Source organism: Azolla caroliniana, unplaced genomic scaffold, assembly GCF_043228905.1.
Source record: "Azolla caroliniana isolate FFs.n. ecotype wild unplaced genomic scaffold, voAzoCaro1.0.p SCAF_8, whole genome shotgun sequence".
NCBI classification, from domain to species: domain Eukaryota; kingdom Viridiplantae; phylum Streptophyta; class Polypodiopsida; order Salviniales; family Salviniaceae; genus Azolla; species Azolla caroliniana.
The window spans coordinates 5,072,239-5,216,417 of NW_028230443.1; the positions used below are offsets into that span (position 1 = coordinate 5,072,239).

At 41.3% G+C, this 144,179-nt stretch overlaps 5 protein-coding genes across 6 annotated transcripts; 4 read left to right on the forward strand and 1 right to left on the reverse strand.

Annotated features, from left to right (window-relative positions):
* The first annotated feature begins 40,851 nt into the window (after nucleotides 1-40,851).
* On the forward strand, nucleotides 40,852-50,937 carry LOC147860882 (uncharacterized). Of its 2 annotated transcripts, XM_087323404.1 has the most exons (13): nucleotides 40,856-40,979; nucleotides 44,317-44,456; nucleotides 46,251-46,340; nucleotides 46,433-46,498; nucleotides 46,571-46,636; nucleotides 46,728-46,816; nucleotides 46,904-46,949; nucleotides 47,892-47,946; nucleotides 48,030-48,106; nucleotides 48,191-49,252; nucleotides 49,418-49,522; nucleotides 49,599-49,727; nucleotides 50,574-50,937. In XM_087323404.1, exons 3-13 carry the CDS (start codon nucleotides 46,335-46,337, stop codon nucleotides 50,667-50,669), a joined length of 1,797 nt encoding a protein of 598 aa, XP_087179530.1. In that variant the 5' UTR covers nucleotides 40,856-40,979; nucleotides 44,317-44,456; nucleotides 46,251-46,334; the 3' UTR covers nucleotides 50,670-50,937. The 2 variants fall into 2 exon arrangements, with proteins under 2 accessions (XP_087179529.1, XP_087179530.1); XM_087323403.1 differs by lacking the exon at nucleotides 44,317-44,456 and having other exon boundaries at nucleotides 40,852-40,979.
* Nucleotides 50,938-71,314: 20,377 nt separating this feature from the next.
* LOC147860883 (RCC1 domain-containing protein RUG3, mitochondrial-like) lies at nucleotides 71,315-75,878 on the forward strand. The gene is made up of 7 exons (XM_087323919.1): nucleotides 71,315-71,745; nucleotides 72,514-72,724; nucleotides 73,473-73,618; nucleotides 73,975-74,166; nucleotides 74,446-74,574; nucleotides 75,269-75,424; nucleotides 75,550-75,878. The coding sequence occupies exons 1-7, from the start codon at nucleotides 71,349-71,351 to the stop codon at nucleotides 75,738-75,740; spliced, it is 1,422 nt and encodes a 473-aa protein (XP_087180045.1). The 5' UTR covers nucleotides 71,315-71,348; the 3' UTR covers nucleotides 75,741-75,878.
* Nucleotides 75,879-82,473: 6,595 nt separating this feature from the next.
* LOC147860884 (uncharacterized) lies at nucleotides 82,474-86,435 on the forward strand. The gene is made up of 3 exons (XM_087323786.1): nucleotides 82,474-82,653; nucleotides 84,946-85,090; nucleotides 85,475-86,435. Exons 1-3 carry the CDS (start codon nucleotides 82,537-82,539, stop codon nucleotides 86,179-86,181), a joined length of 969 nt encoding a protein of 322 aa, XP_087179912.1. The 5' UTR covers nucleotides 82,474-82,536; the 3' UTR covers nucleotides 86,182-86,435.
* Nucleotides 86,436-90,390: 3,955 nt separating this feature from the next.
* Nucleotides 90,391-98,668, reverse strand: LOC147860885 (trigger factor type chaperone family protein). The gene is made up of 14 exons (XM_087323810.1): nucleotides 98,285-98,668; nucleotides 97,149-97,232; nucleotides 96,907-97,035; nucleotides 96,581-96,669; nucleotides 96,120-96,303; nucleotides 95,946-96,036; nucleotides 95,444-95,598; nucleotides 94,783-94,875; nucleotides 94,607-94,699; nucleotides 94,309-94,389; nucleotides 94,076-94,225; nucleotides 91,765-91,860; nucleotides 91,568-91,675; nucleotides 90,391-90,816 (listed from the first exon to the last, which is right to left on the reverse strand). Exons 1-13 carry the CDS (start codon nucleotides 98,591-98,593, stop codon nucleotides 91,595-91,597), a joined length of 1,635 nt encoding a protein of 544 aa, XP_087179936.1. The 5' UTR covers nucleotides 98,594-98,668; the 3' UTR covers nucleotides 90,391-90,816; nucleotides 91,568-91,594.
* Nucleotides 98,669-118,742: 20,074 nt separating this feature from the next.
* Nucleotides 118,743-121,502, forward strand: LOC147860886 (putative clathrin assembly protein At4g40080). The gene has a single exon (XM_087323836.1). It carries the CDS (start codon nucleotides 119,928-119,930, stop codon nucleotides 121,029-121,031), a length of 1,104 nt encoding a protein of 367 aa, XP_087179962.1. The 5' UTR covers nucleotides 118,743-119,927; the 3' UTR covers nucleotides 121,032-121,502.
* Nucleotides 121,503-144,179: the final 22,677 nt, after the last annotated feature.

Consider the following 144,179-nt stretch of genomic DNA (forward strand, 5'->3'; position numbering starts at 1 on the left):
ACGGGCATAGTGCGGAATCCAGATATGATAAAACGCGCATGCTCCAAGGAACCTTCAAACCTCCGTTTGGGTTACGCATTCTTCTTTCATGTCCTGGATCGCATTCACCTTGGATGGCGAAGACTTTCGGCCGTATGCTCCACAAAGATCTCCGGTTGCCCAAATGCAGATTTTTCTCCCGAAAATGTCAAATTCGCATCTTCGAGCCTTTGGAGCACCTTCTCGCAATATTTCATATGATCCACGACAAACTTTCTACACCCTTCCGTATCTTTCGATTCATTCTTCTCCTCACCCGAACATCCTTTTATCGGAATATCATCCAATAATGGCATTGTGATGCCCGGGATGCAATCCTTCAAGACCTTGTTCATGGCATTCACCATATGAGCCACCGAGTTCATTGCACCTGATGAGTAACGGCGCTTGTCACCGAGTTCGTTGCATGTCCTTCACCTGAATGAGATTGACTTCGGCAAGTCTTTTCATCCCCTTCTGGCTCATATGACACAGTCTCTTGTGTCATAGCTCACCGGCAGTGTCGAATGCAACATTCACTTCTTCCCGGCATATCCGGGCATGCATCAAGTACAATGTGTTGACCTTCCGAGCTCGAGCCACTATTAGGCTCCCTTTGCTGAACTTCATAACTCCATTCCGTATGCTACCCATGTAGCCTTCATCATCTAGCCGACCGGCTGATATCAGGTTCAATCGAACCTCCGGAACGTGTCGGACATCCTTCAGCAACAATTTACATTCGGTTGATGTCGTCAACAACACATCTCCTATGCTGATAATTCAGCATGTACCTTCATTCCCCATCCGGACACAACCATGATCACCGATTGTGTAGGATGAGAAGTATTTCCGATCCGGTGTCAAGTGGAACGACGCTCCGGAATCGGCAACCCACTTTGTCTCGTCGCTGACAAGGTTTAACTCATTCTCCTCGGTAATGAGCATCAATTCCTCTTCACTTGTTGCGATTGCCGACATTCCTTTTCGATCCGGTCCTCTCTGATCCAAACAATTTCGATCCGAACTCTTCTTCGAATCGGTAATGTCAGTTCCTTTCTCTTTCCGGAAATGCCGTCTGTTCTTCTAGAAGTGCCCCGGCTTCCCACAATAGAAGCAAGTAGGCCTCCCCCTTGACTTCGACCTCGTCCCTGATTTGTGCCGGTTGTGGGGAGTCCGATACTGGCCTCTTCCCGGTTGTGGTCATCTTCTGTGACCAAGGACTTCGGATCGGTTCCGGACTCCTGATCCTTTCGGCGAGCTTCTTCATCTAGCAAGCTTGATTTTACCCTTGCTAGGGACAACTGCTTTCCTTCTGGCCCGGCGTTGCCCAACATGACAACTAACGTCTCCCAACTATCTGGGAGGGAACCGAGCAGGAGCAATGTGAGTACCTCATTGGCGAGAGGTACTTCCAACGAGGTTGCTTGGTGTATTAGATGTGCTCTGCCATACTGGAGTCGTCTTGGTACTTGAGCCTCACTAGCTTCCGGAATACGGAAACCCGATAAACAACATTCTTGTTCTGGAACATGATGTTGATCTTCTCCCAAAGTTCATGAGCCTTGCTCTCTTCATTGAAGTTGTTGTACAGGCTCATGTTGATGAAATACCGGATGTATGTCGTCGTCTTCATGTGCATCACCTCCCACACTGTGGCATCGATCTTATCAGGTCTCTTGTCCCCGAATTGAACCGGCAACCAAAGATCTTCAACCAGTGTACATCAAGCTTTTTGACGGCAAAGGTGTATGGTATCTTCATCATCTCCGACTTCTCAGATACTGTCAAAAGCTTTTTGCACAAGAGTGATCCTTTCCGACAATTGTATTATAGTGTATATAATGGTGATGTGGGTAATATGCTTGACATATTACCCAAGAGACATTATACATTGCTCGTCACGGATATACCGTATGGCTTCAGAATATCAGGCTCGACATACGACGATGTGCCATACAAATATCCACAAATAGAGAAGATGGTTAAGCACTTTGCAGAGCTGACCCTGGCACCATTATGGCGTATTGTTATATTTTGACAGTATGGGTCAGGCGATATCGGTCACGACTGCATTGAAGTCGAGATGCCATGCCACTGAACATATGCATTGGTAAGCATTATGTTACTATATATTTAATGTATGGATTCTATGTTGCTTACTACATATTTATTAACTTGTTTCGATTCAATTATACAATAGGTTTAAAACGAACATAACTCGTACCCCAGGTGATCGAATGGTGAGCATTGTGGAGCACATGTGCGTGGGCTATTACAACGCAATTTCTAAGAAGAAGGCTCGGCCACATGTTAATGAGCGGAACGTTGTCAACTATATCATGTGCCCAGTTGTAATGAAGAAATAGTGCCACGTGTCTGGCAATAAGAGTTTAGTAAACCCTTATCAAAAGCCCCAGCAATTGATTAATTGATTGGTTGAGTTGTTCTCGAACCATGATGATTGGGTTCTCGACTTATTTTCTGGAACGGGTAATCTCATAAGTTTCATTAATTTTTCTAAAAATGAAATATTATTTCTTGTCCTGTTTTCTTACTTTTGAATGTGTGATTGTTTATTTAGGAACGATTAATGCATGTGCTCTTAAACTGTTCAAGAATTGTGCCGCATTAGAAAAGGACCCCGACCAAGTCAATTTTATTAAGATGAGGATCTAAGGCATCTGGGATTGTCCCGACCAGGACCAAGAGGTTGGAGCAAAGCATATCAACGAAACAGAGATGTTTCAGATGGCCTCCAGAGAGATGATGGAAAATATAGATGAGGAAGGAGGCGACCTTGTCGACCTTGAAGATGCACCAAGTTCTGATCATATACAAGATTCAACTGAGGAGACAGAACATGTCGATGCAACACCACTGTCAGCTGATCTTGGAGAGCAGTCTATTCCAGACCTCCTAATGGAGTGATTGTATATTAGTTTGTATTTGTAACTATAAAATTGTAACACTAAACTTGTTTTGGAATATAAGATTATTTTGTTTGAGTACCATTTCTTTACACTATCTTATTGGTTTGCAAACTTTAACTGTCTATCATATAGTTATATTGGTTGACTCGGAAAGTCTGTGGTTGTTAAGTATAGTTTTTATTGAATGGATGTTGATGAAATTATCGATTGCATGACAAATGTTGGTTATAATTGTTTCTTTATTAATATAATTGAATTTAGCTTTGTTCTAGGATTTCTGAGCTCTTTTATCTTGGTTATTTAGTTTCAGGTGTACAAAACAATATTTAGTCAACGTTGTTGCTCACTTGATCTTACAATTAGGTTGTTCATATATGATTGGGATATAATGTTCGTAGATGTTTTTGGGCAAGTGAGGTATATAATGTGATATTCACTTGTGAATATGTGTCTAATTATACCCAAAAATGCAATTTGCTCATTAAATATAACAAGATTTATAGGAGTTATGAAGGAGAAGAACTAAAAGAGACAGAAGAAGTGTTGCGTGAACTCTGCACAACCAATGTGCACGTTCAGAGGGGTGGATGTCGTAAAGGATTTGCTTCAAAACATAAAAATAAACGTTCAGAGAGGTTATCCTCGCCAAGTTTTTGCATTCCCTTCTAGCTCATGTGGCATAACGGTGCCACAACTCACCGACAGTGTCAGATACCACATTCACTTCTTCTCGGCATATCCGGGCATGCATCAGGTATAACGTTGTCATGAAGGATTTGCTTCAAAATATAAAAATAAACTTACATATTGTATTCAGTAATATTTGAAAGACTCGAACCCATAACCTCACACACCAAGTAAGAAGTACATACCACTAGGTTAGTTTATTTGTTTTAAGGTGTCATAAAGGATATAAAGATAACCGAAAATATTGTATTGAATAACATTTGAGAGACTTGAACCCATGTCCTCACATACCAAATACAAGACACATACCATTAGGCTAGGTTATTTATTTTTAAAACTATACATGAAAGCGCAAATGAGCGAGATATCTATCATGCATCATATGTAATGCATGAATGTCAAATGGTGATCATGCATCACATGCATTTCATGCACTACATGCATGTCTTGTACCCTCACATGCATCATATGCATGGGGGCACCTATTTAAAGAGTGAAAGGGAAAAGGAAGGGATCAAGAGGCAATCAGAAAATAAAAAGAAGAAGAAGAAGAAGTAGCTCATTGGGTAAACATTTTGTGTTTAGAAGTGGAAGTTGAGGGTTCAAGTCGGAATTTGGTAGAGAAAGGTAAAGTTGGTGAAATCTTGTATTCTTAATATACATCATGTTCATATCATATACTCTTGCTTCTCAAATCATACTTTGTCTCTATCTGACACGAATATGCAGAATAATCTTCGGCCACAACCGAGACTTCGATCACTTAACAATAATCAAACACAGAAGAAATGGGAAATGGAAGTACACAAAAAGAAGAGAATGCACAGGATGTTATCGTGGAAAACCCTAAACGGGAAAAACCACGAGAGTTCACAAACTCCAACTATCACTATGTCGAGAGGAATACAACAGACAAGCACAGAGGCAGCGACCTCGTTTTCACAATCTTCGCCTTGCAGTGGTTACAACAGAGACTCTCTCTCTCTCTCTCTCTCTCTCTCTCTCTCTCTCTCTCTCTCTCTCTCTCTCTCTCTCTCTCTCCCTCTCCCTCTCCCTCTCCCTCTCCCTCTGCTACACTCTGTACAATAGTTACACCAATCACTCTATATAAAATAATGACAGCACAATGATACACACACACAGATCAAGAGTTTGCCCTAGGTCATATTTATACTAATATGACTTTCGGGCTATTTACAAATATAGCCCTAGTGGGCTCTCTGGAACATATTTACATATATGTCCCTTCATCCGGTGAGAGGTTTTCACTGGGCCTGCAACATCCGGTTCTCACCGGGTCTTCCTTGCCAAGTACTCATCATCCAGTTCTCACCGGGCCTTCATCATCCGGTTCTTACCGGACCTACATCATCTGGTTCTTACCAAGCCTTCATCATCCCATCCGGAAGGACCAAAATCCTAACAAACTCCCCCTTCACTCCGGCATGGGATGTTTGGTTAGTCCAATTCGCTTTCGGCATGCGTCCAACTTGTCGGGCGTCAGCACCTTGGTCAGCATATCCGACCCATTCTCCTCCGTGTGGATCTTCGTCAGCACGAACTCTCGATCTTCTACTCGCTCCCGGATCCAGTGGTACCTCCTCTAGATGTGCTTCGTCCTGGAATGATACACTGCATTCTTCGCAAGGTGGATGGCACTTTGATTGTCGCAATAGAGCCGGTATTCCTCTTGTCGGATCCCTAACTCTTCGATAAAGTACTTCATCCATAGTATTTCCTTGACAGCTTCCACAACCGCCATGTACTCTGCCTCCGTGGTTGACAACGCAATCGTCTTCTGCAGCCTCGACTGCCACGAAACAGCTCCCCTTGCATATGTCATAACATATCCCGATGTTGACCGGCTGGTATCTACATCAACCGACATATCCGAATCGGTGAAACCGTCAAGGTGGGGTTTACTGGAGCCGAATCGGAGACACATACTTGAGTTGCCTTTCAAGTATCAGAGTATCCATTTTACCACATTCTAGTGCTCCTAGCTAGGATTGTGTTGCACACGGTGCTCGGCCACAACCGTGGAATAGGATCAACTCACAGAAAATAGGAAATACAAAGTACACGAAGACAATAGAGAGAAGAGTACACAGGATATTTTACGTGGAAAACCCTAGATGGGAAAAACCACGGGAGTCCTCAAACTCCAACTATCACTATGAACAGAGATGTACAATGGTGAAGCTTCAAGGCAACAACCTTGAGCTCACTGTCTTCGCCACAGGCGGCGGTAATACACAGAGGCAACGACCTCCTCGTCTCTCTCTCTCTCTCTCTCTCTCGGCTGCTCTCTTCACTCTCTCTAAGTGGAAAACAGAAAAATAAGCAACAACATAAAACTGTTTGCCCTAAGTCATATTTATACACATATGACTTTCGGGCTATTTACAAATATAGCCTCAAGGGCCCTTGGCAAACATATTCTCAAATATGTCCCCGCATCCGGATCTCTCTCCGGGTACATTCGTCATCCGGCTCCGTAGCCGGGGTCTTCATCATCCGGCTCCGTAACCGGGGTCTTCATCATCCGGCTCCGTAGCCGGGGTCTTCATCATCCGGCTCCGTAACCGGGGTCTTCATCATCCGGCTCCGTAGCCGGGGTCTTCATCATCCGGCTCCGTAGCCGGGGTCTTCATTCCCGATTCCCGGACATCCGACCATCCCATCCGGAGGGACCGTAATCCCAACAAACTCCCCCTTCACTTCGGCATGGGATGTCTTTCCAGTCCGACCCTCTTCCGGCACGCTTCCAGCTTGTCGGGTGTGAGCACTTTGGTCAGCATATCTGACCCGTTCTCTTCCGTGTGGATCTTCGTCAGCACGAACTCCTGGTCTTCTATCCTTTCCCGGATCCAGTGATATCTTCGCTGGATGTGCTTCGTCCGGGAGTGATAGGCCGCGTTCTTCGCAAGGTGGATGGCACTCTGACTGTCGCAGTAGAGTCGGTACTCCTCTTGCCGGATACCGAGCTCTCTAATGAAGTCCTTCATCCATATTATTTCCTTGCCAGCTTCAACAGCCGCCATGTACTCCGCCTCCGTGGTTGACAACGCAACCGTCTTCTGCAGCCTCGACTGCCACGAAACAGCTCCCCCTGCATACGTCATCACATACCCTGATGTGGACCGGCTGGTATCTGCATCAGCCGACATATCCGAATCGGTAAAGCCGTCGAGTTCGGCCTTACCGGAGCTGAATCGGAGGCACACGTTTGTCGTGCCCTTCAGGTATCGGAGTATCCACTTGACCGCGTTCCAGTGCTCTTTGCCGGGATTGCTCATGTACCGGCTCACCACTCCAACTGCATATCCTATGTCCGGTCGGGTACACACCATTGCGTACATCAAGCTCCCGACGGCAGAGGCATATGGTACTTTCATCATGTCCTCCTTCTCAGCCTTTGTCTTGGGGCTTTGCTTGCTGGACAACTTGCAGTTTGTCGGGAGTGTTGACCCGACCGGTCTTGCCTCCGACATGTTGAACCGGTGAAGCACCTTTGTCACGTACTTCTCCTGTGACAGCCACAACTGCTTCTTCTTCCGGTCCCGGATGATGTGCATCCCTAGTATTTGCCTCGCCGGACCCAGGTCTTTCATTGAGAAGGTTCGGTGAAGGGCCTTCTTCAGCATCCGTATCTTGACCTGGTCCCGTCCGACGATCAACATGTCGTCCACGTACAGGAGGAGTATTAGAAAGTCTCCTCCTTCGAACTTCTTCACAAACACGCAGTGATCGGACTGCGTTTTGTGGTACCCTTCATCTGTCATGAAGGAGTCGAACTTCCGGTACCATTGCCGAGGAGCCTGCTTCAGACCGTAAAGGCTCTTCTTCAACCGGCATACCAGGTGCTCCTTCCCTTTCTTCTCGAATCCTTCCGGTTGCTGCATGTAGATCTCTTCTTCGAGGTCACCGTGAAGGAATGCCGTCTTCACGTCCATCTGTTCTACCTCGAGGTCCATGCTTGCCGCTATGCTCAGCACCGTCCGGATGGAGGTCATCTTCACTACCGGGGCAAATATCTCGTCGAAGTCGACGCCCTTCTTCTGCTGAAACCCCTTCACCACGATCCTGGCTTTGTATCTCGGGGGGTTTCTGGCATCTCCCGGTTTCAGCTTGAACACCCACTTGTTACGGAGTGCCCGTTTTCCTTTCGGCAACTCCACAAGTTCATATGTGTGGTTCTCATGCAGGGAATCCATCTCCTCCTGCATGGCACTTAACCACCTGCGGCTATGGGTGTCATGCTTCGCTTCTTCAAAGCTCTCCGGCTCCCCCTCGTCGGTTAGTAGCACGTGCTCTGGTTCCGGAAATCTCCGGGGGGCCCTTCTCTCTCTTAGAGGATATCTCCGTTCCGGAGCTTCGGTAACCGGTTCTTCCGATTCTTCTTCATCCGAATCCATTTCGGGATCGGGGCCGGTTCCGGTATCATTTTCATCTTCTTCGGCCGGTTCTGTTTCTTCACCGTCTTCGGCCGGATCTTCGAGTGTTAACTGGTCCCTTGCCGGTCGGGACTGCTCCTCGTAGAGTTTATCCTCTCCGGTCGACTTGGAGCTCTTCATCTTCTTCTCCGACTCCCAGTCGGCGAGTGTCTTGTCCTCCATGAAGATGATATCTCGACTCCTGAATATCTTCTTGTCGACCGGGTCCCATACTCGGTAGCCGAACTCGTCGTCGCCGTAACCGAGGAATATGCATGGCCGGGTCTTTGGATCTAGCTTTCCTCTCCGGTCCTTTGCCACATGCACATATGTGAGACACCCGAATACCTTCAGGTGCCGGTAGGATACTTCCTTACCGGTCCACACTCTCTGTGGCGTGTCTCCATCCAGGGGTACTGAGGGTGATCTATTTATCACATATGTCGCCGTCGACATTGCCTCAGCCCAAAATCCCTTGGGTAATTTCGCATGTGCCAGCATACTCCGGACCCTCTCCATTATGGTCCGGTTCATCCTCTCGGCCAGCCCGTTCAGTTCCGGCGTCTTCGGCACAGTAAACTCGAGCCGGATTCCCTTCGAGCGACAGTACTCCGCGAACTGCCCCCGGTATTCCCCTCCGTTATCCGCTCGTATCGCTTTCAGCTTCTTGCCGGATTCCCTTTCCACTCTCGCGTGGAGTTCTTTGAAGACGGACAATACTTGGTCCTTTGTCTTCAACGGTGCCGTCCACAGCTTCCGGCTGTGATCATCAATGAATGTTACGAAGTACTGGGCTCCGCCATGTGACTTCGTTTCTACCTGACACACATCAGTGTGCACCAACTCCAATGGTGCGCTACGTCTCGTCGGTGGCCTTGAGTGGAAGGAGGCTCGGTTTTGCTTACCGGCCAGGCAATCGGTGCACTTCTCCAGGTGCACATTCTTCACTGGAATAAGGTTATCTTCTGCAAGCCTCTTCATCCCCTTCTCGCTCATGTGGCACAGTCTCTTGTGCCACAGCTCACCGGCAGTGTCAGCTGCCACGTTCAGCTCCTCCGGACATAGCCGGGAATTCATCAGGTACAGTGTGTTGACTTTCCGGGCCCGAGCCACTATCAGGCTCCCTTTGCTGAACTTCATAACACCGTTCCGGATGCTACCCGTGTAGCCTTCATCGTCTAGCCTCCCGGCCGAAATCAGGTTCAATCGAACCTCCAGAACGTGTCCGACATCCTTCAGCAGCATCTTGCATCCGGTTGATGTCATCAGCCACACGTCTCCTATGCCGGCAATCCGGCATGTACCTTCATTTCCCATCCGGACACAGTCGTGCTCCTCGGCTGTGTAGGATGAGAAGTATTTCTTCTCCGGGGTCAGGTGGAACGACGCTCCGGAATCGACCACCCAGGTCATCTCTTCACCGGCAAGGTTCAGCTCCCTCTCTTCGGTAATGAGCATTATCTCTTCTTCACTTGCCGCGAGTGCCGTCGTTCCTTTCCGGTCCTGCCCTCGCCGATCCAGACCTCTCCGGTCCGTGGCTCCCCGGTATGCACCGTTTCGCTCCGGTGACTTCTTCGAATCGGTGTCGTCGGCTCCGTTGTCTTTTCGGTAATGCCGACAATTCTTCCGGAAGTGCCCCGGCTTCCCACAGTGGAAGCATGTGGGCCTTCCTCTTGACTGCGACCGGGTCCCCGACTTCTCCCGTCTCTGCGGACTCCGGTTCCGTTGTCTTCCCCGTTCCGATTCGGTAAGCAGCGCCTTCGAGTCGGAGGCCGGTTCTTTATCTCTCCGACGCGCTTCTTCGTTCAAAATACTTGTCTTTACCGTTTGTAGAGACAAGTTATCTTCGGTGCAGGAGGTGCTGAGAGTCACCACCAAGTTCTCCCAGCTTTCCGGCAATGTACACATCAGAATGATGGCTTGCATTGCATCCTCCAACGGGAACTTGATCGCCGCAAGCTGGTTCACGAATCCCATGAACGTGCTTACGTGTTCCACCATGCTCTCGCCGTCACGGTACTTGAGGTTCACTATCTTCCTCATCAGGGAGGTCCGGTTCAACGCATTCTTCCTCTCGTAGAGGCCCGACAGCTTCTTCCACATCTCATATGAATTGGTGTCGTTCGCCACATGTTGTAGAACGCTCACGTCGACGTATTGCCGAATGGTTGCAACGGCTTTCCGGTTCAGAAGCCTCCATTCCGACTCAAGTACCCCCTTCGGTATTTCCGACCTGTCAATCGGTTCGTACAGGTCCCGAACAATCAGTGTCAGGAATAGTACTAAAACAGAGATGGAATTAGTACTAAGAAGAGTAGTACTATTAGTACTAAGAGGACGGGACTGCGTAAGATTCCCGAGAGAGAGAAAGTGAGAAGAGGAGAGAGAGAGGGAAATAAGATGATGACAGCAGCTCTTATATTATATGAAAGATAAGTACAAATCGACTAAGAGGCTTAAGACTGGTGTTGAACCAATTTGGTTCAACATAATGCCTAGTGCCCTCTTTTATAGTGTTTTCAGGAGTAATCCTGAAGCTTCTAGAATGTTCCAGAGAAATCTGGAATATACACTAATTTCCTATAATAAAATGTAAATGAAAATAATATCCTACGTATTACAATACATGATCTAATGGTAAGAGCTCGACCCATGTAGCATAAAGTCATGGGTTCGAGTCTTGCCATGACACTATCTCCCCCTTAAAGACGACGAGTGGAACGAGTCGGCGCTAATTGCGGACCGGGTTTGTCCGGATACTTTCGGTGGAAATCAGCAAGAAGATCTTGTGCATTGGCAACATTCTCGACGGGTTCCCAAGTACGTTCGCTCGGACTATAACCGAGCCAATCGACCAAGTAATAAAGTTTGTTGCGAACAAGTTTGGAATCGAGGATGGCAGCAACTTCATACTCCAGGCCGGCGTCCAACTCCAGGGGGGGTGGCGGTGGTGTCACACGATCGGGAATGGTGTTTGCTTTATAAGGTTCAAGAAGAGAACAATGGAAAACCGGATGTATCTGAAGCTGCGGAGGGAGATCCAGGCGGAAGGTGACATCATTAATCTTCCCCGTAATACGGAAAGGACCGAGTCGTCGATAATCCAACTTGTCACACGGTCGAGTAGTCTTGATGTGACGACGTAAGAGCCATACTCGATCTCCGATGGCAAAAGAGGAGGGAATCCGATGACGATCCGCATAAGTCTTCTGTGTGTGTTGAGCATGACGAAGGTGAGTAGAGAGATCCATCTGGATCTTGCGTAGCCTCTCCAAATGGTCCTCGGCACGAGGGTTGGTAGGTAGCTCCGGAGTGTCGATCACCGACCAGCGAGGATGGAAACCGGTATAAGCGAGAAATGGGGAGACCCGAGTCGAGGAGTGAATAGCATTATTATACGCAAACTCCGCAAAGTGGAGAATCTCGGCCCAATCGTCTTGTTGATAACTCAGGAAACACCGGAGATATTGCTCCAACGTTTGGTTTGTTCGTTCCGCCTGTCCGTCAGTTTGAGGATGGTAGCCGGAGGAGAGGTTGCAGGAGACCTTGAGCATCCTGAAGAGATGCTGCCAAAATTTGGAGACAAATTGCGGGCCTCGGTCACTGATAATACTGTCTGGTAGGCCATGATGCCGAAATACCTCACGCATAACAAGAGCGGCGGTTTCCTCGCTAGTGATGGCTTTAGTACATGGCACAAAATGTGCCATCTTCGTATATCGATCGACGACGGTTAGGATAGCATCGAACCCCTTCGAGACCGGCAGATCTGTAATAAAATCAAGACAAATAGACTGCCATGGCTTACTTGGAATTGGTAAAGGTTCCAACAAGCCATATGGATGGTGTCGTGGCATCTTTGCTCGGCAGCAAGCATCACAGGTCCGAACGTAGTCGTCGACAAAACGGCGCATGTGGGGCCACCAAAAAGATCGCTGCACTAACTCCAACGTCTTGGTACTACCAAAATGTCCCGCCGTATGGGTGTCGTGACAATGTTGGACGATTTGAAGGCGACAGGAGCAATCGGGGACATATACGCGCTTTTTAAAGAATAACAAACCATCATGATATTCGAATTGTCGGTAGTCAATACCTGGTTGTTGAGACTGAGAACAGGATGCCCGAGAAGTATCAATGTGCGCCAGGATGTCTTGAGCAAAACTATCCGTCTTCAAGGTTGCACGTATGTCATCAGTAATCCGTGAATCCATCGGGGTGTGAAAAATCCGCGTCGTGTGCAATCGTGTTGGTCCCAAGATTACTTGCTTTTGATTATCAAATGTTGCGTCACCAGGCCGAGGTGCAAGATATGAACGACGTGATAGTGCATCTGCTTTTCCTTGCTGCTTCCCCGGTCGATATGTGATTTCGAAGTTGAAACGCGTGAGGAATTGCGCCCACCGAGCTTGCCGTCGATTTAGTACGCGAGCGTTCTGAAAATAAGCAAGATTTTTATGATCGCTAAAGACAATGACCTGATGTGGAGAGCCCTCTAAGAAATGCCGCCATTGTACAAATGAATCCACGATGGCTAATAACTCCTTGTCATGTATTTCGTAGTTGATTTCTGCGACATTGAATTTACGCGAATGGAAAGCCACCGGATGCAACTCTTCTTTATCGCCTTGTTGAGAAAGGATGCTACCGAGGGCGAAATCTGATGCGTCGGCCTCCATGATGAATGGTTTGCTTGTATCCACATGAGCTAGAATCGGTGCTGATGTAAAGGCTTTCTTAAGATGCCGAAAAGCCATATCTGCTTCGATGGACCAAAGAAATGCTTGGCCCTTCTTCGTAAGTTGTGTGAGAGGTAAAATAATCTTCGAGTAATCCTGTATAAACTTACGGTAGAAGTTAGCAAAGCCTAGAAAACATTGTACATCTCGTACCGACCGTGGAATTTGCCACTCTAGTACAGTTTGGATTTTAGCTGGATCCATGGCGATGCCCTTTGAGGAGATGACGTAGCCTAGAAATTCCACTTGCTTGCAGTCAAAGCTACATTTCTCTAGCTTGGCATAAAGACCATTCTCGCGGAGTCGCTTTAGTACTAATAGTACATGAGAATCGTGCTCTTCCTGGGTCTTCGAATAAATCAACAGATCATCCAGATAAATGATCAAACAGATATCCAAGAGGTCTCTGAATATATCATTTGCCATGTGTTGGAAGACTGCGGGTGCATTGGTTAGGCCAAACGGCATAACAGTATACTCAAAATGCCCATACCGCGTGCGAAAAGCGGTCTTCCACTCATCTCCCGGTCGGATCCGCACGAGATTATACGCTCCTCGTAGGTCGATTTTAGTAAAAAACTTGGCACCATTAACTCGCTCTAAAAGACTTGATATAAGAGGAAGTGCATACCTATTCCGGATGGTGACTTTATTCAATCCGCGGTAATCAACGACAAGACGAAGTGAGCCATCTTTCTTCTTGACAAAGAAGATGGGTGCACCGGCCGGAGATTTCGAATGACGGATGAACCCGCTTGCCAAGTTCTCCTCTATGTAGGCTCGAAGGACTTCTAACTCGGTGGGTGACAAATTGTAAATTGGTCCCCATGGTGGCTCGGTTCCTGGTTGTAAATCGATGGGACAGTCATAGGGACGGTGATGAGGAAGGGTACCAGCTTTTACCTTGTCAAATACATCGGCATAAGGATGATATTTTGCCGGAAGTTGTATTGAGGAGTCCTTCTTAATAGTGCTAGAAGGATGTACTGATATGGCAAATAGGAACATTGCCTCCTTGGGTCCTTCTTCGCGTAGTTGATGGAGTGAAATGGTCGAAACTCGGTGAGTTGATTCTTGGGGTGGTCGATATCGGACTTCTCTTGTTCTCCAATCTATGGCTGGATTATGTAATTCAAGCCAAGGTAATCCTAGGACAATGGGATGCTCTGGACTACTAATTATATTAAATGATATTATACACACAAAACTACCTAGGACAACTTGAATGGGTTCTGATTCTTCTACAATATTCCCGGAAGCAATGGGACGACCATCAATGACCACTACAGATGCGGGACAAGGAAGTTTTCTTAAGGATATCTGAGAAGCTTGGGCAAAATTTCGATCCATGAAACAGGAATTAGCTCCGGAATCTAAAAGTGCTAGGACGGGTACTGGGGGAGTACTTTTAGTACTAACAATGACTTGGGCTAGGAACACATTGCTAACTTGCTTGGAAGGAATGGAACCACTAATGGGCTGTACAGATCTAGGGCTGCTGTCCAACCAAATGGCTCCTATTTTGGCTGGACTCAATCGTTTAACTCTTCATCTAATTGACTAAGGATTTCAAATTTATTTGAGATACTTGGGCTATTAGTACTATGGATACTATCTGACACTCTATTAGTACTATTAATACTATCAGACACTCCGAAGGGAAGAATTGACTCGGGTTTAGTACAGGCGACGATTTGATTTACCTGTCTTCTTGGCCTATGGGGACAATTGATGGCGATATGTCCTGGTCCACCGCAATAAAGACATAATCGATTGGCACGTCGTCGTTGCTTTTCTTCTTCCGATAACGGGCCGCGTCGACGCATGGTATCGATCTCCATCGGTGTCGAAGTATTTGCTTGAGGTATGTCTCGTGCAAACGGTTTAGCCGCGACTGCGGCGTAAGTGGGCTCTGGCCTAGAGCGTGGTATCTGTAATTGACGTTCTGAACGCCGTTCAAAAAGGCGGTTGTCACATCGAACTGCTCGACTGATTGCCTCCGTAAGAGACTTTGGTTCTTCGGGGAAAGTTAGAAGTAGATCTTTGACATCGTTTCGCAAGCCATAGCGAAACTGCTCCATTAGTGCTTGATCATCCCAGGGTATATCTGAAGCAAGTAGGCGGAAATCCGCCGCGTAGGCAGAGGCTGGACGATCGCCTTGACGCAATCGCCGGATCTTGTTGATCGCCGTCCTGATGCTGTCGGTGTCTCCAAAGCAGGCTTTAAACTCACCAATAAAATCTTCAAAGTTATTAAGTAAGGGTGATTGTTTTTCTAGAAGCGGAGCAAACCATGCCAAGGCTGAGCCGCTAAGTAGCGTGCCTATTAGGCCGACTCGAGATGCATCAGTGGGATATCGGGAAGGATGCATCTGGATGACTAAGCGTACCTGATTAAGGAATCCCCGGAATTGCGAACGCGTTCCATCAAATTTCACAGGAAGTCCAATCTTGGGCTCTTTATGAAATCCTTGGGGACTGGATCCTTGTTGTTGCAACGCTGCTTCGAGTTGTTGTACCCGTAACGCTAACTCCCCATGTTGTTGTTGCGTTTGTTGTTTTTCTAGAGCGATTTGTTGCAGATCCCCTATCAGCCGTTGGTTTTCTTGTTCCAGGGCAACAAACTTTTCTTTTAGGCACTGTAGCTCGGAGAAAACGGATTGGTATTCTTGGGCGCTAACAGTAGCCATAGTATAGGGGAAAGGGTAGGAGGATGAGGGAGAGTGACAAGTAGGCTAGAGGAAAAAATTGGTTCAAACTGTCAGGAATAGTACTAAAACAGAGATGGAATTAGTACTAAGAAGAGTAGTACTATTAGTACTAAGAGGACGGGACTGCGTAAGATTCCCGAGAGAGAGAAAGTGAGAAGAGGAGAGAGAGAGGGAAATAAGATGATGACAGCAGCTCTTATATTATATGAAAGATAAGTACAAATCGACTAAGAGGCTTAAGACTGGTGTTGAACCAATTTGGTTCAACATAATGCCTAGTGCCCTCTTTTATAGTGTTTTCAGGAGTAATCCTGAAGCTTCTAGAATGTTCCAGAGAAATCTGGAATATACACTAATTTCCTATAATAAAATGTAAATGAAAATAATATCCTACGTATTACAATACATGATCTAATGGTAAGAGCTCGACCCATGTAGCATAAAGTCATGGGTTCGAGTCTTGCCATGACAATCAGAAGATCCTCCATCTTGATCTTCCAGTCGGCGTAATTCTGCGCATTCAGCACCATCATCCCCGGCTGCCCGCTGCCGCCGGCTTCCATTTTCTGCAGCAACTCGCTCTGATACCACTTTGTTGCACACGGTGCTCGGCCACAACCGTGGAATAGGATCAACTCACAGAAAATAGGAAATACAAAGTACACGAAGACAATAGAGAGAAGAGTACACAGGATATTTTACGTGGAAAACCCTAGATGGGAAAAACCACGGGAGTCCTCAAACTCCAACTATCACTATGAACAGAGATGTACAATGGTGAAGCTTCAAGGCAACAACCTTGAGCTCACTGTCTTCGCCACAGGCGGCGGTAATACACAGAGGCAACGACCTCCTCGTCTCTCTCTCTCTCTCTCTCTCTCTCTCGGCTGCTCTCTTCACTCTCTCTAAGTGGAAAACAGAAAAATAAGCAACAACATAAAACTGTTTGCCCTAAGTCATATTTATACACATATGACTTTCGGGCTATTTACAAATATAGCCTCAAGGGCCCTTGGCAAACATATTCTCAAATATGTCCCCGCATCCGGATCTCTCTCCGGGTACATTCGTCATCCGGCTCCGTAGCCGGGGTCTTCATCATCCGGCTCCGTAGCCGGGGTCTTCATCATCCGGCTCCGTAACCGGGGTCTTCATCATCCGGCTCCGTAGCCGGGGTCTTCATTCCCGATTCCCGGACATCCGACCATCCCATCCGGAGGGACCGTAATCCCAACAGATTGCTCATAAACCGGTTCACCACTCCAACTGCGTGTCTGATATCCGGTCGGGTACACACCATTACGTACATTAAGCTTCCGACGGCAAAGGCATATGGTATCTTCATCATATCCGCCTTCTCTGCCTTCATCTTCAGGCTTTGCTTACCGGATAAACTGTAGTTTGTTGGGGAGTGTCGATCCGACCGGTTTCGCATCTGACATGTTGAACCATTGAAGTACTTTTGTCACGTACTTCTCCTGTAACAACCACAATTGCTTCTTTGACCGGTGTCGTGAAGATTTTCGGCAATAGTGTGAAAATCCCATAAAACGTACGAAATCGAGTATGAATCACATAATACAATAATTGTGAAGATAACATTTTAAATAAATTTAATATCTAAGTACAAAATGATGGAGGTTTCGAATGCACTTTATTACACGAGAAACGGACAACTAAATGTCAAGATATGAGGGTATAAAGTTTGTGAAAGGAAAAGAGAAAATTGTGAGATATGCCACATAGGCACGACAAATACGGCTCTCATCATATATAAGGTAGAGCAAAAGATATTATCTTTGTGTCTATGTGAGGAGCACACATGTTCCGGAGACGTGGGCAGTTCAAGCCGACGTGGCAACGTGAGACCCAAGAGATAGACGGTGGTGTTACCCATGTAGGACATTCCATCTAGAGACTTGGGCAGTTGCGTTGAGAACCAACGTGGGACCCAAGAGACAGATGGTAGGAAAGGAAGGTAAAATAATTAGAATGTAAAAGGGGGGGTTATGAAATTAAGAAGAAGAAATTCGTTATCAAATTGATGGTGTAACTTGTTTCTTAAATCTAAAGTTAAAAGTTCTATCAATCTCTCTCAATCGTGTGATCTCAACTTCTCTCTTTCCCAATCTATCTTAAGTACTTTCTCGCTAAAGCTTGCGCCAAAGCTTGTACTGACTTTGAATCCTTCCGGTCCAAAACCCCGGCGGTTCCGCCTCACGATCCGCGCATAGTGACGGATCTTCACGACATAATTAAGTGGTGAACTCGACGTGAAAGAGGCGGTAGGAAGGATCAAGTCGAGATTAATACTTGGAGATGGCGTCCTCAAGCAACCAAGCGGGAGAGCTCAAAAGGATGATGCTAATCGTCGAGCAAATGATGAGATCTCGGGACAACGACGCGAGTGTGGAGAAGGTTGTCGATCGTGTCGTAGAGCTCGAGGGCCAATTCGATGGAAGGAACGTTACGAAGTTCCTTGATGCATATAGAAGGGAGATGAATCAGAGGGACGTGTTCGAGGCACGTCAAATCGCAAGCTTCAAGAGAGTTGTCGCCAACAACATCCAAAGACGCGTCATCGAGCTTCAAGAAGGTAAGACAACATGGTCCGAGTTCGAGAAAACGATACTAGCGGAGTTCGTGACTGAAGACTCAACGAGGATGACTCGACATGCCCTGATGAAGTGGATAGAGAAGAAGAATAAGAAGATGAGCATCTCGAGGGTGTACGACGAATTCGACCAGATGTTTAGTCGTCTCCCCAATACGGACCAAGTGTTGCTTGAAGAGGACAAGACTTTGTACTTCTTGAAGGCCGTGGACATAAAGGATAGACGGGAGTTGGGGACTCTTCTCGAAGATGATACCCAAGCAAATGGGCTCGTAGCGGACTGGATCGCAGTGAAGCGGGCATGCGATAGGCTCGACAAGCGTCGCCAATGGGTTGATGACACCGACTTGACGGGACCAACTACCACGGAGAAAGCAAGACCGCCGAAAGTAGTTGAGCCGCCAAGACAAAGTAACGTGGAAGAAAAGAAGATTGATGATGACATCATTGAAGAGCTAGCGAAGAAGTTCGAGAAGGTCACGCTAGCCAACATGAATCGTCGGGGCCCTAAAGGAAAAGAACCCTTTAGATGCGTGTGGTGCGATAGCATGAACCACATGAGAAGGGATTGTGCGAGCCTTCGAGAGGCGATTCGACAAAATATCGTATACATAGAGGACAACATGATCTGCTCAAGCGAGACTAGAAGACCCCTACGGGTGAATTTCGGAAGAGGAGGAATGAAGAACTCTATGGAGGATGCTAATGCGACTCATGTGGATGCGATGCACTATGCTGCGTCGGCCGGAATAAGAGTTGGGAAAGACAAGACTGAAGCTGCTAGGGCGGGAGCAAAGTTTTGGACTTCCGTTCTCGAATATGAGAAGAAGGGAAAAGTCACATCGAACGAGGTAGAGCTTGCGGACCGAAGCGTGCAAAGCATAACCGGGTGGTCGGATCCGGTGGACGACAACACCATACTCGCAGAGGTGATGTGCGACAACCACGAGGTGTTCGTCGAAGAAAAGAGAAAGAGAATAGAAGAGCAAGGCCCATCAAAAAGACATGAAACAAGGAACGCGAAAAAGAAGGACGATGCGGAGACGAGTCGACCTTTACAAACGGAGGAACGAGAATCAAGCCAAAAAGGGGAGCCGAGCATACGAGTTCAAGAAACGGTTCGGCCCGTGAAGGTTGGTGTCAAAGACCCCGCTCGGAGGACAAGGACTATACCTACCTATAAGCTAAGGTCGGACATAGAGCAGACGACGGACCTAAAGAAGATTCTCGAAGAACGAGTTCTTGATAGCCACGTAACTTTGTTCTTGAGGGAATTGCTTGGCATTACGAAGAAGGAGTTCCATGACACGATCGTGGACCTTGTAAAGAGAAAGAGACAACAATCGGACGAGGAAGAAGAGAAGCCGCAAAAAGCAAAAACGAATGCCATAACGATGGCAAGAGACGAAATCAATGAAGATATGGTGGATAGCCACTACACTCGACCTCATTGGGCACGAGCGACAATGGAGACGCCGGTGAAGATCGGGGAGAAGAAAGAGACCGTGGTAGCCTTGATCGACCACGGCTCGGAGATCAACCTCATGTCAACCGACTTCTACAAAAAAGGAAGATGGCCAATCAATACAAACCATGGATGGAAGATTCGCGCGGCAACAAAGTCTACGGAGGATTTGTATGGAGCTTGTCCCAATGTCAAAGTCACGATCGGGGATGTGGAGATGGATCAACACTTCTTCGTACAGGAATCGGCGTCGCATCCTGTCATCCTAGGGCAACCTTATATCACATCATCTCGGATGGAGACCAAAGTGTTCGATAATGGAGCAGCCTTCGCACGAATAAACAGTCTTGACAACCAAAGATCGGTCCAATTCCTAACGGTGCGAGCCAATCATGAAAGGAATCGAGATAATATAGGAGGCGAATCCTCGGATTTTTAGAGCGGACTATTGAAGCATGGGGCACAAATAGTCCGAGCAATCACAATACCCCACAAGAAAGAAGAGTGCATGGATTGCAAGGAGAAGCAACATGTGTCACACCTAGTGGCACATGTAAACTAGTACTACCTGACAAGAAGCACAAGCGCCGGATACAAGAATTCGAGAAGATGCTGAAAGAAGAGAACATAATAGAAGAAGGAGAGTTCGTGACTCATATTATGAAAGAAGCCTCATTTAACGACACCATCGGCGAAATCGAGGACGTCGTGGACTTGAGCTATCTTCACAAACAACGCGTGATTTCGGTTAACTCCGTCAACATGTACGCTATCATCGATGAATACCGTCGTGGCATTTCGATGAAGGAAGCTGACATCAACACGAAATATAAAACGGTGGATAAGAAGATCAAGCCAGTTGCGGTTCCGCTACCGGAAGATAGCTGGCAAAAGATGAAGGAAGTCGCTAACGATCCAAGCTTAAGAGATCCGAAGAAGATAGGTCATGTCTTCACCAAAGAGACGAAGGGGAAGCTACGAGTTGGAAAGGAGGATTTCCTTCTCCCTAAAGAGGAGCAAATGTTTCGCGATATGCTTGAGAGACATGGGAAGGCTTTCGCATTCTTCCCATGAGAAATCGGATGCGCCGACCCAAAGGTTATAGAACCGATGGTGATCTTCACGGTGCCTCATGTGCCTTGGAATTTGAAACCGATACCGATTCCGAGAGCACACCTTCCGAAGTTGATCGAGCTCTTAAAGGAGAAGGTGAGTATGGGAATTCTAGAACCGTCGAATGCTCCTTATTCCAATAGGTGGTTCACGGTGCCGAAGAAGAATGGATCATTGCGATTCATCCAAGATCTTCAACCCGTCAACAAGGTGACAATTCGAAATGCCGGAATCGGTCCGAGCGTGGACGAATTTGCCGAAGCGTTTGCGGGCCGGTCCATCTACTCCATTGGCGATCTCTACTCCGGATATGACCAATTCCAATTGGCGATCGACAGTCGGGACATTACAACCATGAGGACTCCAATCGGGCTTGTGCGGATGTGTACCTTACCCCAAGGCGCAACGAACTCGGTGGCTCATATGGTGAATGCCATGAATTATGTCTTGAAGGATTGCATTCTGGACATCACGATGCCATTCTTGGATGATATTCCGATAAAAGGATGTTCGGATGAGGAGAAAGATGAATTGAAAGATAAGGAAGGTTGTAGAAAGTTCGTTGCGGATCATATGAAAGATTGCGAGAAGGTGCTTCAAAGGCTCGAAGATGCGAATTTGACATTTTCGGGAGAAAAATCCGCATTCGAGCAACCGGAGATCTTGGTGGTAGGTCACTTGTGTGGAGCATACGACCGGAAGCCCTCGCCATCCAAAGTGAACGCAATCCAAGACATGAAAGAAGAATGCGAAAACCAAACGGAGGTTCGAAGGTTCCTTGGAGCATGCGCGTTTTATCATATATGGATTCCTCACTACGCTCATGTCGCCGAACCGTTATATGGACTACAAAAGAAAAGAATAAAGTTCAAATGGCGAGACGAGCACACAAAGGTGATACGAAGATTAAAGAAACTGCTTCTTGAAGCTCCGGCACTAAGGAAGGCCGACTATGCCGAAGGGAAACCAATTTACGTGACCATAGATACGAGCCCAACCAGAATCGGGTGGGTCATCAATCAAGAAGGTGAAGATAATGCGCGATATGCCGTCCGGTTTGGAGCAAAGGTTCTCAACGAATGGCAACAAAGATATGCCCAAGTCAAGCGGGAACTTTGGGGTATTGTGTCGGCAGTGAAGACGGACAAAGATTACCTGATCGGGTCAGAAGTGATAATAGAGACAAATTGTCTCCCAATTCTCGGAATGGTCTCGGGATGTGCGACCCCAGACCTTGCTATGCTAAGGTGGATCGCCTACATCAAGTCTTTAAACCCAGAGATCCGTCACATTGCAGGGAAGAAGAACGCCATGGCTAACATGCTGTCGAGGGCAAGATTTTCAAATGGAAGTAACATGGTTTCGGAAGATGAAGATGTTGCCCTCGACTTCTTCAAGATGGCTCAATTGTCGGCGGAAGACCAGGACGCGCAAACCCTCCACGCCTTCAACGAGAACGAGTACGAAGGAGAGTGGTTACTCATCGGTAGATTCCTAAGAACATTGACGACAGATGCTTCGTTGACAAAGGAGGAGGCCCTACGAATCCGAAAGAAAGCTTACCGATACTTCTTGAAGGGAGGATTCCTTTGGCGACATCCAAAAAGAAGGACGGGAATACCACGTCGAGTGGTGGTAAAGAAAGAAGATCAAGAGATGTTGATGACCGAATTCCACGAGAGTGCTTGGGCAGGTCATAGAGGAACATGGGCGACGTTCGAAAAGTTGAAGGAGAAGTACTGGTGGCCAAGCATGTACAAAGATGTACTCCATTTCGTGTCCACATGCGAAACTTGCCAAGTATATATAAATATACGTCATCGTGATGAGTTAAAGCCAACATACCCACTCACCATACACTTCAAATGGATGGTGGATCTGGTCTCGATGCCAATGGGAGTGGGACAAATGAAGTACTTAGCGCTGGCAAGGGAAGACTTGACAAATCAAGTGGAAGGACGAGCCTTGACAAATAAGACGACTTCAGCCGTTTGCAAATTTCTACTTGAAGATGTTGTTTGCCGATATGGATGTGTAGGGAAGATAGTGGCCGAACGAGGGGAGTTGGACGTGCACGAAGCGACGAAGCTCTTCGAAAGGCTAGGCGTGAAGCTCTCCCTCACGACTGCCTACAATCCGGAAGCAAATGGGAAGATCGAGCGAGGGCATGGACCTATCGTTAAAGCCATCATACGGGCATGCAACGGTCGAGTCGGGAATTGGCCACGACTATTACCCTATGCCTTGTGGGCCGATAGAATGACACATAGCTCGGTGATAGGGTATATGTCGACGGAGCTTATGTACGGACAAAAGCCGATTATGCCCATCAAAAGGAAGATCGCCTCATGGGTAGCGATACCATGGGAGAACGAGATGAGCCGAGAAGAGTTATTAGCGGCGCGGATAAGGCAACTTGAAAGAAGACCTAAAGATTTAGAAAAAGCGCGAAAGATGATAAAGGCAGCCCGAGTAAAGAACAAGGTTCGGTTCGACAACACGCATCGACTTCGTCCCAAGAAGATTGAAGAAGGGGATTGGGCTTTGGTTTACGATAGCACCCTTGACAATCAACACAGTACAACAAGGAAATTCGCAAGAAGATGGTTCGGGCCGTATGTGGTGACAAGTGCCAACGATAATGCCACATACCACCTTGCGGAACTTTACGGATCAAGGTTGGCCGTACCCATTGCGGGAAAAAGAGTAAAGATTTTCAAGAAAAGACAAGACAAGGATCCTGACCTCGATTACCTCGACGATGAACATAATAGGACGGATGTAAATGAATACATGGAGGAATCTAATTGATCATCGTAGCCGAAATCTCACTTTCTCTCTTCTTGGCACGTACCGGAGGACGTGCGGTTTGGTGGGGGTGGATGTCGTGAAGATTTTCGGCAATAGTGTGAAAATCCCATAAAACGTACGAAATCGAGTATGAATCACATAATACAATAATTGTGAAGATAACATTTTAAATAAATTTAATATCTAAGTACAAAATGATGGAGGTTTCGAATGCACTTTATTACACGAGAAACGGACAACTAAATGTCAAGATATGAGGGTATAAAGATTGTGAAAGGAAAAGAGAAAATTGTGAGATATGCCACATAGGCACGACAAATACGGCTCTCATCATATATAAGGTAGAGCAAAAGATATTATCTTTGTGTCTATGTGAGGAGCACACATGTTCCGGAGACTTGGGCAGTTCAAGCCGACGTGGCAACGTGAGACCCAAGAGATGGATGGTGGTGTTACCCATGTAGGACACTCCATCTAGAGACTTGGGCAGTTGCGTTGAGAACCAACGTGGGACCCAAGAGACAGATGGTAGGAAAGGAAGGTAAAATAATTAGAATGTAAAAGGGGGGGTTATGAAATTAAGAAGAAGAAATTCGTTATCAAATTGATGGTGTAACTTGTTTCTTAAATCTAAAGTTAAAAGTTCAATCAATCTCTCTCAATCGTGTGATCTCAACTTCTCTCTTTCCCAATCTATCTTAAGTACTTTCTCGCTAAAGCTTGCGCCAAAGCTTGTACCGACTTTGAATCCTTCCGGTCCAAAACCCCGGCGGTTCCGCCTCACGATCCGCGCGTAGTGACGGATCTTCACGACACCGGTCCCGGATGATATACATCCCTAATATTTGTCTTGCCAAACCCAAGTCTTTCATTGAGAAGGTCCGGTTCAGAGCCTTCTTCATCGTCTGTATCTTGACTTGGTCTTGTCCGACGATCAACATGTCGTCCACATACATGAGGAGTATCAGGAAGTCTCCACCTTCAAACTTCTTCACAAACACGCAGTGATCGGCCTATGTTTTGTGGTATCCTTGATCCATCATGAAGGAATCGAACTTCCGGTACCATTGTCGGGGAGCCTGCTTCAAACCGTAGAGGCTCTTCTTCAACCGACAAACCAGGTGCTCCTTCCCATTCTTCACAAATCCCTCCGGTTGCTACATGTAGATCTCCTCTTCGAGGTCGCCATGGAGGAACATTGTCTTCACGTCTAACTGCTCTACCTTGAGGTCCATGCTCGCCGCTATACTCAGCACCATCCGGATGGAAGCCATCTTTACTACTGGGGCAAATATCTCGTCAAAGTCCACACCCTTCTTCTGCTGGAACCCCTTTACCATGATCCTGGCTTTGTATCTCAGGGGGTTGCCGGCATCTCCCAGTTTTAGCTTGTACACCCACTTGTTTCGAAGTGCCCTCTTTCCTTTCAGCAACTCCACCAATTCATACGTGTGGTTCTCATGCAGGGAATCCATCTTTTCCTGCATGGCACTCAACCACTTGCGGCTGTCAGGAACAGTACTAAGACAGAGAAGGAATTAGTACTAAGAGAATTATTAGTACTAAGAGAGGTGAAGAACTCTCGAGAGAAGGAAAGAGTGAGTGAGAGGGATGGAGAGAGAGAGAGAAAGAAAGAAAGATATATATATATATAGAGAGAGAGAGAGAGTGATGATAAGAAAAGATATATATTATGTGAAGAGAATGTACAGTAGTAGCTAGGAGGCTTAAGACTGGCGTTGAACCGATTTGGTTCGAAATAATGCCTTGTGCCTCCTTTTATAGTATTCTGAGGAATACTCCTGAAGTTTCTAGAATGTTCTAGAGAAATCTAGAATATACATCAATTTTCTATAATAAAACATAAATGAAAATAATATTTTACGTATTACATTGTATGGTCTAATGGTCAAGAGCTCGACCCATGTAGCATAAGGTCATGGGTTCGAGTCATGCCATATCATGACACTATCCCCTTTTTAAAACGACGAGTGTCACGAGTTGTTTTGGATTGAGGACCCGGTTTGTCTGGATATTGACAATGGAAGTCTTGAAGAAGAGCACGAGCATTGATCACATTCTCTATCGGTTCCCAAGTACGCTCACTAGGACTATATCCTAGCCAATCGACTAGATAGTAGAGCTTGTTGTGAACAATCTTGGAATCAAGGATGGCGGCAACCTCGTACTCAGGTCCATCTTCAAGCTCGATTGGGGGTGAGGTTGTGTAATACGTCCTGGGATGGTGTTCTCTTGGTAGGGTTCGAGGAGAGAACTATGAAACACCGGATGTATCCGAAGTTGCGGAGGTAGATCGAGACGAAAAGTGACATCATTAATCTTTCCTATAATACGGAAAGGACCTAATCGTCGATAGTCCAATTTCTCACATGGGCGAGTAGTCTTGATGTGTCGTTGTAGTAGCTATACCCGATCTCCAATGTTAAAACTGGATGGAAGTCGATGACGATCCGCATAAACCTTGTGTGTTTGTTGAGCTTGTTGGAGATGAGTAGATAAATTGGCTTGTATCTTGCGTAACCGCTCTAAACGATCCTCTGCGCAAGGATTTGTGGACAACTCTGGGGTTTCAAATACACACCAGCGGGGGTGAGAACCCGTATAAGCATAAAATGGCGTAACTTTAGCCGATGCGTGGACAGAGTTATTGTAGGAAAATTCGGCAAAGTGGAGAATATCTACCCAGTCATCCTGATGATAGCTTAGAAAGCACCGAAGATACTGCTCCAATGTTTGATTTGTTCATTCTGCTTGGCCATCCGTTTGTGGGTGGTGGCCGGAGGAGAGGTTACACGTGACCTTGAGCATTTTAAAAAAGTGCTTCCAAAAATTCAATACAAACTGGGGTCCACGGTTGTTGATGATACTATCGGGAAGGCCATGATGCCGACATACTTCACGCATGACAATTTCAGCGGTTTCTTCACTAGATATTTCCTTAGTGCATGGCAAGAAATGAACTATCTTCGTATATCGATCTACGATTGTTAGAATCGCATTGAACCCCTTAGAGACTGGAAGATCTGTGATGAAGTCTAGAGCAATGGATTGTCATGGCTTGCTTGGAATTGGTAATGGTTCTAATAAACCATATGGATGATGCCTTGGCATTTTTGCTCTGCAGCATGTATCACAAGTCCAAACAAAATCTTTGACAAATTGTCGCATATAGGGCCACCAAAATGATCGTTGTACTAAATCTAATGTTTTAGTACTACCAAAATGCCCAGCTATATATGTGTCATGACAGTTTTGGACTACTCGAAGGTGGCAAGAACCATTAGGAACATACAAGAGTTCATTAAAGAATAGTAATCCATCATGGTATTTGAATTGCCGATAGTCCGTACCTGGTGGTTGCAACTATGAACAAGATGCTCGAGAGGGACAAATTGTGCTAGAATGGCTTGGGCGAAAGCATCGGTCTTCAAGTCCTCACGTATAGTATCGATAACGTGGGAATCCATTGGCATGCCAAAGACCTGTGTTGCTTGCAGTCGTGTCGGTCCCAAGATTACTTGCTTTTGGTTATCAAAAGTTGGCTCGCCAGGACGCGGTGCTAGGTACAAACGTCGTGATAATGCATTTGCCTTCCCTTGGTGCTTCCCCGGATGATATGTAATTTTGAAGTCGAAACGCGTGAGGAAGTGGGCCCACCGAGCTTGACGTCGATTTAACACACAAGCGTCCTAAAAGTAGGCAAGGTTTTTGTGGTCACTGAATACGGTGACTTGATGAGAGGATCCCTCTAGAAAATGCCTCCATTGTGTAAAAGAGTCCACTATTGCCAATAGCTCCTTATCATGAATTTCGTAGTTGATTTCGGCAGCGTCAAACTTGCGTTAGTGAAAAGCCACAGGATGTAGCTTCTCGTCATTACCCCGTTGTGACAGAATGCTCCCCAATGCGAAATCCGATGCGTCTGCTTCAATAATGAATTGTTTTTTCGGATCGACATGAGCTAGAATTGGAGCCGATGTAAATGCCTTTTTAAGACTCTCGAAAGCCATGTCCACTTCTTTAGACCAAACGAACGATTGTCCCTTTCTGGTAAGCTGTGTGAGAGGCAGAATGAGCTTTGAGTAATCATGTATGAACTTCCGGTAAAAATTGGCAAAGCCTAAAAAGCATTGCACATCTCGCACCAAAAGTGGAGTCTGCCACTCTACCACAGTTTTGACCTTAGCTAGGTCCATCGAGATGCCTCCCGAGGAAATGACATAGCCCAGAAATTCCACCTGGTTGCACCCAAAACTACATTTTTCTAGCTTTGCATAAAGACCATGTTCTCAAAGTCGTTTTAGTACTAACAGTACATAAGATCATGTTCTTCCTGGGTCTTCGAACAAACCAATAGATCATCCAAATAGATGATCAAACAAACATCCAAGAGATCTCGGAATATATCATTTGCCATGTGTTGGAAGACTATTGGCGCATTAGTGAGGTCGAACGGCATGACTGTATACTCGAAGTGCCCATATCTGGTGCGAAACGTTGTTGTGTGGTTTTTCACACACGATATGAAAACTAGTAAAATAATTATTTACGATTAGCTTAATATATGGATATGGAAAGATAGATGTGTTAAAGAGCTTCATAGCGTATTTTACTACGCATAAAACGGATAAACAAGTATCAAGTTATGTGAGTGTGAAGTTTGAAGAAAAGAAAAGAAAAGACAAAATTGTGAGATATCCCACATAGATAGGACAACATTGGAACCCAGAATATATAAGGGAAACCAAAACATATTCATTCTATCAATGTGTGGAGCATAGGATGTTCAAGGTGACTTGGGCTACACTATGTGGTGTGCACGCTTCGGGCGTACACGCGTGTGCATGGCCACGTGGACGTCTTCGGAAGTACGCACGTGTGCAAGTTTCGGGCGTACGCGTGGATGTTTCGGATGGATACGTATGTGCGGACGGGTGAGCGATCGCATGCGTGGACATTTCAGATGGACGCGTATGTGCGGCGCGGATGCGTGTGTGCGTACGTGCGCATGCGTGGATGCGTATACGGTGTGGGTTGGACACGCGTGCGCGTGGATGCATACACTACGGCGTGGTCGGGACGTGCCCATGCGTGGATGCGTACACTACTACATGGTCAAGACTTTTGCGCGCTGTCACGTCTACAGTTTGGTTGCGACGCACGTACGGATTGCGCACGGGCTAAACTTTACAGATGATTGTGTCATTTGGCCGAATTATACGGACAATCACATGCAACCAAAAGCCAAGGCCATGCAACTAAAAGTAAAAGGCATGCATCTAAAAATGGAAGCATGCAACTAAAAGCAGAGGCCATCCAACTAAAAGTGGGCATGCAAAGTAACATTGGGGAGGAGGATCAACGAGGAGCTCGATATATGTCCCATTTTTTCCCTCCTAGTTTTTTTTTTCCCCTTTTTTTTTTCTTCTTCCCTCTCGGATTCGAGAAACAAATTATCTCACATATTGATATCAAACTCCTAGCTTGGTTTTACTTGATCTTTTCTAGTAAAAAATTATCTCTCGTATTCAGGTCGGACCACTCCTTGCATGGTTGTTGGCTCCTTTCTTTGAAAATTTAATCTCTCATTTCCATACCCAACCCATTGTAACACGATTCTGAAATTATAAAGAATCGATTTTCTTTTGCAATAACCTAATGATTTTTCTCTTCCACTTGTCTTATGCTTAAAACTTGCTTGTGTTGTTCGTGTTGCATTAAATCCTTCTAGTCCAGAACCCCGGTGGTTCCGTCTCACGATCCGCACATAGTGACGGATTTTCACGACAACGCGGTCTTCCATTCATCTCTTGGTCGGATCCATACGAGGTTATAGGCTCCCTGTAAGTCGATCTTCATGAAGAACCTGGCACTATTGATCCGTTCTAAAAGACTTGAGATAAGGGGAAGTGCATACCTATTTCTGATTGTCACCTTATTCAAGCCACGATAATCTACAACGAGACGAAGTGATCCATCCTTTTTCTTGACGAAGAAAATGGGTGCGTTGGCTGGAGATTTCGAATGCCGAATGAAACCATTTTCATAATTCTCCTCTATATAGGCTCACAGGACTTCTAGCTCGGTTGGTGACAAATTGTAGATTGGTCCCCATGGTGGCTCTTTCCCCGGTTGTAAATCGATGGGGCAATCATACGGTCGATGGTGAGGAAGCGTATTGGCTTGTACTTTATCAAACACATCGGCATAATGATGATACTTCTTTGGAAGTTGAACAGTGGACTCCTCTTTAATGGTGTCTGAGGGCTTTACTGATATTGTGAAGAGAAACATTTCTTCCTTGCGTCCTTCTTCCCGCAACTAATGTAGCAAAATGGTTGCAATCTCATGAGTAGACCCTCGGGCTCTTCGATACCGAATTTCTCTTGTTCTCCAATCTATGTTTGGGTTATGTAATTCGAACCATGGTAATCCTAAAACAATGGGTTGTTTTGGGATGCTAATTATATTAAATGATACTACACATGCTAGATTATCTAGGACAATATTAACGGGCTCTGACTCTTCTATGATATTTCCAGAAGCAATGGGACGACTATCAATGACTACTACAGAGGCTGGACACGGGATTTTCTGAGTGATATTTGATGAGCTTGGGCAAAGTTCCTATCCATGAAGCAAGAATTAGCTCCGGAATCTAGAAGTGCTAAGACATGTACTGGAGGGGTACTTTTAGTACTAACTGTTACTTGGGCTATGAACACATTGCTAACTTGCTTAGAGGAAATGGAACCACTAATGGGCTGCACAGATCTAGGGTTGTCCAACCAAACGACTCCTATTTTGGCTGACTTAGTCATTTAACTCTTCTTCTAACTAACTAAGGACATCAAATTTGTTCGCTAGATTTGGGCTATTAGTACTATTAGGACTATCAGATATCCCTACTGAAATAGACTCGAGTTTAGTACAGTCAGAACTAGCAACTATTTGGTTTACCTACCTTCTTGGCCTATGGGGACAGTTTACTGCGATATGCCCTGGTCCACCGCAATAAAGACATAGTTGGTTTGCTCGACGTCATTGCTTTTCTTCTTCCGATAGCGGTCCATGATGACGTGTGGTGTCAATTTCCATCGGAGTTGGAGTACTTACTGGAGGCGCATTATATGACTCCCTCGAAAAAGGTTTCACTACCAAGGAGGCGTAGGTAGGCTATGATCTTGCCCTTGGAATCTACAATTGTCGTTCCGAACGTCGTTCGAAGAGGCGGTTGTCGCATCTCACCGCACGACTGATTGCTTCTGTTAATGACTTTGGCTCTTCGGGCAAGGTCAAGAGTAAATCCTTGACATCGTTGCGTAAGCCATAACGAAATTGCTCCATCAATGCGTGATCATCCCAAGGGATATTGATAGCGAGTAGGCAGAAATCTGCAGCGTATGCGGAGGCTGGATGGTCACCTTGGCGTAATCGCCGAATTTTGTTGATTGCAGTCCTTATGTTGTCAGTATCTCCAAAACAAGCCTTAAACTCACTTATAAATTCTTCAAAACTGTTTAGTAATGGAGATTCCTTTTCCAACAATGGAGCAAACCATGCTAACAATGAGCCACTAAGGAGAGTGCCTACTAATCCCACTCGTGATGCATCGGTGGGATATCGAGAAGGATGCATTTGTATCACGAAACGTACCTAATTCAAAAACCCTCTAAACTGTGATCGGGTCCCATCAAATTTTGCAGGAAGACTAAACTTGGGTTCTTTGTGAATCCCTTGAGTGCTTGATCCTTGTTGTTGTAATGATACGATAGTCGCTTCGAGTTGTTGTACATGTAACGTCAGCTCCCCATGTTGTTGTTTTTCCAGTGCTATTTGTTGAAGATCCCCCAACAAACGATGATTTTCTTGTTCTAGTGCTAAAAATTTCTCTTTTAAGCATTAGAGCTCCGAGAAAACAGATTGGTATTCCTGAGCGCTAATAGTTTCCATTTTACTAGGGAGGATAAGAGGATTAATAAGAAGATAAAAGGAAGAGGAGGAAAGGAGGAGGAGGAAGGAAGAACGACCAAAATCGGTTCAAATTATCAGGAACAGTACTAAGACAGAGAAGGAATTAGTACTAAAAGAAGTATTAGTACTAAGAGAGGTGAAGAACTCTCGAGAGAAGGAAAGAGTGAGTGAGAGGGAGAGAGAGAGAGAGTGAGTGAGTGAGTGATGATAAGAAAAGATATATATTATGTGAAGAGAATGTACAGTAGTAGCTAGGAGGCTTAAGACTGGCGTTGAACCGATTTGGTTTGAAATAATGCCTTGTGCCTCCTTTTATAGTATTCTGAGGAATACTCTTGAAGTTTCTAGAATGTTTCAGAGAAATCTAGAATATACATCCATTTTCTATAATAAAACATAAATGAAAATAATATTTTATGTATTACATTGTATGGTCTAATGGTCAAGAACTCGACCCATGTAGCATAAGGTCATGGGTTCGAGTCTTGCCATATCATGACAATGGCTATGGGTGTTATCCTTCGCGTCTTCGAAGCTTTCTTGCTCCCCCTCATCGGTCAGCAACACACGTTCTGCATCCGGAAATCTCCGGGGGGCACTTCTTTCCCGGAGAGGATATCTCCATCCTCGGTTTTCGGTAATTGGCTCTTGTGTCTGTTCTTCATCTAAATCTGATTCAGGGTCTTGTTCGGTTTTGGTTTGAGCTTCCTCTCCTTCTTCTACCGGTTCGGTATCCTCACTGTAACTGGCTGGTTCTTCGAGTGTCAACCGGCTCTTAGCCGGGTAGGTCTGAATCTCATCAAACCGATCCTTAGCAGTCGACTCAAAGTTCATTATCTTCTTCTCCAACTCCCAATCGGCAAGGGTCTTGTCCTCCATAAAGATAATATCTCGACTCTGGAAAACCTTCTTGTCGACCGGATCCCACACTCTCTACAACGTGTCTCCGTCCAAGGGTACTGAGGGTGATCTGTTTATCACGTACGTCGTTGTCGTCAACACCTCAACCCAACACATCTTGGGTAGCTTAGCATGTGCTAGCATACTCCAAACCCACTCCATTATGGTCCGGTTCATCCTCTCGGCCAGCCCATTGAGTTCCGGCGTCTTCGGCACGGTAAATTCGAGCCGGATTCCCTTTGAGCGGCAATACTCCTCAAACTTCCCCCGGTATTCTCCTCCGTTATCTGCTCGAACCGCCTTCAGCTTCCGGCCGGTTTCTCTTTCCACTCTCGCGTGGAGCTCCTTGAAGACAGATAACACCTGATCCTTCGTCTTCAGCGGTGTGGCCCATAGCCTCTGGTTGTGGTCATCTATGAACTTCACGAAATATTGTGCTCCGGCATGTGACTTCGTGTCTACTTGACACACATCAGTATGCACCAACTCTAGTGGTGCATTACGTCTCATCGGTGGCCTTGATCAGAAGGAGGTCCGGTTCTGCTTACCGGCCAGGTAGTCGGTGCACTTCTCAAGTTGCATGTTCTTCACCGGAATGAGGTTGTCATCGACAAGCCTCTTCATCCCCTTCACGCTCATGTGACATAGTCTCTTGTGCCACAACTCACTGGCAGTGTCGAATGCCACGTTCACTTCTTCCGAGCATAACCGGGCATTCATCAGGTACAGTGCGTTGACTTTCTGGGCCCGAGCAACTATTAGGCTCCCTTTGCTGAACTTCATAACATCGTTCCAGATGCTACCCGTGTAGCCTTCATCATCTAGCCGGCCGACTGATATCAGGTTCAGTCGAACCTCCGAAACGTGTCAGACATCCTTCAGCAGCAACTTGCATCCGGTTGGTGTTGTCAGCCACACGTCTCCTATGCTAACAATTCGGCACGTACCTTCATTCCCCATCCGAACACAGTCGTGCTCACCGGCTGTGTAGGATGAGAAGCATTTCCGGTCCAGGGCCAGGTGGAAAGACACTCCAAAATCAACAACCCACGTTGTCTCATCGCCGACAAGGTTCAACTCGCTCTCCTCGGTGATGAGCATCAACTCTTCTTCACTTGTCGTCTGGTCTGGTCCTCTCTGGTCTTTACCATTCCGGTCTGGTGACCGCTTTGAATCGGCATTGTCGGTTTCCTTCTCTTTCCGAAAATGTCGACAGTTCTTCTGGAAGTGTCCAAGCTTGCCGCAATAGAAGCAAGTAGGCCTCCCCCTTGACTTTGACCGTGTCCCTGACTTTTCCCAGTTCTAGGGACCACGGTTCCTTTGTCTTCCGCATTCCGATTCGGTAAGGAGTGCTTTGGAGTCAAAGCTCGTATCCTTGTCTTTCCGATGTGCTTCCTCATCTAGCAAGCTCGACTTGACCCTTGCTAGGGATAGCTGTTTTCCTTCCGGCCAAGTGTTGCCCAACGTGACAACCAACGTCTCCCAGCTATCTGGGAGGGAACCAAGCAGGAGTAGAGCAAGTACCTCATCGACGAGAGGTACTTCCAGCGAGGTTGCTTGGTGTATCAATCCTTGGAAGGCATTCATGTGTTCTGCCATACTGGAGCCATCTCGGTACCGGAGCCTCACTAGTTTCCGGAATACCGAAACCCGATTAACAACATTTTTGTTCTGAAACATAATGTTGATCTTCTCCCAGAGCTCATGAGCCTTACTCTCCTCATTAAAGTTGTTGTACAAGTTCATGTCGATGAAGCACCGTATGTACATCGTTGTCTTCATGTGCATCACTTCCCATATCGTGACATCGATCTTGTCCGGTCTCTTGTCCCCGAACTGAACCGGCAACCAGAGATCTTTAACCACGAGCATGTCCCTCATCTTCGACTTCCACACTTAGTAGTTGGAGCCAATGAGCTTGAACATGCCTCCCAACGAATCTTCCATTTTCTATGTCGTTTCGCTTTGATACCAGATTGACACGAATATGCGGAATAATCTTCGGCCACAACCGAGACTTTGTTCACTTAACGATAATTAAACACAGAAGAAATGGGAAATGGAAGTAAGTACACAAACAGAAGAGAATGCACAGGATGTTATCGTGGAAAACCCTAAACGGGAAAAACCATGGGAATTCACAAACTCCAACTATCACTATGTCGAGTGGAATACAACAGGCAAGCACGGAGGCAACGACCTCATGCTCACAATCTTTGCCTTGCGGCGATTACAACAAAGACTCACTCAGTCTCTCTCTCTCTCTCTCTCTCTCTCTCTCTCTCTCTCTCTCTCTCTCTCTCTCTCTCTCCCTCTCTCTCCCTCTGCTACACTCTGTACAACAGTTAGACCAATCACTCTATACAGAATAATGACAACACAATGATACACACACAGAGATCAAGAGTTTGCCCTAGGTCATATTTATACTAATATGACTTTCGGGCTATTTACAAATATAGCCCCAATGGGCTCTCTAGAACATATTTACATATATGTCCCTTCATCTGGTGAGAGGTTTTCACCGGGCTTGCAACATCCGGTTCTCACCGGGTCTTCCTTGCCGGGTACTCATCATCCAGTTCTTACCGGGCCTACATCATCCGGTTCTCACCGAGCCTTCATCATCCCATCCGGAGGGACCGAAATCCTAACACTATCTTGCTTCTTAAATCATACTTTGTCTCTATCTTATTTCTTGAATCATACATTGTCTCTTATCTCTTATCTATGTTCATCTATCTCTCGCACAATACTTCTAACTCTTGTTCTTCCTATCCTTAATCTTTCTAACATTGATGCACAAGCCTTATAAATATATATAGCCAACTCCTTTTAACCTTAGTCCCTGCGACTTCACCACACGAACCACAACTACCCCGACAACATGTTAATCTTCCGGGGTCGAGCCATGATCAAGCTTCCTTTGTTGAATTTCATGACTCAATTCCGGATGCTACCGATGTAGCTTTCATCATCCAGTCGACTGGCTGATATTGGGTTCAACCGAACCTCCGGAACGTGTCAGACATCTTTCAACAACAACTTGCACCCGGTTGATGTTGTCAGCCACACGTCTCCTATGCCGATAATTCGGCATGCACCTTCATTCCCCATCCAGACACAACCGTGATCTCTAGCTCTAGGGTTAAATAGGTACAAAGGGTTAGATACACAAGGGTGCAAGCCCCTTGGGCATTCACACCTAACCACTCACTCACACCTCTTTGTATCCACCACACTTACACTTACATTCACACTCATAATCATATAACATTACACATACATATCAACGCATTACATCTTTCACCCTTACTTATCACACTTATCAATCACCCGTACATCTCGTACGGAAACAAATCAAATTATTGAGGACATGCTTTGAGTATACGTTGGTGCAAAACCAACAAAATGGGAACGTTATCTCCCAATTTTGGAGTTTGTTTATAACAGCTCCAAGCATACGTTGACAGGATATAGTCCTTTTATGTTGATGTATGGTTTTCAGCCATGAGCCCCGATTGATGTTAATATACATCATGATGAGTTGCGAAGTATGCAAAACTTTCTTTAGGATATGCAAGATATGTTGCATATTGCACAAGATAATATAAAAATAGCTCAAGATAGAGCGTGTTTTTATGCCGATTGATGTTAATATACATCATGATGGGTTTTTATGCAACCTCATATTCAACCTTGGACAAAAAGTATATTTACGTGTACCTCATAATTCTAAGACATTGTCTACGGGTAAGTGCGCTAAGTTAGCCCCACGGTTTTGTGGACCTTTTACAATCCTCAAATGCATTGGTTCATCAACCTATCATCTCGCTCTTCCTGATGGCATTGAAATCCATCCAGTTTTTCATGTAAGTCATCTAAAAGAACTTCTTGGTTCTGGTGACAATATAGTGACAACAGGAACTCTAGTTACTTTTGAAGAATTATCTTCTCAACCACATGTACCAGAAAGAATTCTCGATATTAAAACAAAATAATTTACATTCGAAAATAATCTGAGAATTTAAAATAAAATGGATGGATAAGTCTATAAAAGATGCCACATGGGAACGTGGAAATACTCTTAGAACTAACTTCCCTAACTTTCCATTGCAAGAGTGCAATGTCTTGAAGAGGGGGGGAGTATGTTATGGGCATGACCATATAATATCCCGTGGTGAGAATTTATGGTAGTATTCTATACACGTGGATAATGTGTGAGGGTTAAACGAGGGTGTAAAGAAGGGGATGATTACTTTTAATCCTCTGGATTGAGACAACCCATTAGGCCAAGTGTGAACTTGCCTGGGGACCTTAGGTTTGGCTATAAATATGAGGCCTAGCTACACTCATTTGACACATTATCGACTACGTTGAGACTCTAACAGTGTGGTGGGTCAACTCTTGTAGTGAGCGCGCCAGCACCAAGTACGACTCGACGCCACGACGTTGGTATAGGATGTCGATCGAGGCTCGAGTCCATCTCTATCCCTTCGCTTGGGGGTGGTTGGGTGGATCGACACCCTTCTATCTCTCTCTCCTTTCATATTTATCTATCTTTTATCCTTATCATGTGCTTACATTAAATCATAACTCTAACATGAAATAACCATATCGAGTGCGAAATGCAGATTTCCACTCATCCCCCAATCGAATTCAAACAAGATTATGTGCACCTCTTAAATCAATTTTTGTAAAATGTTTTGCCCCACCAATGCGCTCTAAAAGACTGGAGATTAAAGGGAAAGTATACCTATTTCTTATGGTGACTTTATTTAATCCCTAATAATCCACGACTAAACAAAGCGAGCCGTCCTTTTTCTTCACAAAAAATATAGGAGCACCGGCTGGAGACTTTGAATGTCGAATAAACCCATGTGCAAGATTTTCCTAAGCTCAGTTGATGATAGATGGTAGATCGGATCCCATGATGGCTCTTTTCCTGGTTGGAGGTCAATGAGACAATCATACTGTCGATGCTTTGGAAGTACACTCGCTTTGACTTTGTCGAAAACATCAACATATTCTTGATAATTTTTGGGAATTTGGATGTCTGAATTCCCTTGACTGGCACTAGAAGGTCTCACTGATACTGCAAATAAGAAAAGTTCCTCCTTTCCTCCCACTTGGGACAATTATTGCAATGTGATGGTTGAGATTCGATGAAAAGTAGATGGGGCACTGGTAGAACTATATTCTTTAAGGGAATAGTCATGGGTTCGATCCTTGGCAATGATGTTTTCTGCTGAAGGGCACCAAATTTCTCGCCTCCAATTGATTCTTGGGTTATAGAGCTCAAACCATGGCAAACCTAGGACAATTGGATGTTTGGGGCTACATATTATGTTAAAGGAAACTACACATCCTAAATCACCTAAGCATATGTGTACTGGCTCAAACTCTTCGAATATCTTCCCGAAAGCTATGGGAGGTCCATCAATCACTACTACGGAAACTGGGCAAGGATATTTGGTGTTTTTGGGCAAAATCTCTATCCAAGAAACAAGAATAGGCTCTAGTATCTAAGAATGTTTGGACCTGAAGTTGACAACTCGGTGTCCTAACTTGTACTTGGGTTGAGAAGACTCTACTAACATGCTTGTAAGAAATGGAACCCAAGCTAGGTTGTACAGATCTAGGGTTGTCCAACCAAATGACTTCTATTTTGGTCGGACTTATTTGTTTGACTCCTCTTCTAATTGGATTAGGACCTCAAACTTATTAGACAAGGGTGGATTATTCATATTAGGAGCACTAACTGTTTCAAAAATGTTGGACTTTTTTATTGTAATAGTGAATTTGATTTACCTAACATCTCAGCCTATGGGAGCAATGAATGGCTATATGTCCTGGACCTCCACAATATAAGCACAGATGGTTTGCTCAGCATTGTTGCTTCTCTTCTTTTGACAATGGTCCTCATCATTGGGTCATATCGATCTCCATGGGTGTAGGTCTATCTATTGGGATTGGACTACATGTTTGCCTTGGAGTTGGAGCAAGGCTATATGTTTGCCTTGGAGATGATTGCGCCGTTACAAATGCATAAGTTGGTGTGAATCTTGATCGTGCTATTTGCTGTTGTCGCTCACATCGATGCCCAAAAAGACGATTATCACATCGTATTGCTCGACTAATAGCTTTTGTAAATGATTTTGGATCCTTAGAGAAGGTAAGTAGTAAGTCTTTCACATCACTACGAAGGCCGGAACAAAATTGCCCCATTAGGGCTTATTCATCCCAAGGAATATTGCTTGCAATGAGATGGAAATTGGCTACATATGTCGATGCTAGCTGATCACCTTGACGTATTGTACAAATCTTATTGATTGTTGTTCTTGCCCCATCTATATCTCCAAATAAAGCCTTGAATTCTTTGATAAATTCCTTGAAATTATGCAATAGAGGAGAATTTGTCTCTAGTAATGGAGCAAACCATGACAACGTTATGCCAGTCAATAAGGTGCCCACTAACCCGACTCGTGATGCATCTGTCGGATAACACATGAGATGCATTTGAATTACCAACTATACTTGATTCAAGAAACCTTGAAAATGTGCCCTCAAACCATCAAATTTAGTTGGGAGGCTGATTTTAGGCTCCTTGATAATTCCTTCACCTTCGACCCTTTGTTTTTGTAAAACTACGATTGTCGTCTCTAATTGTCGACAGTAACCTTTTGTAGATCTTCAAGAAGACATTGATTCTCTAATTCAAGAGATGCGAACTTGGTTTTAAGATTCTCCATTTCTGCAAGAAGGGTGAGATATTCTTTTGAGTTAATGGTGGCCATGGTTTCGTGACGTTTATAGAAGAGGATAAATGAGAGAGAAAATTCGAATCAAACTGTCAAAACCAATAATAAAAGAGAGTGATTGAAGAAGGATATAAGAGAACACGAGAAGAAAAGGGACAAAATGATAAGAGAAGAATGAGTGTATTAAGATAGAAAGTGAAAGGGAATGGATACAAGATATACAATGAGAGCTAAAGACTGGTGTTGATTCAACGGCAGTGTCCACTCCACTCCTCTTAATGACAAATCTCAAGAGGTGTTGGAATTGGTTAGCCCAATAACTCTTTGGATTCTATGGAAACAATGATGTAGGCGAGTCTTCTCCAACCAAACCGCACATCCAACAAGGTTAGTACAAGAGATATGGAGTGAAATTGTAGCCACTCTAAAGAGCCAATATGATGGCCTTAAGGGCGGCTCCGATGGAGTTGAAAGACAACGAATAGCCTTTATCCAACAATGGTCGTCCTCTTCCTTTCTTGAGTCAATGGGCATCCACATAAGATGGAACTATCGCGTCCCTACAGGGATTTGTACATAATCGTCTCATTTATAAAATTTTATAACTAATGGAAGGAGTTTTTTTTTGGAAAAAAAGAAAAGAAGAAGAAGACTGGTGTTGATTCGAATTGATTTGAGAATAATTGTATGTCTATATTTATAGGTTCCTATAGAATAGCCTAGGGATTTCTATAGTGTTCTACACCTAGAATATTCTAAGATGTTCTAGGATATTCTACAATGTTCTAGAATGTTACCAAAGTATTTACAATAATTAGTATATTATAAAAAACAACTTTTATATCATTTATATGATCATAGGCTATCTTAATGGTTGGGTTGTTGATTATGTATTACAAGGTATTGGGTTCAAGCATAGGTGAAGCCATTATATTGATGTATTTATGACACTCCCCTGTCCAGCCATATTATACAGGGATCCTTTCAAGGGAAAGTAACAATGACGATAAATATTGCCTGATCCTTGCTAGTGAGAACTTTCACCCACATAAAACGAGCTTCTGGCTCTGTCCTTAGTATTTCTATCCTATTATGTATCTCTCTCCGAAATAGTATTGCAACCACTCCAGACCCTCTAGTAGTGTGTCGACGTGAGTATGTATCTATCTACGAAATAGTATTGCAACCCCTCCAAACCCTCTAGTAGTGTGTCGACGTGAGGTTTGGTCTAAAGGACAGACTCCCAACGAAAACCTCCAACTTTTGGTAGTCCTCTATTTGGGCTCTGATGTGTTTCTACTAAAAAAGAGAGTATATCAGATACCTTCAAAATCTCCTCCAGACGGCCAGGGTGTGTGTCCAAAGTGCACCGTTACAGTTCTATAAAGTCATCCTAATTTTATTGTCTTGTCACATGGGCCACACACGCCGGCAATTGGTGGCACGATCATTTACATATTATTTACTCGTCCGTGTCAGTAAGCGAAAAATAGGCCAGAAACATAAATAAGCAAAACTTACAGATAATCGTGAAGAGTTTTCTTTTTTTCTTTTTTCCTTTTTTTGTTTTCTTTTTGAAAAGGAAAACAAAAAACAGAGCAATTTTAGGGTTTCCAAACAGTGGCCATGGCCTCCTTCCTCTGAGAGCTCCTCCTTCCGGCCATGGCGATCGTCTCTTTCTGAGCAGCCTTTCGAGTTTTCGATTTTGACGGGGTCTCTCCCAGAAGCAGAATCGACGAGCGCCAGCTATGGAGTTTCGAGATCCATACGCTTCTCTCAGAGATCGGAAACTTGTGGTAAGTCCATTTCTTACTTCTCTTGCCTGTTTCTTTTTCATGTCCATATAGCTTGTCTCGGAGATCGATCACCTGCGGTAAGAAACTCTTTTTTGCGTTGATTTTGCTGTCTTTCGCTTCTCTCTTATCCACTCGCATCTCTCGGGAAAGAAGATTTGTTATCAGCCCTTTGCATTTACCTTTTCTTTTTTTGTTTAGTTCCTTTCTTGTTTCTGCGCTCCTTTTAGAGCATTAAAAACCTGTAGCAAGTCGTCTTTGCTTTGTTGCTGTGTTAAAAAAAACTAGCTTTGTTACATTCCATTTCTTTCAAAATTTATGGAGTGTTTGCTGCTGATTGCTCTGGAAGCAAGATAATTTTGGTAAATTCGGAACTTTTAGTGGCGGATTTTCTCTGGGTTTCTCTGGAATGAAGAAATGCAGGACTTCACCTTGTGGGTTTCTCCCGTCCAAATTGATTTCTTTGGAGAAACTATGTGGTTTCTCATCTCTGTAAGACTTACAATTCTACTCTTTTTGTCACGAATCCCCCCTCTCCCACTGAGTTGATTTCTTTTCTTAGGAGAAATTGCAATGGTCATTTCTTTCTGGAATGGAGACACGCCTAAAATCCACGCCGTATAATTGTGAATTTCTCCTGTCTGAATGAATTTCTTAGGAGTAATTGTGGTGAAGCTGAGGTTTCAAGAAATTGTAGTGATCTTGCAAGGCCTCAAATTGAGGTCTTTTCATTATGGATTCCTCCTTCTAGAGTTTCACTGACGGAAATTACAGAGATTTTGAGGCTTACAGTCTTACATCTCAAGTTTACTTCTGAAAGGATTTTTTGACAGGAATTGGTTGATGTTTTGATGCAATTTTGTAGCTGCCTTGCAATGTAGGGAGAGGACAAGCTGAGATAATAAGTTATAATTGCACTTTAGGCGTGTTGTAAAGATCAAACTGTTTTAAAACTTTAGAGGAGTTCATCAAAATACCCATAAGCTTTAGTAAGTTTCTGAAATATCCATACCTATCTCTCTGCAGATCTCTGCTCTGCTGCCCAAGTTCATTACATGAAATCCTAATATACAGAGACCAAGATAGTGTTGTAATTACAGAATTATATCTAACTACCAAACCAAGGGTTGATTACAAGTATTCTCAGATGTTGTAGGTCCCCCACATGTCGCCAAGCAGATTAATTGCCCATCACTGATTAATTTTCCATGCTCATAGCTTAGGAAGCATAAGTAATTCAAGTAGATTTCTTTTTTCTATCAGGAATATTTCCACCGTGAACCTTAGAATCATTTTCTTTCAAGCATAAGCATGCATAGTCCATGATTATTCCAAACTTCCAAGGGGAGAAGTTTTGCCAAATCAAACTTTATCGAACTTCTTTCTGCTCTTGCTGCTTTCCTTTCAGTAATAATGAATGCATACAGCATGTCTGCTAGTTTAATACCAATGCATTGAGTGCATTATGAATAAGAGACTCTAGACATCCACTGAGTTATTGCTCAATTCACAAGGTTACCTCATAAAAATTTCACAAGGGTTATAGTGATAAACCTTGTGCTTTGGAATTGTTAGATTGTGATTTCATCCTTAGAAGAGGGCCTGATGCAGTATTTATTATGGAAACTTTTTAAGAATTTTAGTTTGAGATTATGGCACATGCAAAAGCAGTTGCCTACTAAAGAAATGGCTTCACAACATTGATATTGTTATTGTTATTTTTCACAACATGCGTGAAACTGAAAACATTGCCCTTTCAGAGGCAATGCTAACAAAGCAACCATATCATTTTAATCATATAGAGCAAGCTCCAACATACATGATTGTAATAGCTAAGGGTCATGATAGGGGAGAATTTCATTATGATATATATTTCATTAATGAATATGGTGGTAGAAGTGGGCAGTGAAAATTGGGAAATATCCTAAAGTGACAGCATTCTTAAAAGAAAATCTTAGGATACCCACATGAACTCATAGTTGGGGTTGTTACACACTTGATCTAATAGAGCCCTGCCTTTGTGTCCTGCATTTCTGCTCTTCACTTCATAACTATAGTGGCCCCCATCACAATATTGTTATTGGCCTGTATCTATCTATTACATGCGTATTGACGATGTTGTTACCCTGAGACGTTTATGTTTCCTACTTACCTCTCATTAGATTGCTACTCTGAAGATTGCTGACTACATCATATCAACAATTATAGACCTTTCTTACACACTTAATCTCAGTGACCTTGACACCTTAGCCTGTTGCTTGTTTTTTATTATTTGGTAATTTCTTCAGAATTATGCTGCGAAACTCCCCATGGTCTCTATATACAACTAATTAAACTAGTTTTTTATGAAAAACTAGAAAGGTTGCCTTGAGGTAGAGGCAAAGATGACGATTATGATATTTCAACGTCCTCAGAAGACCTGAAACATGACCTCCTCTGCTGTTGTCAAAATTTCAAGAGACCTCCTCTGCTGTTGTCAAAAAGTATCAATAGGTGTCCCATGAAATTTTCTTAAGGCCAGTCCTATGTTCAAGTAGAGTAGACAATACATAGATGCACCTAAGAGTGGGGTGATGTCTGACTTGAACTTGTGCAAACCTGGTGCATTGGGTAATTAATGGTGGGAAGCATTGTCATGTGGCCATGAATGCTTCACATCATATTCGGAAATGCTCTTTTTTCTCAATCTCCTGAGTGGGGATTGCAGATATGGTACGATATAGGTAGAACGCTCATCCATTCTCAATTTCAATCAAGTTCATGCCAATGAATGCGAGGGGAAGTGGTTGCTGTATCACGTTGAATTGCAGGAAGAGGATAATATGTTGTTGGGTGTGCCCCTTTCCTTCCTATTAGGTTTATTGACATGTTGGGTTTTTTTTAACTCAATAGTATTGTAATTTGCTATTAATATCATTGTTCCATTTGGCTACTTCAATCAAGAGGGGGTATGCTTTCTCTCAAATATCCACCCCATATAGCATTGAATTGTCCAAAATTTGTCTGCCATCTATTATTTAGATTGTATTTGAATTTGAAGATATGGTAAGTGGTCCAGCTAGTTTTCAAGTACTATCCTATGTACATACCCCTATTATGGTTTTCCAGGATTTCAATTCTCAACTATTTGAAAGAGCTCACATATTCAATTGCCCCTCCTATGCAAGGGAGGGAGGGATAGATGGGTGAAAGGAGAGGAAGCGTGAGTTGAAGATCATGCATTGAACCATCCCTACGTTCTGCAATGTTGTGTAGTTTAGAGAGAGGGAGGGAGAGAGAGAGACAGAGGGAGAGAGAGAGGGAGGGAGGGAGAGAGAGAGACTCTTGCTCAAATTGGCAGTATTTTCAATATCAATCCTCATCAACATCATGGAGACGTGACAAAAGTTGGCACATAAATATGCTGTGTTCAGGAGGCCTATATGAGCAGCAGCTTATCATGGGTGTGGGCTAGTTGTGGCAAGTTTTCTACCAATAGAGGTAAGAGAGAGGAAGAGAGAGGGAGAGACTTGGTAAGGTTGTCAGACAGAGACTAGGAGGACATGAATTCCAACCCTACATTTTCACTGTGCCATCTAGTAAATGTGCAATTAGTGAGATTTGAATCCTGGTGTAAGGGTTAATAAAAATGAGGCTAACCACAGTAATACAGCCTGCCCAATGTAGGAAAAAGGAGAGAAGAGGTTGAGTTATGCGATAGCTAGAATTTAGTGTCTGTTTGTAGAATCCAAGAAATCTAAAGATTTAGGCTTTCTTCTGCAGTTCAAACAATCTCTGTAGGCTAGATATATTTTGTTTGCAAGATTGAAAATGTTGGTATTGCCTTTCAACGTGGAGCTTGCGAAATTCTTAAAGAAAGGCATCTCTAGATATCATTTCTGTAGAATCTAGGTGTATATCGGCTGGACACGATGGAACGGATTATAGTGTTTATGTCTGCTTCTATGTTTAGTGTATTGTCACTAGTGCCTTTTTCTTGGATGGATAACTTGCTCTCTCTTGTTTGCGTTATTCTTTTTACAAACTATATATGTGCCACATTATCATATCTCTGAAATAAGAATGAGTGTATTTAAACTGTGGAATGAGATTCAGGCCTGACTTTCTTATTTGATTCATATAAATTACTGTAAATCGTGTAGCTCAATGTGAATTTGTGTGGTTGATATCTTCTGTATAAGATCAATGTTCTCTTTCACACTTGCATCTAGAAAGTAAACTTTTGAAATTCTTCATGTCACTGGTTGGAAATCTTAACTAAAGCAGGTGAAAGTTCTCATACAAAAGCTAATATTTGCTCGATTCCTTCCACCTCACTTTGAAAGATAAGCGTGCAAAGCTTATATGCTGGAAAATATATTAAACTAAGAATATTCTATACAATACTGAATCCATATTCACAATTTACAACTGATTATTGTGTAACTCACAGGGTAAGTCTTTCATCTGCTAGTGTCAAGTATGCTAAAAGTTCACATGCAAACAAATTCAATTTATGTGTCCACTTAGAGTTGTGCATGCGGTCATAGAACTTTTTGAAATGCTTTTGCTTTTCTAGTGTTTATTGTTTTAGATTTCACATATTGATACCTTGATAAATTCTCCATCCTCATTCAAATGGGGGCTGGCCCTTTCTCTTAGGTGATTATAAATCTAGCATTATTAGATGTTCAATGATTTTTGCTTGAAGAGAGGTCAAGAGTAGTTTCGTTTATCCATGAGCTGGTGTCCTCTAATTTATTATGTAGTTAAAAAGGGAAGTAATATATGAAGATTTTGGCTATTTCTTTAAGTCCGTATGCGTTCGGGCAATTGTCAAGTCCTAACTCCACTTCTATGGATAAAACTTGGTAGTTATCTTCTTTGTGTAAATGTTTTTGAGAGGCTTTATTTTCTACAGTAAGTATTGCATTTTTTATGGTTCAGTCTGCTGTTGGCCGAAAGCAAGAGGTGATTGAAATTCAATGTAATGGCTTATGTACTTTGCACTATTGGATTGAATGCTCATCTATTTTTGCACATTGATGGGAGTAGTGGCTATTCCACCTTATGCATACAATAGTTTGTCTATGGTAGTAGTTGCTTAAATTCGGATGTGCATTTATACCCCACATTTTTCTAGTTTATTCATTTATTTATTTTATCAGTTGACTTCCTGTTATTTTGATAATAGCATCTGAATGTGAGCATGTGGTTAATTCATCCCGTTTCTCTCTTTTTGGGTGTTAATCTTGATTATTTAGAAACTGATCTGTGGTCTGACTTATGCAACAGGTTTTAGGTATTCCGTTTGATGTTGAAACAGAAGAATTGAAGTATTATCTGCAAAAGTTTGGAGAGCTTGAAGACTGTATTGTTATGAAGGTTTATTATGCCTTTGAAATGCTTCCTCTAATAACAATGTTCCCAATGTCAGTTCATGAATATTGGTCATGGACTTTTATTCTCATTTGCAGGATCGTCTAACCGGTCAGTCTCGTGGTTTTGGTTATGCAACCTTTGTGACAGCAGAAGATGCAAAGGTGATATATATTGTATGCTCTTTGCTTCATTTTCCTTGCTATATTAAACCTTAATTTATCGTCATCATGCAGAAAGTCACTGCAGCACATCATGTTCTAAGTGGGCGAACACTTGATATCAAAGTTGCAACTCCAAAGGTAAAAAAACATGAAGACATATAATGGAATAGGCTCTCGTCATGTTCATAGACGTGTTATAATTTATGTGGATGTTTTTACTGGGCGGCAGGATGAAATGACACAATCTACATCTAGAAAGGGTGTTCGAATTTTTGTTGCAAGAATACCTCCTCATGTCACAGAGGGAATGTTCCGAAGGTGAGTCATATTGGACACTGTAATGACGAAAAGGCCTTGTCTGGTTTTTGGGTTGCTAATGTTTTTCTCTGTTGGTGGACATCATAGCTATTTTCAGAAATATGGCGTTATTGTTGATGCATATATGCCGAAGGTATGTTTCTAAGTGTGATTCTTATCCTCGTCAACTGGTTCCGTTAAATCAATAATGTATTATATCAGTATCATAGAACGTAATAAACGTGTTCGATCAAGCATACAAATGTTTGAAAACGTTTGGAAACGAACATGTTTGAAAAGGGAAAAATGCGTGTTCCTTTTTTTCTGTCTTTTTCTTTTTTATTATTGGAAATTACCTTACCTTAGTGGTAAGTTAATATGGTATTACTGCCCATGTCTCGTGTTCGAAACCTAATTTTGTCACTACTCTCTCTCTCTCTCTCTCTCGTCAGTGTCATAGTAAAATTTTATGTTAGTGTCATGTTTTCTTCATATTCTCGAATATATGTTTTGAGTTTTTGAACGTTTGATTATAAATTATAAATTATAATGACATATTTTGATTCAATCTCTATAGTTCATACTCATTTTTTTGTATAGTTCTAAAGTGAAGAAATTGATACCTTCACTAGTTGCGAGATAAGAACATTGATAATTGCAAGATGAGCTCATCATCAATACAATTATGTCTTTGAACTATTTGATTTTTATGCTCGTGCTTTCTAATGTTTAGTAGTTAGGTAATTCCTAACTTTTGAACTTTCAATTGTGTTGGCATGTGATTCAATCAATATATAATATAGACCATAGTCATTTTTTAAAATTCAACTTACAAATCCAATCCAACTTTGAGATGATTTACCATACATGTTTGATTGAATCATTCTCGAATGCGAATGCTGTATGATATGTATGGTTCATTCTATGATCAATATATAATATTGCAAGGAATTTTGCAATAGCTTGTGTGGCACATTGAGTAATTCATCGTGCTCGATTGTCCAGTTATTGCCTCCTTTTTGTTTGGATTTTTGCTTAATAATCACTTGTTTTTTGTATTTCATTTTGTTTCTCTCCACTAATTGTTTGTCTCCAGGATGTGGGTTCCAGAATGCATCGGGGAATTGGGTTTGTGACCTTTGAGAGTACAGGTATGTAGTGAATTGATATCAAGCTTAGGGTTTTGATATCATAGATAAATGAATGACTTGATTACTACTTCTGCTCTTTACAGACTCGGTGGATAAAATCATGACTGAGACACATGAACTTGGGGGCTCAACGATAGCAGTGGATAGAGCCACCCCGAAGGTAATATCTGAAAGCTTTACACATGGCAACATGTCAACAACAAATCCAATTAATATTGGTAACTCAAGCTGGTTTTTCATGCAGGATGAAACAGCACCGAAGTTCTGGGGTGGCAAATCCCATTCCGAACAGTCAAACAAATCTTACCCTCAGCAGTGGGGTAAAGATCTCCCCGATCAGTGGGTGAAATCTATACCTGAGGAGTGGTCAAAGTGTATTCCTGAGGAATGGGCGAAAGCATATCCCGAACAATTTAATTTCTTCATGGCAGCAGCTGCAGCAGCGGCTCAGATGGGTGCCTTTGGTGGAATGGAAGGTTTTGATTTTTCATCTTTTGGTTTCCCTAATGGAATGGGCACTGAGAAATTAGAAAGTGCATGGTCTGCCCCTGATACTGGAGCAAAAGATCCAAAGGAATTACCTGGAGGTGATGAACAGTTGCAACCATTACTTGGTGGTGCTCAGGCCTATGGCCATCAGAATGATTCAGTTGCAAGTAATGCACCAGTTGCTAGCTCTACAGCTTCTGTTTATGATCCAGAATCTGCACAAAACAATCCAGCCTCTGCATATGCTACTTCTGCTAATAACAATATGTATTATCCGGAATCTGGTTATGGTGGATATGGCTCTGGATCACAGGCTGCTAGTATACCTTCCACATATGGTTCTAGCATGTCTCAAAGTGGAGTACCAGCAGCACCAGCTTCATATGGAGGTGATTTTACATATAATGTTATGCCAGCTCCCCCAGAGACTTACAATTCTGGTGGTTATTACGATGGGGCTGTACGCAACTCTTCGTCTGCTGTTCAGTCATATGGACCCGAATATGCATCTCGTACTGGTTATAGTGCTTCCTATGGTAGTGGGCCAGGTGCTTCTTATTCGGATTCTAGATACAGTTCGAATAACCCTTTAGCTCCTCATGGTGTTGGATATGGTCCACGATCCTCGTACAGAGGTGCAGCTTATGGTCAGGACGAACCATATAGCAATGAGGCCCGATCTGGATACAGTGGTCTCCCTGTTCCCTCATCAGGCAACAAAGTGTTCATTGGAAAGCTTCCTCATGAAGCTACAGCTGAACATTTGCGAACTTACTTCAGTTCATTCGGTCGCATTTTGGATGTCTATATTCCAAAGGTAGGATATGGACAGGAAGATATTTTTTGAAACATGTATTTAGTCTGTAAATTCTCAATGAAACTTGTTTCACGGAATCACATCTCTGTAAATGTTGAGATATTCTTCCAAACATAGTCATGACATGATTGACAAAGCGTCATTATGTTTATATGAATGCTATAGGATGCAAAGAAGACTGGACATAGAGGCTTTGGATTTGTTACCTTCTTTGATGATAACGTCGCTGAACAAGTTGCAATGGCATCACATGAAATTCTTGGACAGCCTGTAAGCTTTGGCTTAATGTAATATATGGATGTAAAACAGGCTATGCTGTTCTCTTTACAAGTAAGTTGGAATGCAGGTTGCAGTAGACCGACCCACTCCTCAGGATAGTAGTGCAAATATGCCATACGCCACTTGGGGAAGCAATGTGCAGAGAATGGGATATGGAGGAGGTCACCACGGGAATCCTGATTACTACACTCCAGGGGTAAGCATATTAGGACGTTTAGTTGCATGTGATTTGAGCAAAAAATTTCTGTCTTTTTGACACCAGCAATGAGCATATGAGGCCAGAAAGTTTAGAAACAAGCATAATAAATGTACATACCCTCCGAGCACTTCATGGCCTAAAATCTTTAGAAATAATCCCATACATAGCTTCGAGCACTCCCAATGACTTTGGAAAAAACTATAACTCTCTTAGCACGTACATTGCATTGATTAAGGTAAATTTTGATCTATTTGGGAACATAGGGTCATACATTCTTCATTATGATGAATGCATGTGATGAAGGTGCACACAACATATTACTGAGCAAACAAGTTTTTGGTGGCAAAACTCCACCTGGTGATTTATACTTTTCATAGGAATTTGTAAAGCAAAATGAGAACTGGTATGTTTGCATGAAAACATCTCACAAACATCAATATTATTATGCCATTTTTATTGTTTCTATTTTTACCATGGGAAACACTAATATATTCTTATCATTTTTATATTTACCAGATTGCCTTCTGTTTTATATGAGTACTGAAATATGAATATCAGAAAACCCCATAGTTTAAATTAGGCTTAATTTTCATTATTGTAATTAGTGCCCTAATCAGATTATACTAGTAGGCTTATTTGTTAGTTTGGCTATTTATCGGCTGATTACCTATTATATGGATGACTAATCAATGAGCGTATTGATCTGTAATCAATTTGCAAGTTTGTTACGTAAAACAATTCCTCCTCAAACCACATGACTAAGTGCCTGCAAAACATATGGTGGTGGTGGTGTTATCACATATGGTTTTGTCAGCAGTTATAAGTGTGATGTGTGTATTTCAGATGGGTCATTATGGTGGTGGACGACAGTCAAGTTCATACGATGCTGCAGGTGCAAGTAGGTCACACCACTATGATGCCAGATACAGGCCGTATTAAGTCACTCTGACACTCTTATGGAATGGATACTTCTAAGTTACATAAACATGCAGATTTGTGTGAATACATTCTCACAATTATTTTGGACTACTCTATGGTAAAAGAAGTTTTGTCTAAGGGTCAAGTGTCATCGGTTTAGCTTGGGAGCTACACATATCTGTTCATTTACTAGTGGTAACTTAGTGCAAAGTGTAGTTTATTCGCCGAGGATGTAAAGGGATGTTTTGATTTATAACAATCTGAAAGGAAATGCTATCACATTCTCTTCCCTGCTGTAATATTGATGATTACAATGATTAGTAGTATATTTCCCTCGCCATTCTTCATTAATTTTATGTGTACGGCTCAGAAGGGGAAGCCATTGATTTATTGTCTTGTAGTTGGAAATGTAATAATTTGATTTTGAGTTCATATTTCATAGTAAAGAATATTTTGTATAATAACCATACAGCTCCTAATCTTTACTTTGCCTTGCAACTACATACAAACAAGCTACCATATTTATAGTCTTAAAAACTACAAAACAGTCCATGGAAAACAATAACCGTTTTTAAGATCAGTTTTCTTGCCTTATACCTCCAAAGTGATGTGGTCACAACTATAGTGATCTTGGTATTGAAAATATTTGTGTAACTTGCTTAATGAAATATAAATAGAAGTTGAAATATCTTTTCTTCATTGGCATATGCAATAAAATATATGGCTTTTGTTCTTTCCTCATTTTATCCTCTTTGTAATAATGCAACAATTCTTTCTTGGCAAACCTTTGTTAATGGTTGTTTAATGTGAACATTTGGATGTGGGCATACGGTTTGTTTGTGAAGCTGTCTTTACAATGAACTTGCTACATTAATTATATGGCTTTTTGTAGATGGGGTGCTAAAAGGATTGGGTGCATGGGGTTGATGGTCCTTGAATTTGTTTTACTCTTGTGACTCATGAGTTATTTGTTTGTCAAATTGTGTTAAGAAAATCTTTAGTATGTTGTGACAAATCCATCAACAATTGGAGTTTCAAGGTTCTTGAAAACATAAACATTATACATTTCTATCTCAAAAACTTTTATTTTACCAATTTACCCATTTGATGTCATTTTACACAAAATTCTCTCACATTTTCTTGTGCACTGACAGTTCTGGTGAACCATATTTGAATTTCATTGGTTTTCATGAGTTTACATGATCCTTTCGGAAGTTAGTTGGACAAGGTATTAAGTAGCATGATGGAAATGTTTTAGAAATGCATAACATCTTCAATGAATGCCTTCATGCTACATTTTACGAAGAAAATGCCAAAATGATAGTGAGGATTAAATATTGTTGAGAGATCAACCTCAACTTAGTTTAGTTATTTAGTCAACCATGTAACTTCGTAATTACCTAGATAGAATCTAGTTAGGAGTGTTAACCATAATGCCTTAAATATAACCTTGTACTTAAGTGGGATATTCTAGATCCTCCACTCCTAAGTACATTTAATATAGGACTTACACCTTAGTACCTATATTCTACTCACACATGTGCACCTTTGCACATGAGATGTATATATACCTCATTATAGGTATTTTTGTATTTGATGATGAGGATGGTGCTAATTTAATACAGAGTTAATCATCCCCCATCTTGTGTTATTCATAAGTGTAACTTCCTCTCTCTCTCTTTCTCTCACACACATACACGCACATATCACTTAATCTTTCACTTATCAACAAATCACATAATTAGGTACTAATTAACCCGTAGTTAATCACCTAATTATTAACATGGTATCAGAGCGTGAGGTTTAGAAAATCCACTAAGCCCACCCGACTCCGTGATTGTGTGTTCGAGACGCCGACGACAAAATCCGGTTATTCGCTACCGTAGTGCCGCTACATAGCACGTGTACATGACCGAAGGAAGGAAAGCAAAACCGGAAGACACTACAATCAACATGAACACATAAATAGGAAGCTCGCTCCCTAGTGAAAAGCTAGACCGGAGCAATTATTTATCTTAGGAGTACAAGATGAACTAATACCTTGTCAGCCAAGGGTATTGGAGCTACATCAACAACGCTCAAGAAAATTGACCCGACCCAAAGAACGACGACTACTCAACATGGGAGCAAGCGGCGAGTTGAGTCATGTATTGCTTGTCAACATGTGTCCACGACCACATGCTTAGCCACATTCAAGACGCCAAGACACCCAAAGAGGCGTGGGAAAACTTAAAGAAAATGTTTGCCGCCAGCACAATCGCCCGAAAGCTTCAACATCGACAAGAGTTGAACAACATTCGACAAAAAAACATGTCCATATCGGACTACACCACCAAGATCAAACACATTTGTGACTCGCTTGGCTCCATCAAAATAAACGTTGATGAAGACAAGATGGTTCACGTATGCTTGGGCGGCCTCACACAACGATTCGACTCGTTGAGGACGACAACCTTGGTGAGGGAAAACTCTCCTTTGTTCTTTGACCTTCAATCAATGCTAATGTTTGAAGAGAACCACATCCAAACCAAAATCAAGACATCCGAAGGACAAATGTTCTTTTTGAATTCAGATAGTGGCCGAGGACGAGGTCACGGTGGTAAAAGAGGCCAATTCGGCCCATCACACGAAGGGAACTCAAACCTTCACGGAAGCCATCTAGGAACCTTCAAAAGAAGGGGAAGATTCCATGCCAAACAAGGTCGGCAAATGAGGCCTGCAACTTGCAACTATTGCGGAAAAACCAGCCACTGCAAGGAGGAGTGCCGAAAAAGAAGAAGCAAGTCGGCTTCGACAAGTCGACAACTCACGAATTACGCCATCAACTTCGAATACAACGACTACGACGGACTATTCATAATGAGGCATAGAGCGAACTCTATGTCGGCCTCTGACTCCGCAAGCACCTCCAATTCGGAAGAGATGTGGTTCGTCGATTCCGGCGCGTCACATTATAACATCAAACCAAGAGTGGTTTCGTGACTTACGAACGCCGGACCGACCCGACTTCATAGAGACAAGAGACGACACCACACATCCCATTCGGCACATCGGCAATGTCCCATTCGGGAAAGAAGGCGAACAAACTTGCTTCAAGAATGTCTTGCACGTGCCCACAATAAGGAAGAATTTGGTCCCGGTCAGCCAAATCGTGGAGCAAGGCATACATATCCGCTTCAACAACAAAGGTTGTTTCATCGAGAAAGATAGCTGACTTATAGCCAAGGGACGGAGAGACGGTCGCATGTTCATCCTCGATTCGAACAAGGTGAAATCGGCCATGTATGCCAAAGGTCTCAAAACCGAGACAAGCATCGAGTTGTGGCACAAAAGAATCGGCCGCATAAACCTCCAATGGCTTCGAGCAAATGCAATCAAAGGGAGTCGTCATCGGACTTCCGGCATTTGAGTCGACTAAGTATGCGAAGCATGCCAACTCGGCAAACAACATCGACTCCCATTCCCGAAGGAGAGCCACGCAAGCAAAGGCCTCCTCGACATCATACACTCGGATGTATGGGGACCAGTTCAAATGCTGACAATTGGCGAATGCCGATTCTACGTCACCTTCATCGACGACTACTCGCGCTACGCGTGGATCTTCCCGATGAAGAAGAAGAACGAAGTGTTCTCCCACTTCCAAAATCTCAAGGGCCAAGTCGAAAAAGAAACTGGTCACCACACTCGATTCTCATGATCGGATGGAGGCAAGGAGTACTTCTTCGATGAATTCACCTCCTACCTCCAAAGTGAAGGCATTCAGAGAGAATTCTCATGCCGACACACACCCCAACAAAATGGAGTCGCCAAAAAGAAGAATTGACAAATACTAGAGGTAGTACGAGCCATTTTACATGAGAAACACATGTTGAACTTTTATTGGGCTGAAGCGGCATCCACAGCCATCTATCTCATGAATCGATGCACCACTAATGGAGTGCATGAGCTAACTCCATACGAGCTCTTCGTCGGAAGGAAGTCGATCTTGTCGCACCTCAAGTTGTTCGGAAGCATTGCGAATGTACGCATCCCGAACGAACAACGACAGAAGCCCGATGCGAAGTCAAAGGAATGTATCCTCATAGGATACTCGTCCGAGAAGAAGGCATACAGTTGCTTTAACCCCTCGAGCCGAGCAGTTCAAGTAAGTTGAGACGTAGTTTTCGACGAGTTCGCATCTTGGTACGCGCCAACGACAACTTCGACTCCAACTCCGCTCGACCCGAAATCCGTCAGAATAGAGATAGAAGCCGAAGATTGGCTCACGCGCATGTTCGAAGAAAGCCCGATTACAACAAGGCTTAGTGGGCCACAAGAGCCCCCGAGCGACCAAGGCACATCGCGGCCAAGTCCAAGCACGGACAAAGGCAAAGGTAAGATGCCTGAATACGAAATCGACCACCCTGACAACAGTGATTCGAATATGTCGGCTCACTCACTAGACAGGTTTGGTGTACCCATCATGCGGACACCCGGAGCAAAGAAAGTGCTCACATCGGCGAGCGAAAAACTTCGACGCTCATCTAGAGCTAAGAACCCCATCACTTGGCTCGGCTACAACGAGTACATGGCCCATCACTATGCCTTCACAATGAAGGTTGCAGCCGAACAAGAGCCCAAGAGCTCCACTGAAGCGGCTCGTAACCCACGATGGGTGGAAGTAGTGTCATGGCAAGACTCGAACCCATGACTTTATGCTACATGGGTCGAGCTCTTACCATTAGATTAGGAATTGTATTTTATAGGATATTATTTTCATTTATACTTTATCATAGAAAATTGATGTATATTCCAGATCTCTCTGGAACATTCTAGAAGCTTCAAGATTATTCCTAAAAACACTATAAAAGGAGGCACAAGGCATTGTTTTGAACCAAATTGGTTCAACGCCAGTCTTAAGCCTCTTAGCCGCTTGTACTTATCTTTTTACATAATATATAGCTGCTGTCATCATCTCTCTCATTCTCGCTATCTCTCTCTCTCTCCTCTTCTCACTTCCTTTCTCGGGAATCTTACGCAGTCCCGTCCTCTTAGTACTAATAGTACTGCTGTTCTTAGTACTAATTCCATCTCTGTTTTGTACTATTCCTGACAGTTTGAACCAATTTTTGTTCTCTAGCCTACTTGTCACTCTCCCTCATCCTCCTACCCTTTTCCCTATACTATGGCTACTGTTAGCGCCCAAGAATACCAATCCGTTTTCTCCGAGCTACAGTGCCTAAAAGAAAAGTTTGTTGCCCTGGAACAAGAAAACCAACGGCTGATAGGGGATCTGCAACAAATCGCTCTAGAAAAACAACAAACGCAACAACAACATGGGGAGTTAGCGTTACGGGTACAACAACTCGAAGCAGCATTGCAACAACAAGGATCCAGTCCCCAAGGATTTCATAAAGAGCCCAAGATTGGACTTCCTGTGAAATTTGATGGAACGCGTTCGCAATTCCGGGGATTCCTTAATCAGGTACGCTTAGTCATCCAGATGCATCCTTCCCAATATCCCACTGATGCATCTCGAGTCGGCCTAATAGGCACGCTACTTAGCGGCTCAGCCTTGGCATGGTTTGCTCCGCTTCTAGAAAAACAATCACCCTTACTTAATAACTTTGAAGATTTTATTGGTGAGTTTAAAGCCTGCTTTGGAGACACCGACAGCATCAGGACGGCGATCAACAAGATCCGGCGATTGCGTCAAGGCGATCGTCCAGCCTCTGCCTACGCGGCGGATTTCCGCCTACTTGCTTCAGATATACCCTGGGATGATCAAGCACTAATGGAGCAGTTTCGCTATGGCTTGCGAAACGATGTCAAAGATCTACTTCTAACTTTCCCCGAAGAACCAAAGTCTCTTACGGAGGCAATCAGTCGAGCAGTTCGATGTGACAACCGCCTTTTTGAACGGCGTTCAGAACGTCAATTACAGATACCACGCTCTAGGCCAGAGCCCACTTACGCCGCAGTCGCGGCTAAACCGTTTGCACGAGACACACCTCAAGCAAATACTTCGACACCGATGGAGATCGATACCATGCGTCGACGCGGCCCGTTATCGGAAGAAGAAAAGCAACGACGACGTGCCAATCGATTATGTCTTTATTGCGGTGGACCAGGACATATCGCCATCAATTGTCCCCATAGGCCAAGAAGACAGGTAAATCAAATCGTCGCCTGTACTAAACCCGAGTCAATTCTTCCCTTCGGAGTGTCTGATAGTATTAATAGTACTAATAGAGTGTCAGATAGTATTCATAGTACTAATAGCCCAAGTATCTCAAGTAAATTTGAAATCCTTAGTCAATTAGATGAAGAGTTAAACGATTGAGTCCAGCCAAAATAGGAGCCATTTGGTTGGACAGCAGCCCTAGATCTGTACAGCCCATTAGTGGTTCCATTCCTTCCAAGCAAGTTAGCAATGTGTTCCTAGCCCAAGTCATTGTTAGTACTAAAAGTACTCCCCCAGTACCCGTCCTAGCACTTCTAGATTCCGGAGCTAATTCCTGTTTCATGGATCGAAATTTTGCCCAAGCTTCTCAGATATCCTTAAGAAAACTTCCTTGTCCCGCATCTGTAGTGGTCATTGATGGTCGTCCCATTGCTTCCGGGAATATTGTAGAAGAATCAGAACCCATTCAAGTTGTCCTAGGTAGTTTTGTGTGTATAATATCATTTAATATAATTAGTAGTCCAGAGCATCCCATTGTCCTAGGATTACCTTGGCTTGAATTACATAATCCAGCCATAGATTGGAGAACAAGAGAAGTCCGATATCGACCACCCCAAGAATCAACTCACCGAGTTTCGACCATTTCACTCCATCAACTACGCGAAGAAGGACCCAAGGAGGCAATGTTCCTATTTGCCATATCAGTACATCCTTCTAGCACTATTAAGAAGGACTCCTCAATACAACTTCCGGCAAAATATCATCCTTATGCCGATGTATTTGACAAGGTAAAAGCCGGTACCCTTCCTCATCACCGTCCCTATGACTGTCCCATCGATTTACAACCAGGAACCGAGCCACCATGGGGACCAATTTACAACTTGTCACCCACCGAGTTAGAAGTCCTTCGAGCCTACATAGAGGAGAACTTGGCAAGCGGGTTCATCCGTCATTCGAAATCTCCGGCCTGTGCACCCATCTTCTTTGTCAAGAAGAAAGATGGCTCACTTCGTCTTGTCGTTGATTACCGCGGATTGAATAAAGTCACCATCCGGAATAGGTATGCACTTCCTCTTATATCAAGTCTTTTAGAGCGAGTTAATGGTGCCAAGTTTTTTACTAAAATCGACCTACGAGGAGCGTATAATCTCGTGCGGATCCGACCGGGAGGTGAGTGGAAGACCGCTTTTCGCACGCGGTATGGGCATTTCGAGTATACTGTTATGCCGTTTGGCCTAACCAATGCACCCGCAGTCTTCCAACACATGGCAAATGATATATTCAGAGACCTCTTGGATATCTGTTTGATCATTTATCTGGATGATCTGTTGATTTATTCGAAGACCCAGGAAGAGCACGATTCTCATGTACTATTAGTACTAAAGCGACTCCGCGAGAATGGTCTTTATGCCAAGCTAGAGAAATGTAGCTTTGACTGCAAGCAAGTGGAATTCCTAGGCTACGTCATCTCCTCAAAGGGCATCGCCATGGATCCAGCTAAAATCCAAACTGTACTAGAGTGGCAAATTCCACGGTCGGTACGAGATGTACAATGTTTTCTAGGCTCTGCTAACTTCTACCGTAAGTTTATACAGGATTACTCGAAGATTATTTTACCTCTCACACAACTTACGAAGAAGGGCCAAGCATTTCTTTGGTCCATCGAAGCAGATATGGCTTTTCGGCATCTTAAGAAAGCCTTTACATCAGCACCGATTCTAGCTCATGTGGATACAAGCAAACCATTCATCATGGAGGCCGACGCATCAGATTTCGCCCTCGGTAGCATCCTTTCTCAACAAGGCGATAAAGAAGAGTTGCATCCGGTGGCTTTCCATTCGCGCAAATTCAATGTCGCAGAAATCAACTACGAAATACATGACAAGGAGTTATTAGCCATCGTGGATTCATTTGTACAATGGCGGCATTTCTTAGAGGGCTCTCCACATCAGATCATTGTCTTTAGCGATCATAAAAATCTTGCTTATTTTCAGAACGCTCGCGTACTAAATCGACGGCAAGCTCGGTGGGCGCAATTCCTCACGCATTTCAACTTCGAAATCACATATCGACCGGGGAAGCAGCAAGGAAAAGCAGATGCACTATCACGGCGTTCATATCTTGCACCTCGTCCTGGTGACGCAACATTTGATAATCAAAAGCAAGTAATCTTGGGACCAACACGATTGCACACGACGCGGATTTTTCACACCCCGATGGATTCACGGATTACCGATGACATACGTGCAACCTTGAAGACGGATAGTTTTGCTCAAGCCATCCTGGCGCACATTGATACTTCTCGAGCATCCTGTTCTCAGTCTCAACAACCAGGTATTGACTACCGACAATTCGAATATCATGATGGTTTGTTATTCTTTAAAAAGCGCGTATATGTCCCCGATTGCTCCTGTCGCCTTCAAATCGTCCAACATTGTCACGACACCCATACGGCGGGACATTTCGGTAGTACCAAGACGTTGGAGTTAGTGCAACGATCTTTTTGGTGGCCCCACATGTGCCGTTTTGTCGACGACTACGTTCGGACCTGTGATGCTTGTTGCCGAGCAAAGATGCCACGACACCATCCATATGGCTTGTTGGAACCTTTACCAATTCCAAGTAAGCCATGGCAGTCTATTTGTCTTGATTTTATTACAGATCTGCCGGTCTCGAAGGGGTTCGATGCTATCCTAACCGTCGTCGATCGATATACGAAGATGGCACATTTTGTGCCATGTACTAAAGCCATCACTAGCGAGGAGACCGCCGCTCTTGTTATGCGTGAGGTATTTCGGCATCATGGCCTACCAGACAGTATTATCAGTGACCGAGGCCCGCAGTTTGTCTCCAAATTTTGGCAGCATCTCTTCAGGATGCTCAAGGTCTCCTGCAACCTCTCCTCCGGCTACCATCCTCAAACTGATGGACAGGCGGAACGAACAAACCAAACGTTGGAGCAATATCTCCGGTGTTTCCTGAGTTATCAACAGGACGATTGGGCCGAGATTCTCCACTTTGCGGAGTTTGCGTATAATAATGCTATTCACTCCTCGACTCGGGTCTCCCCATTTCTCGCTTATACCGGTTTCCATCCTCGCTGGTCGGTGATCGACACTCCGGAGCTACCTACCAACCCTCGTGCCGAGGACCATTTGGAGAGGCTACGCAAGATCCAGATGGATCTCTCTACTCACCTTCGTCATGCTCAACACACACAGAAGACTTATGCGGATCGTCATCGGATTCCCTCCTCTTTTGCCATCGGAGATCGAGTATGGCTCTTGCGTCGTCACATCAAGACTACTCGACCGTGCGACAAGTTGGATTATCGACGACTCGGTCCTTTCCGTATTACGGGGAAGATTAATGATGTCACCTTCCGCCTGGATCTCCCTCCACAGCTTCAGATACATCCGGTTTTTCATTGTTCTCTTCTTGAACCTTATAAAGCAAACACCATTCCCGATCGTGTGACACCACCGCCGCCCCCGCTGGAGTTGGACGCCGGCCCGGAGTATGAAGTTGCTGCCATCCTCGATTCCAAACTTGTTCGCAACAAACTTTATTACTTGGTCGATTGGCTCGGTTATAGTCCGAGCGAACGTACTTGGGAACCCGTCGAGAATGTTGCCAATGCACAAGATCTTCTTGCTGATTTCCACCGAAAGTATCCGGACAAACCCGGTCCGCAGTTAGCGCCGACTCGTTCCACTCGTCGTCTTTAAGGGGGAGATAGTGTCATGGCAAGACTCGAACCCATGACTTTATGCTACATGGGTCGAGCTCTTACCATTAGATTAGGAATTGTATTTTGTAGGATATTATTTTCATTTATACTTTATCATAGAAAATTGATGTATATTCCAGATCTCTCTGGAACATTCTAGAAGCTTCAAGATTATTCCTAAAAACACTATAAAAGGTGGCACAAGGCATTGTTTTGAACCAAATTGGTTCAACGCCAGTCTTAAGCCTCTTAGCCGCTTGTACTTATCTTTTTACATAATATATAGCTGCTGTCATCATCTCTCTCATTCTCGCTATCTCTCTCTCTCTCCTCTTCTCACTTCCTCTCTCGGGAATCTTACGCAGTCCCGTCCTCTTAGTACTAATAGTACTGCTGTTCTTAGTACTAATTCCATCTCTGTTTTAGTACTATTCCTGACAAGTAGTCGACCTTCGCCCATACACGACAAGCCTTCGTCATCGGCTTGAGGGGGAGGAACCGAGATTGGCGCGGCGAAGAAAGCCAAAGGCCGGATGGAAGCACACGAAGCCAACGAAAGCCAAAGCGGATGTTGGACACCTCACACTTGAGCTTGAGGGGTCGTGTTTAGAGGTCAAGCTCAACTTAGTTTAGTTATTTAGTCAACCATGTAACTTCTTAGTTACCTAGATAGAATCTAGTTAGGAGAGTTGACCATAACACCTTAAATAGGACCTTGTACTTAAGTGGGATATTCTAGATCCTCCACTCCTAAGTACATTTAATATAGGACTTACACCTTAGTACCTATATTCTACTCACACATGTGCACCTTTGCACATGAGATGTATATATACCTCATTGTGGGTATTTTTGTATTTGATAATGATGATGATGCTAATTTAATACAGAGTTAATCATCCCCCATCTTGTGTTGTTCATAAGTGTAACTTCCTCTCTCTCTTTCTCTCTCACACATACACACACATATCACTTAATCGTCCGCTTATCAACTAATCACATAATTAGGTACTAATTAACCCGTAGTTAATCACCTAATTATTAACAAATATAATTGTGTTGGATTCAGAGGTGGCACAAAGGCTATGTTATTTGTCCCAATGTACCATCACTTCCCCCACTAGCCCACAACATGCTAATCTTTCACTTAAGTCTAGGAAAGGGCAGCTTAATGCTAGATGAGCTTCCCTAACTTATATTGTGATGAAAAAGTTGAAGCCCCAACTCTATAATTGGGTAATCAACATAATGATGAGTAAAGCTACCAAGGGATGGGATGGGTTCTACGAGAACACCTAATACACACCTTCGGCACCAAGAGAGTGAACAATGACCTTGATATATATATATATGTATGTATATGTATCATGTATGTATTAACCCTCATCCAAATATGTGATTGGGTATGTATTTATGTGGATGTATGTATTGTATTAACTCTCTTTCAAATATGTGAATGAGTATGTATGTATTCGTAGTATGTGTGTTGGTATGTACAATGCATGTATGTGGGTGTACGTATGTTGGTATGCAATGTATGTATGTATGCATGCATGGCATGTTGATGTATGAATGTATCATTGTATGTATGTGTGTATGTATGTATGTGGATGTATGTTGATGTATGTATGTGGATGTATGTATGTATATGTATTCATGTATGTATGTATGTGGATGTATGTATGTATGTATGTATATGTATGTATGTGCGACGTGTCTATTATGACACAAATCATAAAGAGGGCTGGTGAGGGAATCGCGACCACAGACGGTGCAGGTTGCTCAAAGAAGGCACATGCAATCTGCATCGTCGAATTTCGATAAGGAAGAACGCGCGAAAAAAAAAGTTGTGCAGAGGTCGCCCAACCTTGTCAGAGGTCGCCCAACCGTTGGGTGACCAGTTTAAGCAAGTTGCCCAACTGCTTTAGGGCTTATATTGAGTTGGTCACCCAACCAACTCAATAAAAGATGTAGGTCGCCCAACCGTTTATTTTTAAAGCGGTTGGGTGACTTGCAAAAGTAGGTTGCCCAACTGCTTTAGGGTTTATATTGAGTTGGTCACCCAACCAACCCAATAAAAGATGTAGGTCGCCCAACCGATGACTATAAAAGCCTAAAACCTGTCATTATCTCTCATTTTTTCAAACGAGATTGACAGGTTTCTTTTGCCGGGAAAGAGTTGGGCGTTAGGCGGCCTACAATCAACATACACAACAATCAATATCCTCCATCACTATTCCCAGGTATGTACTAAACCCTATCGCATCACTTTTTCTGTTTTTTTTACATGTGGTAGGAATAGTTGAGGGATTAGGGTTTGGAGTAGTTGAGGGATTTTGTTTCTTGTTGAGGGATTACAAGGATAAGGATTCATTACTAAAATCATGTAGAAGGCTCTACCTCAGACATGAAATCTATGCATTGAATAAGGTAGCAGTATTCGATATTGCATCCTGAGTCTTTTAACTGCATAGTTAAGGTACAAAACATGGATATGCCATCACTATTATCCCCCCAAAACAAATGGAAAAAATAGTAATAATAATCACGAAGTTGCATTTGAATTGTCTTAATCCTTGGTTTGATTGATTCAAAAAGGGGTATTTCAATCTTCCCCCTAAGATCATCCACATCAATTACCACATTTTTTTAATCTTCTTCGAGAATGTGTAACACTTTTCGTTGAGCGGCATGCAAGCAACCTCTACATAACGAAAGGAAAACTATCTTATGTTCTATCAATTACACATTCACTCATCATAATCATGGTTCCATACCATCATCAATAGCCTTACCCCCTCTTCATAAACCTTCTTACTTCTTTAATCCTATACTCTCTCTAGTTTACCAACACCAGAGACTCTGGCTTTGATTCAATTAACTCTCTTTTATTGTCAATCCCCAGAGACAGCTCTGTGCCATGTTTAAACTGTCTCAATCCTTGTTTGATTCAGAATGGCATTGATTTAACCCTGAAGTCATTCATATCATTATCATCAATTTTTTTTTGTCATCAACAATGTGTAACAATCTCATTGTCCTCTTTTCTTTTCTTCATTTTTTTAGTCATCAATAATGTGTAACAATGGCACTAAAGCATTGCCATTGTTCCATCCTCATCTTTTTTTCTTAGAGGTCACATCAACCACATTCACTGCAACACATGACTTTTCCTTTTAGGACAAACCACATTTACTAAATCATTTAACCTTCATATGTTGTTTTACACACAATCCTTACATACAGGGAGGGTCACCACCATCATCATTATATTCCTCCTCCTCTAATTAGAGATTTGGAACATGATAAGTAGGATATAACATATGGGGAGATTTGGAAGTGAGGGATTAGGGTTTCGGGTTTAGGGTTTAATGATTTGCTTGCTTAAACTTAATATTGTGTGTGTTTGAGTATTAAATTCAAAAAATGTTTGATTACTTGAATGGTGGTAGATGGCTTCCAAGTCCAAGTACAAAGATTGGTGGGATTTCGATAACAGTGACATATATCCAACTCAAGAGAGGTATGTCACGAACCAATCTCCCCTAATACTGGTTTAGGGTTTGATGCATGTATGTTGACTCGTGATTTGTTAAAGGGTCTTCGTTAGAAGACATTGGCGAAGTTCGTCAGCCGACATGTGTACGAGTGGGGACAGAATGGATCAAACACATACGCCTCAAATCGAGCCCATACAGGCCATGGCAACATTTGACCAAGATGCTCCTCCAAATGGTATGTGGATTTGGTGTCGTTCCAATATGTCAATCTTTATGCCAATCTTTATGTCAATCTTAAATATGTAACACATACAGAAGGAACAGATGCTCCTCGCCCAGACTCGTTGTATAAGGTTGGAAGAGATGCAAATAGGAACAAGGCCCGTGTGTGTATCTATACTGAGTATTGCCGCCTCTCGCCAAGGTGGTATCGCAAAAAAAGTGACATGGAATCACATTTACGCAGGGAACATGGAATAGACATAGTCCTACCACGAGGGATGCGTATAGAGGAGGAGGAGGGTATTCCGGGGGTATGCTTTAATAACTATGAGCGTCAGAGATCACTCAGAAGATTCATGGACCCCGAAATCAAGTACAACAGAAATCGGCAAACATATATCCGGAAGTTGAAGGTTAGGGCTGTTTCGAGGTACCACTCTATTCCGTCTGAACTCCGTCTTGACACAGAGGCAGAGTTCGTGGCGCAATTTATGGACAATGAGATGGCCATATACGACTCCAAAAAGGATGAGCGTTTGGAAATGTTGGCGAAGAAGATATCATCCGGTTTGGATTCTTATGTAAGTATGAGCGAGGATTTCATTTCATATATGTGTTGGAGGGTTTATTGGTAGAATTCAAATAATAACATGTGTCTTATTGTGGTGAAACAGTGTAAAAAGGCAGGGATATCCACCCAACCACAGGGTGTGTCCACGGATGTGGATGAGGCTCTAAACCCATCTGAGGGTGGTGTGTCCACTCCACCGAGACGGAGACGACAAAAGATGCCAGTCCGACGGAAGGAGGTCGAGTCACACACTGATGTTTATTCCCTAACATCAGATTCAGATGACGTTGCACCGAATGTGGCCATAGTTCAAATTCAGCATGGCAAGGGCATAAGGTTATGGATCCAAACACCAAATAAACACTTTTCCAGGTAGGGTTTATGTGAAATATAAAGTAGTATCCTACTAACTGACATGGGGTGTGATGTACCTACTCAAACTACATATTTTTATGCATTCAGGTACCAGCTGACCTGCCAACGTCTCGATTTGGCCCTTGACGTTACCGAGTCAAATCTTGAGACCATGTGCAAGTGTCGTGAAATGGCATCGACGTGGACTATGACCTTATTCACGTTGTGGATGGAGTATTCGTTGCCACTCGAGGTGACATAACGCTTCACTGTCGTCGACCCACTCTGGGTGACGCTACACCAACAGATGATGAAGGGGCAAGCCATCCTTAGGAAGGTGGCTGAATGTGATTATATGTTCATTTCGATCGTGCTTGACGGGCATTGGGTGTTGTGGACGAAGATGCGACAGAAAGTTTCTAAGCTAACTAGCAAAGTAGTCTTCTGCGATCCATTGAACAACGCAGCAACTGACAACATGCGGAGAATGGCAGAGTTGGCGATTCGGGAAATTTCATCTGAACTGTTAGACCACACCATTGTGCCTGAGGGTCAACATCACGTATTGCACATCCCAACTCAGCCAAATTGTTGGGATTGTGGCTTTTACGTCATGAAGACTATCCAAATGTTGGTGGGGGAGTTCTTACAAGGATGGATATCTCTGACTTTTGTAAGTGTAATTGCAATGCCTTATTCATGTGGATTGTGTATAGATGTGTTCTTATACATATTTGGTGACAGGGCACAGAGATGTGGTTCACCAAACACGAAATGGATTCACTTCGGAATCATATGGACGAGTGGGCACGAAGGGTACTAGGATTTGCACCTGCGACCGGTGGCTCCATATTGTAAATTTTGTGAATGTTGTTTTCAGCACAAATTTTGCTATAGAGCTGATGTTATAACTATATTTTGGAATCCACACAAATTTTGTATAGCGAGAATCGACTCATTGTAGATCGCGATTACTTATTAATGGAAATGTTGTTTACAACAAGTGTTTATCTCAAGTTGATTTGTTGTTTTAAACCAATCACAAGTTGTGATCTAAAGGTGATTTGTTGTTTTCAACCAATCTAAGTTGTGATCTAAAGTTGATTTGTTGTTTTAAAAGTTTCTCAAGTTGTGATCTCCAATAGATTTGACGTTTTAACCAATCATCTACTTAATCCTTTCTCTATCTTATTGGTAAATTCTAATTTCACACAGCTCCTAGTTCCTAAAAGACTTTCAATTGACTTTAGCAACGTTCCTAGAACCTTCCTCGCGTATGTCTAAAAAAAGGACTTTTTTTATTTCTTTAATGAACTACGATTTTTCATTCAACGGAGAAACCAAGTTGCCCAAACATCTTTAAATTAATTCTCTTTTGATATGGTCACCCAACCAGGTTGCCCAAACCTCTTAAAATTTATTCTCTTTTGATATGATCACCCAACCAGGTTGCCCAAACCTCTTAAAATTAATTCTCTTTTAATATGGTAACCCAACAAGGTTGCCCAAACCTCTTAAAATTTATTCTATGTTGATATGGTCACCCAACCAGGTTGCCCAAACCTCTTACAATTAATTCTCTTTTGATATGGTCACCCAACCAGGTTGCCCAAACCTCTTAAAATTAATTCTCTTTTGATATGGTCACCCAACCAGGTTGCCCAAACCTCTTACAATTAATTCTCTTTTGATATGGTCACCCAACCAGGTTGCCCAAACCTCTTAAAATTAATTCTCTTTTAATATGGTAACCCAACTAGGTTGCCCAAACCTCTTAAAATTTATTCTATGTTGATATGATCACCCAACCAGGTTGCCCAAACCTCATAATCTAGGTCGCCCAACTTGTTACCTAAACGGCCAAAAACACTGTCACATTTTAAGTCATATTAAACCCTTCACCGTCATTTTAATCAGAGCTGACTCCATCTCTAGTTAATTACCTTTTAAGATCAGATTCAATTAATCACATTCTCTATCTTAATCCGAAGCAATTAATCACATTCTCTATCTTAATCAAGTTCTTATAATCACATTCTCTGCCTTAATCACATTCTCTGTCTTAATCACGTTCTTATAATCCCATTCTCTATCTTAATTAGGTTCAATTAATTACATTCTCTAGCTTAATCAGATTCTTGTAATCACCGTCTCTATCTTAATCATAATCTCTGTCTTAATCATAATCTCTGTCTTAATCAAATTCACTTAATCACATTCTCTAGCTTAATCATGTTCAATTAATCATATTCTTATAATCGTCGTCTCTATCTTAATCATAATCAGATTCTCTATCTTTATCATAATCTCTGTCTTAATCAAATTTACTTTATCACATTCTCTAGCTTAAATTACCTCTGATTAATCACATTCTTATAAACCAAGTTGTCGAGATGAATCAAAATGAAATAGATTTCATCACGTCCTTGTATGATTCTGAGGATGGTTATGCATCACCATACTCCGCAACCATCGATGAAGACTTGGATTCGTCTACATCCGAAGACTATGAGTTGGCTTCATCTGAAGAAGAGGCGGAGGAGGTTGATCCCTTCATGTATTGTTCGGCGAGGTATTTTGCGTTCACTAGAGGTATGTACGATTTAATGCTTAAAGATTTATTGGGTCAAGTTAAGGTAACATTTGAAATATTAAGCACACTCGCAAGGGGTGCACCTCTTAATTTACATGCATGGAGGCGCATGAAGAGTCGTCTCACGCTTAGAAATGAGCATGCAATACACCTTAAGGCATCGCCTCATCTTCAGATTACACATGTAGAGAAATGGAGGGAGATAGTATTGGCGTCACATTGTGGCGCATCGCACCGTTCTTTGACAAGTACTCTGTTAGAGTTAAAGAGACTTTGGTCCAATGACCTTCGTGACCATGGGATCCCTAGTGCGTATGTGAAAGCAGTGATTGACCAATGTGGTTGTCAAGTTGTGTTGAGGTTAACTCCATCTGACATGGAGGGGACAAGTGTCGTGAAATATAAAAAGTCTAGACCCATAGAAGTGATCAAGATAGAGGCACATAGGGTTGATGATACGCTCATAGATGTTCAATTGAGGTATCACACATGCTTCCGTACAGGGATCACAAGGGGTGCACATGTGACTAGGTATAATTGTCACCGATGCGGTGTGGCCAACAAGCAATATCCATGCACTCGACGTAGAAAGCATTCATCTCGATGTGGGTGTACTTTTCATGTGAACGCTCGAATGAATGGCAGGGTTGACCATGGGACAGTGACCGTTTCAATATATGGACCTCATACGGGTCATGTACCGGGAAGTAGACCAGATGCGTACTATTTGCCAGTGGCCCCAAATGTTATAAGTTGTTGTAGAGATGACCTTTTTGATGTTGGTTGCGCACGACATGTGGCACGAATGAGCATGCGTAAGGAAGCATATCATAAGTCCAAGGCTAGTCCATTAGACCTTGTGAGTTATAGGTTCTTTATGATACCAAAGGAGGTCAATAACATGGCCAACAAGTTAAAAATTGGGAGTGCCATGTCAGGGGTTGATTGGTCTTTGATGATGCAAGATGCCTATGCCCTCCGAGATCTTGGGAAGGTGGCTCATGTCCAACCCTACTTGCCTGGTGAATATGGATCTCCCGCAAGGCAACCGTTCATCTTGGTGCTCCAAGATGAATGGATGTTAGAGATGTGTGAGCGATTTTCAATAAACAACTCTTGGGCAATCTACTCCACGTTTAAAACAAACCAATTTGGCTTGCCATTATATGCAGTTGTGGCCCCAAATGCCATGGGAGTTGGTATCCCATTATGGTACATGATATGTAGTTCTGATAAGGGGTCTAACCATGAGCAAGTAGCTTTAGAAACTTGCTTGAGAGTCATATTTGCACGGATGCCCAATGTGAGGCCAAATGCCATAGTCATCGATAAAAGTTGGACATCATATAATGCCATAAGTAATGTGATTGCAACAGACCGATTATCTTGGATAGTTACAAATGGGCAAAGGTCGCAAACACATTGTCGACTTTTGTTGTGTCACTTCCACGCAAAAAAAGCATGGTTGGACAATTTGTTGCCAAAGGTAAGTGTAACTAAGAGAAACCATCTTTATAATCGGATGTGCCAACTCATGCAATGCATTACGGAATCCACATTCAATGCCCAATGTGAGGAGTTAAAGGTAGAATATGCAAACAAGCCAGGTGTTTGGCAATATATAGAAGGAGGATGGTGTGACTTGACATGTGTGTGGAGGAAACTGTGGCCCAAATTTGGTAGAATGTTCAACTACGGACATGTTGACACTACCAATCTCGTGGAGAGACATTGGCAGTTTATCAAATATACTGCCTTAAGAGGGAGGATAAACCGATCAATTACCGATCTTGTGCATGTTTTAATCGGGGACAGTCAAACTGGAACTTGCATCGGGGGTACTGTTATTGAATGGTACAAGCAACGACAAGAAATATGTGAGAGTGGTAGATTTGCACCACGTGCAAATTGTAGGGATCAAACAACAAGACTTAAAGAGGCCGAAAGGCTACTAGAGAGGTATGAAACTAATGATGCGACAATGCATATTGTGGACGAGCCCTGATATTGGTTTAAAATATTGAGCTTGACAAAACCGAATGTATGGTATAATGTATCGCTCCAATGTTCATATTGTGATTGCCAAGACCCTATGAGTAAATGTAAGCATATACTCGGCATCAGGATGATTATTGAGAGGCACATGCCACATCTATGTGGGTCATTGCCTTTTATAGATCATGCAACCCATATGCGCAATGACCATTTCACAGAGACGGAAGTGGAGACAGAAGTAGAACCAGTCGAGGAGACAAACCCTATAACATCACAAATGGAGGAATGGGAGTCGAAAATACAAACGGTTGAGGGGGCTATTCAATGTCTTAGGCAAGGGTTACGATCCCTTGACCGTGCAACAATTTTGGCATGTATGGAGTCCATTGAAGAAATAGGTCAGACGCTGGTGTATCACCTAGGTGCACCGAAACCAACCAATGAAGAAGACCGTGGATCCATAGGGCGTAGGCAAGCAATTGGTGCAAAAAGGGGAGCATCAATCAACATTTCACAAGATCTCATTGGCAGCTCCCCAAACACTTGCAAGGCACACACAGGAAAAATGCAAAGAGGCGCAAGTCGAGCTAGGAGGCGGTTGCCAATATGTGCAACAGAGAAGATGCGATGCTTGCATTGCGATGCCTTGACCTTTAGATCAAGGGACTCAAATGTTGATTGTTGCAAGAATTGTGGTCGCATCTTGCCATCATCTCTGGATGAGCCATAAACATAGCTTGGGTGGTTTTGCGGACCGGTGCATTTGGGTTTACAATGTTTCAAGTGGATTTATGTTGATTTATGAGTGCATTTGGGAGTATGTCATATGTTGATTTATGTTTTAAGTTTCCTTATTCAAGTATGTCATCCTTTGATTTGGGTTTACGGTGTTTAAAGTGGATTTACGTTCTCTGTTTTAAGTTTTATTTTTTTTAACTTTTAACTTTTATGTTTTAATATGATTATTTGTTTTAACATAAGTATGGTAAAGATCGTCGATTTTGAATAATTTAAGGTTGGATTTTGTGACTGTTTGATATGTTATTGTAAGTTTTTTAAGGGTAATGAACAAGCTTATTTGAAGATTTTGGTCGAAATGATACATTTGGTTGGGCGACCTGCAACGGTTGGGCAACCTGCAAATGTCAGGGTTGGGTGACCTAAAACGGTTGGGCGACTTGCAACAGTTAGAGTTGGGCGACTTGCAACAATCAGAATTGTAACAGTCAGAGTTGGGCGACCTCTGACAGGGTTGGGCGACCATCGACTCAAAGTTGGGCGACCTCTGACAACTTTTTTTTTCGCGCGTTCTTCCTTATCGAAATCTGACGGTGCAGATCGCACGCGCGTTCCTCTAAGCGACCTACACCGTCTGTGGCCGCGATTCCCTCACCAGCCCTCTTTATGATTTGATGCAGAATAGACACGAGCATGTAGAATAGACACGAGCATGTATGTGGATGTATGTATGGGTTTAGGGTACTGTAGAGTGAAAATGCAGACACATACATACAGAATACAGAATATGTAGTTAGTTCTCCAATTGTCTTGGAACCCTCTTCACCATCATCGATGAACAGAGTAACCCAGAGATGGGTTCTACGAGGAAGACTACGACACCGGTCCTTCTCTTCTTCTTCTTCTTCTTCTTCTTCTTCTTCAGAGAGAGCAGAAGACTCAGCCAAGATGATCGAGGTATGGGCATGGGGTAAAGGAGATAGTGGTCAGTTGGGAGCTGGAGATGATAAGAATCACAGGAAACCCCACCTCATCGCTCGCATTCAACCTCCCCCGAATCTTCATCTTGCCCCAATGCAAGGATTGTCTGCAGAGACCCCTCTTTCGTCCATTTTCTCTAATGTGGGTTGCATTAACAACCTATCCTCAAGTCATCATCTTGGAAAAGAAGATCTATCATCGTCAATGCACCGTCTCCATCATGGGATTGAACAAGGTCCATCATCATCAGGTTTTTTATTTTCTCCTTTTTTTTTTTAATGTGAATTGTAGTAATCTATGGTCATGGAAAACTTACAATCATCATGAAAATTATGATCAAGTTCTACTCTCTGGGTCTGTGCTTCTCATTATGTATTTCGTCACATCGCCATAAAAAATAATGTCCTCTCGTTATGTATGTCGTCACACCATCGTAAAAGATATTGTTGTCAAATCATTGTAAAAAAATAATGTCTGCCATCCATTGTTCCTTATTCTGACTCAACCCTTTTTTATTCTCCCAATGTAGATTGCAATAATCTATCATCTTCCTGTGTGTCATTGAGTAATCATGGCATACAATGTCTATAACCATATATGATCAACCTTTTTTCTAAGGTTGACATACAATTAAGTCATCATAACCATTTTCTCTAAGGTTGATTGCACCTATAAATGATCAACCTTTTTCCTAATGTGTGCGGGACTAACCGATTACGAAACCATCTTGAACAAATGTCTTGCATCAATTCATCATGAAAGAAGATTTTTTGTCAATCCATAACTAGAAGAACTTAAACCATCAAATTAACATGAAAAAGATGGTCTACCAGCAAGTTATCATGAAAAAGAAGGTATATCATCAAATCAACATGAATGAGAAGGTTCATCATCAAGTCATCTTGAAAAAGAAAGTTTTTCATACCTTTCGTCTCCTATCATTGCATATTAGATATTTATGTAAATGAAAGTCTATCATAAATCATGGTAAAAAGAAAATTTTCTTCTACATCTACAGTCGGAGTCTCTTGTGGGCTGTTCCATTCTGGATTGATTCTAGATGGAGAGATGTGGACTTGGGGTAAAGGGGAAGCCGGGAGACTTGGGCTCGGATCAGAAGTGCCAAAATATGGTCCTGTTTCGAACCCACATCTTGAAAATGTGCATTGTCTTTCTCTCGGAGGCTTGCACTCTGCTGCTACTACTGCAGATGGAAAGCTTTATACATGGTAACTACTCTCAATCTCTTTTATGAAATGATATTATGAAATCCTTCATGGTCATTTGCATTTTGAGGTTTTTCTTAAACATTTACCACAAATCCTTTCGTGCTTAGACATTGTGAAGCTTGCTTACAACATGTTTATAAAATACATAATTCATGCTCATCCACACTGTGCGGCTTACTTACAGCATGGTCATTCATATTATTTTTTGAAACATCCATTTGTGCAAACTACATTTTTTCATATGTATACACATCTGTCTAGAAGGTACAATGTATAAAGCTTTATATGGTGAAAAGTAAGAGAAAGAGTTCAACGTTCCTGTAATCAATAACTTCATGAACAGATGAAAATTTTGTTGCTCAATAAGCATCACTCAAGCTCTTAAATCTATGTTTAATTATCTTTTTAAGGTGATAAACCAAGAGGAAGAGTATTGGAGTTTTAGTTACCCAAAATCTTCGAATATTGGGTACTTTATAATGCAATCTTATATGAATGGCTAGAAAAAAAACCTAAACCCAAGGTCTCTGTATTACAAGGTGGCACTGTGCCATAATATATCTGGTCTTAGTGACGGTATTTGATGAGTTTGTATTGCATATCAATGACTCTGTTTTTGCTTTCATTTTTTAAATTATTTTGTTTGGTTATTGACATCATTGTCTAGAACAAGGTTTATCTTTTCTATTAATATATTAATACAAGGATCATAATGCACTTCCAAGTTTTTTGATATGAAGGCTTGCAGGGGTTTTGGAGCTTTTGGAGCATTAGGTCATGGAAGATACAAGGCTGAGCTTTTACCAAGAAGATTACACCTTCAAAAAGATAAAGAAGATAAAGTAGCATATGTTGCAGCCGGTGGGTCTCATTCTGCAGCGATCACCTCATCAGGTATTTAATTAACTGCATTTCTTGAAACTCTTCCATATAAAGATGATAACTATAACAATTTTAGAGGAGAAACAAAATCCATGTAGTGGATGCTTACAATTTTTTTTGGTATTAAATCTTTTACTATGCATGTGCACACATACTCTCTCATAGGGGTGTCATTGGATAGAGCCACTGAGAGTTGTTCATGCACATAAGAATCTGTAACATCTGGTTTGATATGATGAGAGAATCTCTGTTACTAAGATATATGGTCTGGTAGCACAAACGAGATTTCTGATTCCAAGATATATACTCTGGCTGTAATATGGTAGTATACTCACATACCTTGTAAATTTAACTTGTTAATTGGATAGGTGATTTGTATACATGGGGCAGAGATGAAGGGGATGGAAGGCTTGGACAAGGGGATGAATTAGTTACAGATGAAGGAGCAGTCAATGTTCCATTGCATGTGTACCTCATGCCAGAGGCAGTCAAAGCAGTGAGCTGTGGAGGCTTTTTCACAATGGCATTATCTTGTGGAGGGAAAGCTTGGAGCTGGGGAGGTAATGACCTCTCTCATGTTATGTCTTCCAATGGAGAAAAAGAAAACTAGTAACAGTAATTGAACTTAATAATAAACTCCGAAAAAAACGTTTTGGTTCTTTCTCATAATACATTCTCATTGTGATAAAGTTGTATGCACAAAAAACTCAAGCCCGTTCTTATGTTTCTATTTGAAACTCAACAACTTAATCCTAAGAGAAAATAAGAATGATTTGCATATATTTTCTAGAGTCTCTTTTGAAGGTGTTGAAAATTCACTCTGATCTATTTTTATACAGCTAATGCTAACTATGAACTTGGAAGAGGAGACAATCATGCCCGTTGTAAACCGACACTGATTCCTGAGATTGAGAATATGCACATTGTGCAGGTCGCTTGTGGTGGCTATCATTCAGCTGTTTTGACAGGTCCACTTTTCTTTCCATCTCGAATTTATTCTATCTTGTTTTTAAGTTAAGTTAATTTCCTATTGAATTTATTCTGCTTATTGTTAAAACTGCAACTTCCAATTTGTTCATTCTGCTGTATTATCAGTAAAGATCAAAAACTTCAACCTTAACCGAGATTTGATTGGTTTGTGGTAAAAATGTGAAACTTATGAATAGCCAAAGTTGATGGTTATTAACAATTGGCAACAGTTCGGTTCTGTTTGAGAGGGTCCAAACCGAACTGTTTAAACTTTTTGAAATCTGAACCAAACCGAGCCACGAAACCGTTAAACCGAGCCGTTAAACTGTAAAAACCGTGGTTTCATGGTTTGGTTTCGGTTTTGAAAATAGGTCAAAATTGTAAATTGTTTAAAATTTATAATATTTCATTTTTTACAATTTTTACAATTTTTAAGATGTTCCTAAAATGTGAGAATAAGGTCTAAAAATGAAAAGATTGCTTAAAAACAATTTTTAAAATTTAAAATTTAAAAAAAAAAAAACTGTTAAACTGTTTAAACCATGGTTTCTGGCTGTTAAAACCAAACCGAACCGAACCATTAAACCGTTAAGCTGCCGTTTCGCGGTTTGGTTCGGCCGATTGTTAATGGTTATAACTTTTTCATGTGCTTCTGTGTAACATAATGGTGTTTTTATGTTAAAATTGATACAGATGATGGGAAGGTATTGACATGGGGTAGGGGTGGTGATGGGCAGTTAGGCCATGGGTCATGGGGAAATGGCAAAATCCCACAGGTAGTAGAAGCACTTTCACATCTAAGGATTGTTTACATCGCTTGTGGAAGCTTTTCTACAGCTGCCATTACTGGTAAAAGCTTAAAAAATCAATTGTATTTGTAATACTATTTTACCGGCATATTATTGGCTTTAAAAACTACTACTAGTACATTAGGCTATTTATATAACATAATCTGAGAATGATTGTATACACAGACACAGGTATATTATATTGCTGGGGTAAGAACAAAGATCATCAACTAGGTTTTCCTGGGAAAATGGATGCGGAAAATATACCTACTAAAGTTACTTTCAACCGATCCAATGACTCAGAACAGGATAAAGAGTCATCAGTTATTTCAGTTGCTATGGGAGCTTGTCACGGGATTGGTGTTGTTCTCCATTGAGCTTGAGTGAAATATATATGATGTAGCCTCCAAATCCTTAAAAAGAAGGAATTTTGATGGAAGTCTCAAGATGAGGCTTAACGATGTGATTGAAACATGCAAAAGAGCATAATTATATGGTTGTATATTATCTCCAAATTTTGATGATCACCCAGCTGTGTAAAGATATATATATACCCACACACACATATATATAGGAGATATGATGTGATGCATCAGTTCTGTTGATGGATACCGAGAAAAATAATGTGGTTCCATACAGGATCAAAGCCTAAAACACTAACATCTGGACTGAACAACAGAATCAATTTAGTTTGTCAAAATAATGTTGTCTGACAAAATTTGTGGCATAAGCTTGATTGTGGATTGATGATAAGTGTATTTATCTCATGCAGCTGTACTATGAATCATAAACCTCAAACTCTCATTCTCTAGTCACTAAGCATTAAATCTAACCCAAAGTTAACTCTAATTGAATTCCTAAACCTACACCTAAAGCATAAAGCCTATCCTTGTAACAACATTAGTTTTGTTGAAATTGTTTTATATAGTCATTATTTATAAAGGTGTGAACATATATAAATGATCAATGTATTTGATTGTATGATGGAAATTCGGATCTGAATTTTAACTTTAACAATGATATTTCACACTTCATCTATGTATAATTTGTCTCTAGAAAACCATCAATGGCCATTTAAATGAATAATGTGGCTATGAAATTCAACTCTAACACTGAAAATGATGTGTAAACCCAATTTTAAATGCTCCCCTCATTGGATTGTAATGTTTCTTGAAGCTATGCAATGACATGGATTGGTTTAAGAAACATGCTTACTATTATGTAGGTTCGAATGAGTCGTTCAAAGGTTTTGGTAACTCTCAAGGATCTTGTGTTTCCTTTTCTCTTTCTCTCGTTACATGTTGGATCTTGTAAAGTGAAAAACATAAAGAGTTTGAGTAATGTGTTAAATAGATTGACAATACACTACTTCATTGGAGAAGATGCATATGGTTGAATGTATAATGTTAGGGGTGCATAAAATGTGGGGACATAATTAATGCGCAATCAATGTTGTTGGAGTTGCTTGCTGAGCGATCCAAAATTTTCCAATTTTCCAAATGATTGTTAATTCTTCTACTTATTGTTCCTAATTCTATGCGGTTTTGTGATTTATGGGCACCCAATATATTCAGTGTTTTTTGCAATAACTCTTGCATTTGATGGTTTCTTAATCATCTCAATTTTGCAACTAATTGATTTACCAACATTGTACGTTACAAAATTTTCTTTCATATTCAACAAGTTTCCTCCAAAGTGCTCAAATATATAACTATGTGCCCTTTGTTTTAAAGTTAATCATTTCTTCACATCATAGAGTTCTAAACCATTACACCTTAGTTGTTAATATACAATCAATCACATATTAATTGGCGTATAGTTTAAGCCCCCGACTTATTTGGTAAATTTCATTGGTGTTGATGGTATCCATTGGTAAATTGCATAGGTCATACTTTAAGATATTACCGTTTTGCAAAACCGATGCTTTGAGAATTAAATTGGGTACTTGGGAATAGAGAAATTTAACTTGAAAGATATGTAAAAGATATGACAAAACCATCATTGTGTATAGGTAAGTCCTAGAGAAACTACAGAGGATATGATACGCATGGACATCAAGGAGCGGAAAAAACGAACATAAAGACAAAAGAGAATTGATAACATTTAAGGACACCCCTACACTACTTCATTAGTCGAAGTTGAATTTGCTTGAGTTGACGTTGAAGTTGATTGACAATAAATAAACTACATTCATGATATAGGCCAATCTCTACTAATACTAACAACTGGTTTTGTAGGTGTCACCGTGTCTGGACATTCTCTTCAGCACATGAAAACATCGTATTAGATGTTAGGGAAAATACCAAAAGTACCGCCCACATAAGAAAGGGGACTATAATTTCTACCCCTTTGATTCTCAACAATATTATGATATGCCCCTTGCAAAGAAATTGTCCTACTTTTTAATTGTACCCAACAATGACAATAATCACTATTCCAACTTATCATTAATAAAATAGCCACGTGTATATGTAAATATTTATCCTTCATCTTGATTCACTTATTTGAATCAGTACTTTAGTGATTCTAATGTTAATCGGTTAATATAACAACAGTCAATTTAAACTTTAGCCAAGGGTATATGATGGTATTGTTAGAATTACAAGGAGTGGTTGTTGTATTACCCCCTTGCATGACAGGCACTTCTTATACATTTTATGATAGACAAAATCTCCAAGTACATTGACTGGAATAAAATGCTCCTTGATGATGATGTGCACGAATGCTTTGAAATCATTTAGGTGTGCCACTGTAGTCTATGAATTCAATCCTTGTTATGTCCATTTATGGTTTTCAGCAAACAACTGTCTCATGATGTGTGGTTTATGATAAATTATGAGGTGGTTAAAGTCAAAAGACGAAATCACAACTCCATCGTCCCAAATGGATTAAGGAACACATCATGTACGTTATACACACATACTAATGTGAATGCATTTTCTCTAACCTTGGTTCCCTAGCCCGTTTCTTTCCTTGTGTTTCTGTTTTGTCTTTTTGTATGCATGGCAAGATTAAAATTTGTGCTTTCCATAAGGTAACATAGGTAATTACAATTATATGTGGAGGGAGAAAACAAATGAACTTTAAAGGTAAAAATTCCATCAAGGTTGAGACAATCATACCCCACATTGTATTTTTTATCTTGATTTCATAGGAATGCTTCCTATATTTTGTCTTTCCAAGTATTGAGTTACCATTTTTATCCTTCAATTAAATATATAAGGGTTTTCGAGGAAGACGAAAAAGTGTACAACATCGGTAAAAGGGCAAGTAATCTGCCAATTGACTTAAGTTTGGATCGAGGCTTGCTACACCCAAATGGATTCGCAACAAATATCTATGTACACTTGTTCAACAACACAAACTTATATGTAAACGGAGTCCTCTTAAATCTAGTAGTATTAATTGTCTTTGGTGGCATTTTATCGTCATATTTTGCGTATTGTTGTCGTCACAAACTCAACTACATGATCCCTTTACTTAATCATGTAACACAATAATGCACAATAACAAGCATAATATCCATAAGAACCTCTTACGTACTATGGTCAAAATTCAAAACACAACTTGCATGGCATGTACATGCATTTATATTTTCCAATAGACATTCCGAGTAGCTACCTGCATCCTTTCATATCTTATAATCATTCAGATAAATGGACACTAACGACCTTTATTTTATTTTAATCTCTATTTACATCCTCATCCATTTATTGGATGCACGGGTACATAATCCCACATATTGACATATACAAGCCGACATATGTGGTTCATGGCTATTTATAGTTATTGATAGCATTGAAACCGTGTGAGCCATATTGCATACGACCTTGAGATTGTTTTATGGTATGTGAAGCAACACAACTTTTTCTTATAATATCCTAATTATTCTTGTCCCAATTTTGGGATCTTGACATAGATTTCTTCAACAAGTCGACAAATAACATCTTGAATGATGTTACATGCATGCATCAGTAATTGTAATCGTATAGCATTGAAACCGTGCGAGCCATATTGCATACGACCTTGAGATTGTTTTATGGTATGTGAAGCAACGCAACTTTTTCTTATAATATCCTAATTATTCTTGTCCCAATTTTGGGATCTCGACATAGATTTCTACAACAAGTCGAGAAATAACATCTTGAATGATGTTACATGCATGCATCAGTAATTGTAATCGTATAAATGGTTAGAAAATTACAGAGCAAATTTCATTTTGCATTGGGATGGATGTTTATTAATAAGTAGCACATATCTTAAAATTCACACATATCAATAACATTACTTGATCAATCATATTGTGTACGTCCCCTATTGGCACAGACGAAACATTTTTATATTTACTACCTTAGGTTCCATATCAAAACAAGTAAAGAACGTGACATATGCATAGACAAGTAAAAATGGTTGGAAGTCTTGTGTGAACTACACATTGTAAAGAACGTGAGTTTGTAGAAACAAGTAGCCCAAAACATGCTTTAAGATCTACTTTGAAGTTGATGGAGTCTAGACTCACAATCCATAGTGATTTCCAATGAAGCAACCAACAACACATTACAACTATGACAATGTATTTTGAAAGTCTAGACATTAGTGTTTTGTCATTGGGATGCACGATATGAATCGTAATTTTTGTTTATATAAATACAAAACATTGACAGTGTGTTTCTAGTTTTGTACCAAAAGTACTTCTTTCATTCCTGTAGGGACAATTTCTATCTAGAATATTCAAAGTTTATATGATTGGACCTATCAAGAACGATAAGGAAACTTCTATTTAAGGAGCTCGCATTGTGTTAGCTCGCACCCTCATAGTCCTCGAGTAGATCAAGTGCCTTTGGAAGGTGTGCATTTCTTTGGGGAACTACCAAGATCTCAACCAACGGTAGTTAGCTTGAAGCATGTGCACATAGAGAGAGAGTCACACACTTGCAATCCCATCAACATAACTTTGGCACTATGGTCAAAACTCTAACAAAGCATGGACGAGCCATGCCTAAAGGCTAATGCCAACAAAATGAATACCACAAAAATGCTCCAAATTTTTTCCACAAACAACGTTGCAAAACCATATGAAAATACAATTTTGATTTGTATGATATTGAAGTAGTATGCTTCATCTTTGTCTAAATAGTTTTATATATTCATGGTCAAAATGTGATTCCCCAATGTCATCATGGAAAACATGGCTATTGGGGGTAACATTTAATAGTTGAACTGTCAACACTTTATTGATGACGAAGCTTTATGAGAGATTCTTCAGATCCCAATCCATTGTAACAGTCTACAAATTAACGTTTTGAAATGTTCAATTCCCCTAATTACTGAAGCCATGCACAATCCAAACCATAAAAGGTGTTTTGAGCATCTTATATGAAGCGAGGGAAACGAAGTCAACAAAGACCCTCTGTGGGATGGATATATCCTTGGCACATTACAAACCAGTGAGAGCGGTCTGTTTTGCTGGCTACCACATGTATCTATCTAGTAGTGCAATTGATTGCTATAAATCTTCCACCTTGGGAGACATGAAAGGCGAGATAGGGAATGCAAGACACTCTCATGACCTACGATGCAAGACACTCTCATGACCTACGATGCAAGTCACTCTCATGACCTACGATTAGAGAGAGAGAGAGAGAGAGAGAGAGAGAGAGATTGTTATGTAACTTAATTGGTAAGGTTGTCCGATGCAATCCAAGAGGTCAAGAGTTCAACCCCTAAATTCCATAGTGGCATCTAGTAAATTTAAGAGGGTTTGGGTTAGTGGTGTAACAACTTACCACTAGGGTCAGGTAATTATGATAAAAAAGAAAAAGGGATTTTTAACATCCAACGAGAGACAGGGCCCTAGCCCATGGTGAGAATCAAACTCAGGTTCTCCCAAGTCTATGACTTTTGATGCTGCAAACCACCAAGGAGAGAGACAAAAAGAGACCAACAAATGGATGTAGGTCAGTTGGTAAGGTTGGCCTATGTAGACCAGGTGGTCATAGGTTCAACCAGTGGCATCTAGTGAATTAAGAGAATGTATGAAGTATTTAATAGACAAGTGAGAAAATTCGGTTTCAAACCCAATCCATAGTGGCTTGTAGTTGTAACAACTTACTTACCAATGGCGTAAGCAAATTATGAGAGAGAGATTTAAATGTAGACTACTACTAGACAGATACCCCATAAGCTAATTATGAGAGAGAGAGATTTACAAGTAGACTACTACTAGACAGATTAATTGGCGAACGAACAAGACCTACTACTACTACTACTACTACACGAACAAACAAGATTGATTGGTAGATGAACAAGACCTACTACAACTACAACTACACGAACAAACAAGATTGATTGGTGGATGAACAAGACCTACTACTACTACAACTACAACTACACGAACAAACAAGATTGATTGACGGATGAACAAGACCTACTACTACTACTACACGAACAAACAAGAGCTATGGATCTATTCTATTCTATGTTATGCGATGCTAAGCTACCACCCGTCCAAGACATCCGCCTCCCTACTACTACATGGTCTAACAGGCGTGGGGGTAGACAAGACCTACTATTACTACTTACTACACGGACATGCAAGCGGGCGGGCGGGCGGACAAGAGCTATGGATTCCATATCTATTCTATGCTATGTTATGTATGTTATCTATATGTATCTAGAGAGAGAGAGAGAGAGTGTGTGTGTGTGTACATACATATGTATATATACTAATACACATATGTGTTGATGTAAGGGGGAAAAACGGTGGCCCCAACAAAAAAACAAAGAAAAAACAGATCTAACGAACTCCTTCCATTCATTCATTCATTCATTCTTCTTCTTCTTCTTCTTCTTCTTTTTCTGGTCTTTCTGGCTGCTTTTCTTTCTTTAAGCCTACTAGTTTTGTGTGTGTAAAGAATAAAGAATTTGTGCAGGAGCATTTTAACCATATCCAAAGAAGGAACTCCGCCCCGCGCCCCCCCCCCCCCCCCCCCCCAAGAACCAAGGAACGAGAAACACGAAGGAAGGAAGGAAGGAAGCAAGAAGCCATAGCTGCTTCTGCTTCTTTTCTTCTTTCTTTCTTTCTTTCTTTCTTTCTTTACCCTCCCTCCCTCCTGTCTCTCTCCCTTTTCCCCAAACTCTTTCTTCTTCTTCTTCTTCTTCTTCATCTCAGCCATGGCGCAATCGGAAGACCTCGCATCTCCTTCTCTTGAATATGCGCATCGTTCCCTGGAATCAGAGCCTCCTTCGCAGGTCCTCCTCCTCCACGCACCGCCCGGATGGCAGAAGAAGGTTTGTCGTTTTTCTCCTCCTCAGTAATCTCTCTCTTTCCGCCAATTATTCATTGTTTCTTCTCTGTCATTTATATGCCTGACACATTATCTTTGAAGAATCGCGTTTCGTTTCTGATCTGACCTCCATTTCTCTCTTCTCATATCCTCTCCTATCGGAAAAGAAAACTGTCTTATTTCTCACACAATTCATCTTCTCTCTACCCCCTAATCAGTCTTTTATGTACAGTATGTCTGAAATTGAACGTTTCTTTTTCTTCCTTCTAAGTATTTCTCTCCTAACTCCGTTCTAATTCCCCCGTATTTCATGCCGAAATTCTCCTGTTTTTTCATGACATTTTGGCCACCGGATTGCAGAGGAACGTTCCTTTCATCTCTCTGTAATTCTCTCTGATATCTTCTTCTGTCTTTTATGCCGAGATGTGCCTGTTATCCTGCCTAAATGTCCGTTTCTCTCTCAATTTTCCTCCGTTTCATATTTGTCTCCTATGTCTGCACCAAAAATTCACCTGTTTTTCATGTCGACTTGCACGCAAGATTGCAGAATCATTTCTCTCTAGAATTTAACTCCGTTTCTTCCATTCCCGCGTTATCCTGGGGAAATTCACATGTTTTCTTCTTAATTTTTGTTTTTTTTTCTGTCTTTATACCTAAATTCTGCACAATTTTCTGGAAAGAAGGCATCCTTTGCGTTCTTTCTCTTAAAAATTTCCCCCATCTTCTTTCATTCATTCATTCTTTACATCCTCCCTCCATCTCCATTTACCGATTCTTGGCAGAAAAGGTTTGTTTTTGCCTCATTTTCTCTTTAAATTAGGCCCCGTTTGTTCTTGCTTTAAATTTTTCTAACACAAAAGAAGCCATCTTTTGAATACTTTCTCTTAAATATTCCCCCCTTTTTTTCTATCCTGTCTCTGTTTCTATTTACCGATACTTGAAAGAAGAGGTTTGTTTTTTTACCTCATTTTCCCTCTAAATTTAGCTCCCTTAGTGTTTCCTGTCTGTTGTTATCAGAAAGTCCCATGTCTACTAGAAATGTCTTGAATCCTTAAGTTCATTTCCATCTGAATTCTTCTTTCTTTCTTCCCGTTTTGCTCAGGGTGTTATTCTCCGAAATTTCTTGCATTTCTCTCGTTGTCTGTCTCAATTGGGGCATAGAGCATGTTCTCTGCTTTCTGCATTTTTGTAGAAAAACTGCTGTCATAATAATTACAATGCATCTGAATTTTGTTGAATGGTCATAATTTAAGCATATTCCTCAGCAGCTGTATCTCTCTTGAAGAAGGATACGTGCTGAATTGCTGTGCTTTCAAATGTTCCTATGTTCTAGCACTACTATTTACAGGTTGTATTTCTTGTGGCTGTAATTTCTTTATTTAGAAATGCTTGCTGTACGTTTTTCATGCGAAAGCTTTGGAATCATGACTCAGAAACAATCTAAGTTTCTTGAAAGTAGAAATGTATTACATGACATGCAAGTGAGTGCAGGTTTTTTTCTAAATGGTAAATCTTTCACATGACTCAGACATTCTAACTTCTTCTTCTTAAGCAAACTCCGTAAACGATCTCCTAAAATAACAAAGACTGAAAAAAATCTCTCGTTATTTTGTCTGCCTTAACTCCAGTACATTCTCGTTCTGCGACCATACAATCTTTCCTTCATTTCGTACCTTTTACTTTGTGCATGGGATGTACAAGATTATGTACAAATTTGGATCGATATTTTGGATTAAATTTGGTGCATCTTCCTTTCCATGTATAGGATATCCTCCTATACGCAAATTAGATTCCCACATGTTTTGATTGCTATTTAACATGAGATTTTATCGTCTTTATACTAGCATGACCAAGGAAGAAGTAGATGATCTGTCTCTTTTTGTGAGGTTTTTAATTTTCGATCACCGTTTCTTCAGCCATTTGTAAGGTTGATTGATACTAAGATTATAAGTCTTGACATCTACATATACAGAATTAAGGATGACTGTAAGCTTATAAGTCCTAGAAATCTAAGTTTTCTGTATCTGAATGCTAATAACTAAGGCTAACAAATCTGTGATTTAGATTTACACATGCTTAAAAGGATACTAACAAATCTTATTTTTTCAATTTACAAAAGGATGCTCCTAACTACTGACCTTTCAAATCTGACTTTTACATTTACAAAAGGATCTCCTAACTACTGCCTTTTCAAATCTTACTTTTACATTTAAAAAAGGATGGCTAACTTACAAATCTGACATTAGATTTTAAACAACAAAACGTTTAAGCATAAAAAAACCTCGTGATTTGCCAGATTACTTCTACAAAAAAGGGCGGGAAGAAAGATGTCTCCTTTGTTGCACCGGATGGTGAAGAATTTAAGTCGAAGCGCACCTTGGATCGCTACCTTAAAAATCACGCTGGTGGTCCCACTGCATCTGAATTTGATTGGAGCAATGGTATGCTATAATACACTATAGCTATATTTATTTCTCTCAATATCAAATTGTTATGCATATGTTTTGATGCTGAAAGAAATGCATCATTATATAAGTTCTGACTGGTCAAATTCATTGATTCTGTCATTGCTGACTCATTAAATGCTTGTTGTTGACCTCTAAAATGCATGGTTACAGTATTATTGGCCAACACTATGCATCGTTATAGTGTTGCTGACTGTTGAAATGCATGGCTGTAGGGTTACTGGCTGATAAAATGCATTGTTATTACATTGCTGACAGATAAAGCATATCATTATATTATTGTTAACTGATAAAAATGCATCGTTAATAGTATTGCTGACAGAGAAAATGAATCACGATGGCATTGCTGTCTGCTTTCAGGAGAGACACCAACCAGGAGATCATCACGGATAAGCTCTCGGACACCACCTTCTATAAAGAGTTCTGAAGAAGGATCAGCTAAAAAGAAACACAGGAAATCTGAAAAAGATGAAACAAAATTAGAACCAATTACAAAGGATGAAGCAGATATTCCTGTGACTATCACAAAAGAGGAAGAAGAGATTGAAGGAAATGAACATGTACAAGATGAAAAGATGGAAGATGCACTAGAAGTGAAGGGGGAAGAAGAAACTGCCAATGTAGAGGCAAAGGATATAAAAAATGATGAAATTGTGGAAACAAACGCATGTGTGGAGGAAGAAGTCAAGGCAGCAGAAGCTGTAGAAACAAATGACATGAAAAATGATGAAATTGTGGAAGATACAAATATGAAAGACAAACAAGAAGAAGCAGTCAAGACTAAAGAATATAGCAATGTTGAAGATATAGTGCCTGTATTGGCAGCAAGTGAAGCACCTATTGAAGAAGAGGGTGCTACTACTATTGCTAATGATGATGAAAAGAAAACTGAAGAAGTGCAAATTATGCAATGTGCTGAAAGAGAGTCAACAGAAGAGGTAATTACAAAGGCTGGTATTGATGAAGCTAATGAGAAGAAGTTTGAGAAAACATCTGATGATGACCTGAATCAGAAGTGCCCTGATCAGTCTCAAAATATCTCAATGCCTGTTCATGTGAGCACATAACAAGAAGAATTTTAAGCACATATTAACATGACATGATTCCAATGTATGATGATGACTTGTAATGTTAACCATTAGGGAAGTGAAATTAGTTTTCTGATGAGAGGACACCATAAGGTCGCTTTTGGGTTATTACAAGAGAAGTGAATCCTTGTATAAGTTCCCTCGATGAAGAAATGGCACCATTGAGGCACTTGGGTGTGGCTTCAAACATTTATGTATTATTTTTAGTTCATAGTAGGCTGTTATTGATGATACTTAATTTTGAGATTATTAACTACAACTGACATGACTTCACATGTATTATGATGACTTGTATTGCTAGTAGTTTTTCTTATGAGGAAATTATACCATCTGGAAGCTGTCAGAGAAGGCACTTCTGGATAGCTATCAAATAAAGTTGTTTTGGTAATAAAGAGGTATGCTAATTATTCACCTAATTAACATGACATATCTGACATGCTCATGAAATCAGGCTTTCATTGGTTTTAAGGAATTCTGATAATTACCTAAATAACATGTTTTGACATGCAGATATCAGACTTTCATTAGTTTTAAGGAATTCTGATAATTTTACCTAATTAACATGGCATGACATGCAGAAATCAGGCCTTCATTGGTTTTAAGGAATTCTGACGATAACCCACTTTACATGGCTTGACATGCATGGGCATAGTTTTTCTTGATGAGTACATGAAACCACATTGGGCTTTGCTTTAGTTTGGGTAGCTTGAAAATTTATGATTTAATCTTAGTTCATACATGGATAATGGGCATTAAATGCACACAATCTCATATTTTAACTTAGTATGTTAATTGGCATCTTTACCAAACATATCCTTTTCATATCTTGTGTCGTCTTGAGGTGTTCTCACCGAGCACACTACTTGTATTGGCAGAGTTATGCCTCCACACCGATATGATAAGTTGAGGGGTCTAGACTGTTGTATACCAGATTGAATGGCGAGTCAGGCAAGAGTGGTTGGTTGTTAATAACTCTTGAGCTACTAAAGAAACATACCTTATTCTTGTGAGCTCTAGATCATCTCTGTATTAGCCTAGTAAGTTTCAACTTTAGACACATACACAAGTAAAAATATAAGTAACAAAACTAACCACACTTCGATGAAAGAGGTCACTACAACACATACAAAGGTGATTAGTGTTTGATTTAATGGCACTTAACACGAATCACTCACAAGTACGAGAGAGAAAGAGGGGGAGAGAGCTCTAGCATAAGTTAATGGGGAAGAGAAGAATTAAAGATCAAGAAGAACTAAAAGGCACACAAGTGACCATTATTGTTCATTTGCAAAGAGAATGTCGTTTTTCACATTGGGATGACCATTAGGTTTAAAACTCTAGGGCTAACTCTATCGCGTTCCCCTTCTCTTGCTCCTTGGTGCCAATGCCCATGTCATCATGGGTCAAGCTATGTACGACAGGTTCTTAACATATCTATTTGAGTTTTGTACTAATGCCATTTTAACATATGATATTAACTAAGGCAATTGTGTGCCGTTTGCATGTAATTGATCCATTAGATTGTGCTTTCATATCAATTTTCAATTTCTGATGAACTCTTGTATTGATAGCCACCTCCGGTTGAAATATAACATGCCACCAACATTGTTCTTATTGCCTTATGTCCACATTTATCTATCTGTATACATATATAAAAATACATTTATCTATCTTTATACATATATCTGTATCTTTATATAAAAATACATAGAGAGAGAGAGAGGTATTAACGACTTTTAAGCGGCCAATATTGACCCACGAGATCTAAGTATACAAGTTTTCTTGATGTGTTTCTCCTTCCTAAGTAGGGATATTCATACTTCCAAGCACAATGTCTCGATCTATGACTAAGGCATACACATATGAGCTCAACCTTCTAGGTGTTCTCTTTAGTGTGACATGGAAGAAGACATCACCCCCTCTTAATATGTCATCATACCTTTCACAAATTGCACTATATGCAGAGCATATAAAAAGCAAGTGATATTCATCCTTTACTAGCTCTTCCTCACATACTTTACACGCATTTATATTTGATGGATTTTGATGCCATAATGCAACTTCAATACCTAGCTTGTGTGATTGAGGTAACAACATATTAATGTTTCTTCAATAACTGCATATTTCGCAACATCACTTGAAAGCTCTAAGAAATCATCCACACTCCATCTTTTGATGTCAACAACTCAACTAGATGAGAGAATTTTGCTCTTGGGATTCTTTTGTAGTACACACATCCAACATTCCAAGCAAGATGTGGTAATTTATGATTTGGCATATTCTTGACTTTTATAACGTATCTAGATTCTATACTCTTTGTAACACCAATATCTCTAAAAGTCAAATATGTGTTTCTACTCCATAAAGCAAAATTTGTGTTACCATAACATTACTTTCACTTCCTATCCACAAGTATCACTTTGGTTGCATTGATTTTCTAATATATAATAACTTTTCCAACCAGCTTTAAGCATAAATTCAACGCATACATTCCATTTATTTATGGTAGGCACATCAATACCAAGATACTTAAATCTTTGCACAAATTGTACATTTTCTCCCTTATATGTAAGCATAAGGTATCTGTGAGCCTAGGTGGTTCACACTACCATCATTTTTGTTTTATCCACATATATAGTGAGTCCACTACTTTAGTAAAATGCTTCTTATGCTCTAACAAAACATTGCATACCATCAAAATCATATAAAAAGATAACCAAGTCATACACATATAAGATTAATAAGATAATTCATTGCATAAGTTTTGGATCATCTAATCCTTCTTTTCTTCAACCCTATTCACCATTTCCAATTTATCAATGCATAAATCAAAGAAGTATCATGAGAATCCATTCTCCATTTTTAGTTGGCATCTAACTTAGTCATATAATCGTTCAATAGCAACTAGATACTCTAATGGCATGCCAATTGCCACCATTCTATTCTAAATCTCACTTCATGATACTATATTGAAAGCTTTTTAAAATCAATAAAACAATAGAGTGTTTTCCCTTGGAGCTGAATTTCTTCCATACTTTTGACATAACCAAATGATCCATAGTGTAATTTCCTTGTCTAAATCCTAATTGCCCATTGCCGAAGTGCTCGTTCGTTTCTACTTTCACCCATGCAATTACTTTAGCTCAATGATAATGCTAGTCAAATTAGCATTAGTTGAACTTACCACAATTGTGTGATGGTTTGATATTTGATTCTTATCTCTTACTTCAAAAATTTGCATAATTCAATTTATGAGCCAATCATTCAACTATTAACATTAGTTAATAGCTTGCCAATGATGAGCAAGTGCCATCGTCTAAAGAGCGAGAGGTATTAACAACTTTTAATGAGGCCAAAATTGCCTAAGAAGAGAGTTTACATATTATAATATTGTCTCCTTGAGAGAGAGAGAGAGAGAGAGAGAGAGAGAGAGAGAGATTTAATGTCCACAGAAGACCAATTGTGATCTATAAGACAAGGCCGAGCCCATGGTAGCAGTGGGCATGGTTCGGTTTCAAGGCAAAGAAACCGAACCGAACCGTTTATATAAAACAAAAACCAAACCAAACCAAACCGTTTATGAACTCTCAAGTATTTAAACCAAACCGTTTATGAACTCCCAAGTAATCCAAACCGTTTAGGGAAAAGTTGAAACCAAACCGAACCATTTAATAAAAAATTTAAACTTAACCATTTAAGTCAAATTAATTAAATATTTACATAAACAAAAATACATTAAATTAAATAATCATTTAAGTTAAATTTATTAAATCAATAAAAAAAACTTTAATTGAACCATTAAATTAAATAAACATTCAAGTTAAATTAATTAAATCAATAAAAAACCATTAAATTAATAAACTATTAAGGTAAAAAAAAAAGTTAACCAAAATCCTATAAACCCGAGTTTTAGAACCAAACCGAACCGTTTATCGAAAATCCAAACCATTAAATTTTTTTGGAACCAATAAACTGTTAAAACCATAGCTTAACGGTTCGGTTTCGGCTCAAACCGAAACCGTGCCCATTGCTAGCCCATGGTGAGGGCCAACAACCAGAGAAAGAAAGACAAGAGTTATTGACAAGCCTCTTGTTTGAAAGACAAACTTCAAGTTTGCAATATCTAAAAATCAACTTTAAATTTTGAAGTTGGAAACTCTTAAGACGCCTCCAAATTCCGGTGCTATATTTTGGAATAATAACCATGTTTATTAAAAATGATGTCAAAAAAGTTGAATGAAGTTTTCTTACTTTCTGGTGAAGTTTAAAAAAAATCCGAATATGGTTATGAATCATCGAGGACTCTGACCTCGCTTGAGTAAGGGCCATCCTTGTATAACATCATTCATTGTTCACGTCCATAGAAACGAATTATGCTAAGCTTTTGTGCATCTCAAAGCAAGAAATATGTAGCATTGATCATTCACTCCATAGTAGGAGAGGAGTTTATGATGGAAGAAGACGAAGATGCTAACCGTTAAACCGGAAATGATGGTTACCGAAAACTGTTTCCATTACTTCGTTACAGGCACAAAGTTTTAAATTTAATTAAGGGTTGGGATCCTTAAACGTGTAGTCCTCCTATTCCTGATTTTGAAATGCTCCCGGCAAAATCTGCTAGCAAATGGCAGAAATGGAGAACCCAGCTGGTTTTAGAAGTTGCATTGACAAAATAGACTATACCTTCAAAATTTAAAGGAAATTGCCATTTGCAAATTACATTAAACTTGGGTGTTTCAAATTTTTTGGAGAGTATTTATAACCATAGATGGTTGTTTTATCCAAAAACATCTCAAAGATTTACCTTTTCCTTCGAATTTCCAAAACTTACATGAGTTTTTTTTATATAGATACAGATTACACTAAACTCGTATGTTCTAATTTGTCACAATTATTTATATATAGATATCTCAATATTTGAAAGTTTCCTTCCTTTTTCAAAAAATCAAGATATCTATCTGTACTCGTCAATTTCAAGAATTTACAAACTTTGGGTTTTCAAATTTGTTTTGAAGTGATTTATTAACCTATTTCTTGATAGTTGAATGATTTTCTCATTCAGAAACATCTCAATCTTGAAGTTATCTATGAGTGCCTAAAATCAAAATCAAGTTTCTCCAGTGTTGCCAAGTGCAAATTACTCTAAATTCTGGGTTATTAGATTCCTCAAAATTACTTGATCATAGTCTTCTTGATGTAAGAAGGGATTTTATTTGTTTTGTTTTGTTTTTGTTTGTTTTCTGAAAGCATCTCGAAATGTGAAATGCAAGTATTGGAATATTGCAACTGCAAATTACACAACTTATGCGTGTCCTCTTCTAATATGATGATCAGTACCATCCATAATTGAGGGGATAAACCACACCTGATGAATAAATGCGATTTCTAGTGTTTATTGGCTTGTTGTGTAGGTGACATCTGCATGTTTCACGAGCCAATCCAAAACCTTAGCTCCCTCTAGAAACTCCTTTGCCTGAACAGATTGAATTTTCATGACACCACATGAGCAACCACCACCCAAAAATAAAAACCCTCCTAGCATGAAATGTTTCTTCAACATACTTGTTCCACGATCCGATCTTTGTCATATTCCTGATTAAATTTCTTGAAATCTTCCTCTGCACTTTCGACTTCTTTATTCAGTTCTTCATCTGAATACTGCATAAATCAAAATATTTGTAACTTTATGCAAGTGTTTCTATATAATATACATATATATATATATATATATATATATATATATATATATATATATACATACATACATACATATATGAATCATATGTAATTATGTCTGAAATTAGATAGATGTAGTATATATACTTATGTCTAAACTTAAATTGATGAATCATATATAACTTTCTATACTTTGTTTAGCAACTAAATATAATGCAATTGCCGTAAAACATGTGAGTTTGTGTATCATGCTTTTAAGTTTCCACTCAGACTTGATATTTCCAGTTTGAGGATGAATACGGTGACCACTAGTCATTTCTTAGTAATTATATTTTGCAGGTTTTTATTTCACATTGGAATTTCCCACCAGTATAAAATGTATTTCAAAGGTAATGAAGATGATACTTTCACATCCTCAGGAGGTCAGAAACATGACCTATGTCACCACATGTGGCTCAAGCAGTTTTCTAAGGGTTGCTCTATCCTCAAGTAGAAAGCATACATATGTGACTAAGATGTGCAGAAGTTGTGTGAGGTTGATACATCCAGTAATTTATCAGATGAAGCATTGCTGGATGGCCATGAAAGCTTCACATCGTAGCCTGAGTTGCTCCTCATCCTCACATTCCTTGATTAAGGCAGACCATGCATTGTATTCTATTACCTTGTGTAGTGAGCAAAACCCTTGTTTGAAGAGGCAATGGTATCTCCCTCTTATTTCCATCCCCCAACAGCACAATTGACATTCTTCCATAGATTTGCATGTATATCTGTCTTTCTCAATTCCTAACTGATGTGAAGAGGTCCTAAGCTGCCCTATCACACTATATGCATGAGATAGACATGTATCCATACGAGAAGGCCCAATGATGAATCCATCCTGCGAGGTGTGTAAAATGAGTGCCTTATAGTGGGCCATCTTCCTATCAAAAGATGTGGGCTGATCCTTGTTCCTATATTAACCAATTTAATGATATCGGCTCATATCACTCTATTCTTTTCCACTTTAGTCATGTTCGTCTATGGAAAATCCAAGCTAGACTGGAATGGGGGCAGCATGTTTATACTTATGCCATGTGACTAGGACAGTTCTTGCATTTGAGCATACCAACAATGATTATCTGCACATTCAGCAAGTCAGCAAGTTGTTTTGATGATATAAGTCCAGCCTTCAGTACTTCTGCTGAGGGGTTTCCCAATTACGTTGAATATTGTTCACTCATTAGAAAAATGCCTTGGCAAGTACTGAGGAGGTTCCCATCTTTGTCTGGATTATATCATGTGCGCCAAGCCTTTACCCATTAACATGCACGCAATCATCAAGACTGATAGTCTCTCCAAATCTGTCCAGTTATGTGCACTAGAAGTTTCCCAAATTTCTACTTCGTACAAAAGGGTTAGTGTTACAAATGTATCAAATAACCACAATTTGCTTCATGATTCTTGGAACTGGATGTGCACACATTGTCTTTCAAGAGCAGAAAGGGCTGCATATCCATAAGAAAGGAGAGCATATGCAGCATCCTGTAGGGAGAACCAAGGCGTTGTGAACATTACCTCTAGATATCTGTAGGATAATGTGTATGCCACCTTTTCCACTTCCAAGTAGAATTCCAGTTTTTATCTTGTTATCCATGCATGAGTGGTGCTAAACACCACAGTTTAGTTTTATCATAATCAACACAAACCTTTATCTATACAAAATGACTTTAAAGAATGGATGTTTAAGAGTCGGAAATCAACACAATGTCATCAGGGCATATGGAGTATCAGCATAGCGACCACCAGTAAACATGCTTCTAAACCACCCAATCTCTCTATGTAATTTGATATCTCATCTACATAAAGACCAAAGAGAGAAATAATACCATAAAACTTCCTGTTAGTCATCTAGTGCTATTGCATATCCAGACTGCAATGTGACATTTGCAACTGATGCAGTGTTTTAGATGTTCGAAAGTATTCTCATAAATTTGTATCTACCGTGCTGTATATACATACTTTCCATAAAGAGAGAGAGAGTGTGTGCGTGCGTGTGTGCATCTTCACCATTTCAGTTTTCTGTAACTAAAAGCTGCATACTAAACTGTCTTCAGTGAGAATTGCAAAACCATTTGTTGTGCAATTCTCTGCATAATACATTTCCACATTTTTTCTTTCAAACCAAAAGAAAGACAGATAAAGAGTGAGAGGGAACCTCTAAGTTTTCACGCTTGAAGATTTCTGCAACAGCAAGAACTTGCTTTACAGAGGTTACTATCTCATCTTTTTTTGCCATAAGAAAATTATTAACCATCTCCTCACTTGAAAGATTCACCAACTGCTCTTGAGTCATGTTCATTCTAGCCTGTCAAAGAAATGGTCTTATTACCATTTGAACCAACAAAAAATGTACAGGAGATGATATCAAGCTATATTTTATTTCTTAACTTGTATCTCAAGAAGCTTCCCAGCATACAAATTACGACCCTGCTCCTCAATTAATGAATTTGGTACATCTATTTCGGCAATCTGAGATACCAAAAACAATACAAAGAATAATGATGAAGGATTTTTTACTTCATATATTATATTTTTTCATTTGAGGTTTGATGCCAGACATACTTCGGGATGCTAGACTGGAAGACTAAAATTGCTAATCTTTGGTACCAACATTATACAAAAGAAACTAAAATGAAGGATTTCCTTATTTGATATTTTTATTATTCAAAGAATTAAAGTTGCTAACCTTTCCCAGCTCATTCATGATAGCTCCATGAGTAGCACGTAGTTTTTCGAGCTCATATTGGTCCTTATGTTTCTTCAAAAGAGCCTCTCTAGCCTACCAAGGTCACAAAATATAAAGTAACTAGGGAGGCCGTCAAAACATAAGGGAATGTCTTGAGCTGAATGAAGCTCGCCTACCTCTTCAATAGTAGTGCAATTCTCAACAAATCTCCCTGCTAAACTATCATCCAAAATTGGTAGCACCCTGTAGAAATGTTCCTTGCATTCAACCTATGTAGTGTGATGAGAGGAATAAGCACATTAAAACCTAGGTTTTAAAAACTATAAAAAAACAATTTTAACTTTAATATTATCAAAGAGAGGAAATTTTGAATGCCTCACAAAACCATTCACAACTAATTGTTTGGTGTTTATCTACAAAGGATAAATGCTGCAGTTTAGTACTGCCCATACACTAATCAAAGTGTATATGTACATGCACAAATACATATATAGGGTATATATGTAATATATACATAAAAGTACACATTCTAAATATTTGCATTTGAAATGTTGTAAGAAATGTTATGCAAAGGAACCTGATGTCCTTTTCATCACATTTCAGACTACGTAACTTCTAATTTTTTGCCATTGCCGGGGCTTCAGTAGGAATGGCCTGTAGCTAGAAATTTATGGTAGCTGTCATGCAAATAATGAGATGGTGCTACTTTATCTAGTACAATTAGCTAAATCAGTAACTGATTTGCATACAAGGAAATCGAAGAAGATCTATAGAAGAGGATATATATACATACACACACACACACTAGAAGTTGGTACTGTAGACAATATAACTTACAACAAAACGGCCTGTTGCACCTCTAGTAGCTTCCACCTGCCATGTTTCTGGAAAAACCAGATCAAATGTACGAGTTTCACCCCTTTTAAGACCAAGAATTTCTTCCACAAACCCTGGCAAATAGTTTAGTCCTTCTTCAGTATCCAACTGAAATCCTGCAACAACCCATCAAAATACCATCAAAACATTTTTTTATAGAAAAATAAATAGTGATTTATTGATTTTGGCTGAGTTCTAATTAGTCAGCCCTTTCCATGAGGGATGCAAGCTGGATTTTTAAGTTGTCAACTTTTTCTCATAGAAAGGGCTGGACAATATGTATAGCAATCTTAGGAAGCATACTTGCTACTACGTGGGACATCTACCAAAAAACTAGGCATCCTCCCAGTACTTTATACATGTGTTAGAATTTACCCACATAACGTGTTTTAATTACATCAGCATTGTTGACAGTTTAAACAACTTAAGAATTCAAATTTTGTTTTGGGACAATGGAAAGAACCTTTTTGTTCACCCGACATGATTCTCTCACCAACAGACCCGTCTTCATTTACACGATTACAAGCCACGTCAAGTATAGCTACATCCCCCATCTGTCAGAAACAATGCCACAATTTTAGCTTATTCATGGAACTGTTACTCTTCAATGATATACATTCTCAGAGGCTATTAACACCTCAATATTTCTGCCTTCCACAATCCGAAGGGAACCTAATTCCTTGTGGCGTGTCCGAAACTCAGTTTCAGCTGCTTTTTTATATGAGGATTCATCATCTATATCTACTACAACCTTCAGATTTTTATAAGCATCTGGAGTTATCCACGTCACTTCTGGTAAGACGTCCACCACAACATCATATCTGTAAAACACAATAAACTTAATTCTCTAACACAACTGCCCACAATATATCTACTACAATTCGGCATTTCATAAATGCACAAATATCTGCTTTCAAAAACATCAGATATCTCAAACTCAAAAAACCTTGTAATGCATCTAGAATCCATATCACATATAGAACATATTACTAGGAATGGAAACAAGTTTATATGCTTCAGTATTGAGGGCCCTGAATGGAAAAGAAGATCACACCAAGGAGGAAAAACCATCACAATTGGTCAAAGTGACCAACTCACCTCAACAACGATGTTGGTGAGAATGCAGATCTTAGTTCATCTAGGTTTGTGACAATATGCTCCGAATCTTTCAGGGCTCTTCCAGCAACCTGTTTAAATTTTAATTAAGTGAATTTCATGTTACCTTAAAATACATATAGAAATGCAACAATGGAGAATTAATGTAGAAAGAAGTGAACAAAATGGCCATTGATAATAGTTCCAAAAATGAGCACATATGCATATTCATGCCAGATGAGGTATGCAAATATTGAGGAGCCTTTTCCATTTTGAATTCAAACAGGCTCCAATAAGTATTGAAATACATCCACAAAGAGTGGACGCACCGAAGACAATGCTGTAGGTAATGTGTGTCTTAAAACAGCTTCAATGGCTGCAGTCTTTACTTTATCCTTCCCAACAAAGTTAACTAATATTGGTTCTGGAACAGTTTTGCCAACTTGAAATCCAGGGATCTATGCAAGTACATAACAAATGACATTAGATTAGATGATATTGTTCCAGAATATCTTCGAGCGCATACCTAGCCATTGCCAATAACATCTTAACCTTAAGATATTTTTCCTACCTTTGTCCTCTTGCTGAATTCCTTCAGAACAAATTCATAGCTTTCTTTGCATATTTTGGGAGACACTTTGACACTAAGTTTAATCTGCAAAATCAGCATCAATCAGGCTATACATTTATTGTGAGTTCCAAATAAGTACAGGATCAGTAAGCAATTTTCTAGTATAGCCAACAAGAACAGGATCGATACAATACAGCAGCACAAACTGAAAATATAGGATTGAGTGAAATGCAGACACTGTTATTTTCTATTGCAGAATTCTAGCTTTTGCGAGCATTAGACACTCATATGGTTGTACACCACCTCAAGGCTTATACATATGATGGCCATACCACCATTGTTCTGACATTGTATGACCAGGTGTGCATGATTTACATATGGTAACAAAATGTCATTGTCCTTGTATTACACGATCAAGTCCATCTCATACACATAACTACCAAATTATCACTGTGCTTGCATTATACTTGGACCAGAATACCATTGTCCTTATATTATACTCACATTATACTAGCATCTCATACACAAAGTTGCTGGACTACCATTGTCCTTATATTATACTCGGATTATAGTAGCATGTACCATCTCATACACAAAGTTGCAGGACTACCATGGTCCTTACATTATACAACCATGTAGCACCTCATAAGCATATGAGTACCAGACTACCATTGTCCGTACATTATATGATCATGTACCACATCATACATATGACTATATTTTGTGGTCATGCACCACCAGAATACCATTGTCCTTCCATTATCGAACCATGTACCACCTTGTACATATAAATGACTACCTACATTATACGATCATGGTACCACCTTATGCAAATATGACTACCTACTTTATACTTACATATATGATGATGTACCACCTCATACATATAACTATTGAACTAAAAGATTCCTTAACATTATATGGTCATTGCCCCACCTTAGCATTATATATCAGTACCTACACATCATAAGTATGAGTTTGGGCGACAAATGTAGCTTATACAATTATGTACAACTCATACATATGATGACCGAATTACAATTGTCCTTCTAGGTACAAAATTTTCTTTTTGCATGAAAAGAAATTCATATGTAAGTAATGCAGAGAGGAGGAAAAACTGAGCATATAATATTTACCCTAGAGTTCGGCTCGATTGTTTCCGAGACTTCTATTGTATCAGCGGCACTAGCGCTTGCTCGAGAACAAAGAGGAAACCTTGTATTCTTTTTGTAGGTACCATGTTCAGGTGTGAGACCAAGTCGGCCAGTATTTATCGAATTCGAGACAGAATGGAGTGATAAATACCGATGCTTTGAGCGAATAGGAAGAAAACGCTGCGATGATGATGAAGACGAAGAAGAAGAAGAAGAAGAAGAAGATGATGATGATGGTGATGATAAGAGGGTAGCAGAGAAACCAGCGCTGATGGCAGAGAAGGTCACCATAGCTCCACTTCCCTCTCCTTCCCTCTCTCCTTCGAGAAGCTTATCTCATTTTTGCTGTGGATTTATCCATAGATAGATATATGGATGAATTTCCTTCTTTTTTTATCTTCTGTAAAGTAGTGAGTGGGCGAATTCATCCACATTACTCCCCTCCTTCCCTCATTCATTCATTCAATCTGATTTTTCCAAATTCTCTGAATTACCACCCCTTCATTCATAGAATCTGGTTTTCCAAAATTCTCCGAGTACCCCTCATTCCTAGAGACCTCTCGATCTCTCGGATTACCCCCCCCCCCCCCCCCCCCCCCCTTCCATCTTGGGCTGAAGTGTTTCGATCCATCGAATTAGCTCATAATGTTAAGCCTTATCCTAAGAGAGAGAGAGAGAGAGAGATTGTCTCTTACATGTGTAATGAAGGAGAGATTGAAGGTTGAGCTCAGTTTGGGATGGGGCTCAAGCCAAACCGAACCATTTTGGGCTAAACTTGTTCCCAAATGGTTAAGGCTAATCGGTTTGGCTTAACCGGTTTAGGAGCCGGTTTAGTTCAAGTTTGAAAACTCCCAAACTAGTTCAAGCTTAACTGGTTTGGTTTGGATAATGCCAAACCGGTTATGCTGAAACCAAATCGTTGTCGATTCCTACCTATGTGTTTTTATGGGGGTTGAAGTATAGGGTGGTGTTAGTAACAGCTTCAAAGTTTACTTGGAAAGAGCTCGAAAATATTCAAATTAGTTCTGTTGTGAAGTTTCTTCGAGGCAAAATACAAATATCATACTTACTCCTACCTCATGAGACCGTGTCACTCCCATCGAGAGATCATGGGCATAGTTTGAAAGCTCCAAAACCGATTATGGCTTAATTGGTCTTGGTTTGGATAATGACAAATTGGTTAAGCCAAAACCAAACCATTGCCAAATCCTACTTGTGTGTTTTTATAGTGGTTGAAGTATAGGGTGGTGTTAGTAGTAGCATCTTCAAAGTTCACTTGGAAAGAGCTCGAAAATATCCAAAATATTTCTCCTGTGAAGTTTCTTCGAGTCAAAATACAAATATCATACTTGTTCCTACCTCTTGAAACAGTGTCACTCCCATTGAGAGATCATGGGCATAGAAAGTTTTGTTCAATACATGCTTAAGCTTTATGAAAGAAAAACCTCACATCGGCTTACTGTTATTGGAAGGGAAGAAAATAAGCAAACAAATTCAAAGGGCACACAAAAGCAACAAATTTGAGCGTTGCATGAATGCAATCTACAAAGAAAATGGGATGCATTACACTTGCTTCATGATGTTGCTGTAAAGAATCGGGTATGATTCTTGTGTAGCGGAATAGGTGAGAGATGTGCGTTATGTGTGTGTGTGAGAGAGAGAGTTAGAGGAGAGAAAGAAAAGATAGATTTTTGAGAGACAATAGAATACTCAAGAAGATGTATATTACAAAGGAGATTAATCGACAACATTACAAAGTAGGAGGAGAGTGCTTTATATAGTCACTCTCTCTCTTCATTAACTACCGAAGCTCATGGGTCATGGGGAATGTGAAAACTCATTACTTATGTGTCATAGAATATGATTCTATGACACATAGTTAATGTGTAGATAAGAGTGGTGACTTTTGACCTTTGAGTGCGCATTCTCAAGGGTGTGTTCACACACTAGACTAGGTTGAGCTTGATTCTCAACACGCCCCCTCAAGCTCAAATTTGGTCGGTTACTTCGGTTGATGTCCGCTTCGGCTCGTATCCAGTTCAGACGGTATCCGGTTTTCGCTTGTACTCCCCCTCAAGCTTGGCAAGTCAAGGACCATCAACCCAAGGTCTGACAGGAATTGCCGAAGCTTGTCGGCTCCTAGGGCTTTGGTGAAGATGTCGGCTATCTGAAGATTCGTAGACATATGTTGAAGGTTGACATCACCAACCTGAACACGCTCTCGAATGAAGTGATAGTGCACTTCGATATGCTTCGTGCGTGCGTGGAACACTGGGTTCCGAGCCAGATAAATACTGTTCATGTTGTCACAGTAAAGGAGAATCGAATCTTTGATGGGAACGCCCAGATCCTTTAATATCCTCTTGAGCCATACGGCTTCACATGCAACCATCGTCGCAACCCTGTATTCGGCCTCTGTGCTCGAAAGAGCGACGATTGGTTGCTTCTTGCTACTCAAGGAGATGGCTCCACTTCCGAGGGAGAAGACAAAACCAGAGGTTGATCGTCGGTCGGCTTTGTAGCCTGCCCAGTCGGCATCTATGTACCCCTCGAGTTGAATTGGCGTGGTTGACTTATAGAGAATGCCATAATCCATCATTCCGTTCACGTATCGTAGCACTCTCTTAGCACAATCCAAATGGATATCTCGTGGAGTTTGCATGAACTGGCTAAGAAGGCCGACCAGATAGCTCAGGTCTGGTCGAGTGATCGTGAGGTAGATAAGACTACCGATCACTTTTCGATACTTAGTCAACTCACACTCTGTGGTGCCAGAATTGGCATCTAGTTTGAGGTTTCGGTCAAGAGGTGTTGCCAAAGACTTGCACTCTGTCATCCTGAACTTGTATAACAAGTTGAGAATGTAGTGCCGTTGGGAGATCATAATCTTGGTTGGAGTCTGAATTACTTCGATGCCAAGGAAGTAGTGGAGCTCTTTCATGTCCGTCATCTCGAATTTGTTGGAAAGGAGGGATTTGACCTTGTTGATGTTGACTAGATGCTCACCTCCAATGACCAGATCATCCACGTACAGGATGATGACGATCAGACTTTCGGAATCGCTTCTTACATAGAGAGAATTGTCGGATTTTGACATTCGGAAGTTGATTCAATTAAGATATTGTGTTATCTTTGAGTGCCAAGCATGTGGTTCTTGCTTAAGGCTGTAGAGAGGCTTCTTGAGTTGGCAGATGGCTTTCAGATGAATGTTGGATTCGAAGTCGGGTGGTTGTATCATGTACACCTCCTCTTCTAATTTGCCTTGAAGAAAAGCGTTCTTGACATCCATCTGGTGGAGGTGCCACCCTTTCGTTGCTGCAAGCGCTATCACGGTTCGCACGGTTGTCATCTTTGCCACCGGGGCAAAAGGTCTCTTCATAGTCGACGCCCTATGTTTGTGCATAGCCCTTTGCTACGAGTCGAGCTTTGTAGCGGTTGACAGAACCGTCGGCATTATACTTCACTTTGTATATCCATCTGCAGTCGATTGCCTTCTTGTGCGGTGAGTGAGGGACGAGATCCCATGTCTCATTCTTGTTGAGAGCTTGCATCTCCTCGTTCATCGTTTCGACCCATCGAGGATCTTTAGCGGCTTCAACAAAGCTCTCCGGTGTTGAGCGACAAGCTCAATTGGAGCCAGATCGGCTGAATAAGCCTGAGCTGGTGAGCGAGACAGATCGGTGAGCCGGTGAGCACCCGGTGAGCAAAAGAGCCGATGAGCTAGGGAGTTAATACTCTCGTAGTTAGTGTCAGACGCTCGAGTGAGCATTGAAGTACACCGTACTTCTATCAGTCCGTATGGACTTGTATAAAAGTGTTCGCTGAACACATACGATGTACAGAGTGTTGATATAATTTTGAATAGCAATTCTTGTTTTGCTCTCTCTGTCTCTCCAACGTACTATTAAGCTCTCCATTAAACCTGTTCTCTGTTTTCAGTTTTTCCTATTGCTTCTGCACGCTATTTGTTTTTACATGGTATCAGACGCGAGGGTTGAGAACCTCTATAGCCGACATTTGCTTTCGCAAGAAGAAAACCTAACCTTTGTAAAGAACAGAAAGAGAAGTAATGGATAGAGGAATGGCTAGCTCACTCCCGGTGGAGAAGCTCGACAGATCCAACTACGCATCTTGGTCATACAAGGTGCACCAGTACCTGCTTGGGCATGGTTACTGGAGCTATGTCGACGGAGCTAACGACGCAGCACCTGATGCGGCACACAAGGACTTCCCGGTGTGGGAACAATCGGAAAGTAGAGTGATGTACTGCTTTGCGTCCAGTGTCAGAGACCAGCTGCTAAGCCACTTCTGAGATGCCAAGACGCCGAAAGAAGCTTGGGGAAACCTGAAGAAGGTGTTCGCCGCAAGCACTACAGCCCGAAAGCTGCAACTCCGACAGGAATTGAGCAATGTCCGACAGAAGGACGTGTCGGTGGCTGATTACACTGCCCGAATCAAAGAGATCTGTGACTCACTTGCCTCTATCAACATCACGATAGAGGAAGACGAGATGGTACAGGTCTGTCTTGGGGACCTGGCGTCTAAGTTCTAAGCTTTCCGGACAACAGTATGTACGTGGGAGAATACGCCGTCATTTTTCGACTTATAGTCGATGCTCCTTGTAGAGGAGAACCACGCCGGTGCGTCAACAAATGCACCCACCAACAGCTGGATGTTGTACACGGAGGCAGATCGGCCCCGTGGGCGTGGTGGATGAGGCGGGTCGGCACGCAATGGAGGCGACCGGCAAGGGCAAGACCGACGGCACAGAGACCGTGCCGACAGTAGTTCCAGGACTTCCACAAGTAGGGGGAGTCAAGGTGGAGCCGGAGGCCGACAAGACAAATCTGCCACGGAATGCTAGTACTGTGGCAAAAAGGGCCACAGAGAAAGCGAGTGCTGGAAGAAGCGTGCCGATTCGGACAGATCTGGATCCGGCAAAACCGGTCGAGAGAACCGGCAAAGCTCGCACTACGCGCAAGGATCGAAAGGATCCGGAACCGGGAAGACTGATAAGGGGCCAGCCTTGGTGATGAAACACGAGGCTAACTCGATAAAGAAGACCACTTCCAAATCAGAGGAAGTGTGCTACGTTGATTCCGGTGCATCAAATCACATGACGAACCACAAAGAGTGGTTCTCCTTCTTGGAGAAACCGGAACAACCGGGAGTTGTCGAAACCAGAGACGACACTCCTCACCCAATTGTGCATGTCAGAGAAGTTCCCTTGAGCCACGTCGGACAGAGGGGGAAGCTGATGAACGTATTACACGTTCCGACTATCACGAAGAACCTGGTGTCAGTCGGACAGATCGTCGACCAGGGAATGCAGGTGCGGTTTACGCACCTCATGTGCTTCATCGAGGAGGAGGGCCAGATTATCGCGCAAGGGCGCAGAGATGGGAGGATGTTCATCCTCGACACCAATGACGTCGGCACCGCCTTGTTCGCCAAAGGACAGAAGGTCGAATCGGACATCGACCTGTGGCACAAGTGGATCGGCCACGTCAATTACCAAAGGCTTCAAGACCTGCAGACGAAACAAGTTGTTTTCGGTTTGCCGAAGTTTAGTGGCCAGAAGGCCTAAGTATGTGAAGCCTGCCAACTCGGGAAGCAACACCGACTTCCATTCCCCGCCGAACAAAACCGTAGCCGTAACAAGCTCGACCTTATTCATTCGGATGTATGGAGACTGGCACAGAACGTGAGCCTTGGCGGGAGTCGATACTTTGTCTCCTTCATTGACGACTATAGCCGGCACACAGGGATCTACCTCATTGAGCGGAAGAACGAAGTCTTCGACTGTTTCCGGAACCTCCAGAGCATGGTGGAACGGGAATCAGAGAGGAAGATCAAGTGTCTGTGGTCAGATGGCGGAAAAGAATATTTTTCCAGCCAATTCAACAGTTATCTGCAACAAACAGGAATTCGAAGAGAGTTCAGCTGCAGATACACACCAGAGCAAAACGGTGTGGCCGAAAGGAAGAACCGGTCGCTTGTCGACGCGGCAAGGGCAATGCTGGAAGAGAAGAGCATGCCCCATTTCTACTGGGCGGAGGTGGTCCGAACGGCCGTCTACATCCAAAACCGGATCGGTGACAAGGTGTCCGCACATGAGCTATATTTCGGGCGCAAGCTGAATTTGAGACACCTTCAGATTTTCAGCAACATAGCATATGTGCATGTGTCGGATGAGAAGCGGAGGAAGCCAGATGCAAAATCGAAGAAGTGCATCCTCGTCGGCTACTCACATGAGCAAAAGGGGTATAAGTGTTATAACCCCCGGACGAAGTTGGTCCGAGTTAGCCGCGATGTTGAGTTTGATGAGACGGCATCATGGTATGCCTTACCAGCTCCGACGTCTAACCCCGACCCGATACCGGAGGATGACGCTAGTGAGCCTGAACCGGTCCAGATAGAACATGATGAATCCGGGAATCAAGAAGAGAGTCCGGAATCGTTTCAGTTGAGTGGGCCAAACGAGAGACCGGGTCAATCCGACTAGTCGGATGAGGAACCAGCCAGTAATGAAGACTCTGTCGTGCTCTCCCCGCGCAAGGAACTGAGGAGACGGTTCACGCGCAAAGAGAAGGGGAAGAAGAAGATGCCGGATTATGAAACCGGTAATGATGAGTCGGATCAGAGCAGATCCGACTCCGGAAAGGAAAATGACGATTCTTCGGCACCGAAGACCGAACCGGCCAAGAAGGGACTCAAACCGGGTAACGGTGGGTTACGTCGGTCAATCCGCCAAAAGGAACCTGTTAAGCGGTACGGGTACAATGAGTACATGGCGCATCACTATGTGTACATGACCAAGGTGGTGGAAGTGCGTGCGCTAGAGAGCTATGCAGAAGCGGCAAAGGACACACATTGGCGTGCCACTATGGAAGAAGAGATGCGGGCACTTAATGCCAACGATACATGGGACCTGGTTGACCCTCCCCGTCACGGTAAACCAATCGGATGCAAGTGGGTGTACAAGGTAAAGTACAACACCGACGGTTTAGTTAACTAGTACAAGGCCCGGTTAGTGGCGAAGGGATACGCACAGACCCACGGAATCGACTATGACAAGACCTTCGCTCCAATAGCGAAGATGACGACGGTTCGTGTGGTGTTGGTGGTTGCTGCGGCAAGGGGGTGGCATCTTCACCAGATGGATGTGAAGAATGCATTTCTTCAAGGAGATCTTGAAGAAGAGGTCTTTTTCCAGACGAAGATGAACAAGTCGGCAGCCGGCTGAAGAAGTCACTTTATGGCCTGAAGCAAGCCCCCCGAGCTTGCAATGTGAAGATCACGCACTGGTTGTGTAAGATGGGGTTTGCAGCCTCCAAGTACGACTCTTCGTCGTTCATCCGGCAAGGTCCGGACAGTCCAGTTTGCATCTTGTTGTATGTTGATGATCTGGTCATCACCGGACCCGGACTCGATGAAATCAGCCGAGTCACATCCCAGTTGTCGGATGCGTTTGAGATGAAGGACCTGGGGGACCTTCATTATTTTCTTGGGATCGAGGTGATCTGAACCCCCAACGGCATATTGCTCTCACAGAGGCACTATGTGTTGAATATGTTGTACAAGCTCGGCATGACAGAATGCCGACTTGTCTCTACACCCTTGGACCGGCCTGCGATGAGAAACGGTTCCGACAAATTGTCGGAAGCCTGATATATTTGACCATCACCCGACCCGACATCAGCTATCTAGTCGGTGTGATTAGCCAATTCATGTAGAAGCCGACCGTAGAGCATCTTCAGTGTGCGCACCAAATACTGCGGTATGTGAGCGGCACGAAGGACCGGGGATTGTTATACCGGCGAGGTATAACCAAAGAGCTGGTCGGTTACCCAGATACCGACTGGGCCAGAGATGCATCAGAACGTCGATCAACCTCTGGTTATATGTTTTCCCTAGGTAGCGCGGTTGTTGCGTGGAGCAACAAAAAGCAGCCAACAGTTGCTCTGTCGAGCACTGAGGCTGAGTATCGGGGCGCTACCGTTGCCACCTGTGAAGCCATTTGGCTTCGGCGACTGCTGCAAGACCTACGGATCGAGGTACCGACCCCGATTCTGATCTATTACAACAACATAAGCAACATGTCGCTCGCCAAGAACCCCGTATTCCATGCTCGCACAAAGCACATAGAAGTGCACTATCACTTCGTGTGTGAGCGTGTCCTGAGCGGTGACGTCGAACTTCAGTATGTTCACACGGATCAGCAAGTTGCCGACATCTTCACCAAACCACTCAGATCGGACAAGTTGCGGCACTTCACCGAAATGCTTGGTGTTCAGCATCTCGACGTGCCACACTTGAGGGGGAGAACGAGCAAAAACACCGGAACGGGCAAAGGCAAAGAGACTGTCGATTGCGCCAATGAGGGAAGAACCGATAAAGAGAGAGACAAGAAGAAGAAAGGCGCCGAGTCGACACATCCGAACAAGTCGGAACAAGCGGCAACGGCGGCAGAGTCAAGAAGGACAGAGTCAACCGAAGGAAGAAGGCCAAGACCTGGACATGGTCCGATGTGGTGAAGGGCCTCGAATCGGAAGACGAATCGGGAGCGACCGATTTGGACAAGAGCTGGAACGAATTGGAGATAGTCGATTCGGTTCAACAGACAGATTCGGAAGGACCGGATCAATTCAAAGGACGAGAGGACGAGAAGGCAGTGAAAGTCAACGCCAACACGAAGGAATCGGCGAACCGGCACGCGCCGAAGTCACAGCAACAAGGGAGCTGAATTGGGCCTATTGAGCAGATAAGCCGACCGAAGAGGTCGAGGTGCGCAAAACAGGAGGGATCACGGCAAACAAAACCGGACCGAACGAGGAGCACGAGCAAGGCGGTGTGAGCCAGAAGGAGCCAGGGAGAAGGACCGGTTGCCACAGACGTTGACATTACGACTGTCATGACGACATACATTTTGGCCTTACAAGGATTCGAGCCCAAGACGTCTTGGTCTATATGTTAGAACTTTAACCATTATACTAACATATATGATGTATAGTTATAATAAATGTATTATTAGTTATTACAAGACATTTAGAGTATTCTAGAACATTCTAGAGTATTCCAGAACAATCTAGAGTATTCTAGAACATTCTAGAATGTCTTGTAATAATTAATAATACATTTATTATAACTATACATCATATATGTTAGTATAATGGTTAAAGGTCTAACATATAGACCAAGACGTCTTGGGCTCGAATCCTTGTAAGGCCAAAATGTATGTCGTCATGACATTATCCTCCCTTTTCGACGACGAGTTCCACGAGTCGGAAGATAAGATTTCGGACTTGGCTTATGAGGATATTTGTTGTGAAATGCAGCAACCATTTCGGAGGCATTAGCAAGATTCTCAAGAGGTTCCCATGTTCGATCATTAGGTGTATAACCTAACCAGTCAACCAAATAATACAATTTGTTGCGAACGATCTTGGAGTCGAGAATGGCAGCAACTTCATATTCGGAGCCATCCGAAACTTCGATTGGAGGTGGGGGAGATGTAAGACGGCTTGGAATAGAGCTGGTTGTGTACGGCTCCAAAAGTGAAACATGGAAGACCGGGTGAAGATGCATATGAGGGGGAAGATCAAGGCAAAATGCCACATCATTGATCTTACCAGATATCACATATGGGCCAAAACGTTGATAATCCAATTTGCAGCAAGGTCAGGTTGTTTTAATGCGACCTTGTAAAAGCCATACTCGATCCCCCACTTGAAACGTAGTCGATGAATCACGTCGATGACGGTCGGCAACCTTCTTTTGAGTGTTTTGAGCATCACATAAATGGTGAAAAAGGATATCTTGAACTTCTTGCAGTCGGGTGAGCCGATCTTCAGCATCCGGGTTTGTCAGGAGTTCGGGATGTTCAAGCATAGTCCAACGAGGATGGTACCCAATGTTTGCAAAAAATGGGGAATATCCAATAGAAGAATGTTCTGAGTTGTTGTAAGCAAATTCCGCCAAATGTAATAGATCAACCCAATCATCTTGTTGATAGTTGACAAAACAACGAAGATATTGTTCTACTGTTTGGTTGGTGCGCTCACTCTGTCTGTTAGTTTGTGGATGGTAGCCAGAAGAGAGTTTGCAAGAAGTATGTAAGAGTTTGAACATGTGCCGCCAAATTTTTGAGATGAACTAGGGACCCCGATCACTGATAATATCATCAGGAAGACCATGATGCCGAAACACCTATCGCATGAGTAACTCGGCTATCTCTTGGCTCGTAATGGCCTTTGTGCAGGGAAGAAAATGTGCCAACTTGGTAAAACGATCTACTACCATGAGAATAGAATCAAAACCCTTGGAAGGTGGTAGATCCGTAATGAAGTCCAATGAAATAGATTTCCATGAACTCTCAAGAATAGGCATTGGTTGTAATAAGCCATATGGATGATGTCGAGGTTTTTGGGATCGGCAACATGTATCACAACTACGAACATAATCCGTAACAAAATGGCGAAGTCGTGGCCACCAATACCTTCGAGAAATTAACGCCAAAGTCTTGTGGATGCCAAAATGTCCAGCCATTGGTGTATCATGACATTGTTGCAAGACTTGGAGTCGAGAAGGACCATCAGGCACATATAAGAGATTTTGTCGAAAAAGTAAACCATCATGCCAATTGAACTGGTTGTAGTCTTGACGAGGATTTTGAGATTGTGAACAAGAAGCACGATCTGGGATAATATGGTTCAGAATATCTTGGGCAAATTCATTAGTCTCAATATGCTCCCGAATGGAGTCTAGAAGACTTGAATCCTCGGGTGTGTCTATAGCATGAAAAGCCATTAGTCGTAGACGGTCAGGACCCAAGAGGATTTGCTTCTGACTTTCAAATGCGGCCTCTCCTGGTTGAAGTTCCATATATGAACGCCGAGATAAAGCATCTGCTTTGCCTTGTTGCGTCCCAGGGCGATATAGAATTACAAAATCAAAACGAGTTAAAAATTGCGCCCAACGAGCTTGTCGACAACTCAAAGACTCGAGCACTTTGGAAGTACGTTAGATTTTTGTGATCATTATAGACAATGATTTGTTGAGACGAACCCTCCAAAAAATGACGCCATTGTTGAAAAGAATCCATAATGGCAAGAAGCTCTTTGTCGTGAATCTCATAGTTGATTTTTGCAGCTTCGAATTTCCGTGAATGAAAAGCCATAGGGTGCAGTTGGCCATCATAGCTAATCTGGGATAATACGCTTCCTAGTGCGAAGTCAGATGCATCAACTTCCAGTATAAAGTGCTTCAATGGATCAACATGCATCAAAATTGGTGCGGATGTAAATGCTTGCTTGAATCCTTCAAATGCAGAGTTTGCATTTATACTCCACACAAATGGTTGATCCGTCTGTGTCAGTTGAGTGAGGGGCAATACGATCTTTGAATAATCTTTGATGAACTTGCGATAAAAGTTTGCGACCCCTAAAAAACATTGTACATCTCGCACAGACTATGGTGTTTGCCAATCCAAAACTGTTTGAACCTTTGTTGGATCCATAGAGATGCCATGTGAAGAGACTGTACCCCAAAAATTCCACTTGACGTTGGTCAAAGCTGCACTTCTCCAATTTTGCATAGAGACCATATTCACGCAACCATTGCAAAGCTTGTTGAACGTGTATATCATGATCCTCTTGAGTTTTTGAGTAGATCAAGATATCATCTAGGTAAATTATGACGAAAATATCAAGGAAATCTCGAAAAATGTCATTCGCCATATGTTGGAAAACTGCTGGTGCATTCGTGAGACCAAATGGCATCATTGTATACTCAAAATGGCCATAGCTAGTAGGAAAAGCAATCTTCCATTCATCCCCAGGACGAATTCGAACAAGATTGTAAGCACCTTGAAGATCTAACTTTGTGAAATACTTAGCTCCATTGAGGCGTTCCAGAAGGCTCGAAATCAATGGTAGAGCATATCGGTTTCAAATAGTTACTTTATTCAATCCTCGATAATCCACGACCAGATGAAGCAAACCATCTTTCTTCTTAACGAAAAATATGGGTGCGCCGGTAGGAGATCTTGAATGTTGGATAAACCCATTCGCCAAGTTCTCATAAATATCTAAAATATTCTAGAACATTCTAGAATACTCCATAAGGACCTATAAATAGGTGTCTATTCATTCATCACAACTCATTCGATTCAACACCAGTTTGTAGCCCCTTAGCCTACTCTTTGTAATCCTTGCTCTCTTATAATATAAACTCTCTGTCCATTTCTAGTGTTCTCTCTCTCTCTCTCTCTCTCTCTCTCTCTCTCTCTCTCTCTCTCTCTCTCTCCCTCTACCTTCTACTGTCATCTTATTTTTCTCTCTCCTATTCTCAAGTCACGACAATGACCGAACCTCAAATTGAGCTTGAGGGGGAGTGTTGAGCGACAAGCTCAATTGGAGCCGGATCAGCTGAATAAGCCTGAGCCAGTGAACGAGACGGATCGGTGAGCCGGTGAGCAAAAGAGTCGGTGAGCTAGGGAGTTAATACTCTCGTAGTTAGTGTCAAACGCTCGAGTGAGCATTGAAGTACACCGTATGGACTTGTATAAAAGTGTTCACTGAACACATACTATGCACAGAGTGTTGATATAATTTTTTGAATAGTGATTCTTGTTCTGCTTTCTCTGTCTCTCCCGCGTACTATTAAGCTCTCCATTAAACCTATTCTTTGTTTTCTGTTTTCTATTGCTTCCGCACACTATTTGTTTTTACATCCGGTTCTCGAACTACTGCCACCTTCATCATAAAGGCATAGTGATATGCCATATAGTCGTTGTAGCCGAATCGGCTAACCAAATTCTTCTCTCGGGTGGAGTGACGGAGTTTCTCATTTGCTGATGTGAGTGCTTTCTCAACTCCGAGTGACCTCATAAGAGGCACATCAAATCCATCGAACTCACTATCGAGTGAATGAGTCGATTTGTTGCCATCGAAGTGATCGTCTTCATATTCTGGCATTTTGGCCTTCCCTTTGTCCATCTTTGGACTTGGCCGAGATGAGCTTTGGTTGCTCGGAGGCTCTTGTGGTCCGCTCAATCTAGTTGAGATCGGACCCTCTTCAAGTATTGACCTTAGTTGATCATCGTCTTCTGTGTTGTCGAGGTCGTTCGTAGATGGTTCGGGAGGAGTCGGCTCGGGTTTGTACCATGATGTAGATTCGTCAAAGACGACATCCCGACTTACACGAGTCTTCCGAATAGAGGGGTTGAAGCACTTATACCCCTTTTGCTCCTGTGAGTACCCCACGAAGATGCACTTCTCTGATTTTGGGTCAAGCTTCTACCGCTTCTCATCGGGAATGTGCACGTATGCAATGGAGCCGAATATCCTTACATGGGATACATCCTTCTTCTTTCCATAGTATTTCTCGTGTGGGGTGACCTCGTGCACTCCGGATGTTGTGCACCGGTTCATGAGGTAGATGGCGATATTTGCAGCTTCTGCCCAATATGACTTGGGCATATGCTTCTCATTTAGCATGGCCCTTGCTACTTCGAGGATGTGCTGATTCTTGCGTTCGGCTGCACCGTTCTGTTGTGGTGTGTGTCAACAAGTGAATTCTCGCTGAATTCCTTTTTGTCGAAGGTATGCCGTGAACGCATCTAAGAAGTATTCCTTTCCTCCGTCTAACCGAAGACATCGTACACGACGCCCAATTTTCTTTTCGACTTCGCTTTTGAATTTTTGGAAGTGTGTAAACACTTTGCTCTTCATCATCATGGGAAAGATCCATGTGTATCTAGAGAAGTCATCGATGAAGGTAACATAGTACCGACATCCTCCGAACGTAGCCGTTTGTGCCGGTCCCCACACATCCGAGTGGACTACGTCCAATAGGCCTTTGCTCACGTTCCTCTCCTTCGGGAACGGGTGTCGATGTTGCTTGCCGAATTGGCATGCTTCACATACTCCTTCAATCTCTTTCTCTTTGAAGGTCGGGAGCCCAATGACGACTCCTTTCGATTGCATCGCCTTGAGTTTGTTGAGATTCATATGGCCAATTCTTTTATGCCATAGCTCTATGTCGGTGTTGTGTTTGAGGTCCTTTGCAAACATGACCGATTTTACCTCGTTCGCTTCGAGGATAAACATTCAGCCTTCCCTTCGACCACGAGCAATTAGTCGGCCTTCCTTCTCGATGAAGCAACCTCCTTGGTTGAATCGAACTTGCATCCCTTGCTCCACAATTTGGCCGACCGAGACCAAATTCTTCGTTATGGTGGGTACATGTAAGAAATTTTTTATGCAATTTTGTTCACCTTCTTTCCCGAATGGGACATTGCCGACATGCCGAATCGGATGAGTGGTGTCGTCTCTAGTCTCGACATAATCGGGTCAATCTGGCTCTCGAAGGTCTTTGAACCATTCTTGATGGGACGTCATATGGTTCGAAGCACGGGAGTCGACGAACCATACATCTTCCGGATTGGAGGCATTAGTCGAAGTAGAGGCCGACATAGGATTTGCTCTATGTCTCATTACAAACATTCCGCCATGATCTTCATAGTCGGAGTTGGTGGCGTAATTGGTGAGTTGTCGGCTTGTGAAAGCCGACTCGCACTTCTTCTTTCGGCACTCTTCTTCATGGTGGCCGATTTTTCCGCAATAACTGCATTCGATCGAGTTTTGTCGACTCGAACCGGAATGGAAGGTCCCCCTTCTTCCGAAGGTTCCTCGATGGCTTCCGTCTTGTTGCCAAATTTGGGAGTTGTTGTCATAAGTCGGACCTCGTCCGCTGCCTCGTCCTTGGCCAAATCGGCCTCTTGCTTGGCCGCGTCCTCTTCCTCCATTCGAATGCGTGTAGAGCATGTGGCCTTCCGAGGCGTTGCTCCTTGTTCGAACATGATTCTCTTCGACCAATAACATAGATTGAAGATCAAAGAAAGACGGAGGATTCTCCCTTGCTAGGACGGCAGTTCTCATCGAGCCGAACCGTGGTGCAAGGCCGCCGAGGCATATTTGCACCATCTCATCATCATTCAGATTGACGCTTATTGATCCAAGCAAGTCACAAAGCTCCTTGATCCTCAAGGTGTAGCTTGTGATGGACATGTCCCGTTGTTGGATGTTGTTCAACTCTTGGCGAAGTTGAAGCTTCCTCGCGGTCGTGTTGGCGGCGAAAATCTTTCGTAGATTTTCCCACGCTTCCTTCGGCGTCTCGGCTTCTCGAATGTAACCGAGTATGTGGTCGTGAACACATGTCGCCAAGCAATACATTACTCGACTCGTCGCTTGCTCCCATGTTGAGTAGCCGATGTCTTCCGGGTCGGGTCGGTTTTCTTGTGCTCCCTTGATATAACCCCAATAGCCTTGGTCGACAAGGTATTGGTGCATCTTGTACTCCCAAGATGCGAAGTTGTTTCGGTCTAACTTCTCGCTAGGGAGAGCGCTCCCCATTTAAGTATTCATGGTGTAACGTTGGCGTAGAGCTCAACACACGCGGATGGGCTAAATGGAGCTACCAAACCGCTTTGATACCCTGTAAAGAATCGGGTATGATTCTTGTGTAGCGGAATAGGTGAGAGATGTGCGTTATGTGTGTGTGAGAGAGAGAGAGAGAGTTAGAGGAGAGAAACAAAAGATAGATTTTTGAGAGACAATAGAATACTCAAGAAGATTATATTACAAAGGAGATTAATCGACAACATTACAAAGTAGGAGGAGAGTGCTTTATATAGTCACTCTCTCTCTTCATTAACTACCGAAGCTCATGGGTCATGGGGAATGTGAAAACTCATTACTTATGTGTCATAGAATATGATTCTATGACACATAGTTAATGTGTAGATAAGAGTGGTGACTTTTGACCTTTGAGTGCACATTCTCAAGGGTGTGTTCACACACTAGACTAGGTTGAGCTTGATTCTCAACAGTTGCAATGGATTTGTTAGTAGATGAGGCATTTTGCTATGAGAATGAGTTAGGGCATGGGTGAGATGTGGAGGCTCAAGTTTCACGCATTATATTACTGATGTTGTTGCACCAAACTATGAAACCATATTCTCCTCAAAACAAGAAAATCATATTCATTGATATACATATGGTAGAGCCCATCTGCCATCCACACCATTCTTCCATATGATATGAGATGATGTGTTGAGGCACCATTATGAAGACTTTATTGCATACTTTGCACCAAACGAGTTTGTGAGTTTAACTATCATATTCTATGTCCACAATGGTCCACGTTTCATCTTTGATGCCAAGAATTGTGAAAAAAATGACACTATCGGTGACGACGATATTCGGAAACCAACACATATTAAGAGCCTTGGTAGGAAATACCTCTAACGAATGAGTGTGAAAATCGACCACACTTAGTTTAGAAGGAAAACTCCATAAACCATCATATCAAAGACATGTGAGTAATACGTCGCAATGTTTGTCAACAATTGATATTTGTTGACACTTATCGATCACGAAATCAAATAACTATTGATATATTCATTTTCCAATCAAAAAATAAAGAATGTATGTTTTTTCAAGTTTGAGGCAAGCCAAAGCTTTTCAGCCATTGTTTGATAATCAGGTGCAGGATTATTGATCAAGTCATGATGGCATAGGCACAATAATAACCAATATGGCACTTGTCAATTATAACATCGTAAAGGGGATCAAATACAGCTAAGACCAAGGTTCACTTGGAGGATTCTTAAGTTGTGGGCACACGTGTACAAATAAAGTTGCATTTTTAAGAAGGGGATAAAAAAAAAAAGAATAGTAAGCAATTCGTTCACTTTGGGACCCTTTTCGAAGAAATCGACAAACATATAAAAATTGATATGGCTTCAACTTGTTGAAAATAAAGGAAAATTGCAAACATTAATTAGCACTTGCGTAGGACCCTTTATGTCTCTCTCTCACCCACAGACACACATACACATATAAATAACTAAATTTGGTTTCAAAATCTTGAATTGTAACAAAGACTAGCATTTGTACGAATTTTTGAAGCTTCATTTGGAGGTCTTTGCAAGTGGGGGATGTCTATAAAAATAGCTAGATGGAATCTTGAGTCTAGAACTGTGAGGAGAGAGACCCACACAACCAATTGCATTGGCTACTTTGTTGCCCCACAGAAAGCTCGTTAGTTTGAGTATCATGATCTACTACAATCCTCCACCTTTGATCACACTTGAGTTTAGTTTCTCCATATTCTCAACTCGCGTCTTATCTCAGATGTCAAGAATGCGTGAAAAATATGACATTTAACAACAATGATGATATTCATGAACCAACACAAGTTAAGGACTCCGTAATAAACAAGAGTGCCAAAACTAACGACACTTATTTTAGGAAATCATTAACTCCCAATCGCCACGTAGTTAAGTTCGTGCCTATGAAAGGCCCAATTCATGATGTAGAGAATGGGTGGTGGAAGTTGTTCCAATTTAAGTACTCCATTCTTTATAAATAGTTTACTAAGAAAGACAATTTCGATCCAACGTATTTTAATCCAAAATGAAGCGCCTTACACCTAGCTCAACAAGAAAACAATTTTGGATGGCTTGATCGTTTTTTGTCATTTGCTGCATAAAGTGTTGATACCACGCCTTATAAAAAGGGAATTTCTAATATTGCCTGTACATATAGCAAAATACAACGAAATTGTATGAGTCTTCAGAGAGTATACCATTTCCACTCGAAAGAATATGTTCAAATGCAAGCAAAACAACTACTAAGAAAGCCTAACTAACGATGATAAATATTAGTTTTAAGATCAAAATGTGGTTTCATAGTGACATATGACAAGGAGGAGCCTAATAAGGCGTATGATGGGCTAATGAATGTATAAACAATCATATCAAACACATTCTAGCATATACGTACGAACAATTCGGATGTCAAACAATTATTGATATATATTTTTTCAATGAAGAAATAAAGAAGAATATACGCTCAAAGAATCGAACATATAACTCAATCTTGATACTCATGAAATGTGTGTGTCCCTACAATTAAGGCTCATGCATAATTTACTAAGTATTAACATTAGGTTACGATTGCATGCTATTATTTAATCTTGTCGCCTTTTACATTACTTAGAAAGCAAGACATTTACGTCATAAGTTGGATAATGCCACTACTTTCATAAGAAAACATATTTCGATGTCTCATGACAACGTAATAGATGTGTATATCAGAATAAAATATTGCAAAATGTGGTGATTTTATGACTCAAATTCAAACTATATGTTCACATATCTTGTTGACAAATTGAAATCCTTTAAACTAACATTTCTTTTGCCCATGGACCATGCATTTTGTCTTGGATGAATAGAAAATTTATGCAGGCATCTTTCATGGATGATCATTCTCTACTGCCATCCTTTCCCCAATCAAATTTTTGTTATTTCCTAGACTAGATTGGATCTTACTTATTTGTGCTAAACAATACATTGCCTCTTTTGAAAAATGCTTTGATTGATTTTAAGACTACATTAAGTAAATGATGAATTGGTTGATTAGCTTCAATAATGTTGGCATTAACTTCACATTATCACCTTGATTATAAAGAACCTCACTTAATATCCAATTAATGACTAGATTTACACTTTATCAACAATTACATGGTTAATTGAATCGTGTCTATTGAATAAACCTTAATAATTCAAATTGATGGTGCTAATTTATAGGCCTAGAATGTAATGAGAAAGGTTGAACAAGGTGTCAAAGAAATGTAAAAACTTTGTATCAAGTTTTAGAGGGAGATGGGATTCGAATCATAGATGAAGATTTGTGTTATTCATTGCTTACAAGCAAGAAATAGTGTTAAAAATGCATTAGAGAACATGTGCAACAGCAAAGATATTAAATGTCGGGTTTCTGAAAAAGCGCCTCTTTTACACATGGGTAACAACACTAACACCAAGCTTCTCTCTATAGGGTGGTTGAAGTGTGGGAATCAGGATGGTCACATCTCTAAGTCTACTTTTGAAAAAGTCCAAAAGCGATTTTAAGACACAAACATTATATATGCTAATACGTGCTTCTCTATAGGGTTGGAGTTTGGGGGTGTTACATCCCTTATCCAATTGGGAAGAGTTTGAAAAAGTCCAAAAGCAATTCTGTTGTGAAGTTTCTTCAATGTCAAACTATAAACACCATACATGCTCCTACTTCTTGGGACTAGAACACTTCCCATAGAGATAATGTCGAGGGAAAGGGTTGTCTAATACATGTTTAAGGTTAAGAAAATACCCTCACATAGGCTTTGTAGGATAACATGAGAAACAGTAAAAGAAAAAAAGATGCGAAAAAACACACAAAGAGCAAAAAAATTTGGGTTTTAGATGGATGCAGCATAAGAAGAAATGGTTTGGAAATTTGAGCACCTCAACTTTGTTTTATGATGCATTCAATAGGTTCCTCTACGAATGAGCTTTGCAACATCACTATATCAAAGCTTGGGACACATATAGAGAGAGGTTCACGTTCCATACATTCTATATTACACATGTTGCACCAAACTACAAAACCATATCTCGTTCGCTAAACAAGAAAGGAAGTTGCGCTCATCGATACATGCAAGAGCCTAACCCATTGTCTACCCATACGACTTAAGCGCACGTTCTCTTTGATGCCAGATGAAGTGTCACGGGCACATGGAGATGGAGACTTCATGTTCGGATTGCAGCGGGGCGCTGGCTGTACCAAACTACAGAACCATATCTTGTTCGCTGAACAAGAAGAGGGAAGTTGCACTCATGGACACATGCTAGAGCCCGTCCCATTGTCTGCCCATACGACTTACGCACACATTCTCTTCGATGCCAAATGAAGCATTCGGGGGGCACATAGAGAGGGAGACTTTCATGTTCGGACTGCTTGCAGGCGCGGATTGTACGCATGTGAAAAATGGGTTTATGAAGTTTGGTTGGACAGGTCATATTATGTATGTTGTGGGCCTCGTCAAGGAGAGCGTGATCAATCTGTATATGTATGTATGATGATCCAATTCATCCATCCCTCTATCTATCTATTCATCCTCTATATCTATCTATCTATCCATCCTCTATATCTATCTCTCTATCCATCCATCCTCTATATCTATCTATCTATCTATCTATCTATCTATCCTCTATATCTATCTATCTATCCATTCATCCATCCATCCTCTATATCTATCTATCTATCCATTCATCCATCCATCCTCTATATCTATCTATCTATCTATCTATCTATCTATCTATCTATCCATCTTCTATATCTATCTGTCTATCATGTACATTGTAACATATCTATTTGTGTTTGTGTAGACATATATGTACATATGTATGTATGTACCCATCCATCCATACATACATATAAAAGAGGAGAGGTATAGAAGAAGAAGAAGAAGAAGAAGAAGAAGAAGCAGTAGTAGTAACTTGTAAGTAGCCTTCACAAGTGAGCAGAAATCAGGTTCTCTTTCTCTCTCTTTCTGTCTGTCTGTCAGGCTATCTGATTGATTCTTTTGGGTTTTCTCTGTACTCTCATCCCTCTTTTCCCACAGGTCAAACTTTGGCCTCCTTGTGGATGATAAAAAAATCTAACCTAAAATATCCTATCCTCTCCCCCCCCCCCCCCCTCCTCGTTCTGGGATTTGATCTTTGTTTAGGATTTTCTGAGAGAGAATCGAAAGAGGAAGTAGAAAACTCAAATCTTTCTCGCCAAGCTCCAGAGCAGCATACGTAGAGCTGAGAACATATCCAACGGAATTTGGATTTCATTCATATAAGAATAAATTCTATTCTATTTTCTTTCTCTCTCACCGCCTCTTTCTGGGATTGATCCTTTTCGGGTTTCCTTAGAGAGAAACGAAATATGAAGTAGAAAACTCAAATCTTTCTCGCCAAGCTCGAGAGCAACATTTACAAAGTGGAGAGCATAACCAAGGATTTGGATTTCATTGATCTTTGATTTGTCCATTTTTGGAGAAAAAAAGGAAATGATTCCATTGGTCTCTCTGATTTTCCGTTGTGAGCGAAAAGATTTCATTGGGCTTTGATTGTGCTAATTCTGGAGAGAAGGGATTTCATCAAGCTTTGATGTACTAATTCTGGAGAGAAGTGATTTCATTGATCTTTGATGCGCTAATTCTGAAGAGAAGGGGTTATATCGAGCTTTGACATGCCTTTCAGAGAACAATACATCCATTTAATCTTTGACATGCCTTTTGAAGAGAAAGGGTTCCATTGATCCAACTAGGCTTTTGTTGGATTCCATTTATCTTTCATTTGATTCAAGACAAAAGGATTTCATTTGATGTCTAATATAAAATTGGAGTTCAAAACAAAAACAGAAGTATTTGATTGATCTTCAAGGGATATGCTTGGAAAGAATTCTATTGATATTTAATTTTCTCTGGAGAAAAAGAGTTTCTTTGATCTCTAATGTTACTCGACCAGATTACCTTTGCCAATAATTTCTTTGTTTGGCAATCATTTTGTTTTGGTTCTGGTTTGGGTTCAGGTTCATACTTGGTAAAAACAATCACACACACACACACACACTCTCTCTCTCTCTCTGATATCTTCTAAAGGAGCTCTAACACTTCATATTGGGTGTTCAGATTGTTTCACACTGGTAACCTGATTCTTTATCCAAAATTTCTAATCTCTTACATGGCCGAATGGATAAAGAAGCAGTTGAAGCTCAAGAAGATTACAAATCTTCTAAAAGACCAAGTTTCCCTAGGACTTGCGATGTCGAAAATCAAGAAATTCTCTCAAATTGAAGTAGCAATACTTAAAACAATCAATCATGAGGACAAAGTTCCAGATGAAGACTGCGTACAATCCCTCCTACTGATTGGACGAAGCTCTCGTATGCATGTTGCCCATTGTGTCAGCATTATAATGGATCGGCTCAACAAAAGCCAAAACTGGGTTGTGGTAATTAAGTGCTTGATTATCATCCATAGATGCGTATTCGAAGGTGGTTTTATGTTCCAAGATCAGATTAGTATTCATCCTGCCCAAGGTGGTCGAAACTATCTTAATCTATCAAGGTTCCGAGACTCTACTTCTTTGTTCACATGGGAAATATCAGGTTGGATTAGATGGTATGCTAAATTCATCGAGCAGTGGATCCAAACATCGATTGTGATTGGTGATTTCCTCGATATGAAGATGATGGACGAGGATTCAGTAATGTACGGAGAGAAATTGAAGGGTATGATCAATAAACAACTGATTGCAGAGATTTTGAGTCTGAATGAACTTTTGCAAGAAGTTTGTGGATGGGAAACTGGGAAAGTGGTCATGGATCATCCTTTAGTAAAAGAAGGTCTAAGGCTTGCCACTTTTGTTATTTTGAAAGCATACCGAGAGATTAAACTAAGGCTCAAGGAGATTCAATCAAGGATCAAGACTTTGGTCCAATCACAAGTTCTAGAGCTGCTAAAGGTTTGTGATAAGCTCTCGGCGAATTCCATGATGCTTACTTATTTCTTTGAGATGTGCGAGGATCCATTACTGCAACAAAACCGAACGGTTTGCCGGGAAGTGCTTTTCTCGCATTATGAGCTAATGCAACTCAAAGAAGCCCTTCGGGTAGCTTCTACAGAAAAGCACTCAACAAAGCTAGACATTGTTGACATTGAAATTCGTTCACCATCATCGATACAATCTCTATCGACGCGATATTCAAAGCCAAGTGCGAATGGTTGGGAAGTAAAAAGAGCAGGTTCTATGTCACATTTCAACTACTATGAGACATTTCTATAGTTTTTTTTCAACTTGGTGGTGTATCTATCATATGCTCAAAGCTTTGTTAACTAGCTTGGTTTCAGCTGAATCAATCCCTTGCTGAGCAAATAGTCTGGTTTCAGCTGAATTGATCCCTTGCTGAGCGAATAGTCTGGTTTCAGCTGAATTGATCCCTTGCTGAGCGAATAGTCTGGTTTCAGCTGAATTCATCCCTTGCTGAGCGAATAGTCTGGATTCAGCTGAATTCATCACTTTGCTGGGCAAATGCAACATACTTTGTATAATCTCTATGATGAATTCAAGAATAACATTCATTAGATTGAGAAGAACACCTGGGTATGTACTCATGTAACATGTTGACACTCTCTTGAGCCAGGAGAGTATGTAGTATCGCAGCTTGGCATTGCCATTATTCTATTTATCCTTGTCGGATTTGTGTAAAGGAACATTTTTGTTGAGTGTATATCACATAACTGAGAAACATTGTGTTTCTTTTATCTACAAGAGAACTCTCGACGAGATATATACTTCAATTTAATGGTGTAGTTTAATTCGCTAGTTTCTTTTGTTGCTGGGGATCAAATTGTTTGTTGGTTGCACATTCTCACATATGATGCACAAGTATTTTCTTCTTAACACTTACTCTGGTTCAAACACAAGTGAGGGTAGAGGTTCCAATGGTCTTCACAATGGGCACACAATGAACACAAAACAGAAACAGAAACAAAAACAAAACATCAAATGATGTGAACTAACAATAACAAACACATTGTAATGATACACATTGGATCCAATTTTATTCCTTGTCGATGCACATAACATTTTTTCTGCTATTAGGATGCTAATAGCATACATTCCACCCTATTTGTTGATGGGACCTAAATACCAAGACATTTGAAGCTTTGCACACATATATTACTTTACCATTGTATGGAATAGTGGGGTATTGGTTGGATTGCCTTTATTGCCACGATCTTTGTTTGGTCTACGTGAACAATTAGCTCATTGATTTGGCAAAATGTACAATACATCATGTAAGTGTTGCATGCCATCCAAATTATATTGGAATAACACAATTTCATCAACACATATTAGTAGAAAAACAAACTCTTAGCGTGAGTTATGGGCCATCTAATCCTTCTTCTTTTGTGTTCTTGTTTACTATTTCTTCAAATTTATCCACCATCTAATCCTCCTTCTTTTGTGTTCTTGTTTACTATTTCTTCTAATTTATCGACGCATATAGACCAAAGAGTGTGGGAGAGAGTGGACACCCTAGCTTGACCCCATGTTGCTCAAGAAGTACTTCAAGAAATCACTTTATCCTAACTTGCTCATTTAACCATGCCACAATTGCTCTATATTCTAATCACATTCCGATCTCCATCATTCTTTTCGAAAGCTCACTCATGGTATAGTGTCAAAGGATTTCTTGAAGTCAACAAAACACTAATATGGTGTTTCCCGTGAAGTCACCTTTCTTCTATAATTACTTAGTGTAACCAAATGATTGACACTAGAACGATTTGTTCTAATGCTTGCTTGTCCCATACTAAAATATTTAGTAGACAATACATATGCTAAGTATCTTAAAAGTAGTCTACCTTTTAAAAAAAATACTTAGAATATGTATTCTAAAGATAAAAGATGTAGAATATGCTAATACGTAGAATACGCATAGAATATATAGACCGCTTTAAATACTCTTATATTTGTATTCAATCTAATAATGATTTTTATGCCAAAATTTATTTATTTTTAGGAAATGTAAAATACTTGTTCAATACGTTTAATTCGTAGAATACCTAGAATACATTACATACGTCACATGCGGAACATTTTGAAGGTTACAATTCTAAACACAAAATACATGTTTCTTAACTATGGCTTGACCAAGGGCTCATTTGTGATGATGTTCAACCCATGAGCTAATCTTTTAATCCATGAGTAACAATCGCCAACGGTTTGGTTCGGTTTGAGAGGGTCCAAACCGTTTAAATTTTTTGAAACCTGAACCAAACCGTGAAACCGAACCGATAAACATTTTTCAAACCGTTAACCATTAAACCGTAAAAACCGCGGTTTCGTGGTTCGGTTTCGGTTTTCAACATAGGTCAAAATTTTAATTTTTTAAAATTTATAATATTTCATTATTTAGAATTTTTAAAATTTTTAAGATGTTCCTAAAATGTGAGAATAAGGTGTAAAAATGAAAAGATTGTTAAAAAACAATTTTAAAAATTTTTTAGAATTTTTTTAGAATTTTTAAAAAAAATTAAAAAAATTAAAAAAAAGAAACTGTTAAACCGTTTAAACCACGGTTTTTTACTGTTGAAACCAAATTGAAACCGAACCGAATTGTTAAAAAAACCTAAACCTGAACCGAACCGTTGAAACCGTTAACCTGCGGTTTCGTTGTTCGGTTCGGTTCAAACCGAACTGTTGCCGATTGTTATCCATGAGAGTGCTGCATAACATGGCCGGTACAAATCTAACCATGATAATTCGATACCAAATTTTTATCTCCTCCTTTAAGGATTGGTTTAATCCAATTTATGAACCAATATTTAGGAAAACCTTGCTTAATAGCTTGATTGATGATAGGTTCTATCCATTGGCAAGTTTGTGGGCTTGTCCATTTAAAGAGCGTACTTGTCATTAAAAATGCATCTAACACATTACATGTACACACATTTAAAGAAGGTTAGGATGAATCATCCTAAAAAAGGGGAATGGGTTTTGCTAGATGTTCATTACATGTAGGATGGCCAATGTCATTCTTTTTAGTCTTTCACTATGCTTCTTTTTGGTTTGTTATCTAGGTTATCATGGCTAGAGCCATTGTAATGTTTTCCACCTAAACATTTCGACATGTATGTAGAAGTTCCACTAATGAAGAATAATTTTTTTTGGAAAAAAAAATGCATCTAAGACATTGCTATTGAACATCTTTTTTGCCCCTCTATTAACATTTTCAATAGATACAAATGCATTATATGGTGTTTCCATACTCGACGTTGTCGTGAAGATCCGTCACTACGCGCGGATCGTGAGGCGGAACCGCCGGGGTTCTGGACCAGAAGGATTTAGAGTCGATACAAGCTTTGGTGAGAAAGTACTTAAGATAGATTGGAAAAGAGAGAAGTTGAGATTACACGATTGATTTCAAAACGAATTTCTTCCTCTTAATTTTCATAAAAAAAAACCGTCCTTTTTCTCCTCCCCCTTCCCTCTTTTATAGATGCTCTCATGCATATGATGCATGTGAGGGTACAAGACATGCATAAATTGCATGTTTGCCATTTGGCGCTTAAGTATTACATGTGGTGCATGCTAACCATGTCACTCATTTTAGCTCTCATGTATGAGAATTTACATGTAAAAGTACAATGATAGAAATATAATTTCAACTAAATACCATGGCTTAATAATGGTAAGCCATTTGACTCCTAACTTGGAGGTGCAAGGTTTGAATCCATACTTGCCCTCCTTATATATGTAAATATGTATATATTTTTATATATTTATTTTATCTAGTCGCCGGTTCGCCGAATACCGCCGCCGGATGCCGCCGTCGAATGCCGCCGCCGCCGCCGGATACCAACGCCGCATGCCGCCATCGGATTGCTGTCGGATGTCGTCGGATCACCGGCTCCATCGCCGGTCCGATTTTGGTTGGCCAAAACCCTTTACGAGTAGCTAGCCACCTCCACTCTAAGTTCAAGTTACCTTGAACTCTCTATGCTCCACACATAAACACAAGGGTAATATCTTTTGCTCCACCTTATATATGATGAGAGCCGTATTTGTCGTGCCTATGTGGGATATCTCACAATTTTCTCTTTTCTTTTCACAAACTTTATACCCTCATATCTTGACATTTAGTTGTCCATTTCTCGTGTAATAAAGTGCATTCGAAACCTCCATCATTTTGTACTTAGATATTAAAAATGTTATCTTCACAATTATTGTATTACATGATTCATACTCGATTTTGTACGTTTTATGGGATTTTCACACTATTGCCGAAAATCTTCACGACAACGTCATAGGAATTAGCCCATCGTGCATATAAAACTTATATACATATTTTTCCATCTATCCATCTATACATATACAACATATGTATCGTCCTTTTTGCCCTTGAGTTAGTCTCCATTCTAACTTTGATTGGAGCTTAAACATTTGTATTTTCTTTGTTTCTTGCATTTGATAATATTGTTTTGCTTTATCCTCATCATTCTTCATGCAATTTCATGGAAGCATGGCTTGATGGATTTGAGTAGGGGACAAGACCACAAAGGATTTCTTTTGCTCTAAGGGCCTGAGACATGCTAGAACAATGATGTGCAACCTCAATCGAGAGGATGGAATGACCACTGAGGATGGCGACAAAACGAGAAATGGTTTGATGGATTTGAATAGGGGACAAGCCCACGAAGGTTTTCTTCTGCTCCAAGGGTCTGAGACATGTTAGAACAATGATGCGTAACCTCAACTGAGAGGATGGAATGATCACTGAGGATGGCAATGAAACGAGACATGGCTTGATGGATTTGAGTAGGGGACAAGATAACGAAGGATTTCTTCCGCTCCAAGGGCCCGAAACATGCTAGAACAATGATGTGCAACCTCAACTGAGAGGATGGATCGACCAATGAGGATGGCAACGAAACGAGGAATATAGCCACAACTTATTATAAGTGACTACTACCAAAGATAGGTTGGCCACAAGAGAAGACACAAGAGAAGATATTATCCTCCAGAGGATACCCCAGAAAGTCATGCCGAAAATGAACACATGGCTTACTCGTCCCCTATCATCATCGAAATATGGGAGGCACTCTTCGATTTGGATGCAAATAGCTGTCCCATAATTGATGACCTCACTCCTCAATTCTTCACTAATCTTTGGGATATTATTAAAGAAGGCCTCCTCCAGACGTATGAGTATATAATCACCTCTGGAAATATGCCGAATGAATTTGGACAAGGGATGATCCATCTAATTCCTAAAAGTGGTGGGAATGCCAACGACATTGGTAAGTGGTGGCCCATAACTAATCTCAATATTGTCTATAAGCTGCTCGCAAAAATCATGGCACACTTCCTAACATCACTTCTTCCTCAAATTATTCATATCTCGTAGACAGGGTTTGTTAAAAATCGGAGCATCATGGACAACCTTTCTCATTCTTGGAAGCCGTAGCCCTTGCCAAGCGTCCAACAACAAAGTAGTTATGGTGCTGCCAGATTTCGAGAAAGCCTATGATAGGGTATGTTGGAATTTTCTAGAAAGCGTGATGGGGAAACTCGGCTTCCAAGAGTCATGGGTCAAAGGCACTGCAACCCTCTATAGGAATGCCAACAATTGCATATCACTAGCAGGTGAAAGGGCCCTCCTACCAAATATCACAATTTGTGCAACGGGGATGCCCACTGGCTCCATCCCTATTTCTCTTATACACTAAAGCCCTCTCTAGCTTTCTCAACTCGCGACATCTAAATATACATGGTCTTCCTGTGCCACTCTCACCAATGCCTCCTAGGTATAGAATTTCCAGTCTATGACACTATAGTTTATATGCAAGGGGACGTGGAAAATCTAAAGAAGCTAGAAAGTGGACTATTCTTGTTTTGCAAGAGGTCAGGTATTACTCGCAATGGTGTGGTATAGCCTATCATGTTGGACAATCTCCAAGAAAGTATACATCAGATTCACTACATTTGGTCTGGTAAGGTTTACATGATGGAAAGGGGCGAATTGGGCCCCTCAAATGAGATGGATTTTAAACATGGATCTCAAACCAAGCTTCTCACGCCAATTGGAGGATAGATTCAGTGCATCCATGTGGTAGACATGGTGTGACATAAGACGATAACTCAAGTGTGATCAGTCAATGCATCTTGTGGAACCCATGTATCATAGATGAATCCGGTCAACTAATTGGATCAAGGGGCTATCACGGGGAAGCATTGCAGAAGGTCCAAGAAAGAGTATAGAATACTGGAGACGATGTATGTCATTGCCACTACAAGATCAAGACAACATACTCCATGGAATCAGGGGTAGATGGAAGTCTATGAGATCTGAAATTATGAACACTCTATTGCTTGGGGAAGTTGCTAATCAAAGGACGGCAATGGAGAATTGGATAGGCTTATGAGGGGGGGGGGGGGGGGGGGCTCCTTGATCCCAAGAAGTAGGGAAACACCGGACAGGATCCAAGGCCATGAACTATGAGACAATGAGGTACCAACATCGAACATGGCAATTCAAGTACTCGCATATACATGTCGTAAATGGATTGTAGACCCCGATCGGATCAAAGTAAAACAAGAATGACACATATGTATTCATGAAAACACATGGCTATGTAAGGTAAGTTGGGACCCTTTGCAATGGACGTGGCACGATCCTTATGCGGGTCCAGGAAGCAAAGCCATCCCTTTCTTCCAATTCATGACTAGATTGGTTGAGTACTCACATATACAAGTCGTAAATGGATCGTAGACCCCGATCCGATCAAAGTAAAACTAGAATGACACATATGTATTCATGAAAACACATGGCAAGCAAATGGATGGACACCTCCCTACATAGTTCCACAACCATCCCATGTTTTTGCGACAATTGACGACCTACGAAAATTGACAAATGATGGCTTGCATGGTCCAATGAACAATTATCATCTATTCCAACAAACTAGTTGCATTTTCCCTTAACATTCAGATGATAACTTCACTTACACTAGAGATAGTTATAACTTATGAGGAATCATGCACCAATTTTGAGTCTACAACAAATTTTTCAAAGAACTCAAATCTCAATCCTTCAATAAATTCAAAAATTGATGACAAAAGGATTTTTTTTGAGAATTACCAACACTTCAAAGAAAAATGAAAACCAAAAGAACAACGTGGACGAACTTATAGAGATGATTGAACCAGTTGAAGCATTAATGGTAGAGCTAGACAATAATGGCATTGCCCATGAACCTTTCAATGTTTATCCTTAATATTTCAACTTAACTCCGTAGCAGTCTCTCCATGGTCCAGATGTTACCTAATGGAAGGTGATCATGCAAACAAGATTGGATGCTCAAAATCGCAATAGGAGTTGGACCTCAATTCTACACCCAAAGGATCACAACCTCATTTCACGCAAATGGCTCCCTATCAAGAAAATTGATGCTTGTGGCATTGTAATTGATTTAAGGCACATGGCGTTGCTAGACGATTTTCACAAAATTCATGGTGTCAAATTTCAAGATAGATTTGAAACTACTTTGATGATGGTGCCTCTATGTGCTATATTCTCTATTTATGTCAGCATTAAACTCGACATCAATACCACTTTTCTACATGGAGATCTCAATGTAGAGATTTACATGGAGCAACCAACCCGTTTTGCAGATCCAAGATTCTTGGGCTATGCTTGCAAACTTCATAATACACAAATGGTTTGAAACTGTCATGATATGACAAGACTCGAACCCATGACCTTAGGTTATATGGGTCGAACTCTTGACCATTATATTATCTATTATGATACGTATGATATTATTTTCATTTACATTTTATTATAGGAAATTAATGTATATTCCAGATTTCTCTGGAACATTCTAGAAGCTTCAGGATTACTACTGAGAACACTATAAAAGAGGGCACTAGGCATTATGTTGAACCAAATTGGTTCAACGCCAATCTTTAGCCTCATAGTTCTTTTGTACTTACTCTTCTTATAATATATAATCTATTATCATCATCTCTCTCTCTCTCTCTCTCTCTCGTCCTCGCTATCTCTCTCTCTCTCTCTCTCCTCTTCTCTCTTCCTCTCTTGGGAGTCTTACGCAATCCCGTCCTCTTAGTACTACCAATTTTCCCTTCTGTCTCTCTCCCTTCATACTAATCTCTTATTCCTCTTTTCTTTTCATCCCATGGGCATAGTTAGCGCTCAGGAATATCAATCTGTTTTCTCGGAGTTTCAATGCTTGAAAGAGAAGTTCCTTGCTTTGGAACAAGAAAATCAACGGTTGCTGGGGGATCTTCAACAAATCTCCTTAGAAAAGCAGCAAACGCAACAACAACATGGGGAACTTGCATTACGTGTGCAACAACTCGAAGCAACCATCGTAGCGATGCAACAATAAGGCCCCGGAACACAAGGGATTCATAAGGAACCCAAGATTGGCCTTCCGACGAAGTTCGATGGAACATGATCGCAGTTTAGAGGGTTCCTTAATCAAGTACGATTAGTTATTCAAATGCATCCTTCCCGATATCCTACCGATGCATCACGAGTGGGTTTAGTAGGGACGTTGTTAAGTGGCTCAGTGTTGGCATGGTTCGCTCCACAGACAACATAAGGACCGCAATCAACAAAATCTAGCGATTACGCCAAGGAGACCGTCCAGCCTCCGCATACACTGCAGATTTCCGCCTACTCGCCGCTGACATCCCTTGGGATGATCAAGCGTTGATGGAGCAATTTCGTTATGGTTTACGCAACGATGTCAAGGATTTACTCTTGACTTTCCCTGAAGAGCCAAAGTCCTTAACAGAAGCAATCAGTCGCGCGATGAGATGTGATAACCGCCTCTTTGAGCGACGTTCGGAACGACAACTACAGATGCCGAGGGCAAGATTAGAGCCCACCTACGCCTCAATGGTAGCAAAACCTTTACCCAAGGAGTACTATAATGCGCCTCCAGTGAATACTCCAACTCCGATGGAGATTGACACTACACGTCGTCGAGGACCATTATCCAAAGAAGAAAAGCAGCGACGCCGAACAAATCGACTATGTCTCTACTGCGGTGGACCAGGACACATTGCAATAAATTGTCCCCATAGGCCAAGAAGACAAGTAAACCAAATAGTTGCTAGTTCTAATTGTACTAACCCCGAGCCTATTATAGTAGGGATATCTGATAATACTAATAATACTAATAGCCTAGATCTAGCGAACAAATTTGATGTCCTTAGTCAGTTAGAAGAAGAGTTAAACGACTAAGTCCAACCAAAATACGAGTCGTTTGGTTGGAAAACCCTAGATCTGTGCAACCCATTAGTGGTTCCATTCCCTCTAAGCAAGTTAGCAATGTGTTCGTAGCCCCAGTAACAGTTAGTACTAAAAGTACCCCTCCAGTACACGTCTTAGCACTTCTAGACTCCGGGGCTAATTCTTGCTTTATGGATAGGAATTTTGCCCAAGCTCATCAGATATCTCTTAGAAAACTCCCGTGTCCAGCCTCTGTAGTCGTCATTGATGGTCATCCCAATTGCTTCCGGAAATATCATAGAAGAGTCAGAACCCATTAATATTGTCCTAGATAACTTAGCATGTGTAGTATCATTTAACATTATTAGTATCCCAGAACATCCCATCGTTTTGGGATTACCATGGTTCGAGTTACATAACCCAGACATAGATTGGAGAACAAGAGAAATCCGGTGTTGACAAACCCGAGGATCTACTCAGAAGATTGCCACCATTTCACTACATCAGTTGCGGGAAGAAGGACGCAAGGAAGAAATGTTTCTCTTCGCAATATCACTAAAACCCTCCGACACCATTAACGAGGAGTCCACCGTTCAGCTTCCAAAGAAGTATCATCATTATGCCGATGTATTCGATAAAGTACAAGCCAATACGCTTCCTCACCATCGACCATATGATTGCCCCATCGATTTACAACCGGGGAAAGAGCCACCATGGGGTCCGATCTACAATTTGTCACCAACCGAGCTAGAAGTCCTACGAGCCTATATAGAGGAGAATTTGGAGAATGGATTCATTCAACGTTCGAAAGCTCCAGCTGGTGGACCCATTTTCTTCGTCAAGAAAAAGGATGGCTCACTTCGTCTAGTGGTAGATTACCGTGGCTTGAATAAAGTTACAATCCGCAATAGGTATGCACTTCCCCTTATCTCAAGTCTTTTAGAACGGATCAATGGTGCCAGGTTCTTCACAAAGATCGACTTACGGGGGGGGGGGGGGGGGGGGGCTATAACCTCGTACGGATCCGACCAGGAGATGAATGGAAGACCGTGTTCCGCACTAGATATGGGCACTTCGAGTATACGGTCATGTCGTTCGGCCTCACTAATGCGCCAACAGTCTTCCAACACATGGCAAATGATATATTCCGAGATCTCGTGGATGTGTGTCTGATCATCTACTTGGATGATCTACTGGTTTATTCAAAGACCGAAGAAGAGCATGATTCTCATGTACTATTAGTACTAAAACGACTTCGAGAACATGGTCTTTACGCAAAGCTAGAAAAATGTAGTTTCGAGTGCAACCAGGTGGAATTTCTCGACTATGTCATTTCATCAGAAGGCATCTGCATGGACCCAGCTAAGGTCAAGACAGTGGTAGAATGGCAGGCTCCGCGCTCGGTGCGGGATGTGCAATGATTTTTAGGCTTTGCCAATTTTTACCGGAAGTTTATACAAGATTACTCAAAGCTCGTTTTGCCTCTCACACAACTTACCAGGAAGGGACAATCGTTTGTTTGGTCTGAAGAAGCAGATATGGCTTTCGAGAGTCTTAAAAAGGCATTTACATCGGCTCCAATTCTAGCTCATGTCGATCCGATACAACCATTCATTATCGAAGCTGACGAATCGGATTTCGCATTGGGGAGCATTTTGTCACAACGGGGTCATGATGAGAAGCTACATCCTGTGGCTTTTCACTCACGCAAGTTTGACACTGCCGAAATCAATCACGAAATTCATGATAAGGAGCTATTGGCAATAGTGGACTTGTTTATGCAATGGTGGCATTTTTTAGAGGGATCCTCTCATCAAGTCACCGTATTCAGTGACCATAAAAACCTTGCCTACTTTCAGGATGCTCGTGTGTTAAATCAACGTCAAGCTCGATAGGCCCACTTCCTCACGCGTTTCGACTTCAAAATTACATATCGTCCGGGGAAGCATCAAGGGAAGGCAGATGCATTATCACAACGTTCGTATCTAACACCGTGTCGGCGAACCGGCTTTCGATAACCAAAAGCAAGTAATCTTGGGACTGGCACGATTGCAAGCAACACAGGTTTTTGGCATGCCCATGGATTCCTACGTTATCAATATCATACGTGCGGACCTGAAGACAGATGCTTTCGCCCAAGCTATACTAGCACAAATTGATCCCTCTCGAGCGTCGTGTTCACAGTCGCAACCACCAAGTACAGACTATCGACAATTCAAATACCATGATGGATTACTCTTCTTTAAAGAACTTTTGTATGTTCCTAATGGTTCTTGCTGCCTTCGAGTAGTACAAAACTGTCATGACACATATACAACTGGGCATTTTGGTAGTACTAAAACATTAGATTTAGAACAACGATCATTCTGGTGGCCTAGTATGCGACAATTTGTCGAAGATTTTGTTCGGACTTGTGATACATGCTGCAGAGCGAAAATGCCAAGGCATCATCCATATGGTTTATTAGAACCATTACCAATTCCAAGCAAGCTGTGGCAATCCATTGCTCTCGACTTCATCACAGATCTTCCAGTCTCTAAGGGGTTCAATGCGATTCTAACAGTGGTAGATCAATACACGAAGATGGCTCATTTCTTGCCATGTACTAAGGAAATCTCCAGTAAAGACACCGTCGAAATTGTCATGCGTGAAGTATGTCGGCATCATGGACTTCCCGATAGTATCGTTAGCGACCGTGGACCCCAGTTCGTGTCAAAATTCTGGAAGCACCTTTTTAAAATGCTCAAGGTCACTTGTAACCTCTCCTCCGGCTACCACCCACAAACCGACGGCCAAGCCGAACAAAGAAATCAAACACTAGAGCAGTATCTGCGGTGCTTTCTCAGCTATCATCGGGATAACTGGGCAGATATTCTCCACTCCGTTGCCTTTGCCTATAATAACTCTATCCACACATCGACTAAAGTTACGCCATTATATGCTTATACGGGATGTCACCCTCGGTGGAGTGTACTTGAAACCCTAGAGGTGTCCACAAATCCTTGCGCGGAGGATCGTTTGGAGTAGTTACGCAAGATACAAGCAGATTTATCTACTCATCTCCAACAAGCTCAACAAACACACAAGGTCTACGCGGATCGTCATTGACTTCCATCTAGTTTTAACATTGGAGATCGGGTGTGGCTGCTACGACGACACATCAAGACTACTCGCCCATGTGAGAAGTTGGATTATCGGCGATTAGATCTTTTCCATATTATCAGAAAGATTAATGATGTCGCTTTTCATCTCGATCTACCTCCTCAACTTCGGATACATCCGGTGTTTCATAGTTCTCTCCTCAAACCCTATCACGAGAGCACCATCCCAGGACGTATTATACAACCTCCACCCCTGATCGAGCTTGAAGATGGACCAGAGTATGAGGTTGCTGCCATCCTTGATTCCAAGATTGTTCGCAACAAGTTCTACTATCTAGTCGATTGGCTAGGCTATAGTCCCAGCGAACGTACTTGGGAACCGATCAAGAATGTGACCAATGCTCGTGCGCTTCTTGAAGACTTCCATCATCAATATCCACACAAACCGGGTCCTCCATCCAAAACGACTCGTGACACTCATCGTTTTAAAGGGGGGATAGTGTCATGATATGGCAAGACTCGAACCCATGACCTTAGGTTATATGGGTCGAACTCTTGACCATTATATCATCTATTGTGATACGTATGATATTATTTTCATTTACATTTTATTATAGGAAATTAATGTATATTCCAGATTTCTCTGGAACATTCTAGAAGCTTCAGGATTACTCCTGAGAACACTATAAAAGAGGGCACTAGGCATTATGTTGAACCAAATTGGTTCAACGCCAGTCTTTAGCCTCATAGTTCTTTTGTACTTACTCTTCTTATAATATATAATCTATTATCATCATCATCTCTCTCTCTCTCTCGTCCTCGCTATCTCTCTCTCTCTCTCTCTCTCTCTCTCTCTCCTCTTCTCTCTTCCTCTCTCGGGAGTCTTACGCAGTCTCGTCCTCTTAGTACTAATAGTACTTCCCTTCTCTAGTACTAATTCTCTCTCTGTTTAGTACTAATCCTCTCTCTGTTTAGTACTATTCCTAACAGAAATAGTCTCATACATTTGACGTTACAAATTGCACCCTACCTTGTTTCTATTGCCTTCAATTGTCTTCATTTAGATCACAATGTCTACATTTCCAATTGTTAAGAGTCTATTACTAATCAATCCACCAAAATAAAGTAAAATAAGATAAATATATTGGATAGAAGAACCCGTTCCACCCGACCACCTTGGAGCTATGATCAAGACATAGCCAACCTACTACGACGTCCCATATCACCGGATATTAGGATGACTAATACCTTGGAAGAGATTAACACGATCACCGTGATGAAAGCCTAGCTCGCACCACCGATGTCTAAGACAGCAACCTTCCGACGTAATGTGCTTATGAGGGTAGCTAAGCCTCATATTTATACCTCTGCCTACATTTTGTGTACATAACACCAATGAAGGTACAATCAATATAATTATTGGAGTTTATGTCGACGATTCACTAATTACTCCAATTCCATCACCTTAATGCATAAGGAGTTCCCAATTAAAGATCTCGGACCTCTCGAATATTTTCGTGGAATTAAGGTGAGACACTATCACCTGGAAAAGTACAAACGACAAGCATCTATAGCTATTCAAGATTCTTCGAACACACTTCTCACTAGATGGAGTTCGTACCTCACATTGAGATCATTATTTGCAGAGTGTGAGTCGACGTCTACCCAATTGTCAACGATGCAGGAAGTGATAGGTGTCTTGATCATTCCTTAACCAATAGGGGGTGTTAATTATCACTTACAAACTCTTCATTACTCTAACTCTAAACCTCACATAATGAACATCACTAGGAACCAAACGAAGTTATCCAATAGAATTAACTTATACACACAAGAAACTAAATGCAAAGAAATCCCAAAGGGTCAAACACATCATGCTTCGATTAGTTACAATCATCATAATACAAATGCTTAAGGAATTAAGGAAGATTATTTAAGCCCTAAGACAATATCGTTAGGGTAACATTAGAGATTAATGAGAGAGAAAAAGAAGAGATCTCGTCTAAGTGATTAGTAAGTGAAGAAGCAAGAGTATCAAACGGCACAAAAAGTGACTTCTATAGTCATTCACACTAGAATAGCCAGAAGGGTACACTATACTCTAGGTTTTTATATCTTTTCCTCTTTCGTTACATCTATATTGTCTCTTGTGCTCCATTGCCAAACTCAAGGTTGTTGGAAGCGTATGACAAGTACTTAACATAGCCCTTTCTAGTATTGAAGCTAGGTATGTGGCAATTGCTCATAAGAAAATAGGACTAAAAAAATGACAATACTAAAGTGTAGTTCAAATAGTAAGGTTATCCATTTCGACAAAATGGTAAAAGGTTTAAATCTTCATCAAGTCGAAACAGTTGAAGTATAAATTTAGTAAAAGGGTTACATTTTCTTGATTGTTGATTAGAAGTTATTGGCAAAGAGTGGTAATTCAGAGGAAGCTAGAAAAGGTTGCATGGATCCTCGGCGACCAAAGGTGACAAAGTTGTTGATCGAGGGCAAGCCTCAGTGAAATTTGAGTGAATCCTTCTTCTTCCATATTAGCTTATCCTAAATTTTCTCCTAAACTTATTTACCTCATACCCTATGTGAAATGGAAAATAAACTCCCTTTCACCTAGGGTATTGAAACTAAATGAAAATTTCCAATATAAACTTCACTTGCTAAATTGAGAAATTGTATAGTTAGCTATTATCGTTCAATTGAAACTAAATGAATTTTTTTTTTAAGTATTTAAGTGCTTGTGTTGCCGATTTGGGTATTTCAACTCTTTGAAAGAATCACCTCTTTGGAGCTCGTGAGAGTAACACATAAGTCGAACATTTGACTCAAACACACAAGTCTAACTCTTGAGCCGAACACTTGACAAAATGGAATAGAATAGATGTTTTATTGTCCATAAGGAGGCCAATTTCGAACAATAAGACCAAATCAACATATCATCTTGTATGTGAAGCAAGTTCATGTAGAGAAGATATAACAAAAACTAAAAACATAGATGTTGGAAATAAGGATTGTTTTATGTGCCCTTGCAACACAAACATATGTTAACTAATACACACCAATGCAATGATGCTTCCAATGGTGATGAAAGAATGATCAATAAAGCAAGAAATAATTACCTTGATTGCAAATATACAAAATTGAATGAAAATGGATGGATATTTATAAACCTTGAATGATTGCTAGACAAATGAGGTGATGATCATTCCTTATTGTTGCATGATTTTGCACGTCATTAACTAAACTCAGAAAAACAAAATTGCTAGGAGGGAAGCAATTCCCCGTAGAGTAGCCATTACAACAAATTAGAAGAAATTTTTGGATTTTGGAAAATGAAGCTCTTATTGTAGGCCCTCATGACATAGAAGTTTAATAGAACATACTAATTGATTGTGTCTTTCTTTGGAGATTAAAGCATGTAACAAGTTGAAATAAGTATATTTGATTACTGGTACTTTAAAGAATCAATGATGACGAACTTTTTTATTTTTAATGGAAATGATCGTGGATGGTTCCTATAGGTGTGATATTTGTAAGATGAGTTTTGATGGGAAGGGACCTAGATGGCATGTAGATTGAGATGGATAGTCCATGGCAAAAGTGTATTCTTACTAATCCTTAATACAAAGGGATGATATGGGTGTAAAGACATAGGATTTATTAGAAAGTAGTAAAAGCATGTGGAAAATGGGCTAGCATTAACATAATATAAGGATTAAATGCAAGGGATGAAATGAGGATGAGCTAGTAAGTTAGTGAGATTATGGATGGTTCTTATAATTATCATGCATAAGAGAGATGGGTTGGGTTAAGCAAGTGATCTAGAAGGATGAAATAATTGGCAACGGAAGTGGTCATTTAAGTGAGGCAGGGTGCATGATGCTTGGATGGGCACACAAAAAGGTTGGGAATAACATCAAGAGCTAATAAGAGAAGGTTGCAAGTACTCAATTCCCGGAATATTAAAGGAGCTAATAAGACAAGGCTTACTTACTAACGATGGAGTGAAGAATGACAACAAACAAGGGGAGTGGCAAGGGAAAAGGGTAGGTAACAAGCAAGGTTAGTTAGAGATGGCAAGGGAGTCAGGTGTGGCGACAATAATTAGTCTCTAATTTTTCAAGGAAGGCAGAGATGATGGGGCAAGGGGAGGTATGGCCAAGCACCAAGATAAAACAACGAAAGTGCACATGAGGGTTTTAAGAAAGGCTGGATGAGGGTTTTATACATAAAGGTAACGAAAAGGTTTATTAGATATAACAAGGAAAAAGCAAGCACAATACATTAGTGTCTATAAAATTTGTAGGATTGGGGGAGGGGGGAAACAAAGGCACATATGAAAGAAAAAGGTGGTAGGGTTTTAAGAGCTTGACATAGGTAAACACATCTACTAGGAGGGGGTAGTGTGACACTATAGATAGGTTTAAGAGTTGACTTAAATTTGGAAACACTTCTACTAGGGGTGGTGACACTATAGATAGTGAGTTTAAGAGTTGACTAAGAGATAGACATACTTCAACTACTAGGGGGGGTAGTGACACTGTAGATAATTAGGTTTAAGGGTTGACTTAGAAGTAAACACACTTCTACTAGGGGAGGGGAGCAAGTGACATTAAAGATAGTTAGGTTTAAGAGTTGACTTAGAGGTGAAACACACTTCTACTAGGGAAGGGGAGTAGTGACACAAGGAGATAGTTGGGTTATGATGCTTTCTACCATGGGGTTTAAATGAAGGGAGCTTTGAGTTGGTCGATGACCGAACCCGAGACGCGGAAGGCTTGGGCGAGGATCGACGTGGGGATGGGCACTCCGAAGAGGGCATTGGGTATGGCGAGGGTGCCAGGGTTGGACGAAGAGAATGTGGAGAAGGCGAGAGCGGGGATGGACGAGTTGAGGTTGGCCTGGTAGTGGAGGAGGCCCCTGGGGAAGACGAAGACGTCGCCCCGGTGCAGAGTCTGGTTGAAGTAGCGGCCGGACGAGTCGACGAGGCCGACATGGAGCGCGCCTTTGACAACGAAGAGGAGCTCGGCGGCGCGTGGGTGCGTGTGCGGGGGGAGCACAGACGAGGGCCCGAAGTCGAGCACGGCGGCCGAGAGGCCCGTGCCCTTGAGGACCCCGAACGACTCTGAGGTCACGCGGGTGGTCTTCACCGAGCCGGGCGCGGTTGCGTTGGCGGTCGCTGTTTGGGCGGCCGCGCGCATGCCCCGGTACGTGAAGTAGTGGCTGTCGGGTCCCGCCCCGCCCTCCGGGGCCGGGTAGTCGGTCGTCAGCTCCGGGTCCCCCGCCTCCACCACCAATGCCACCACCAATGCCGCCGCCATTATCGCCACGATCCGCCTCGCCATCGGCTCCATTCTTGCCGCTCCTCTCGAGATTCCCCCCCCTTAGATTCTCCCTGCCTAGATTCTCCCCGCCGGATTCTCTCACGGATTCTCCCCCCTGATTTGCCCCGTGTGCCCACGATATCTATCTGATTGCATTAAAAACATTAAACATTAAACATTAAGCCCATACATGATTCATTCAGAGAACCCTAATTATTGCATTGCTAATTACCCTCATTGCTTTCACTAAAAATATCTATCTGCTTGCATTAAACATATATAATTCATTCAGAGAACCCTAATTATTACATTGCTAACTACCCTCATTGCTTTCACTTAAAATATCTATCTGCTTGCATTAAACATACATAATTCATTCAGACAACCCTAATTATTGCATTGCTAATTACCCTCATTGCTTTCACTAATCAACCCCCCCCCCCCCTCTTCACACACACACACACACACACACACACACACACACATTTTGGCAGCACCAATTCCCTCATCCTATGGTAATTAAGCCCGATTTGCCCATGTGCCCACCATATCTGCTTACATTAAACACACATAATTCATTCAGAGAGCCCTAATTATTGCATGACAGCACCAATTCTCACATCAGATAGTAGTTAAGGTATTTAGAATGGGAGTTATAAAGAGAAGCGGATTACTGTAATTAGGAAACAGAATCCCCGCCTTTCACTTTGTTAAATCTCCCACCGTGCTGGTCACTGATCAAACCTGCCATTCGAAAGTTATCAGAATTAGATCACTATGCATTCCTAATTAGTTAGAAACATTGAGAAGCTAAGTACGAAAAGTTAATTAGTTAGAGTACTTAGAACCTGCTAATCAGAATTCCTAATTAGCACAAGCCCAATGAGTAAGTACTAAGAGCTAGTTAGAATCCCTAATTATACTCGATTGTAACCAAACCAACACCCCTAATTCCACCCATCCGAATCTAATCAGTGCCCATATACATTGAAGAAACGCTAATTAAAGCCTTTAGTACATTCAGTAGGAGTAGAAGGTAGTTACTAGCTTGGGCATTAATCACACTCATTGGGAGGTAAGTAGTGATCTAAAAAACTCTGAATGAGTTGTCAGAGGCTAATTATAGTCACTAATTAGAGACCCTAATGAGATCATTTCCCATATTTCTCGATGGGCAATTAGGCCAAATCACTTGCGGTTAGAGACTAATCGCCTGTAATTAAAGGGTAATCATCAGTATTTGAGGAATTAGAGACTAATGTATAGGAATCAGCAGGAAAAGTATGGTGTTTAGAAGGTAATTTAGAAGGAATTTTAGAAAACCCGAGAATATTAGCTCCTAATCAATACGGATTAGAAGGCTAATTATTGAGAATAGAAGATTAATTTAGAATGTGCCTTACGAAACCCAGAGGTTATTTCCTAAATCGTACTGATTAACAGCCTAGTTATGGTGATGAGACGGCTGTTTATATAGATTAGAAGCTAATTTAGAGTGCTGGTCTCCAGAAACCCCCAAAAGATTAGTCCCTAATCACGGGGGCTAACCACGCCCATTAATTGCAATCTATTGAACGAGAAAGTTTTGTCCTCACTCCAAGCATTAATGTTTGTGGCGGCCAAAAGTGATTGAATCGCTAATGGAATGAATTAGGAAGGACGGAGGTAGATGAAAGGCACACTAATCAATGATCAGGGGTACTAATGAGGGATTAGTGAGGGCAATTACACAAAGTAGATTGGGAATTAAGGACAAGCTCGAGTACTAATGAGTAATGAAGGGGTGATTAGTGAGGGCAATTACACGAAGCAGATTGGGAATTAAGGAAAAGCTTGAGTACTAATGAGTAATTAAGGGTTAAGGGGTGATTAGTGAGGGCAATTACACGAAGCAGATTTGGAATTAAGGAAAAGCTTGAGTACTAATGAGTAATTAAGGGGTGATTAGTGAGGGCAATTACACAAAGAATATTGGGAATTAATGAAAAGCTTGAGAACTAATGAGTAATTAAGGGGTGATTAGTGAGGGCAATTACACAAAGCAGATTGGGAATTAAGGAAAAGCTTGAGTTCTAATGAGTAATTAAGGGGGTGATTAGTGAGGGCAATTACACAAAGCAGATTGGGAATTAAGGAAAAGCTTGAGTTCTAATGAGTAATTAAGGGGGTGATTAGTGAGGGCAATTACACAAAGCAGATTGGGAATTGAGGGTTTGCAGCTCCTTTTTTTTTGTGTGTGTGTGTGGGGGGGAAGGGGGGATAAAGGATCCCAAAAAATTTGCTCTTTCTTCACTTGAAAAGGCTTTTGTTATAAATTTTGTTTTGTTATAATTTTGGGCTTAAGATTTATTATATATATACAATACTTTAGGAGGTAAAGTTCACTTACTCACTCATTCATTGTCTTTGGGGGGGGGGGGGGGTCCAATGTGTCAAGAACCAACAAAGAGAAAGGAAACACCCATTGCATGCATGGGACACACACACCCCTCACACCTTCCCTCGTCCTCTCTCGCCACACACGCCCCTCTCACCATCAATCGTGTCTGTGTTTGTGTCTGTGTCTGTGTCTGTGTCTGTGTCCGTGTCTGTGTCGACCAGCTTCCACACACATAGCCACTCTATATCTGAAACACTTCAACCAGGAAAAGAGACACAACGACGACCCGACAAAACCTTGCATTGCAATCTATGTTCACGCCCTTCCTTGGCAGCTCTTTCCCCGCCCCGCCCCTTGTGCCTCGCTGATCCATAACCCAACGTATTTATGCCTAGCCAGCACATTGTGTGCTGCTCTAAAGCCATTTGAAGAAAGATCGAGACAATATATGTATACCATCTCGGCCCAAAATCCTAGTCGTTCACGTCGTGCCGGTCTCTTAAATGTCCTATCCTTTCAAGCATCGGAAGGAAACCTTGGCCAATTCGTACCTGGAAACGGAAAAAAGGTTCCTAAGACAGGACACGAGATACTACACATTTATAGGGGCCCAACTTCGAGGTTGCTTTCTCCCCCATGTGCCTAGCACTTACGCTACACCTCACCTACTAGATCTCACGGCGTCCAACAATCACTACTCTCTCACCACATGAATAAACCAAGCATTGCGCCTATTTTGTCAAAACACAAAATATATTTTGTGCTCGTAAGTATGCAATGGAATCACACACATGCCATTTCCCTATGGCTCATTTTATATGTCCCATGTTTGTTCAAATCATGTACTTATGCCTAGAGCATTCCAAATGAATAAATCTTCCATAATACGAGAAACATTTGTAGTTAATCCCTTGCACCAACTTTGTGTGAGCTCAAAACATTCCTTGAATACATAGAGAGCATGTGCATTGAGCATCTTGCATCATGTCATTAATATGTAACTCACTACATGTGGACAATGTCATTACGAATCTAACTCATAACTCATTTCATAAATAGGTGTTAATGAAGCCCCATAGTAAGGCTATTAGTATGTATATGTTAAGACTTTGGAAATTTCAGAGTTGATACCTTGACATTTTTAACTAGAGTCCATTACACATAAAAGCTTCCTTCATGGCATTTCACAAGAGGCAAACTTTACCATCTCTTAATTATGGACAAGGACTTGCATCAATGCACATTTCACTTGACCTAGTAAGCATGCAACTCTAATCCAAGCAACATGCTGCATTTTTAACCAAACTACTACTAAACTCAAGAGTGGTAGGAAACGTCTTTGTTCAAGAAAATTTTATTTTAACATGCAATTGTGATGATACAAAGTGTATGTACCCACGTCAAAAGTAAGAAATCTTTAAAAACAAAGACTTCCAAGAATTAATACAATGTCCATGTACGAGGGAACATTGCTTTTTAGTGTGAACCCATCTTCCTTATTTTGGATGGAATTAAAAACTTGGGGCCATGCTCAAAAGACAATAAGACAAGTGGGGAGAATTTTAAGATCATTAGTTCCTTGGACATAAATTGTCACAAGCCCAACTGTTCTTTGTGATTGAGTGTGAATCGGCAATGAAATAGTGAAGTGGAAGCTAGAATGCGGGTCATAAAGGCTCATTTTTTTTATCATTGTTTAAGGCAAAGTCAGTCCAATGAAAGAGGACGATTTGTTCTAAAAACATTTAACAATATAAATTGGAAGATTATGCATCTACTAAAGGACATCTTGATGAATATATTGACGAGTTTTTAAGAGTTATCTAATAGGCTTTTCGTGGATATCTATTTTCCAAAAACAATTTATTTGTTCCAAGTTCCATGATGAGCTTTTTTCCCAAACACCACCGTTTAGGGGGATTGCTTGTGTGAACATACATTGTAATGCACAATCAATACATTTCCAGTAACAAAAGGGTTTCAAAATCACCACCTTATGATTTGCATTAGCACAAACCATAATGAAATTATTTACTCATAGCTTTGTTTCATCCGAAAGGAACCATTATGATGGAAAAACTTACCTAAAACCCAACTGTGGATAAAAGAAAGCTCAGAATGAGTAAGTTATTGTGAACCTTGATGCCGCACTTGACAATGTTGTTGGAATGGATGACATGCAAAATGGATAAAGGTAGGGGGTGAGCGTGATGCTTCTTGAGCTTGTCAAGAAGTATAAGAGGGACTAGTATTTTGGAAAGTGTGGATTTAGCAACAAAGAGAAGTGGGTGTTTAAAATATAATGCATCATGGTGAAGAGAAGGAGATTTGCATGTGCATTACCTTAAGAATAAAAGTTCTCGTTGTGAAAATACAAAGGTCATTTCCATACCAATGTGATAACAAGGTGTTGGTGATCTTGTTTATGCAGTAGGGTATTATTTCTTGACCAACATTCAAAAATTTCTCTTTGTTTGGACCATGTCATCATATGATCGCTAAGCATTATAAATTAACTTCATTGTGACAATTACCACTTACATTGCCAATTTCATAATCTATATCCCTCTCTCGACTGCAAAAGACGATGAAAACATCACCTAGTCATGAGGAAATTGTGCCAAATAATCATTTGAAGTTATTTATGGTCAAGTTTGGTCTAATGGGCAACCATATGTTCATTTAATCACTTGATTTTATTAGGTTGGAGGGTATACATAGGCACACACACACACGTCTAGAAACAAGGATAGAAGAAATATGCTAACAAAAGATCAACCCCAGATTGACCTTCACAATTGAAAATGATACGAAACATTGCTCCATGATGGTGGATCACTATCCACACAACTTGTGTTTCACGGTTCATTATTAAAAATTCCTAAGTTTGGGATTAATAATTATGTAAGTTCGTCAGACATGCAATTGCATTATTAATGAGAAAGAACTTACCTAAAAGTATCACATATAGACTTGAAAGCAATTTATGAGTATATTTTTACTTTTTCTTAACATGATTATACCAGTGTGCATCACAAATTACAATATTGTTTCTAAATATAGGTTTAGGTTTATTTCATGCAAGTAGATGACATACAACTAATGGATCAAGAAATCCTAGTGGTATGGATATTACTAACGAGACACTTTGAAGCTAGAATTTCATGGAAACCTACAAATCATTACCATCATCATGCGCATGCCTCAACTGTGAGGATTCTTTGCAATTTGTGGTTTAATCACATCATAGTTTACACATAAATGTTCCAAAATTTTGGAGAAACTTGAGCCAATTGATCCCCAACAATGTTTTGTTTTGTTTTATTTTATATACATAAAGCCTTGCACTAAAACACA

What these genes read in the sequence shown, in the direction of transcription:
- LOC147860882 (XM_087323403.1), top strand. Translation starts at nt 40,932, where the DNA reads ATGGAGTTTCGAGATCCATACGCTTCTCTCAGAGATCGGAAACTTGTG. An exon ending in ACAGAGGGAATGTTCCGAAG is followed by an intron (nt 46,817 to 46,903) that starts GTGAGTCATATT and finishes TGGACATCATAG; the next exon opens with CTATTTTCAGAAATATGGCG. An exon ending in TGGATAGAGCCACCCCGAAG is followed by an intron (nt 48,107 to 48,190) that starts GTAATATCTGAA and finishes TTTTTCATGCAG; the next exon opens with GATGAAACAGCACCGAAGTT.
- LOC147860883 (XM_087323919.1), top strand. Translation starts at nt 71,349, where the DNA reads ATGAACAGAGTAACCCAGAGATGGGTTCTACGAGGAAGACTACGACAC. An exon ending in ACAAGGTCCATCATCATCAG is followed by an intron (nt 71,746 to 72,513) that starts GTTTTTTATTTT and finishes CTACATCTACAG; the next exon opens with TCGGAGTCTCTTGTGGGCTG. An exon ending in TCATTCAGCTGTTTTGACAG is followed by an intron (nt 74,575 to 75,268) that starts GTCCACTTTTCT and finishes AAATTGATACAG; the next exon opens with ATGATGGGAAGGTATTGACA.
- LOC147860884 (XM_087323786.1), top strand. Translation starts at nt 82,537, where the DNA reads ATGGCGCAATCGGAAGACCTCGCATCTCCTTCTCTTGAATATGCGCAT. An exon ending in CGCCCGGATGGCAGAAGAAG is followed by an intron (nt 82,654 to 84,945) that starts GTTTGTCGTTTT and finishes GTGATTTGCCAG; the next exon opens with ATTACTTCTACAAAAAAGGG. An exon ending in TGAATTTGATTGGAGCAATG is followed by an intron (nt 85,091 to 85,474) that starts GTATGCTATAAT and finishes GTCTGCTTTCAG; the next exon opens with GAGAGACACCAACCAGGAGA.
- LOC147860885 (XM_087323810.1), bottom strand. Translation starts at nt 98,593, where the DNA reads ATGGTGACCTTCTCTGCCATCAGCGCTGGTTTCTCTGCTACCCTCTTA. An exon ending in ATTGCACTACTATTGAAGAG is followed by an intron (nt 94,700 to 94,782) that starts GTAGGCGAGCTT and finishes TGACCTTGGTAG; the next exon opens with GCTAGAGAGGCTCTTTTGAA. An exon ending in AAGATCGGATCGTGGAACAA is followed by an intron (nt 91,676 to 91,764) that starts GTATGTTGAAGA and finishes CAATCTGTTCAG; the next exon opens with GCAAAGGAGTTTCTAGAGGG.
- LOC147860886 (XM_087323836.1), top strand. Translation starts at nt 119,928, where the DNA reads ATGGCCGAATGGATAAAGAAGCAGTTGAAGCTCAAGAAGATTACAAAT.